General features: G+C 41.5%; 9 protein-coding genes across 10 annotated transcripts; 7 read left to right on the plus strand and 2 right to left on the minus strand.

Moving 5' to 3' along the window:
• Positions 1 to 19,770: 19,770 nt before the first annotated feature.
• LOC125023894 (semaphorin-4E-like) lies at positions 19,771 to 27,026 on the minus strand. Its single transcript, XM_047611455.1, has 15 exons — positions 26,932 to 27,026; positions 26,490 to 26,589; positions 25,162 to 25,307; positions 24,919 to 24,981; positions 24,704 to 24,799; positions 23,821 to 23,920; positions 23,627 to 23,737; positions 23,371 to 23,519; positions 23,113 to 23,288; positions 21,708 to 21,858; positions 21,409 to 21,631; positions 20,806 to 20,924; positions 20,549 to 20,715; positions 20,406 to 20,455; positions 19,771 to 20,249 (listed from the first exon to the last, which is right to left on the minus strand). Exons 2-15 carry the CDS (start codon positions 26,581 to 26,583, stop codon positions 19,855 to 19,857), a joined length of 2,040 nt encoding a protein of 679 aa, XP_047467411.1. The 5' UTR covers positions 26,584 to 26,589; positions 26,932 to 27,026; the 3' UTR covers positions 19,771 to 19,854.
• A 9,642-nt stretch (positions 27,027 to 36,668) lies between these two features.
• LOC125023895 (serine palmitoyltransferase 2-like) lies at positions 36,669 to 60,383 on the plus strand. Of its 2 annotated transcripts, none has more exons than XM_047611456.1 (12): positions 36,669 to 37,113; positions 41,643 to 41,837; positions 42,724 to 42,878; positions 45,075 to 45,223; positions 46,832 to 46,956; positions 47,610 to 47,703; positions 48,705 to 48,810; positions 49,447 to 49,666; positions 50,410 to 50,536; positions 51,967 to 52,102; positions 52,516 to 52,759; positions 56,594 to 60,383. In XM_047611456.1, the coding sequence occupies exons 1-12, from the start codon at positions 36,949 to 36,951 to the stop codon at positions 56,711 to 56,713; spliced, it is 1,836 nt and encodes a 611-aa protein (XP_047467412.1). In that variant the 5' UTR covers positions 36,669 to 36,948; the 3' UTR covers positions 56,714 to 60,383. The 2 variants fall into 2 exon arrangements, with proteins under 2 accessions (XP_047467412.1, XP_047467413.1); XM_047611457.1 differs by having other exon boundaries at positions 36,671 to 37,113; positions 52,630 to 52,759.
• Positions 60,384 to 62,207: 1,824 nt separating this feature from the next.
• On the plus strand, positions 62,208 to 66,054 carry LOC125023622 (alcohol dehydrogenase 1-like). Its single transcript, XM_047611006.1, has 9 exons — positions 62,208 to 62,349; positions 63,095 to 63,196; positions 63,816 to 63,957; positions 64,059 to 64,146; positions 64,353 to 64,572; positions 64,758 to 65,018; positions 65,092 to 65,224; positions 65,570 to 65,708; positions 65,802 to 66,054. The coding sequence occupies exons 1-9, from the start codon at positions 62,221 to 62,223 to the stop codon at positions 65,833 to 65,835; spliced, it is 1,248 nt and encodes a 415-aa protein (XP_047466962.1). The 5' UTR covers positions 62,208 to 62,220; the 3' UTR covers positions 65,836 to 66,054.
• Positions 66,055 to 66,212: 158 nt separating this feature from the next.
• LOC125023625 (alcohol dehydrogenase 1-like) lies at positions 66,213 to 71,134 on the plus strand. The gene is made up of 9 exons (XM_047611009.1): positions 66,213 to 66,996; positions 68,006 to 68,107; positions 69,182 to 69,323; positions 69,430 to 69,517; positions 69,651 to 69,870; positions 70,056 to 70,316; positions 70,416 to 70,548; positions 70,649 to 70,787; positions 70,894 to 71,134. Exons 1-9 carry the CDS (start codon positions 66,979 to 66,981, stop codon positions 70,922 to 70,924), a joined length of 1,134 nt encoding a protein of 377 aa, XP_047466965.1. The 5' UTR covers positions 66,213 to 66,978; the 3' UTR covers positions 70,925 to 71,134.
• A 6,661-nt stretch (positions 71,135 to 77,795) lies between these two features.
• On the plus strand, positions 77,796 to 81,502 carry LOC125023624 (alcohol dehydrogenase 1-like). The gene is made up of 9 exons (XM_047611008.1): positions 77,796 to 77,930; positions 79,023 to 79,124; positions 79,277 to 79,418; positions 79,509 to 79,596; positions 79,762 to 79,981; positions 80,341 to 80,601; positions 80,752 to 80,884; positions 80,969 to 81,107; positions 81,193 to 81,502. The coding sequence occupies exons 1-9, from the start codon at positions 77,913 to 77,915 to the stop codon at positions 81,224 to 81,226; spliced, it is 1,137 nt and encodes a 378-aa protein (XP_047466964.1). The 5' UTR covers positions 77,796 to 77,912; the 3' UTR covers positions 81,227 to 81,502.
• Positions 81,503 to 83,638: 2,136 nt separating this feature from the next.
• LOC125023623 (alcohol dehydrogenase 1-like) lies at positions 83,639 to 88,326 on the plus strand. Its single transcript, XM_047611007.1, has 9 exons — positions 83,639 to 83,789; positions 84,272 to 84,373; positions 84,473 to 84,614; positions 85,339 to 85,426; positions 85,757 to 85,976; positions 86,457 to 86,717; positions 87,687 to 87,819; positions 87,917 to 88,055; positions 88,169 to 88,326. The coding sequence occupies exons 1-9, from the start codon at positions 83,772 to 83,774 to the stop codon at positions 88,200 to 88,202; spliced, it is 1,137 nt and encodes a 378-aa protein (XP_047466963.1). The 5' UTR covers positions 83,639 to 83,771; the 3' UTR covers positions 88,203 to 88,326.
• Positions 88,327 to 90,754: 2,428 nt separating this feature from the next.
• LOC125023225 (alcohol dehydrogenase class-3 chain L) lies at positions 90,755 to 95,787 on the plus strand. The gene is made up of 9 exons (XM_047610331.1): positions 90,755 to 91,067; positions 91,516 to 91,617; positions 91,995 to 92,136; positions 92,948 to 93,035; positions 93,151 to 93,370; positions 93,727 to 93,987; positions 94,203 to 94,338; positions 95,293 to 95,431; positions 95,685 to 95,787. Exons 1-9 carry the CDS (start codon positions 91,050 to 91,052, stop codon positions 95,707 to 95,709), a joined length of 1,131 nt encoding a protein of 376 aa, XP_047466287.1. The 5' UTR covers positions 90,755 to 91,049; the 3' UTR covers positions 95,710 to 95,787.
• A 1,178-nt stretch (positions 95,788 to 96,965) lies between these two features.
• metap1 (methionyl aminopeptidase 1) lies at positions 96,966 to 110,366 on the minus strand. Its single transcript, XM_047610330.1, has 11 exons — positions 110,199 to 110,366; positions 108,918 to 108,969; positions 107,812 to 107,921; positions 107,569 to 107,629; positions 103,493 to 103,584; positions 103,312 to 103,395; positions 101,011 to 101,149; positions 100,180 to 100,311; positions 99,460 to 99,603; positions 99,306 to 99,371; positions 96,966 to 98,566 (listed from the first exon to the last, which is right to left on the minus strand). Exons 1-11 carry the CDS (start codon positions 110,313 to 110,315, stop codon positions 98,400 to 98,402), a joined length of 1,164 nt encoding a protein of 387 aa, XP_047466286.1. The 5' UTR covers positions 110,316 to 110,366; the 3' UTR covers positions 96,966 to 98,399.
• Positions 110,331 to 118,351, plus strand: eif4eb (eukaryotic translation initiation factor 4eb). The gene is made up of 7 exons (XM_047610333.1): positions 110,331 to 110,471; positions 111,784 to 111,887; positions 114,034 to 114,129; positions 114,272 to 114,335; positions 115,039 to 115,152; positions 117,363 to 117,502; positions 117,594 to 118,351. Exons 1-7 carry the CDS (start codon positions 110,454 to 110,456, stop codon positions 117,706 to 117,708), a joined length of 651 nt encoding a protein of 216 aa, XP_047466289.1. The 5' UTR covers positions 110,331 to 110,453; the 3' UTR covers positions 117,709 to 118,351.
• The last annotated feature ends 20,846 nt before the right edge of the window (positions 118,352 to 139,197 follow it).

Here is a 139,197-nt window from a genome sequence, read left to right on the forward strand (position 1 = left end):
CGTGTTTGGAGGATGAAAAAACGTGAGTATGACCCAAAGAACACCATACCCACGGTTAAGCATGGAGGTGGAAACATCATGTTTTGGGGCTGTTTTTCAGCAAAGGGTACAGGGCAACTTCACCGCATTATGGGGCCAATGAATGCAGCCATGTACTGTAACATCTTGGACAAAAACCTTCTTTCCTCAGCAAGAACACTGAAGATGCCTCGTGGGTGGGTTTTCCAACATGACAATGACCCAAAACATACTGCCAGACAACAAAGGAGTGGCTCAAGAAGAAGCATATTAAGGTCATGGAGTGGCCTAGTCAGTCTCCGGACCTTAACCCGATCGAAAACCTGTGGAGGGAGCTGAAGCTCCGAGTTTCCAAGAGGCAGCCAAGAAACTTGAAGGATTTAGAGACTGTCTGTAAAGATGAATGGGCCAAAATCCCTCCTGCGCTGTGTGCAAACCTGGTGACCAACTACAAGAAACGTCTCATCGCTGTGCTTGCCAACAAAGGTTTCTCTACAAAGTACTGACTTGTGTTGTGCTTGGGGATCAAATACTTATTTCCCTTAATAAAATACATAACAATTTATAACTTTTAGATTGTGTGTTTTTTATGCATTTTCGATTGATATTCTGTCTATACCCATAACCAGTAAACAACCATAAAAACCAGAGTCTGATCATTTCTATGGAAGTGGGCAAACTTACAAATTCAGCAGGGGATCAAATACTTATTTCCCCCACTGTATATATATATATATATATATATATATATAGCGACATTACAAACATAGCTGTTTAAATATGGTTAAATACGAGCAATGTCAAAATAAATTAAACTGTAATTGAACCCTTTCTTCATTTCATATATATTTTTTTATTAATTAATTATCTCTATCAATGTCCCCAGATTTCCACATAAATGGTCAGCGCTAACACAGGCCACGAAACCTGCTTTACTACTAGTGTGGGATTATTCTACAATATTTACTCATCATCACAGTAAAATAGACCATCTCAGTCAATTTACTGCATTAAGTCCTCTCTCAACCAGTAGAAAATGTTGTGAACACGTAATTATGCATAAAAGAAATACGGCAATATACAGTGATCTCATCAGAATTCTGAAAAATACTGTGATATACGTTTTTGGTCATACCTACCGCCCTGCATCTCAAACTAATGTTAAATATGGTCAACTCACTATTTCACCGTATTGTTATTTTTCTATAATCCCCCTTTATGCTCATACAATAGAGATATCCACATACGTTTACTCAATACAATGGTCCTATGAGCCTTCGTTTTCTTAGCCCTGCGGGAATATTAACATATCATTTGCTCCTTTTCTATTCTTCATGCATTTGCTGGAGTAGCAGGAGTTAAAGATATAAAGCGTAAACGCTTGGTCAGCACTGTGCGGTTGCTTCTCAAACTTTTTCTTCTATTGTTTATTTCAGTGAAAATCACATGCGATTTTAAAAGCATAATCCACACCTCTTGAGGGGGGAAGAAAATGGATAGATATATTAGACATATTTGAGCCAGAACTCAAAAAACACAATATACACAACAAAGGAGATAACTGCTGCAGTAGATAACATTTAGGAATAAATTGCAAAGAAATGGAATATAAATTGGCAGACATGCCGAAGACAATTTGGAAGTTACAGAGTATAAAAGGAGGTGAACTGTTTGTTAATTCTACAAAGTTGGAATGCGATTCTTCCTTTGGTTCCAGATAACGCTGGCTGGATTTCAAACAGTCTGAAGTAACGAGGCTTGTTAATTCAGAAAGTTTGCGAGCAGCTCGCTGGAGTGATTGTGAGACTCTTCTCCCCTGTTTGCATAATGAAAGCAGACAGCAGCACTAATGGGTGTGCGACAGTTACTGCAGCTACATTAAAGCGGGACTCTTAAGAGGTTCTTGAGTGTTCAGAGTGAGGCAAACTCCAGCACTACCGGGCTCAGTGCGTATGCGGCGTCACTATCTATGTGTTCATTTCAGCTTTTGTAACACCACAAACACTACTGTAGGAGTCATCGCATTTTTTTAATGAGAGAAAAGAAGCGAGCGTGTCTGTGTATGTCATATACACTGTATGAAGCCCTAGGGAGGCTGATAGCTTGTTAAATTAGATATAAATATCCTCACAACCATCATGTGACAGAAATTTAGTGCAAACACTGATTCCCAGAGGTCTTGACTTCTTCTCTGATGCCATCCTGACATAGTCTTAGATGTCACCTCAGTTGCCCTTGTTTCAGTGTTTTTCAGATAAACATGTTAATATTTTATACAACCACACACAGGTAGGACTCATGTCAGCTGTTTTTGTGGAAGAATCCATTTAGAGAATATGGTTTTCATTTTGCAAGACATTTGTGGCGTTTTGACAAAGCAATTGACTATTTTCACGTTGTCTTTAGAGTTTGAATAAACTGAGCCACAGTTGTGTCGAGATATATTGAAACATTTGGGAGAAGCTGAAATACTAACTGAAGTAAACTGCTTTGATGTTCGTGATGCACGGAAAGTATCCCAGACAGTGGTTTCTGCTACCAGACCCTGAATGAAAAAAGTAACAAACTGAAAACAACTGACATTTGGGTGTGAAAACATGTATTCATCCCGCATGAAGAAGGCTCCGTGTGATGAAACATTGAAAAGCAGCGCGTTGTCAGCTCAAAAAGAAACGATCAGTGCATGAATGAAGTATGAAACAAATGCATTCTTGGTAAAACATTCCAAACTCCTGTTTTATCTCTGCAAAAAGATCCTGCAGCCTTTTTAATAACCGTAACTGACGGTCAGAGCGCACTGGTCTGAACTAGATGTGAAACACTGAACAGGAGGAACCTGCAGGAAGAAAATGACCATCTACTGACCTTTTCCACTTTGATTTGTATGTGTGCTTGTGTGCATTGTGGCAATTATCTTATTTGAAGATGCTCATCCAATGTCACACAAGCGCGCACACACGCCCATGAACCAACATATGACGTAGTTCAAGAGCAGCACTGTTCGTACACAGTGAAGGATCCAGACCATCCACGCATGTCTGTGTATAGCAGACCTGGGCATTTTACGGCCCGCGGGCCGCATACGGCCCTTTGGGCATTCCCGTCCGGCCCGCGGACGGGAATGCTGTTGTACTTTTGCCTGGAAGACCTTCGTGACATCTCAAGGGTATAACTAACTTTGTTTTTACCAACAAATTCCTCCAAACAACTCTCTCTTGCTGGGGCTCCGCGATCGTTGCTCTCCAACCCGCAGCCACAGCAGCGGTGCGTCATCATTACCGTAATGGCAGTGTTTTTTTCTAGAAAGCGCAACTTGAATATTATCCATCGGGGATTACGGTAATTCAAATACAGCAAGCTTCTCTTTGTGGGCAGACGGACATTCAGGTCTTAAAGGGTTAAACATTTATTGAGATTTATTGAGATACAGAAAATAATTCATGTAGCTATATGATCCACCGAAGTTTTCCAAAGAGGACAAAGTTTCCAACATTCCAATGTGTTATATCCAAAACTACAGATCGATTGTGTTTCATTTTCCTCTTCAACCTACACCAAAACTCTATTTACAGAATATTATTATGTTTCTGATGACCAGTAGCAGCTTATCAACATATATAATTTACTGCTTTTTACAATTGGAGAAAATTAATATTGAGCAGAATAACATTCAAGTTATCATTTGGTTCGGCCCTCCAACACAGTTCAGATTTTTCATGTGTGCCCCTGTAGAAATTAATTGCCCAGCCCTGGTGTATAGTCTACATGTCTACCACAACAGGGAAACTGGAACACCCCAATTCACAGTTAACATTAGACAGTCTCACACCTACTGAGAACTGCTGAGCGCTGCTTGTTAGACTGTATGTCTGAGGAACTGACTAGTGTTGAGGACTCAGTTTAGAGCACTAACTGTGTACAATTGTGATTAGTATTTTGTGTGGTTTTTGAGCTGATAATTGTGTGACTATAAAGCGTGTGTGTAACCAACTAAGGGTCTGACTTAAGGGTCAGTTCCTTTTGTAGAATACTGCTGGTTAAAAGGCTAATTCATTCAGACTGGAAGCTTGGCTGATTGCCAGCTACAGTTTAACTTGCTGTATGTATGTCGCACACTAAACATTCTGCCTGTTCAGTTAATAAGTCACTAACTGACAAGTTTTGGCAGCTGTGAATCCATTAATATTAGATTAGATACTTTATTCATCTCTATAAGAAATTCACAATTTGCAGACCATCATTATTCTGTTCCATCAAACTCTTCTCAATATGCTGTTGATATATTTACTGCGGCTGGTTTAACCCAACATATCGTCTGGCAAAAGGAAGAAAAGTTCACTCAGATGCATCCAGGCCGTCAGTGGAGATGTTGTGTAATGAGACTGAAAGATTCATTAGGCAGATTGTGCTGAGCCATCATTTATTGAACAGGTTTCTGCTGTGATTTAATTACAGGGCCCTGTTCAATCCTGACCTTTTCCTTCGCGTTTCAAGCTCATTAGTCAAAATGCTCAGAAAATCAACTTGCCGGTGTCCAGGTAGTTCACTTGGCTGAGTGGGCACACGGTAAACAGAGGTAAACAGGTACAGAACCACTATCAGAGGAAGGCTTTAATGACCCGAAAAATAACTCAGCCGAAATACAACCATTGTAGACACACGCTGCGTTTCTATTAACCCTGTAATCGCAATAAAAAACTGGTAATGGAAACGCCTGCATTTAAAAAAAAAATAAAAAAATCAAACATCGCTAAAACATTGTTATGCTCTCATGAAGTGGTTTTTCAGACGTATCGATACAAAAGTTTAGCGCAAAAGTGCAATGGAAACACTTTTTACCCCCGTCACTGGAGATGATGCAGTGGGTCATGTGACCGGTTCATTTAAAGCTTCCAGCTTCCTCAAAGTGAAGTGAAGTCTTGCCTGACGAGAACTTAAGAGCATTATGAGACACAGTGAGATGAGACTTTACAAACAGTTACAGCTCATTCACAAAACACCTTTCAATGGAAACACGTACAAAGATCAATTGTAATTCATCGAAATGTCAGAAATATTGCTTTTATTTTGCGAAAAACTGTAATGGAAACACACTTCCTGGCTACGTCACATGCTAATTCAACACACGTGAATAAGTCCATTTCTGAAAAACGCTCTTGCCTCAGCACCACGTTGAACGACCATCAGATTAAAAGACAACAGCATTAAGGCCATAATAACCGTACGCTGTGAGATGATGTAAAGCTCCCTTCAGCCCCTGTTTCCCCTGCCTCTCTATCTCATCCGCTTTCTTTGCTTCTCTTTATCTTTTCCCCCTGCATGAATACTGAGCAGCGCATCAAATATTCATAGCACACACAATCGCCCATGCACTGGGACACACACAGGAGTTTGTGTACGGACTAAAAGACCGACTGCACACACGCGCCTGGACCGCTCCTCCTTACGCACACGAACGCGCCCTCAAACACATATACATACAAAGCTGCAGCCGTTCGCACGCTGGGAGGGAAAGAGCCGACTCGAACCGAGCAGACATGAATGTTTAATACGCTGGGTGTCCAACAGATTCACGCACACACCCACACTGTGCCACGAGCAGACCCGGCACATCTCTCTCTCTTAAACCCACACCCATTAAAGTTTAATCCGCAGGATATCAAGCGGATTCATCGTATTGTAGCACCTGTGTTTTTACAGTTGTTGAATATTTAAAGCGTATTTATATTCCAGGACGCAGTGACCATCATCAGCATCATCGTCATCACAGGCACACAGGAAGCCTGTGGCAGCCCGTCAGGACTGTTGGATGGACTCGTTTGAATCAACGTGGAAAAAAAGCTTATTTTGCTTTGTATCGTTGTGTTCCCCGCAGCACAAAGCTGTGCCACGGCTACAAGCTGCTACGACTTTGTTGCGCACACACTGAACCCTTTGATCAAAGACACTCCTTTGCTTCTATATGGGCCGTTTATTGGCCAGTACATACACTATCAGTGAGTATAGATGTTAAATAACTGGTATGTTAACTGCAGTGTGCTGTTAGACAAAACTATCAAGGAAGCAATATTATTATATCACTATTTGGGATCTACTCAGTCCATAATGTGCAGTTAAACTCACTGAGAACTGGCCAACGTAACAGCTATGTATATATATATTTGAGTAAAACCTAGTGGTAACTCGTTCACCTTATATGTATTTGGCTTCATTTCCTTTATGAATGCAGTCAGCAGAGAGGTCTTCCTTAAACAGCGAGTCTTGTCCCACATCTAATCTGATGTAGTGCCCTACTGGGCGACCATTTCTCAGGGTGCCGTCTGCTTCATGCGGCCGACCGAGAACCCGCCCGTGGAAGGAGGTTAACACACATTTTTCTCTGGGAAATTAAAAGTAAGAGAGAGCCCACGATTTAAGTGGTAGAACGCAGAGGCTGCAAATGCAGGATCAAAGTCACGGACTTGTCTGTGTTTGAAAAGAAGAGAAGGAAGGAAAGAAAATGGGGCAGAGAGCAATGCAATCAAGGAGAGAGGGGGAACAATGAGAGAACGGGAGGGAAGAAATGAAACCTAGGGCGCCCGATGTGAGACTGCAACAGTGGATCGGGTGCAGCCTTAGCAATAATTACACTTTTGAAGTTTAACACTGCCTTCATAAACAGTAAATAGCCATATGTTTGTGGACATCACTGCAGCTCACCCTGAAGCAGGGAACTTGAACCTGTGGTCCTGGGCCTGAGGGCAGTGGAACCAGAGGACGTGGGCCTGATCATTGTTGGACAGTACGTCTGACTTGCAGTGGGTTTTTTTTCGTTTCATTCCAAAGATTCTGGATACTGCAGAAGTATAATTTCTGAATTTACACACCATTGTCATTTTGGCATTTTATTACTGCTTTGAAACAATGGAGAGCTTCAGAAGCCGCAGGACATAGGACATAAAAATATGGCACCATTGTTGTGGTCCACATGTGGTTCCCTAGTCAGAGTGTGTGTTCATAATGTAATCTAGTGCTGTTTCAATCATAGCAGAGTCACAATCACTGGCTTTCATAGGCTCTCAAATTAACGTCTACCGTGGAGTTAGAGTAATGTCTGAATTAAATCCCCGGTTTGTCTTGTAATCCAATTAATTCATATATTACACTTGTCTGTCAATATGTTTCAGGCAAATGCAGAAGTCACTCACATAACCAGCATCAACCTTCATGTCTTGGCTGCATCAGTTCAGCAGACGGCTAATGAGTGTGTTCAAAAAGAAGGCAGGAGACAATATGAGCCTGATCATGGCAGCCGTGGACAAGATATGAATTGTATTCAGGGAAAACTGAATTCCAGGGTTGTGCGATGAACTTCTTTGTAATATTTTGTGCATTAGTGCCCACCACTACCCGTAAACAGTAAGTCTTTAGAACATAGTTTGTTCCATAATGAGTATGAGTGCATTTTGTGACTCACTGTCTGGACTTGGAAACTAGGCTGCTCTTTTTTACTTTTTTTTTTTTTTTTTTTTGGTGTTGGTGTTTTTAAACTTTCAAACCGTGAACAAATTAACACAACACTAGGAAACCAGACAATAGTTGGTATATCAATTGAATATGAATCCATATATTTCAATTGAATATAAATTCATGTTTTATGTCTACTTACTCTGCAGGTGATAGAGTCACTGTTTATGAGACATTTCTATATTTCAGTGCTGTTAAACAGTGAGTATTGATACATCAGGACTAATCAGTGACATCAATGTTCTGGTGTCTTGTTCAAAAGGTTGTATTTTAGTTGTACATTTTTATTTACTCCTTTCTTAAGCAATTGTGTAAATGGTAGAAAATGCATTTCTCAGGAAGCCTGAAGGTGAAGATGCACTTGGATACAAGTCGCAAGGAGGCAGCTTATGCACCTACTGGAAAGTCACATGACTGAAATGCATGAGTAAAGGATCATATGACCATGGAACGTAAAGAATTCTCAAAATGCACTACACGCTATTGTTTTTTTTTTTTTTTGCTGGAACGGAGGAATCCCTCCTTTGCACTAGGAATGACACCTTTTTTTTCAGGCTTTGAAAAGGGAAATCAGAAGACACACGAGATTTACAGACGAGAGTTTCTTTTGTGCCGACCTGAAAATGACATGTCATACTAACATTGAACAGCAGATAGTGTCAGTGTTCAACATGGCCAAAATAATCCACTAAAGAACCATCTTCTCTTTGAAAACTACGGAGCAACACCGCAGCATAGCCGGAAAGAAGAAGGCTAAATTTGAACAACCTCCTGTGGAGGATAATAATAGTAGAAAAGAAAATTATTTGTCTGAAAAAAAAAAAAAAAAAAAAACATATTAAACGTTTTCGGCATTTTGAGACACTTTTCAAAGGTTTGATGTTTTCGAAATAGTTTTTTAAGGCTTTGGAAGAAAAACAGATTGCAAAGTTTTGCAGTGACCTTCACTACTCAACTCTAATGTTTGTGTGAAGAAACTGAAGATGAACTGGAAAATGAAGAAAATTTGTTGTATGACATGTCTAGCTCTGTAGAGATGAGTAACGCTGAACAGAAAAGTTAATAAAACAGGTTCTGAAATGTTTTGTTGAAGAAAGTGCTGCTGCTTTCATAGCTTTTGTGACTAATGCTGTATCTGCTACGGTTAAGGTGGTTTTGTACCATTCATGCTTGGTATCTCTCTGAGACTGTCATTTAAAGGAAGGCTGACACAGAATAAAGTCCCCGTCTCACAGTCTGTATCAGAACAGGATATGTATGGTAAGTATGCTTTGCTAGTCATTATTGCATGTGACTGGCATTATTTTGTTTAACCTGGTTTATAAGTGTTAAGGCTCCTCCTCCACCAGGTCAACACAGGTACTGTGAGCAGTTGCAAAGCTGCGGCATTTACATGGACTTCAGCACAGAAGTTACATTTTGTAAGTGGTGAGGCTACAAATGAAGAGGATGAGAGTTACTGTGACTGGTTCGGTCAGAATGAATTGATACAAACACTGACTGGGTGCAGACCAGGTTTAGACTGTTACTCATGCTCTGTTCTATAATGATCAGAAATGAGCATGGGACAAGAAGCATTTCACTAGGGTGGAAAGAAAGGAAGGTTCAGACGTTTCCAGACAATACAAGCGGAGGAGCTCAGACAAAGCTCCTGTTAAGGATTATTTGTCGTGCCCATACTGTTTTGCAATGTTAACGCTGTGGCTGCCATCCTGCTGCAAAAATGAATAATCAAGTGCGACGGATGACATAAAAAAACAGATGAGAAATAGTAGAAAGTTTCATCCAGTTCAGAAATGAAAATCATTCAACAAAGAAGTGTTTTGTGTCTTAAAGCAGCAGCGGAGGCCCTGATCCAACACACTGTCGTGACGCAGGATGATGAACTGCCAGAGAAGAAGGCAGATTCTTTGAGCTTTGGGTGTTTGTCAGTGATTCCCACACCACACAGAAGACATGGAATAAACAAGAGACGCCTCTCTCTACAAAACGTGTGATATTAAGGTGCGTTTCCGGAGCTGACTTTAGCAGCTTACTAGAAATCACACCAGATTGTTCTGGCACAGGTCATTATATTCAACAAGCGGGATACTTGACTTTTGAGACGTGCGCACAAGTTCCATTAATGAGGACATTTATGAAACCATGTTACATTTAGAAAAGGAGCAAAGAAATCGGGGGGAAAAGAGGCAGGAAGGCACCAGCTTTCTTAACAGTGAACGAATGCACATACTTGGATGTAACTGTTTGCAACAATATGCAGAGGAAAGCAAAGCAGAACACCCAAAACCTTTAAGGTCAACTAAATTAAAGAAGAACAACAAAACAAAAAAAAAAAAAGAAACAATTGATACTCTGCCAGCACTTGGATCTTAGTGAACAAGAGCAGGAGCAAGTGAAAAGATTTATGGGGCATGTGCTTCTGTTTGCAATAGATTAAGGCACCGGGTCCTTAAGTAATCATGCAACTACTTAGAGGCTTAGCAAGCAAAGTGATTTCCGAGGGAAGGGGGTCTTTATTTGTCTGCACAATAACAATTAACCAACGTTAACGGAAACATGAATAATTCAATCACCGCCTTCAAGAATGCACTCAAATTTCACATTACTATATCGAGGAAGATTTAATTAAAAGTGTTTTCAACTTCTGTAAACTAGTTGAACAACAAAGGAAATGACAGAGGAAAGTATACGTTTCAAAGGGTGAAGGACAGACTGAGCATGTTTCTGGTAGAAATAGTAGATTGATATTGATATTATAGATTAGTAACCATACTGCTTTACTTGTTGGGCTAATTTAAGCAACAGGTAGGAACTCTGAATATCTGACAGTTGTATTTGATGACACTGGTAAAAGTCCTACAGATATCAAATAAACAGTTCAAAAAGGAAGGTGAGCTAAAGTTTAAAAATAGGAATACTAACATTTTACAGTCAGCACTGGAATACACACAGATGTTAAATGTGTAACATACACGAGGTTTCACTAACAGGGTCAAATACTGGCCTGTTGCCGTTGTAGATCAGAGCCCAGGAGGAAGCTTAGGAGCTTAGTAAAGAGGTACAGCAGGAGAAAAAGAAAACCGACCACGGGAGCAAAGGGTAAGTTACTTAAAACCGCTCCGGGATTTCTTTTGCTGTCTGCAATATGTCCATTGTATCGACAGTATTGTTTCATTTAGTTTCCTTTGATATTTTCACAGCTGGAATTGCAGAGGATGCTACATCAGTTTTTTCCCCCCAGGTTCTGATCTCTTCTCCCCCAATGACATTTCAGTCCTACAGTGACTTTGGCGTACATGAGCACACACACATACACGCACACACTCAGCCCCATATACACACTTGAAGCTGTTGACGAGACATGGCAATACAATGAGGCATGAGGCAAACAGGACGCTACCTTTTGAATGAGGCGACCTTAATAAGGATAAGCAGTGGTAGAAGATGAGATAAACATAAATGAATTAAATAAAATAAATAAATTAAAATGTTTAAAAGTAGATGATCTAACTTGAGGTATTGTTACAACATCGGTGCTGGAGGAGCTCAGAGTCCGCGAGGTTGATACGATAAAAGTAAGTCAAACAGGTAAGAAAGGCCCAAGACCGTTAAGACATTTAAAACTTAATAACAGAACGTTGAAATCTTTCCTGAAACGCACAGGGAGCCAATGCAGCGATTTTAAAACTGGTGTAAAGTAAAGTGTTCCCACCCTCTGGTCCTCATCTGCACACATGGGGCCAATTTTGTAATAATTGGAGATTGGAAATGGTCTTTTTGGGAAGACCAGAGCAACAGGAGACAAAAGCCTGCATCAGCACCTCCGTGTTAGCCTGAGAGAGAAACGGGCGGACTCGGGCTATACTCTTAAGACGGTAAAAGTCTTTGTTATGTTTTTAATTTGAATATATGATGCGTAAAAGTCAGCTCAGAGTCAGAAATCACACCCAAGTTTTTAACGGATTGTGGATCTGTTTTGTCCTGGTTGAGCTGCAAACGTTCGCTGGCATCCGTGACTGTAAAATACAGTTAAAGGGTATCAACTGGCCCCGTGTGGCCCTGTGTGATGGTGAATCAGTAGCTTTTCATTACAGTACAAAGCAAACATTTGTCAAACTCCAAACATTAGTTACAGGATCCACCTGGATGCTGCTTAGAGCAGCTCTTTCCACAATATTCCACTGTGGCCCAAATGATGTTAAGCGGGCAGCTGCAAGAATGTAAATGTAAATGTACTGGCCTAGCAGTCCTCATAGAACCAGAAACTAACTTCTTACTTCATACAGTCATAACCACAGAGAGCATAACTCTGGAACCAGCTAATCCTACGTCTCTGTGTCACTTGGAAAAGATTTCAGGCAAATTCTAGCTTCATGGTCATTCCTGGAGTAGACGTCTAATGAGGAATAGTTGGACCCTTAAAGGCTTTGAACACTGTGCCCTTTACAAGAGTCTAATATTCAAAGCTTTTGCTCGACAGTCTAGACTTGAAATCCAAGTTGTAGCTCTGAACAGAACCACAGTTCTATCCCAAGAAGAGGAGCATACAGAACACAGAGCAGCACGAAAATGTGACCAACCAGTAAAGAGATGTTAAGCACATGCATTGGTATTTTCTCCACTATATTCTCCTTTCCCATTATCTCTTGTCCTTTACAGGGCTGCAGGGTCAATAATATCGTATTAAATAATATTACATTTATTTGAATCATTTAGATTTTCATTTCTTAAGATAAACAACCAGATACAGTTTGATTCAGATGAGCTTTTTGACCCCTTGTCAGCAGACAAAGACCATGAATATATTCCTGGCACTAGTGATGGTTACTCTCATGGTACGGACACAAGTTATTGAACCAGCTGACGTGTCTCTTATGAGTGGAACTTCCCTAGTGTTCAATCCCCCTGGATTGAGATTATCTTGTCTGGAGTAGTAAATTTATTGTATGGTTAAACCAACATTTTGCTGCAAATTGCCAAGCTGCAGTAGTTACCATGTTCCATCATTGCAGAACACTCATCTGTACAGTCAACGGTGTCGAGTAGTTCTGCAAAGTAAGATTAACCTGAACATGTCTCAAGTGATACCTGTTGATAAAAAAACAACGTATTTTACGTCTACTTCAGGATAATACCTGATTATTTTCAGTGCTGTACAGCTCCATAGTCTGATCAGGTGTTCTTAACACACACACAAAGATGTGTGTGCATGCGAAGGACGTAGACAAGTAGTCATGGATACGTAGGTACTGCACAGAGTTCCATACAATCCTATACTGCCGCATAAATTCCACAACAAGTGTGTGCCCTGTTATTAATACACGTCATGGGACATGTATTTAACGTGCTACTTTAGCAGCAGTAAGGACCTCTGCACATGGTCAGGTCAAGCCCGAGTGAAATTCATGCATTTCCAGTTCCATCATGATACGACGGTAAAGAGGCTAGCCTTGGGCATGCCTGATTAGAATTTGTTTAACATCCACCAGTGGTCATCCCAGGGGCCGCAGAAGCAAATAAAACCTGCCCCTGGGTCTTGCCAGACCATAATTAGAAACTCTAACATGAATAACTCAAGGGGTCATATGGAGGCTGTTCTATAACATGCCAGAAAAAAAAAAAAAAAAGAAAATAAACAGGGAAGGGGCCATTCTGGTGAGAGCTGGAGTCTTTATCATCCAGGGACACGGCTGCATGGATTTAAGGTTATACCCGTGTGAAAGGCCATTCTGGGAGTTTTACTGTGCAGAGGCCATGTTGAGCTGCCGTGGGGCCCGCTCCTTTATGATTAATGTAATGTTCCTCATATAGAGCCCACGGAAGTAAAAGAAAGCTAGGCCTAGTAAAAGGGCTTGATGCATTACATTTTTTCCTCTTTTGCTCTGGTATCGCGGGTGCTGCTGCTGAAGAGATCAGCTTTTTAATACCAGAAAAAAATTGCACTATTAAAATTGGTTAAAGTTATCACTGTAATCTATCATTGATAGAAGAGGGACACTACGGACCTGCCCTCATTAGCTCGTACGGGGAAGAAGAGAGGAACAGTGAAAGGTGGAAGAGGAGGGCAGGGTCACAGAGAAAGCAGGGGAGCTGCAGAATGTCATCGAATGAACAGAACGGATGACGGGCAGCGCGCCGCCAGGGGAAGCAGCCATCAGCTGTCGTCTCATGACTTCCCCTGGGCGCGATGGCCAAAGTTATGGGGCTTCTGGTGTTGCTGGCGGATATCCACACAACACATATCCGGGCCAAGACTGCCTGATGAGAGGCTAGTTCAAGTTAAGAGGCAACAGCTACGACTGGGCCATTTATACTCCTGCCAAACCAACACGGCTTTGTTTAAGACTCGACAGACTCAGTGGGTTTTCCTGCAAATGTAGTTCATCAGTGTTACTGACATTACAAAACAGAAACCACAAAGCTTCAGGTACCAGACTCTTGACCTTTACCTAAACATTTTGCTTATTCATCAAGTAGAATATATTTAGAGCATGTTGCACTTCTAACATTTACAGGGACCTCTGCACGGTTTCCTTCCTAACCTGGGTCATATAAAGATTTTTTGTATGAAGCATCCGTTTAATAACCTTTTCAAATTTGTAACAAGTTAGCCCTGCGATAGACTGGCGACCTGGCTGAGGTGGACCCTGCCTCATGCCCAGTGACATCGGGGATACACTACCAGACCCTAGTGAAGATAGGTGGTAGTACAAGGTGAGACGACGTGAAATTTGTAACAAGGCAAAGTGAAAACATGGAGAAGAGACATCTCAGCACCAAATGTGAACTGTATGAAGATGCAGACTGATAATACTGTCAACACGTTGTACCACACAGCACCTCACGTATATCTGCTTCCACATCGGCCATATTTCACAGCTGTAGCAGGACTCCAAATTGCTGCTATTTCTTAAAAACTGCATCAGAAGCTCTGCTGTGGATGAGATACTGAACGAAATGGCAGTTTTACAGATAAAAGGATTACAAAATCTCACAGAAAGTGCTTCTCTTTGCAGGAACCTGGGATCACAGCAACTGTGTGAAATGTGGGCCAGTAGCGCAGACACAGAAAAACATGGACTTGGTCACTGGGGTACACTCATAAGCTCACTCTGTGGCCACGCCAATGTGGGAACAGTTTGTACCACAGCAGACTGTCATGTGACTGCCTCATGTTCATGTGTCATAAGAACTACGAAAAGTCTCACTAGATGCAAAGGATTGTATTGCATCTCATCGCTATGATATATTTAAGTCACCACGAGAATGCTTTAATAATATGTTTTTTATATAAAAAATTGAAAGAATTGTTGCTACACATTAGTCATCAAGCACCTTGCAGAAAAGCCTCCCTAGCTTCTTTTAACAATATGTATTCAGGTCAAGAATATAGATTTCATTTCTACCGCGTTTTTACGCACGACGTCAACTCAACTTTCACGACAGCAGTCGACTTTAAAACATCCGATGTCATTCAAACTTTAGCGACAGATCAGCAGCATATTTTCTCTTCAGCATCAGGCTCCGGATTCAGATTCTCATTAAACAGCCACTTGTCTCCCGCAAAATAGGCGTATCTCTCCTCCTGTGTAGATTTGCTGACCTGGATATCTGCCTGTCCTCTTCAGCGAATATCCAATTATATAATATAATTTAAAAAGAACCACAGCTTTATTTCCAAGGTCTTCTCGTCAACGCTCGTTTACGGTCTCGGTTACATCTCACTGGGACGCAGAGACAATGTCAATGCAATTAGTTGTACCTGTGCTTTTCTTACTTAAGCCATTCGAAATGTTGGGAAGTGTGCACACTGAAATTAGACTTGGGAGGTTTTTCAGTCGTCACTGGAATAAATCGTGCTCATTAGGAGATTTGCTTCAGCTATGCGCAGAGTAGTTTAAAGCCAAGACAAACACGTGTTTAAATATAGTAAATGTAAAACATAATCAAATGCTTGCATTGTCCAATAATTTCATAAAGCAAGAGAAGGTCACCCCATTTCATAACTATTTCTCCCTTAAGTGAAGAAAATGGAGGGAAAACCGAGGCAGCCAACTGAGGATCTCTGATAACATAATGATACAGTCTCCAGTCAGCTGATAAACCTTTTTATGTCCTGATCAGGCTGACATCTCAACTGTTATGAGTGACTGCCATCTAGTGGCAGCATATGATATCACCACTTAAAAATACTGACAGGGACCAAAGTATTTTTGTGGTAGCATGTGACATTCTTTCTTTTCTGTGCCAAATATAGTTTAAAGAATCAAATAGAATTAAAATAAAAAGTATTTTAGAGGTCTAGGACGTGACTGTAGAAATGGCATCATTTCAACATTGGTCAACTTGATGTGTTAATATGTAGTTATGCACCTTATCGGCTTTTCCTCATGTCTTAGGGCTATATAGAATTAATATTTCACCATTACGCTGTGTGTGTAATGGCGTTTCATTGTTTTTAGTTATTAGCTTCTTCATTAAATAAGTTCACATTCCCTATATTTATTCTTTAGTTTCCAACATGATTTCATTCAAAAACAGGCCACACTTTCCAGTTATTCCAATCACAGCTTTGCCTTTGAGGTGGTGGAGGAAACATTACAAGGGGCATAGGAAACAAGAAAAGGGAAAAGACTGAGAACTGAGGGAGACGTGGGGAAAATGAAGAGAGAAGCACATAGGAGGAGAGTGAAAGGAGAGACAGAAAAGGGAGAAGCACCAGCAGACAGTTGGAGAGAAGATCGAGTCCCCTGAGAACTAATTACACCATTACCACAGAGCTCAGTTCAAGGCCACTTTAAAAAAAAATGTTTAGTCTTTCTCTACCCACGTTTTCTCAGCGACTGCTCATAACAAACACACATCTTTCTCCACATAAATCCCATGCTGCCGTCTAGTAAGGTGCATGAATGTGAAGGATTATAGATTTGACTGACATTCACAAGGTAAACCTGCAACCGCTGCTAAAAATCCCTGACATATGTATGTCACAATAATCGGCTAAATAGTTACGTGGGAATCTTACTATAGTATGGGAGCAAAACTTTGCCATATTCCAAAAAATGAAAGCTTAAAGTAAATAAATTTAAAAACTCCAAAGAAAAAATTGTGTAAAACGAGCATTGCGGTGTGTAAAAGGAACTAATATGCATTATATATTTACAGAGTTGTTCTCACACTCTCATACGTGCATGCTTTGAAAACACTGTTTCAGATTTGTTTTACTATTATTATTACTATTATTATTATTATCATTATTATTATTATTAGATTCTTGCCTTTAAAATTCAGTTTGATTCCACATTCTAGCCATTGGGCTCTAAAAGAGATGAGGATGTGAACTCTTTCCTGTCAGCCAATACAAAAATCTAGAGTTTAGATCGTCTGATACTCCCACAGACTGCAAAAGGGAATGTGACCTTTCAATACAGTCCTCTTTTTTTAAACAATTAACCAAATGGCTTGTAAGATACACAGCTACAGATGCTGTAATGCCACCTGTGCAGCAGGTAGCGGGTTTCTCCTGCTCCACGGGTTTGTTACCTGAGTTACTATATCCGTCCAGATTAAAGGCTAATTTATAGTACTGCGCTGACCTACGCACAGACCCTACATTTATACTTGTGCACTTGTCAGTCGTAGCTTTCTCAGTAGCAACGCAAAACAAACGCCAGTCGCACTATGTCTTTTTTGCCAGTCGGGTTCATTTTTATTTCTGCTTCCTGTTTTACTTTCAGCAATGGTGACAGAAACTTTCCTGAAATTATGACCTAATTCCGCAGAACACGTCATACAAATATTTGCATCTCCAAACCTCTTCAGTTCCCATTCTTTATTGATCCAAAACAATCAATTGGAAAACCGCAGAGATGGGAAGCAGCGGAAATACTAAAGCGGAAACACGCCGCTTCTACCATGACGACCAATCACAGCTCTTGTGAAGCAGCCGTAGTTGTATATCTTGCAACGTGCACTTGAGCGTTAACGCGGGAGCCTCGGCGTCAATTAACGCAGAAGCATAAATAACTAAATAAAATAATAAAAATGTTTAGCCTGATTTTTTTCAGTAATAAGTCCAAACCTCATTTTAAGTTATTTTCAAAGGCAATAGCCGCTTACTTACATTTGGTTACTTTGGTTAGGTACAGTGCTTAATTTGTAAATCATAAGGTGCCGGAACGCAAAGTACATATGGCAGCTCAGGGATGACAAACTGGCACAGGTCCCGGAACTTATACAGAAAACGTACTGAAAACAACATGAAAATGCCCACTTGCCACGCTGTGGGACTCACAAGCCTCAATTTCAAATAATACCCATGGTATAAATGTTATGACGATAATTTATTTATTTTTTTACTTTTAATAAATCGTACATATCTTCCATTATTATTATTCAAAGACTGGCACGGCGACCTATTAATAGACAGTATGCTCACCATATTTAGTTGTTCAAAACACTCCACATCACTAGCATGTCCGGATTGCGGTTCCCGCCTGTTGCTCCGTCTGTTGTACCGGGCTAGCAGATGCCAGGGTACCCGCCTGTTGCTCCGGCTGTTGCTGGTCCACATGTCTGACTGGTAGCGCTGTAGCTGGCTCCTGCTCCGGCTGGCGGTGAACCTGACCAGCTGCTGCCACGGTGCCAGCCTCCTGCCCCGGCTTGGCTAGCTGTCGGTGAACCCGGCTAGCTGCTGCGGCGCTAGCCTCCTGCCGCAGTCGGTTTTGACCATCAGCATGACCGCTGCAGCTGCCCTCGTCGCCGCTTGCGGAGGCTATTCTGACTCGTTTTAAAGTGTCATACAACTTTTCCTTCTTTACTTCGTTTTTGCTCCTCAGATGCGGTGAATTTCAAGTTTTTTTCTGTGTCAGGGGCGTGGTTTGTTGGCCCAGCTTTTCAGTACGTCAACAGTTCTCCGACTTTTTCAAATGACGTTAAATCGTCAAATCTTAATAAACAACATGACATTCTTGGGATTTGTTCTGTAAATTAATATATGCATATTATTATTTTATTTTAAACATTTTTGTATATCTTTTTTCTTTCTTTCTTTTTTATATGAGAGGTAACCTACAGTCACTGGAGGTTCCGGGTCTGCCCAAATAAGTACCGGAACACAGGGAGGCCAAAATTAAGAGGTGTCGGATCTTGTTCCGGCAGGATCCGGCTCAAATGAACCCCTGGTTAGGTGTGGTATAGGTGAGCACTCTTTATTTATAAACCATTTTTCTCCTTACTCTTACCATTTTAAGGGTCTGTCACATTACCTCTTTCTGATCCAACAGCGTCAGTCTAGTCCCTCGCTTGTAAACAACTCCTAAATGTTAGCGATTTTAAACTATATATGTGGCAGCAAACAGTACAGGTTATGACACCCAGCATATATATATATAACAGCCTAAACTAACAGTCACAGAAACCAGTCACATGCACAGACATAAATATACAGGTTATTACTCACTTTTTTGACGCTTAAGACGACATGACCCACTGCGCTGGCTCCCGACGTGTGTTTGCTGGTCGAATTCATCATTTGTTCTACTTGTTGACTAATGATACTGAAGTAATTAACAGGTATTTAATTTAATCATGCTAACTTTCTAATATGTCTTCAGTATTCAATGTCATGTCTTCATTGTTAATTTCCGTGTTTCTTTTGCTTGCTGTTGTATTCATTTACACCTTTCAAGAACAGAAACCGTTTTAGTCAAATGTAATCCCGCTAAACTTGAATTTTGTATGGTGGTTAAAGCCATAGGGGTGGCGCTGTTTCACTCATCAAAAAAAAAGTATGAAAGCAAAATAAAAAAGTTACGCGAATTAACTAAATTACTAATTTATGTTGTAAAATTGCGGCGTTGTGATGTAGTAAACACAGAGTTTTGTAAAAAAAAAAAAAAAATAAAATAAATAAATAAATAATCCATTTTGGTATGAGCCATTTTAAAACCAGTGAATGTCACATCCGGGACACTGCTGGGAAAACGCAGGTGTAACGAATCAAGAAATGTTTTGATTTGCTATTGCGCGTGCTCACTGATTAAACGTCATACCAGACTATCATGAAAAGTACACACTACACACTGCATGGCAGTCCACATAAATACCGATTCTGCATGTTGTGCTTCAGCTGTAGTCTCAGTAATCACACCTCAGATGTTATTATTTTTATTTATTTATTTTCAATTTAAGGAAAACATTAAAGCGTCATAATACAACGAAAATAAACTGTGAGGACACACTGATCTCAAAACTGTAGAGCTGTTGCCATAGTCTCTCTCCATATCATCTTATTCTGCATTTGTTCTATTTGCTGTTGTCACAGTTTTAGTTGCCACAACTGACGTGGTTTTGCTTTTTTGCCTTTAGGTGGAAACCTGCTATGAGCAGTGTCAGCGCACTGGCAAAAGCAGCCAAGCAGATAACAGCTATCTCCATACTCCTGAGAGCGGAATCAGAGTCCTGAATGTGGACGAGGTACTGGATCACAGTCTGCCTGTACACCCTGCCCTTCACCGCCTCTGCTGTCTCACAGGTGTAAAGGCCAGCATCGGAAAGCGAGGGTGTGATAATGAGACCTTGGCTGACTAGAATGTGCCGGGGGCCAGGATAAAGGATTCTTCCAGAGCAATGCCACCTGATTGGGTGGTTGGTCTTAGGGGAACACTGGAGGAACTGTGCAAGGCCGATGGTGAGGTAAACAACATCAGGTTCTTTATTCACTGGAGAAGGGATCAAATATACATAATAATCAGTAAAATGAAAGAAGACGACTTTTTTTGTGAAATCTCAGCCACGATGAACATAAATGATTAATACGTGTGACGTATTTTGTCAGCTTTTACTGGTTTGTGCTGTGAGACGAATGTTTGACTTACAGTGAGAGATTGGGCACATCCTGGTACTTCCATCACTGAGACTCTGAATCCTGCAGGAAGAGAAATACCTGGTTTAATCTGAAGCTCACACAGACTGACGCTTCAGAAATTAAAACCCTGTTCTGGTGGGCAATTTGGCTTACACCGACAAGGCTGATACGCCAACAATAGATGTACATCGGCCTCTAATCTGGTCCCAGCCACAGTATGGGTCTCTGGCGAGAAGGCAGTCATCGCACGATGTGTAGCGGCTACAGTCCCTTACATCAACCTGAACAACAGCGTCGTTGGTGCCACTGTACAGCTGGCCCTGCAGAAATGTAACCCAATATAAAGCAGCCTTAAGTTCAGGTAAGAAGTAGCGTTAGATTTGGACTTAAACTAAACAACCTAGCCTCACCGTTCTGGTGGACAGTTGGAGGAATTTCACTGGCTGCTGAGACTGAAACAGCTGCAGCTCCTCGATTACCCGACCGTCCTCGCCATCAGACCTCACGGCCTTCTGCAGCCAGCCAGAGTCTAACAGAGGAGAAGGGTGAATCCAACATGCAGCTCATCTCTCAGTGACTACATTTATATGGAAATATTTCTTCAATGCCTGTGCAGTACCTCTGATTAAATCCCTCTGGGTTCACATGGCAAAAAAAAAAACTCAGACTGTCAGTCAGAATGTGACTTTTCGGACTAGCTTTTTGGCCAGAAATGTAACAGAAGAAGACAAAGCACTCCAATCAACTTTATTGACGGCGCTGAATTCATTCAGTAGTGGCAGATGATCAAGAAGGAGCGGCGTTTTCGGCAGTGCTGCCCAATTCTAATCTGTCTTTTTTGATCTTTTCAGACACTCGATTTAAAACTCTTTCTGCACGCCACCACCATGTTTATGTCCTTCCAGGAATACTCCTTCAGATTACTCCAGTCTTTTCTGATCGAGGTAATTACATGACATCCATTTTGTGTGATTGCACTATATTCTGATTATTGGTGGACTGCAGTTGCATACCTGTGCCGATGAACATAATCTGGTGCCGTTGTCCGTCCAGTGATGTGACTTGGTCCACGAGGATTTTGGAAAACTGTGTCGCCGCCTGGACCAGCAGAGGCTTGCCGCTTGTCGGAGTAACCACCCCCTCCATCAGAGGGTGGTTCTTGACAAACAGCAGGGCCGTGTCGGAGAGGTTCAGAGAGGTCATCACGCCTTTGGCGCGCATTTCGTCATCAATGCACTAGTACACAAAACACATCATACTGATGTGATTTTCATCAGTGAATAGAGTCACTCTTCATGGGACTGATACTTACTGAGCCAGGATGAGGGAATGGCTCCTCTCCTGTGTGCGTGTCCCAGCTCCCAGTGTCCCTCTCAGTCAGAAACCTCCCGCTAAACACTTGGCTGACGTCTGATAATTTGTATGCACAGACAGCAGACTGGCTGCAAGCACTGGAGGACTCCCTGCCAAAGATACACATACTATTTCCTGTTATTTTCCGCTCCTACATCACAGTTGTGTATATAACTTCAAGACAATTTATAATTGTCAGATTAACGATTAAAAACTTTGAAAAAAATGTACATTGATTTGGGAATATCTTAGTATTTATTTGGGTTGTCTCCTGCTTCAATGACAGGAGCACTTGAGTTGCATGAAGCTTGGTCAGATCTGATAACTCATGTCATCCCAGCATGATGTTTGTCCTTCTCTGTGTTCCTAAAGCCATATGTCACCATGGGTTGGATACATTCTCTGCTCTGTTTGCCTCCACACATACACTCTGAAGATCTCTAACTGCCAATCATCCCTAAATGTTTTTTCAATCATCCACTGTGAAAGGATGGTTAGTTATTGTATTCAGTGTTGTTTTTCTTCCTGAGAAGTGTTTCAGAGGCGCTTCTCATTTTGATTGAACATGACTGAAAATGCTTCTTTCGACAGGACTTGCGTTCTTCTCCTTAAAGTCCGTTTCTTTTCTGCCAGTGAACAAAGCTTTTAATACTGATCGTCTGTCTTCACTTTTGTCCTGACTGATTGTGATTTGGACACAACTGGTCTGGTTTCCATAAAGTGTTTTAGACAGTTTCACACTGCCCCTTGGAAACATTTAATCTAGTCTTGGCTTGATGCTGAGAAAGATCCTCACTGTTCAAAATAATTGCTGCAGCACACATTTGTTCTTCAATATAGTCCTGATTCCATTGTTTCCTGCCATCAGAGCCTACTTAATGAAAATACTCGACTTGAGGAAACTGGAGGAAAAGCCATATTTGTAACAGCGTTTGTAACACACATCATCTGAAGTGAGAAAGCCTGGCCTCCAACCAAAACATATAACTGTCAGTGACACACACACACAGATTTACTTAAGTCAAATTGCTGGTCTAGAAATACTGAATACTAGCAGTACTGTATTTTGATTTCATTTTACATATCAGCCCCTTTGGATCTCATTGTGTGTCATGATGCCATTTGCTTACGTACTGTGCAAAAGATTTTAGGTAGTTCAGTTTAGATTTGCATCCATCACACAACACCAATTTGTTCTTCAGCATGACAATGACACCGAGCTGAAAACCAAATGAATTTTAGGTCGATGGAAAGAAGAGCGAGGAGTCTGCAGGATTAATAGTATATTTTTTGTGTCTAAAATCTTTGCACAGTACTGTACATAGAAAGCAGTGAGGGGACACCGGTGGGTGCACGCAGCTTACGAGTTGGAGGTGAATATGGCGTAAAAGACGCCGTCCCTCCAGTTATGTGGGTCTTGGTGCAGAAAAACGTCCTGGACCAGAGAGGGTGAGCCGACATCTCCAAATGGACAGTCCAGTCGGGCTTTCAAGAAGGAAGTCCACTTTTTCTGCAGGGTTCTTTTGCCCCCTAAGTCGCTCTAAAACAACACATTTAAATTGAAATCTATATTTTAAGTGACAGCTGTATGAAGTTATAGCTTCAGTGTACCGTTAGTGTACCTTACACACACGGGCAATCCTTGACACCTGGACGTTACCGCGACGCTCCTCTACAGCATTCTCGGTGAAGAACAAGAATACTTGGTCGTCTTCACCAGTAGGACTGCTTTTGCTAGCTTCAACAAGGCTTAAGGAAATCATTGTAGGCTCTGAGAACCAATCACGTGAGAAAACTCATCAAGACTTTTGTAAAGTCTTGGTAAGAAACTGACACCTTTTGTTGGTTAATTTCGTTCCCCATGTGAGATCAGCTTACCATTGAGCCAGGAACGTTTCATCTCAGTCTTGACAGGGTTCAGTCCCTGTCTCTGGAACACTATTTCTGTGCCCAGAAAGTTTGAGGAAGTGGCCGTGTACAAAGCATTTCCTGTTTAGCGGAGAGGAAACAGCTTTAATACCACCAAATCTCGTCTTACGTACAGTATTTATCCAAATCAGTTATGTACTCACCATCCATGAGGGTAGCAAAACATTGGAACGGGTCAAAGGGAACTTTCCCTCTACCTACAACTGGCTTTCTTTCCAAGGAGACTTTACCATCCGTCAAAGTCTGTTGAAGAAGGGATTCAAGTTCTGTAGCTCAGTTCATCAAGTCTAATGTTTTGATCTCAAACCATAGTTTTATGGTTTACGAGTTTCTTATAAGAGAGAATAAGATGAGAAAGTATGATCCTGCTCTCATGTCCGTAGGATCCATATGGTTAACTTAACTTGGAAAACAGTGTGGAAACAGCTAGCTCGCTATCCAACAATAACAAAATTCCCCCTCTAGTTTTGCTACAGCTAACCGATGATTACATCATTTCTTATTTGTTTAAGCCATAACAAATGCCACAGCCTATTATCTGTTCCCAGTCTTATGCTAAACTAAGCTAGCAACATGGCTGCCTCCAAAAACCGCCTCCTTGGCACATGGCCGCAACCAGAATTTTATAAAACTGCACCTGGTGTGACCTGCAAAGGTATTTTCCCTCAGGAGAACAAAGATCTTATGAGAGAGAAATGCATGTTCAGGTGACCCATTTAAAATGCTGACCTTTGAGTTGCCTTAAGTTACATTTAATTTCTTCTTATGTTTTTCCATTTGTATTGAGAAAAAAACCTCATCTGTCCATCAAAACACCCAACACCATTCTCCTTCTGCAATTCTGATTCTTGAATCCTGTGTTCAGTGTAAATGAGCACACCACCCCTAAATGTTCTACAATAACCCAGCTCCACCCTAAGTCAAAGAATATTCACTGCGTCCATGCAAAATGCATATCAGCTTATTCTAGTACTTGTTCTGAAACACCAAGGATGAGCTGGAAATAAAGCACTGTGGAAAACTTACCATGTAGTCACATGCAGGGTTGAAAGCGTTGGTCCCACACACCAGCATTTTACCATCTGCTGTTGTGTGCAGGGTCCTGATGAAGTTGTCACATTCCTGTTAGAACAACAAAAGCAAATAAATTAAATAAAGTCTTAAACCGTATGCCGTGTTTGAGTTTAAAACCCCAAGATAACAGCTGAAAACATTCCCCAATTATTAATTTTCTGCTTTACCTCAGTGCCCTTGCCTTTCATCTTACAGAGGGCTTTGTCCGCTGCACTGACTGTCCACTTGTCCTAGAGGATTAAATAATTATAATGACCAAAAGAAGCAGTCGTGCATACATTGCAGGGGAAAATGTGAAGGCTATTGATGGTGCTGTTTTTTCAGTATGTGAAAACTGAAAGAAAAGTTCCTTCACATTCAAAGTACGTTGCATTTAAAGTCGTCCTGAAACAGACGGGTCCCTGTCTCACCTCACTGGTCTTTCTGGTGATGTCGTCCAAGCTAAGGGTGAGCACTTTCCCTCTGGCTCCAAGGACGAGCTGACCAATGTCGTCTCTGACCACCAAAGAGCTCAAACCGCCAAACTTGGACACTTTGAACTGTTTTAAGTTCATGTCTAGTGCAAAGAAGGAGACAAGGAGCTGGAGGTTACTCTTCAAAGCCATGCATTTTAATATTGTTCACTCCAATGTGCTATTTTCCTATTAACTGTTTATCTTTTATAGTAAGTTATGGTAATTTCTTCCTACATCTCTGCATAAAAATTATGCAGTACATCAGCACACAAGTCCTGACAGTAGACAGAGAGATTAATCATATATATATGTGTGTGTGTCTGTATGTATTCTATGGGAAATATCAGTACAGCTCTATTTTCATTTTTCTGTATTATGTATTTGTTACGTATACACATAAAGACAAAAAAGTGAGCTCAAAGGAAAGGTCGAGTGTTGTTGGTGAGTTTGTTCTATCCTTCATGGTTGGATTCATCCAACAAGCACAGAGCAGGGCTGACATTTTGACTTGTCACTGGATGTTGGTGGCTTTATTGCACACAGGGCTGCCTTTCTGGGTCTCGTAACGGAACTGAGGCTATCATCAACACTCTTGGGCTTTCCGTAACCCTGACAAGTCAAAGCGTCTGACGTGATACTGGCTAACTGCGCGTCTTAACTGTGAGTAAAATAATCATGGTAGGGACGGCTTGGATCACTTCAGGAACCAGAGAACTTCTGAAGATGTTTTATTTTGACTCATTTCAAATTCAACCCTGAGGGTGATGATATTGTGTGAAGAAAACCAAAGGATGGACTCTGAATGGACTGCACTGTTCAACAAGACCACAGGGGAAAAAAGGGGGTACTTGTTACACGGGTGTAGGTGAACTTGTACTCAATGGAATCATTAAACTGTGCTGTGAACAGAACCAGCCAAAATGTCAGTCAACTGAAGTGAACCTTTCAGAATATCTAGATAATTACAGTATTACATTGGCCCTTTAAGGGCCTTGGCCTACTGAAATCCACAGAATAAAAAAAACAGCTCAGTGGCTCTCTAGTGTGAAAGCTGGGCTGGCTATAGTATGTCCATTACAGTTATTACAGACACTGGTTGAGATCATGCCCAGGTGTCAAGGAGATTGACACCAACTAAATACTTATTTTTAATATACAAACTTATGTTTGACTGTAAATGCTAAATTAATAAGGCAATAATTCATTTTTTCACGTGTTTTGCTCCTTATTGCTCTCCTTAAAAGTACTTAAAAGTAAAAAGTCGCTAAATCTGGGCACCTTACCTTTGAAGGGCACACTTCTACGTGGTTTGGGGCTTGCTGCAAAGCCTTCATTCATGCCGAGGAGGAAATAAAAGAGCAGGAGAGGAGGTCTCATCGTATCCTGTAATGCAGGGAAAACAAACCATACTGGTTTTTGAACTTATGCTGGTAGAGATGAGGTCTAAAGTTGAGCATCGTGTATGCTGTTGGACACAGCCAGTAGAGCTGAATCAATGCTTTTCTTGTTTAACTTGAATTGTTTTGTCTTCACAGGCTCTCGTCTGTAATCTGTGGCATCACACTGGATCTCAAGAAGTTGCCTTCATTTTAATTTTTAGGATAAAATGCAGTATGGGATCTTCAGGCTGTGTAATTGTACAGAAACACCCTGTATTGGGTCTTAAAACAGAACTGAGATCGATTTTTTTCCCTGCCAATTTAATTTCACATAGTTAAATCTTACCCTGCTTTCTGAATCCTGCACTTTGTCACATTAGGAAATCCTAAACAACTAATCCCACGGGTTTTAAGGTCACAGAGTCGCTTATCCACTTTTTTGTCGTTACCTAGCAACACTGAACGCTACGTTTTCCTCATCTCATGGCGTCATTTACCTTCCTAACGTTAGTCCTTTTTTTCCCCCTAAATGAAACATCTGAAACAAACAAATGGAGTAAAAACAACGATCTTACCTGCAGACAGGTGATGGACTGTTGGACATCCGAAAAGTCATAGGTTAGATTAGACACTTTATTTATCCCGCGGGAGTTTCGTGCCCAGTAGCCCTGAATGATCAAACTCAGCCTGTTGACATGACGTTGGTTGTGTTAATAAAAGATAAAAGGGGGAACTCATGCGAATTAAACGAGTTTACTAGCCGGTAATTGCTCAGAGGAAAACTATTATTATTATTATCATTATTATTATTATTATTATTATTATTATTATTATTATTATATTTTAATTCAATTAAACTCAAAAAATGAGTCGGAATAAGGCCATCAGCTATTCACGTTACTGACGTCACAAACGTGCAGTAATGACATCGTGCAGTCAGCGCTGCATAGTGACGGATAATTATGTGATACATGTGTCAGGTGGGTGGCTTGATTTTTTTCTCCCCAAATGGTACTGATCAAGGGGAGACAAATGCACAAACGAAAACACAACGTCATAATAAGCACTTAATTAAATCCATACGCTTTTACTTTGGTCATCAATCTGAATCCATCGCGGCTGTCAGGCACTTACACAAATACAGAGCAGCTACAGGATAGTTATATGCAGCCCGTTTTCCAAATCATTTCAAATAGTCTATATGGCCATATTATGCCTATAGCGTGTGTATTCGGTCAAAAGTCTAAGGTCTGGGTCAAAACGCTGCACACTTACGCATTTACTTACTTACTTACTACTTATTTAATAGACAGTAGCCAATAAGCCTTGAAATCTCCTGTCCAGCGGCGTTTTTGAATTGGGGGTCGGTGGGGCACTGCCCCGCTAGAGGGCGCTGCTATGCAGGGAAGGATTATATGCTATAAGTTTTCCTGTGTAATAATAAATTCAACTTTGCCCCCAGTTAACTGTCAGCAGTTTGCATTGATGAACGGAATTCCCTCTGAAGACCCTTTATGTAGAGTAGTTGTGTTTGTATAGTCCATTGTGCCTGATGCCGTGTCTCTGTTTCTGAGATGGCCCTGCACTGTACAGCTGTGGTCTGGTGAACTGCTTTGCATGCACAGCGCACACTTCAATTTGGATAGAGGTGGCCTCGACCTTATCACTGGAGCAGAAGTTGAAGGTAAACGTTTGGGACCACATCGACTGCAGGATTTAATCATTTCTCAAGAGGGAAAAGCCAAAACTAAGTCATTCAACCAGGAGTTGTTGACTTGGTTAACCGGGAGCTTGTCAAAAAGCCGCTTGGTGAATCTAATTTATTTTTAATTCAGTTCAATTCAGTTTTATTTATATAGCGTCAATTCACAAATTGTCTCAAGACGCTTTACAAAAACCGACCTGAAACCTCCAGAGCAGCCTGAAGGCGACAATAATAAATTCAACTTTGTCCCCAGTTAACTGTCGGCAGTTTTCATTTGATGAACGCAATTCCCTCTGAAGACCCTTTATGTAGAGCAGTTGTGTTTGTATAGTTCATTGTGTCTAATGCCGTGTCTCTGTTTCCAAGATGGCCCTGCACTGTGGTGCTGTGGACTGATGAACTGCTGTGCCTGTGCACAGCGCACACTTCAGTTTGGGTAGCGGGGCCTTAACCTTATCACTGGAACAGAAGTTGGAGATAAAACGTTTGGGACCACATCGACTGCAGGATTTAATCAGTTCAATTCAATTTTATTTATACAGCATCAATTCACAAATTGTCTCAAGATGCTTTACAAAAACGTCCTGAAACCTACAGAGCAGCCTGAAGGTGACAGTGGCAAAGAAAAACTCCCTTTTAACATGAAGAAACCTTGAGCAGAATCCACCTCATAGGGAGGGACCCATGTCAGTCAGGTATAAACAGAAGAGAGAGAAAAGAAGAGCAGGATAAACAAGATAAACAAACATCTGTCATAGATACATACATCGGGCTGAAAGAAACATGTAGAATCTAATAACAAGATATAGCTGATGATCTTATGTGACAGTTTGAGAGTATAAGAGGAATCATGGGCCGGTTGGAGAACTGTTCATCCAGGTAGGAGTGGACAACTGCAGGAGACCATGAAGACTGGGCAGGTTGATGAGAGCACGACAGTAGATGTTGTTTGGAACTCCACAGGTCAGATATACAGTACTCCAGACCATTTATATTTTTAAAGGTATTACCTTACCTATGGTGGCTTGTCTTTACTATGCACTAGTGAGAGAAATAGTCTACATGTTCAACTATTGAGACAAATAGTCTGCATGTCCAACTAAAGACTACAGCAACTTTCCTTTACAGGACCCTATAGTGTTTTTAGTGTCAACATAAATCTCCCTGCATGGCTGTTATATTGTTCAGTTTATGCTGAAATGGCTCCATAAAGGTGGTATTTCAACTGTATGATCATTTTGGAGGGTGCAGTCAGTGCTGTTAAAGTGAATATAAACAAAAATGCGTTGCTGTTATTCAGCCTAACCCCTTGACTAAAATGGGCTTGTTAAAAAATAACTGGAACATCTGTCACAATACAATTCGATAGTGATACAAACCACAGCCTCCAAAACGAAAACAAGGTTGAATGGACAGCTCTCTCAATGTGGAAATCTTCATGTAGCTAAACTTGAGTGTTGGACAATTATATTAGAATGCATTTGATTTCACTGGTGTACCTAATGAACTGGCAAGTGAGTGTCATCGCCATATTTTGATGCTATTATCATCCTTCGCCACCAGAGGGAGCAGTTAAACAGTGTTTTATCACAACAGACAGGCAGTTAAGAAACTCTAACTAACGACAAGGTCAAACTCACAGAAAGGTGGTTTGATGTTCAGCTCAATGCTTTTATATTCTTGCAGGCTGAGTGAAGAGTGGAACCCAAGAAGGAATTTTGCAAACAGATATAGAAATACATATTTATCCCAGTGGGGAAACCAGTGTTACAGCAGCAGGGAGCAACAGTGCAAAATACAAAAAAAAATAAATAAATTAAAAAAAATAGCACAAGGAAGCGGTGTGGTCGGGTCAGACCAATGGGTCGGACACAAGGTTAACTGGCCAGCTAGTGAGTTCACGTTCGCTAGCTAACTCTAGCTGTTGCGTTGGGTCTCAATATTGGGAGTTAGATTTAGACTTAGACAGACTTAAATGATTCACAAGGGAAATTACTTTGTCACCGTAGCTTCTTTGCAAATAAAAGTAAACAACAAAATAAATCTGCTTTTTTGCACCACCTTATCATGCACAAACTACTACCTCACTGTCTACATTTTATAATCTTAGCAATTACCAATTTTAGCAATTTTAACTACCATTCCACACTGTATAGAGGGTATGCATTGATGTCACTGCTGCCTGGGGCCAACTCCCCCGCAGTGGCAAAAACGCAGTGAAATGTATCACTAAATACAGCAAGACTGAGAAAAATGTGGATTATCAGATCAAATTAAGGACAATTACACTCAACAATGATCCATACAATGGATTTGGAAAATCCATCAGTTAGTTCTAGTTAGTTTTAGGTCATTTCATTATGTTAAATATAGCTTAAGAAAAGACACTAACGCCAAGAGCTTTACTGAAAAATACCATTAGCCAATACTGTAGTGTCTGACCGGATGTTAAAAGGATGATGAGGAGTGATCGCAAATATTACATTAATTATTTTATTGTTATTTATTGTTGGAACTGAAATAGTTACTGTCGGCCGTAACTACGCCAAAACAACAACATCTCCAAACTCATCTGACAGCCCTCCAGAACGTAACTTAAGAAGTAGCTTAAGGTACGACTTCATCAAAAAATACAGCATAAATTAATATTACCTGACACAAAATGTGAACCACAACACCAGGTTTCTGTGCCTAGATTCCAGTTGTTTCTTCTAATGTAGCTTTCCATTTACTTCTCTTGTCTTTGGGAGTCAGAGATATCTGTAAAAATATTTCTCTGACTGCTTTTCAAATCTGTTAGTACAATCAATCACACAATAGCTCTTCGCCTTTTGTTTTTTTAATTGTTATTATTGTTATTTTTTTTACAATTTAGCGCTGTTAAAGCCTATGATTCAAACTAATGCAGCTAATCTCCATGCCCAACTGTCACTTTTTGCTACTCAGTGGCCATAACCACAGAGAATCTCTGTAAGATTTTATTTGTTTCTGGTTCCGGGTCCGGTTTCAGTTTTTCACATAGACATAAAGTCTAGAGTTTGCATTACGCAGTGATTTTCTGTGTCATTGTACCATACATTCATGAATAAATAATTCTCAATGAAAAATCAAATGAACAAACTACCTCATATCCCCCAGAGTTCACGCGTGCTGTTGATTATTCTTAACTGTATTAAATGCGAGCTCTATTCATTTCATTTCATCCATTATCAATCTCCTCTGTTACATGCATCAGCTACTGTAGTAGCATGTATTCTGGTTTGTATCGTGTTATATGCTTTATCCAGATGCACATGAATCTGCTTCTATCTGCTGCTCTCTTCTCCTCTTCTCTCTCCTCTCGTCTCTCTTCCTGTCTCTACCTGGCAGGCCTCAAGCAGATGGGTCCCTCCTCATGGCGTTTGATATACTCACAAAGTAGTGAGAGTATTAGTACTAGTATCAGTTTACTTGTGTCTATATTATAGTTACTCAGTATCTATATATTTGATTAGTATGGGTAACAACCCAGGACCTGAGTTCATCATTTTGTTCCTGCTCATGCTTCTGTATGGTTGCGAATAACAAATAAAAATCCTTGAATCCTTGAGAAGAGATGGGGGCGGCTGTGGCTCAGTAGGTAGAGTGGTTCGATCCCCCGAGTGTGCCATATGCTGAAGTGTCTCTGAGCAAGACACTGAACCCCCACTTGCTCCCAGTGCACTGGCACTGGTATGTGAATGTATGTGTGCTTGTGTGAGCGAATGGGTGGATGTGTCTCTGACTGTAAAAGTGCTTTGAGTTAGTAATGTTTTGAGCTAGTTAGTGGGACATTCTAACATGCTGTACGCATCTTTCTCTTTTGAGTTAAGCAAACAATCAGAATGTATGTTAAAAAAAAAAGTCGTTAAGTGTCTTCACTTAAGGTTCGTTCTTTGATGAATCCTGGATACCACCAACTGGCTTTACCAACACTCACAGAGGTGGAGAACGTGTTACAGGAAGAAAGCACACATACATTTGTCTCCAGAATGTGTCCCATGTTTCAGAAAGAGTGTCCAAAACCAGGTTTGCATAGATCCAGAGTGACATGAAATGAAATGAAAAGAATCACTGACATGCACGGTATACTCCTCCCCGCCATGACACTGCTAGCAACAGTAACTAAGGGGGGGCGGGGCTTTTGTGTAAGGTCAGTTATGAAAATTGTTATGAATCAATCCACAGCCACATTATTATCACTGCCAGAGCATTAGATGGTAGATCTGTCACCATGTTTGAAGAAGCTGGCTCATCACTGAGTGAATCCAGTGATCGAGCTGTCATAGGACGACTGCAGTGCGTGCTCCTGGTCTGGGTCTGCCTCGTGCTTTGCTGCCTGTCTGCATAGTGAATACTTGAGCTTTGTAACAAAATCAGATCAAGTATTTCCCTTCAGTTGGTTCTTACATCCTAAAACAAACTAACAGAGTTGAGCCCAGTATTTTGAGGTGCTCTTATCACTTATTTTGTGTTTACATAAGAGACACTTGTGTGTGGCATTTGACAGCTTTAGTTGGTTTTACAATAGTGATAGACTCCATGTACATGTACTCCATCTTGTACATTCTTGCTCTTGTACTGTTGTTAAAGCCAAAGTAATTGTGAGTGCCCTTCAGGTTTCTGCTTTCTTGAATAACTACATAACACAATACTTGCACGTTTACTTTCAGTACTTGAGTGGTAAATATTAAAATGAACTATTTGCAACATTTCAGTACAAAAATGTTGAATACTTTAGTGCTTCAAATTAGTTGTGATGCTTAAAGAACACTTCAACTTCTACTCAGGTCACTTTTTTGATAGACTACTTGTACTTTTACTCAAGTCTGGGTGTCTGGTACTTTATACATGTCTGCCTCTAGGCTATTTTTCCCTAGACTGAGCTAATTTCCAATCCACTGTAACCATAGGTACTATTTAATGACTGTTTGTGTGTCTTTGTATTTTTCAGCTCATGCTTCTGTCAACGACAACAGAATGCAGCAGGGGAGAAATTGTGGCTGAAGAGACTCCTCCGGACCTGGGTACTAAATGCATTTTTTTTTCTTATGAAAAAAGTATGTAGACTGGTGATTTCAAAAAATATTGAAAGGACACTTCTATAATCTATTGAGATCTTATAAAATTATTTTAGTTTTTTTGTTGTTCTTTTGTTTTTGGAGACAATCTGAATGATTGAATATCATTTGTGACATACATGAATGGGAATGAAAACATTTTTTTTTTACAATTTTATAATTTAAAGAACTAAAAAATAATCTCAACTGTATGGATAAAGTGAGTACAAGGTATACGCCTGTCGCAGTATACTGTTATTAACATTAATTATGGTATGAAAAAATTAATTTAAATATTGTGTTCAAAATGCACATATGACGATATTGTGTAAATCCTGGCTGCCAAATTTGGTTTGTTGCGAGACTAATTATATTTGCGCCTTGTCCACTGTATAATTTGCTTTCATTGGTGCAGTTCCACTCCTGACCAAAGAATAACATAGTGATACATTGATGGTAGGGTTGCACTGTTGAGCGCCTGCCAGCTCAAATCCTGTGAGGTGAAGAAGACCAGCAGCGAAAGAGGATGCAGATGGAGCGTGTTAGGCAGTGGCACACAGACAATTCAATTCAGTTCAATTCAACAGTACAAGTTGCCTCAAGACGCTTTACAAAAAACAGCCTGAAACCTCCAGAGTAGCCTGAAGGTGACGGTGTCAAGGAAAAACGCCTTTTTAACAGGAAGAAACCTTGAGCAAAACCCTGCTCATATGGAGGGACCCATCTGTCTAAGGCCAGCTGGGTAGAAACAGAGAGGATAGAGAGAAAAGAAGAACAGGAGAAACAAGATAAACAAACTTCTCTCTAGATACATATATCGGGCTTAAGGAAACGCATACAATCTAATAAAACAAGATATAGCTGATGATCTTATGTGACAGTTTGAGAGTATAAGAGGAATCGTGGGCTGGTTGGAGAACTGTTCATCCAGGTAAGAGTGGACAACTGCAGGAGACCATGAAGACTGGGCAGGTTGATGAGAGCACGACAGCAGATGTAGCTTGGAACTCCGCAGGTCAGATATACAGCACTCTAGGCCAGAGACCCTCACAAGAAGATGGAGGGGGGAGGAGGGGAGGGAAAAGGGGGAGACACAGCGGTTAGTAATAGAAAAGAAATTATAAGAGATTAGGACAGGAGCTTGGTGCCAGAGAAGAGAATGTAGATAACATGTCTTTAATCTAAATGGAATTGATAATCTACTTTACATAATGTTTGAATTATAATAGAATTTGTGTATTGTGTAACTGGTGACACATGTGGGGGAGGACTTTGTGTATTGATTGCTGTGTGTTGGGTGTGCGCTGTTCACGACATGAGTCATGCATTGTTTATTTTATTGTTGTCACGTTCTTGTTTCGATGTTTCGATCATCTGATATAGTGAATTTGAACACTGCTGTTTAGTGGTGCTATTGATATGATTATATGTTGTCATTGGCACAGTGGTGTGGTGGTTTGCACTGATAGCTCTCAGAGAGAAGGTTTGAGTCTGACTCTGGCTTTTCTAAGTGGCGTTTGCATGTTGTGTGGGTTTTCTCCGGCTACTGTGTTTTTTTTGTGGGGGTATTGATTATGATATTTCTGGAATGCAGTATAAAATTTTCCTTCATGGCCCCACCAGAATTTCTAAACCAAAATCACCACTGCTCCTGTCTACCACCATTTATATTTTTAAAGGTATTACCTTACCTATGGTGGCTTGTCTTTACTATGCACTAGTGAGAGAAATAGTCTACATGTTCAACTATTGAGACAAATAGTCTGCATGTCCAACTAAAGACTACAGCAACTTTCCTTTACAGGACCCTATAGTGTTTTTAGTGTCAACATAAATCTCCCTGCATGGCTGTTATATTGTTCAGTTTATGCTGAAATGGCTCCATAAAGGTGGTATTTCAACTGTATGATCATTGTGGAGGGTGCAGTCAGTGCTCCTAAAGTGAATATAAACAAAAATGCGTTGCTGTTATTCAGCCTAACCCCTTGACTAAAATGGGCTTGTTAAAAAAATAACTGGAACATCTGTCACAATACAAGTCAATAGTGATACAAACCACAGCCTCCAAAACGAAAACACGGTTGAATGGACAGCTCTCTCAATGTGGAAATCTTCATGTAGCTAAACTTGAGTGTTGGACAATTATATTAGAATGCATTTGATTTCACTGGTGTACCTAATTAACTGGCAAGTGACATTTCTATATTTTGATGCTATTATCATCCTTCGCCACCAGAGGGAGCAGTTAAACAGTGTTTTACCACAACAGACAGGCAGTTAAAGAAACTAACTAACGACAAGGTCAAACTCACAGAAAGGTGGTTTGATGTTCAGCTTGATGCTTTTATATCCTCGCAGGCTGAGTGAAGAGTGGAACCCAAGAAGGATTATTGTAGACGGAGATGGAAAAATACATATCAAATTGAGATGGAATTGAAAACACGGTTCATGACATTCATGACATTCTATTTTTTTTTTTATTCAATCTTTAGTTTTTGGACACATTTTTACTGTGTGTTACCCTGTAATATCTTGATCTTGTGCATTATTATTATTATTATTATTATTATTATTATTATTATTATTATTATTATTATTATTATTATTATTATTGTGGGGCTACATTTGGCTTCTGCTTTGTAGTTGTAACCAAAATATATGTTTAGTATATTCTTGAAAATATGGTCTTAATGTTCAACAATATGTAATTCCCTATGTTATTCCCTAAAATCTTTTATCCATGATTGTTTTCTCAGTCAGTGGCTACTCATTGGCCTGTGTTAGTTGGCACATTGCTTTTGTAAGGTTCCATATCATTTACTTGATTCAGATTTCTTTATTATAAATAGATTTTGGAAAACATTGACGTTATAATAAAGTATTTCAACGTGTTTTAAGATAATATAAGAGGTTCTTTGTCCCAGTGGTGAAATTGGGGTGTTACAGCAGCAGGGAGTAACAGTGCAAAATGCAAAAAGATACAAAAAATAGCACAAAGTAGACAAGAAAAGACTATATGGAAAAAAAAGTAAATATGTTATGGTACAAAAATATTTACATATTGTAAAAATATTATAAAATTATATTTTTATATTTTACTGTGTTTTTTATATATAATGTATATAGCACATGCTTGAATGTCACTGTACTGCTTTCAAAGAAAATATTGTGTTTTGGTGTTTTGGTCTACTTCCTGTCACTAGGAAATTCCGCAAAAACTACAATCATTAAGCCCCGCCTCTAACACAGCGTGACCACGCCCCCTCATACACCGATATGATGGTTAACGAGGCGTTTGTTTCCGGTATTTAGAGTCTGGATTTTCAGGTTCCACACAGTGTGAGTCGTGTACGTGTGTGTATGCGTGTGTGAGCGCGCGCGCGTGTGTGTGTGTGTGTGTGTGTGTGTGTGTGTGAGGGAGAGAGACAGAGAGAGAGGCAGAGAGAGTGTGTGTATTGTACGTGTACGTGAGATAGTTTGCAGCGTGTGCTCGGTTACTGTCACCGCTTTGCACCGCGGGCAGGGGCTCCGTGTTCCTACATGCAAGTTACCGTCGCGGCTCCACAATCGTTGCCCAGCAATGACCGAAAGCCCCGCGACCAAACCAGCCAACGGGGAAGTGTGTCAGCGCGTCAAGAACGGACTGAAGGCGGAGAGAAACGGCTTGGCCAAGAGCCTCCGCCGCTGCCATGAGCGGCCGCCCAAGCACCACTGCCACCCCGACGACGACGAGGAGGAGGTGGAGGTGAGGCCCGGGATGGGACGGGGCGGAGAGGGGTTGGTGAAGCCGGGTAGCATCTTGTATTCGGACCCGGGGATGGCCGGACGGCGCTGTCCCTGCTGCCGCTTCAGTTAACTCGTTATTCGGATCGCTCCACGGAGGAAGGTGCCCTGAGCCCCGCTGCTGTTAATCTGACACTTCGCTGTCATCGAGCCGATGATGTTCCCCTACCCCGGTGGAGGGAGCGCCAAACCCCATTTAAAAATAGTCTCGTTTAAAGAGTTTTCGGGCTTTCTACATGTTACGCGCCAAATGGAGACTTTTATCAGTTCATTTTCTCAATAAGTACGAGCCCCTCTCGAATTCGGCGCGGTGATATCGGCACCAAGCACCAAGTGTATAAATTAAAACCCCAACTTTATGAATGAGTCTGTGCTACTCTCCGCCGTTCCCTCAGCACTTCATTTACTTGTATAATGGAAAAGGGTGTTTAAAAGAAGGCGGGGTTGGCTAGTACTGCATTAAATGTTAATCCTGTTTAATTAATGGTCAGTGTACCAAAATTTGAGAAGATGTCTGTCTCACGTTTGTGGCTTTGGCTAGGGGCTAGACACCTTTGAACTACTTTAAATGCACCTAGATCTTCAGAGTCAGTCAAGCAGCTTGAGACAGTTTACATTAGCCTACTCCCTGCAGGCTGAGTCCTTATCTCATCACTTCGTAGGCCTGCGCCCTTCCTTTTTCAGAAATAAATGATAACAGCAAAGAAATCTCATTGTTCAAGCTCATTTGAGCTTACGCTGACAACATTTTTGATCTGACTTGCAAATGTTTGGCTGTGAAAGTTTGAAAAAAATTTCCATTTTCTCAAGGCGGGCGACTCCCTTAACAAAGAGACTGAGATGAGTTAGTTGATAAGGGAGGTACTTGGCCGGTGCACCTGTTTGCTCCGAGCCGTCCGCTGAGACGGCACGCACACCGAGAGACAGCTTCTCTCCAAAGAGGCTAATGAAATTTCCACCCTTGGGTGCATCCGCTGCAGCCGTCCCAATTAACGGGTCCCCGTTAGATAGATGCTGTCACACACGAGCTGTTTACACCAGCAGCTGCGTTGTGATACGTTCTGCATCACAGTACTGTAGATTTGAGTCTTTTCCTTTCTTTTTTTTTTTCATCTTAACAAAGCAATCATCTCCACCCTGGAGCAAAGTAAGATGAGAGGCGGTGTCGTTCGTTATCCCATTAGCAGCTTCTTCTGCCACACTGGCTCCGTGGGTTAGTAACGAACTGAGCGCCTGGTGACTAAAACTCAGCTGATTAGAGTTCATGCAGATGTCAGCTTTGCTGCTCTGTAAGGTATTTGAGAGAGCGAGAGAAGCATGACCAGTCACATGTGGCGCCTAATAGCCACGGGTGCCGAGGACGGGGCGTGATTGGAAAGCGAATTGCACAATGCCCGGGATGTTATACGCTCCCCAGGGTTTCCCTCTTAATCTGTCGACTTATCGAGAGGCAGGCAATAAACATGAAAGTTAATTCTATGTGCTCACGATTTATGTCAACACAACCTGCTCTTCCCTAATTTGGCAGTCAAATCGTCACCACCCCTCACTGTTCTCCCTCCCGCGCGGCGGGCGCACAGCTCAACCGCAACTTCACACTGTGGTCTTATCTGCTTCCCGCTTGATGTTAGGTTGCATGTAAGGGCTCCCTTCAGCCCTGGCCCTAACGCGTGTCCTGACTAATTTGATTGCACATGAGCGGTTTTGAGCGCAGGTGTGAACGCGGTGCGTTTGAGATCTGATCTCATTTTGAGGAGGTCTGTGACTACGTTCTTCAAGGGGTGTGAATACACACAATGCGTCCTGGGCCACGTGGAGTTGAGTTCCACAATAATAACTTTTTTTTGCTTTTATTACCGGAGATCTTTACTGGAGCCGGTCCCTAAAATAACTAACGTCAGAGTGGAGATAAATAAATATATCGTAACTTAAAGTTTCAGTGAGTGAGTGAGTGAGACTTGTTCCAAAATTTGTATCGGCTCCCGAAGTCCCCGTGTTGTCAGTCAAACACAACAAACCGTGCTGCTTGTGTTTATTAAATATAGAGAGCAAAGCTGAGTTATGACCTTGAGACAACTTTGGAGACACATTTAAAACGTCAGGTGTGAACACACCTAATTTCTGGTTGGGATCTCAGTTCACATTGAAATAGCCAGGTTTAATCAGGGCCCGAGACAACTGCATTTAAGGAAAGGGAAAGCACATCTATATGCGCAGTAATGTGGAGCTCTATTTATGTTAATGTCTTGGCAGGGCATAGTGTTTACATGGAATGAATATGGTTATAGTCCAGACTTGTATACATAGAGATAGTGGTCTGTTCAACACATGATTCCTGCGACTAGTTACTGTTTACAGTATCAATGTTCATTGAAACCAAAGCCAAAATCCATCGAATCAAATGTTTGAGACAATTAAAAGTGCCTAAAATTATTATTCAGTTATCAAAACTCACTTCGCAAATTGAAACAATGCAACTGGCTCAGTTTACAATATATGTCATTTTTGCCATCTGAGGTGGGATTTATTACCTTCTTACTATTTATTTATTTGTTTATATGTCAGCTACGTTGCACATTAACAAATGTTAAATTGTTGGTACTATAATTCATAAATGAGGCAGATTTAGCCATGAGGCTAGTTTTCATCCACTGTCCCTGGCCAGATAAAAAAGGCAACCTGACATATCAAATACAGCACAATAAAAAAGAAAAACAGGAGAAGTATGCTATAGGTAGACAAAACATTAGGGCACATGGAACACTCATCAACATGCTTTCAACTGTATACAGCATGCAGCTAAGAGTGAAGTGTTTAAAACTGTTCAAAGCAGACACGCAAAACTGTACAGTACAGTTGTGCAGACAGACTATGCTGCTATGTTATACACGATGGCTAGGACCAGCGGATCCATTAGCGTCAGAATAATGCTATCTTAGGTATTTATGTCCCGTCACGTGTGCTGAATCTGTTCCAAAGCTATACGGCAAATCAAATCACAGTTACAAGATCTGTCTGAGAAGTCCCAGTCGCAGCAAGGTTTTTTTTCTCCAAATTGCATAAGTTGACTGTAATATAGAGAAAGCCCCACAGAGTTCTCCACCAAAACGGCATTTACAAATAACCAAAAGATAAGCTAACCAGATGCAAACCACGCAAAAGAATGCTTGCATATGCAGGGGGGAGTCAACGAGACACAACCACACGAGGAAAACGCAGTTTTGAAAAGAAGGAGAATTCAACTCCGTGTTCTCAACAAGTGATCAAAAAAGTTGAGAAAAGCAGAAGTTATCATAGTACAACTGTCTTGAAGAAAACCGCACAAACGGAATCAGGACTTATTGACGTCGCTGTGGCCAGAGACTTTGAGTTTGTCTCAACTTTGAAAATGTGGAGACCACATCGATTCACGTTAAAGAAAGCAGACCTGCTAAGACAAACGTCAGCACATGTTAAACGCATAATATAAAGAGGGAAATATTACACAAAAATAGTGCAAATAACAAAGCTCTCCTGGTTGTATCCACGACGTTGCTGCTTCACATCCCCTTTGATTGATGTAAATGTTCTCTGTAAAACATAAGGATCTGGTAGATGTAAATGTGCCAGTCTGTTGACCAACTTAAATACTAAATCAGTGAAAAAAGTTTTCATATATTAAAAAACAGACTTGGCTTCAAACTGCTTTCTGCATTTTACTGAATATATTTCTTGACGTATGGTCCTTTAATATCAGTCAGTGACATTAAAAATGAGTCTGTCAGACTGGTTACGTCTGAGGGGAATCTCAGCCTGAATAGTTCCACAGTGATTTAATGCCTTCCTCCAGAACGTTTTTATCGATTGATTTCATTGATTCAAGTCTAAAGCCGGTGTTCCCTGTCTGGCCTCACATTTACATGTAGTGTAAAAGGTACCAGGGCTTTGAGTGGGCAGTGCTTCAAGTAATCAGCAAATACTTTTATTTCTGATTCCTTTCTTTACATTAGACAGTGGCGTAGTTTAGTTTCAGGTCCTGGTAGAATATTCCAGCATTTTAAAATGTTCAGAGTAGGCATGTGCCATCATACAGTATGAGCACAATTTCTCACAGCTTTGCACAGTTTATTAAAGATCAGCTCAAATATCAATATAATTGCTTTTTAAAGTACTTTTGAAAATGTCACATTAAAAGTCCTGTTTGTGTGAGCACACGCAAGAAACAGGAAGTATAATGTTGCATAGGTACATCACATACAGTACCAGATGTTATTATAGCAGCAACGAGCAGAACACTATAACGAGATGCTTTTAGCTTATAGTTTCTTACATTTTGGAAAATCAAGTAGATCGTATTAGTTAAGGACATTTGTTCTTTGATATGTGGAACTGGATTCACTGAAAACAAACAGTGACACTAAAGTAAAACCTGATGATTCTTATTATAACTTCAGTATAAGGTCTCCCGGTGTCAGGTAAACCATTCACGGCGTTTCCGTACGTTTTCCTCAGGTCCACGCCTCGTCGAATCCTGGCGGCCTGTACAACCGGCCCTTCGTCGAGTCTTTCGAGGAGACGCCCATGCTGGTGGCAGTGCTCACCTACATGGGCTACGGCATCCTCACCATCTTCGGCTACCTCCGCGACTTCCTCCGTCACTGGAAGATCGAACGGTGCCACATTGCCAGAGAGAAGGAGGAGCAAAAGGTAAGGGGGGGAGGAAGGCCGTTGCCTGGTAGCGTGCCGTTGATACTCAGAAGTGCGCTCCGTATTCTTGGAGCGTTTGCAGATAAGGGCAGCAGTTGCGTGCATCCTTACACAACCCCTGTGGAGGAGGCAGGTTGTGTTTCAGGTGTTGGATGGAAATGAGCTAATTAGCTGGTGACTGGACGGTTAACCTTCATCGTGTACAATCAGCGTTGATAAGAAGTGGAACAATGGCCTTTGTTGTTTGGTTAAGAAAAGGTTACTCACCAAAAAGCATTCCCAGCACCAGGCGCTGAAATGCAGGCACTCTTATCTAAAACACTGTAAGCAGCATTGCTTCACGCTTGTTTCCAAAGGAAGCATACATTCCATACCCTGCCCGGGATACCTACACCTGAAGCAGGAAATAGGCTACAGTGAAATCATTTGCTTTTCTGCTCAACAGAATGCAGTGTACGTGCTCAGGATTGTATTTCTGTCGGGCGGTTAGAACACCTCTTTGCCCACTCAAGACTGTTTTCAACATGTTACATAATGTCTGATAGGGAAGCCCATTGTTTTAAGTATTTGGCATTTAAGGAAAGGAAGCTAGCGCGGAAGTCATTAAATCACCCCGAGGATGTGGCACGGATGTTCCCTCCAAGAACCGAGGAAAATGAGCTCCTTCACTCGTGCGATTTAATGTTGTTTTAAAGGTTATTATTCTGGAGGGGACATTCTTCTCCCAGATGAGCTCTGTAAAAGCATGCGCGGTATGTGGTTCCTTGAACGCTACCGCTAGAAGTCATAAAGACGGACGCCAATGATTTAGATGAAATTTCCTCACGATCTGTCACGCAGCCCCCTATAATGTCTCTCTCTCTCTGTCTCATCCTTCCATGTGTAGGACTTTGTGCCACTCTACCAGGATTTCGAGAACTTTTACACCCGAAACCTTTACATGCGGATAAGGGACAACTGGAACCGGCCCATATGCAGCGTCCCAGGAGCCAAGATGGGCCTGATGGAGCGAGCCTCCCACGACTACAACTGGACATTTCAGTGAGAGAGACATAGCTTTTTAAAACGAGAGTGTAAATACCGTTATCTATACGGTGAGTTAACCTCCAGGTATTCAGACTCGCAATAGAAAGTGGAAGAATGCTTTCTAGCAAGGTCAAGGATTAGATCGAGTTGAGCAGCCGTACATTCCAACAAACACCAACATGTTACACTTCACAGAAACGACCGACTATTGTCAGCAAAAGCTGAGCAGGTGGCACACCCTTCTCACTGGCCAGAGCCGCCCAGAAACTGCAGCAACACGGAGCGCAGCTTTTTGTCGTCGAGTTGTACAAAAGAGGGAACTGGTTCCGGTGGTGGCGTAGCTCTCTACAGATGCTTTTCTGTTTCTGTCAAAATGGACGAGGGACTTTGTAATACTATTCAGATGTAGTTTTCGATCTTATGATGCGAGGCATGTTCGGGTTTCTGTGGTAAACATGGCCCGAGCTGCTTTAATGATCCGTGCCCGTGGGGGTAGTGTACGCGTGTTATTTTCCACAAATTCCAGATTTAATTTTCGAGTTTGGTTTCAGTTATTGTTTTGTCAAGTCAAATAATATAATAATACCAATAATTTTGGTTGTGGTTTTAAAAGCAAACTTGAATACAAAACAGAAATGCTAAATTATACTTGGCACTTTATCAGGAACACCACTAACACTGTGCCTCCTCCTACCGAGCTGCACATTCGTGTTGGGAATATCTGTTCTGCTGCACCACATCCCACACAGATGCTCCACTGGATTCAGATCCGTGGTAGAAGCTGAAGTCCTCTGAGATCATTGTCGTACTTATAAAGCTAGTTTCAGTCTTCTTTTGCTTGTGATGATGGTAAACTTAAACCACACAGGCGTAATCTGCAACAATTCTCGGATGAGCTGTGGCAGTCAAACATCAATTGACTGGCGTCAAGGGTGTTCCAAAAATACACTCGCTGCACCATTAAGCCGCCACCAGATGAGGCCCTTCTGCCGTTAGGTTGAACTTGTTGTTCGCTCTGGGATGCGTTTCTGCTCGGCGCGGTTGTACGGTGTGGTTATCTGTGCTAATGGAAGCTTTCTGTCAGATCCAAAAAGTCTGTCTCTGATCAACAAGGCATTTCCATCTGCAGAGCTGCTGCTGCTGCTGCTGCTGCTGCTGCTGCTGCTTCTGCTGCTCACTGGGTGAATGTTGATTTTCCTATCGAGACACTGGAGAAAAAACCTCAGGAGATCAGCAGTTCCAGAAATATTTTAACCGCTCTGCCACTAACATCTTTCATCCTGGCCTGTATCTGCACTGCTATAATTCATAGAAAAGCAGGTGTACCTGTGTTCCTAAGAAAGTGCTCACTGAGGGTTTCCATTTGCATCGTGATCACAAATCAGACAAAATACAGACGCATGCAGATGTGTCCATTTCCATATGTTGCTTATTCTGTCATTTCCCTTTTTAAATGGACAATTAAGTCAGTAATGTAAAAAAAAAGTGCCCATCCCCTCTTCAGAGCTTGTCGTTTGTGCAGCCAGTTCTCTAAAACCTCGATGTCGTACAACAGAGAAATACCAAAATGCTGACATTTAAGAACCTTCCACCAGCAAACATTTGGTAAATCGTTGCACGGAAGCGTTTCTAACTTTGCTTTGAATATCAGGTTTTAAGAATTCAAGGAGAATCCTCACACTTTAACCAGCTCATTCAAAACTAGAATGTCTTTTCTAATGTCTCAACACCAGAGACGGCAGAGAACCTAATCTCACCCGTGCTCCTTTGCAGGTAGTTTGAAATGCAAATATGGTTCCATTTAAACTTCAGATGAACCCAAATGACTCAAATATACCTCCCTCGTACACACGACCGACAGTGTAATGAGATCTTCTTGGCGTTCTTTTGAGGTGACTTTCAAATTTACTTTTTACATGTATTATAGTGATTATCTGGCGTTAACGTGAGTTCATTCATCTCGACTGAGGAGAGAAGCTGTAGTTGGAGGTGTTGACAAAACAAAACTAAACCAGAGAATAGTGGAGGAGCAGAGAGAGAATGGAGCGGGAGGCGTGAGGGGCGGAAATTGGAAACTTCAGTGTAGCTTTTAATTATCTTAACCAATCATTACTATTAACTGTGCCAATCCCCTGCCTATATCATTACCTCTTCTCATTGATTGTTTCCTGTTTGTGTTTATCTTCTCCTCCCTCTCTCTCTTTCTTCCAGGTACACGGGTCGGGTGGTGCAGGATGTGATTAACTTGGGCTCGTATAATTACCTCGGCTTCGCTGAGAATACCGGCCCGTGCGCTGACGCCGCCGCCGAGGTCACCACGAAGTACGGTGTGGGAGTTGCCAGCACCAGGCAGGAGATTGGTACAAGCACACGGCAATACAGGCACACCTGCTATCACAGCTGGAGGCTAGCAATAGGAATGTGCAGGGGGGAATTTGGCATGGTAAACAAGGCGCCAACAACCGGATTGTATAGTGATGAGATGATGATTAGCATCTGTACACAAACTGCGTATATGCTCTGCTATTCGTCGCGAAGCTTCGTTCAGTATCGATTTATTATTCATGCCCCGCAAACATTTGCTTTCTGATGCGACTGCATTAAAGATTAAGATGTACATTTTCTAATTGAAATGACTTAAACCTTAATAAATAGTCAAAATCGTTCATTTTCGGTTGATTTAACTAGTAAAACAAAGGTGTTAAATGCATTTCCTTACTTTTTTTAAGTTATTTTTAACCATGCATTGTTTACATGTTTGTTTGCATAAGTGCCCTTACTACTACTACTGTAGGTGTGCGATACAAATAGAAGATAATCCAGCTCTAAAGGGGTCAAAAACTCAACAGGGCATCTTTAAAACTTAATACTCTGAAAAGAAGAACAGGGTCTGTTGTCCTATTTTTAAATGGGCTAGATTTACTGATTAAAAAAGATTGACTATTACCTCAGGTTAATGGGCAAAACTAAATGCACTAAAACAGTGTTATTTCGGGAATAACTGCAAAGATTTACTAGAGTATCAAGCTTGAAAGTGACGGAGTAATTTTAAAAGCAGTGTGTCTAATGTGCCACTGAAATCGGTCTACTGAGCAAGTTTGATAAGATCCAGATCACCCTGAAGGAACAGAAACACATCATCTGGCTAGCAGATTTTTACTGATAGAGCAGAACCAGTGATGCTTTTCCTCTTAGACAGAGAAAAGGGCAGGCCACACTGTGATACAGAGGGCTGTAGTGTGTGCTGCATATTTCATAAACTGCCAGTTGTAAATCTAATTAATTGATGCACGCATGTACAATGTGGGCCCCCTTAATGTAGCATAGAGAGACTGACTGACTCTGAAAGCAGCCACATCATAAAACTTCCATGAAACACTCAAAGAGAGTTGCCCGGCTTTATTTAGCTGTAGTTCGACATTTGGTGAAATGTGTTATTGCTCAGAGTTGGAAGAGTTTTATACAACTGATACCATATATGTCCGTTACATATAAAGAAAAAAAACATAGCTTAAAGCTAAACTTAGCTCAGAGACTGAAAGCAGAAAGACATGAAAAACATGATTATACCATGTTTGTTTAAACCAGACAGAAAGTGTAAATACATTGTGTCAACTGTACAAGAAGCCATGGCACATCCTATATTGCTAGCAAATCTGCAACATGGTGTTTTTACACTTTTGTATAGATTAAACAAACATGGTACATAAAGTTAATGAGTTGCTGGGATATGCTTTTTATATGAGAAGAAAAAAAAGAAAGAAAAAAGTTTAAACCGATTCAGGCTTTTAGCAACTATGCTAAGCTAAGCTAGCCGTCTCCGACTCTAGCTTCTTATTTAATGGACTAGTGTCAGAGTGGAGAGAAGGGAGAACTCGTGTCATCCCAAGATATTTGTGTATATATGTTTGAGGTGCAGAGATGAGATATTCATTTACTGTGATTTCCGGTGTTTGTGTTCGCGGCAGGTAACCAGGACATACATGAGGAGATGGAGAAACTGGTGGCTAAGTTCCTCGGCGTGGAGTCGGCCATGGGGTTCGGGATGGGCTTCGCGACCAACTCTATGAACATACCAGCACTGACTGGCAAGGTAAAATCAAGAGCAACAGATAGATCCTGTGATTTATCTGTCATTTATTGTTGTGATATATAGATTTCTTATCTCTGTTGTTTTTTTTATTATTACTTCCCATCTGGATGTCCTTTTGTTGTTTCTGCTGTCTCACTGTGTCCCACACTATTTGCCAAAGATAAAACAGTATCAAAACATTTCATCCAGTCACCAGTAGCACCAAATACACAGCCACTGACCTTATATTAGGACACTTCCTGTTAAGCAACCGGTGTTGCCACTGTGTGACAGGTTGAAAAATACTGGTCTGCTTTGTCACGTTGCTGCTCTGAAGTTGTCTGGCAGGTAGATGCTTCACCGCATAGCTTGTTTCCACTTCCACAGTGCAAACCAACAATGGATAGTGTCAGTCTGCTCAGTGCTTTTGTTGTAGTGAAATTTGGTGGTAAAAGGAAGTTTTTATCGCAGTAGCAAATAGTGCAATCAATGCAAAGTGTCCTCAGTGCAGCACAGATCATTACATGTAATGATACTCCGCCCACTCACCAGCCAGTAAACAAAAATGCACTAAATGATTTTTAAGAAGTGCATTGCTCTTTCGGATGGATAAAAACAAATCTATGGGGGGTTTAATTATTCATGCTAATTAACATTGGTCTGGTGTCCTGCAGGGTTGCCTCATTCTGAGTGATGAGCTGAACCATGCCTCTCTGGTCCTGGGAGCCAGACTCTCAGGGTCCACCATCAGAGTCTTCAAACATAACAGTGAGTCATAAATCAGTCCTGCCTGCATTTATGGGTCCATTTATTATTGCTGACCACATGCATCCCTGTGTCATTCAGCCTGTCCCCAGTTTAAGTGGTTCACCTTTATCTCAGTGTATTGTAATGCAGTTGGCAACGTCTCTAGCTCTTTGTGTGCTTCCTGGTGTCTCTTATTGTGTAGTTTCTATAACTTTCACCTATAAAAGCCTGGTATTTTACATGCTAGCTAACTTGAAATGGAGTTATAGCCTTTGTAAGGCTTTTGTTCTCTAAGTACAAAAGACTAAATGTCTTCTTTTGAGTTAGTGTTATTATTATAGTTGTTGTTTTTGGTGTCACATAATACAAACTATCTGTCCTTAAATTCCAAATGTAGGGAGAGACGCTAACTACTCACTATTGTTAGCTCAGTCAGACTAAGTGGACACTTTGAGCGTGTTTCCTTGATAGCAGATGTAGCACATGTAGCTTAGCTCGGCTACATTCAGCTACATTCAGCTACATTAATCTGGTTGGATTAGTTGGGGCTGTATATGGTGAATAATACATCTGGGTTAGCTACTGTGATACAGCACTGATTGTGTTAAAGTAGTTTCGCGCTTAATGCTAATTAGAAAATGATCAGCTAACGGTTAGCAATCTTTCATACTTAGCTGTTAGCTGCCAGCTAACGAGCCAAAATACTTTTTTTGTCGTAATTTGTCAATAACTTGTTTAATGTAGCGTGTCTTTTTTGTTACTGCCATGAAGAAACTTGCAAGCTGATCTACAAAGACATAGTGCAGCAGTTGATAAAATCTGTTAAATCACTTACCAGTTGGAATATAGCTAACAAAGTTCAAAAACAGACTCATTTGGATTGTATCACTCAGTATTCAGCATTGTGGGCTTGTCCACACTTTTCAAGAGACAAACCTACACAGTTTCAACACACCCTGAAACAAACTGCCATGGTTTTTTGACGCCACAGCTAAAACCCCAACTTTCGTTATGATTGTCAGATATGCAGAGCCTTGAAAAACTGCTGAGGGAAGCCATAGTCCACGGTCAGCCCAGGACGCACAGACCATGGAAGAAGATTCTTATAGTGGTCGAGGGAATTTACAGGTACCCCTTTCACTGGCTGCATGACAATCATAAGTGTATAAAAACTTTTCAAAAACTCTAATTTATATTTTGGCACACTGTCTCTTTACTCTTGGTGTAGACCTTCTAAGCTGTTTATGGCGCTCAGAAGAAATCCAAAACTCAAAGTGTCACACATTTTCCTTCCGACTTTCAAAAGGAACAGGACTTAAATTCACTCAAGCTGCAGTTTCATAGATTGTATGTTCTGGCCACATCAGCGAACTCCTGTTCTGACCAAAAACATGTTAAATGCCAATCAGAGTCTTGAATTATTTAAGTTGTTTATTTTGTGAGAAAAACAGGCCTCAGGGTCATGACACTTCATTTCTATTAATAGTTCTATTAGTACTATCAGCACTCCAGAGACTGTGTTGTACTTTAATAGAGCTGATTCAGTGCTTGTTTAGTTAACCTTATTCAGCTTGACTTGGTGCTGCATAAAGCGGCACAGTGTCGTAATGGGCAGCTGTAATACAAACTTTGTAGTGCCTGTAACATTGTTGCACCACTTCCTTACCTTTTTCGCTTTCTGTATCTGTATTTGAGGAAGTGGATAGAGACAATTTAGCTGGTTACTTTTAACACCTTCCGCTCTCAATCCTTTCCTCCCTGCAGCATGGAGGGCAGTATAGTGCGCCTGCCCGAGGTGATCGCCCTGAAGAAGCGCTACCGGGCCTACCTTTACCTAGACGAGGCCCACAGTATAGGGGCCCTGGGTCCGAGGGGAAGAGGTGTGGTGGATTACTTTGGCCTCGACCCTTGTGACGTGGACGTCATGATGGGCACCTTCACCAAGAGTTTTGGTGCTGCAGGGGGATACATTGCAGGGAAAAGGGTGAGGATCGGAGGACTGCGGGTTTATTTTTATGAGCTTAGATATGTAGCTAAATTCAGTTTCCCAGTTTAGTAGCTTAGTGTAAACTGTCAAGATCGGGAGTTGTAGTGACAGGGAGAGAATTTTAAAAATGTTACCTGTGCTTTCAACAATGTGGGCTCGCTGCCCTGCATTCCTGACACATACTGCACGGTATTAGCCCTGTTCCTGAACACACCATCAAAACTCTTGCTATAAAGAATTCCTGACATCAAAACGAGGCCGCTTTCGTGTCCATCACTTCTCTGTGAGACTGGGACATTTTAGAACTGCAAAGGGTTCCCAAACAAAAACAAAAATGACTTGTCAGGCATGAATCATGAGTCTAAAAGTGTGTCATGGAGTTAAAGAATGTGGCTCACAGAGCGTACGTTAATGACCTGGACGTCTGTCAGATGATGTGACATGATTAAATATAATGAATGATGGTAGTTTGGAAAGCACAAAGCCAACAGAATAGTCATTCTCAGCTTTACTGGCATGAAATGCAGTTACAGTGAATTCCATTCCCAATTATATTCTTATATATTCTTATTCTTATGTAGTATATGCTAAAGTAGGTTTTATTCATTTTAATCAACTGTTCACATTTCTAACACAAATTGAGTGAGTTTTAATTGTCATCCTAAAACAAGTGGTCTGTCTAAAACAAGTCTCCGTTCTTGATATTGTACTCACACCTCCTGTGTCTGTGCTGCGTTCAGGAGCTCATCGAGTACCTGCGCTCCCATTCCCACAGTGCGGTCTACGCCACCTCCATGTCTCCTCCTGTGGTGGAGCAAATCATCACTTCTATGAAGTGTATTATGGGCTGGGATGGCACGACGATAGGTAAGTCCAGATTTTGTTATCGGATCTTTTCTGGATGTGTTAGAGAACTGTTTGCATTAGTTTTCACATAATATTTGTTCTTGGGGTCATCACTAACTTGGCCATAACGGTTTCCACGTTACATATCCTGACCACACATGCAAGACCTATCCATCAAATATGTCATTTATGATGCGATAAAAGATGTGGAGGAGCAGTTTTTGACAGACTTTTTCCTCTACATGTAGAAGAAAGAACTGTCAATTTAAACATCAGAGAATAAATCAGTCAACACTAAAGACCACATTACATGTCAAAACATGCTTGTACTAAGAACACAAATTTGATTCGTGTAAATTTGAAGCTTTCCTGCATCATCATTGCAGAACAGAATTGTGTGCGTGTGTTTTCATCCATTAAATTTAAAATCAATGACATACAGTATTTTGTCAGAATAGGCTGCTGTAATTCTCATCCTTAGCCACCAGGTGTCAGTGCGGACTAGTAAAACTAAATCAGACTGAACCACACACTCAGTGGAGCTAATACTATGCAAAAAGGAGAGTGTAGGATGCACCAGTTGTGAATCAGTATTGATCCCATCGTCCTGAGTTGAACCACCCAGGCTGTACACAGTTCCACGTCTTTCATAACAAATAGGTTGAAGCTCATTATGGGCACTGGGGTCAGCTGATAGTAGTTGTTATTACGTGCACTCGAGAGGAAAGCTCTGCGACTTGTTTATTTAACTTTGAAGGGATATCATAGTCCTCCGTTTGGCTCTAGCAGTACCAGTCTAAATCCCATTTTTCACATATTAGTTCTTTTTGAGAGGGGGTAAACCTAAATTTGTGACGGCACCCACAGAGGTTTTAAACTTGTGTTTGATGCGAACGTAGCATTTCAAACAGCCAAGTGAATCTCCTGATCTCCTTCGGGAGATGGAAGAAAGGCATTACAGAGAAACCGAAAACTTGATCTCCCCAGGACGCCTGGATGCTGAAACTCTTTTCTCACACTCATCTCATGGACGTGCTGGTGCTGCACTGCTCGTCAACCGCTTTTTTCATCTTTTCAAAGCATCATAAGCCGAACTCTGAATAATTTTGTTTCTTGTCTAGAAAGATCAGTTTTGGGAAACAACAAACACACCTGGGAAGTAGAGCTGTCTTTGTTTAGCTCTTACAGGCTTCATAAATTGCTGTTCAGATATTTCCTCTGTGTTTCTCTTCAACTTTCTGTAGCACACTACACTAGAGACTATAACATGGAACTCTGTGTATCCACAGGTCTGCTAATAACACATCTGCACGTGATAAAATGTATGGTTAGATGACCCAGTAAATGGGACGTAGCGCGCTGCTTGATCATTTAATAAACGCAGCACGTGATAAATGGTGCGGTTAACCGAGTCTGCCGTCAGCCCTCAAGTTTGAAAATGTCTTCACCAGGCCGTGATCGCGTGCAGCAGCTGGCCGAGAACACAGTCTATTTCCGCAAGAGGCTTCGAGAAATGGGCTTCATCATCTACGGCAACAACGACTCTCCTGTCGTACCCATGATGCTCTACATGCCGGCCAAGATAGGGTGAGGAATGTAGGCTTTAATCACTCTCTGCTCTAAGTGGAATATTTAAATCAATCCACTGTAAGGGATATAAATGGAAACCACATATTGATATTGCTTTATATCAAGTATTAAGCATCAACCTTTAAAAAACAATCTGAAGTACATGTACACTATCAGTCAAAAGTTTGAACACGCCATCTAATTGTATTGAATGAGACCGTAGACTCACTTGTCTGCTCATTAGATGCAAGTTAAAACAAATGTGTGTTCTTGGCATATTCTGTGTACCTACTGTGAGTTTTCAAAATATCATTTGGGATTGAAAACCTGAAAATGATCTTACTACAGAATGTACTAATAATAAAACACAGCAGCGTGTGCACTGCCATTTTTTTTTTTATTTTTTATTTTTTTTTACTTGCTCTAAATAGTTTCCTCTTCAGATCCACAACCTGTGAAAAAGGATTTGCAGGATGGGCCTTTATTGAACCGGCGCTGTGTCCTCATGCCGTGTCGGCTGTGTCTCCTTGTGTGTGTCCTTCCAGAGCGTTTGGCAGGGAGATGCTGAAGAGGAACATCGGGGTGGTGGTCGTGGGCTTCCCTGCTACGCCCATCATCGAGTCGAGAGCGCGATTCTGCATCTCTGCCGCCCACTCCAAACACATGCTCGACCGGGTTAGTGATCTTTCAACGCTTGGGCAACAGACCTTTGGACTGAGAGTCATTTAAAATGACCTTTAAGAGAATATTATTCTATAAAATAAACAGATAATAGAACCTCTAATAAATCTAAGTTAATGCTGTTAAAGCTCAGTGTACTGTAAATAATGAAAATAAAGCCTATTTCTTTAAACCAATAAGATGAAACTCTGACACGCTACTAATCCCGTTAAATAACGGCCTCTTTAATCAGGTTGCGGATTAACTCTAATTAGAAACTAGTATTCTTCCTTTAAAACTGACTTTCTGACTGTAGCACCTACAGTATATTTTCACATATGTTGATGCTGCCTAGTCTTGCAGAGCCACATCTCACTGTGTTCTGCTCACACAGGAGAAAGGTCCAGCCAAAGCCATTACTATTCAGTGGAAAACACTGCCTGGGTTGTTAGAATTCTTCTAATTAGTCGGAATTGTTGGTCCCAAGACTCGCTGCATAAAGCTCAATGGTGGTTTTGCTAAGTATAGTTACAGGGGGCTATGACTAATTACTAGAGTTGTGCACTCTGCAAGTTTTTGTCGAAGTTTTCCAGCATGCAGTTAGATTTGCCAGCAGGAGTCGGGAGGAAGAGAAGGGTGTGGAGGCCAACCTTCCACCACTGGCAGGCTTATCTGAGAGGCGCTGACTGGTAGCTAGCTGAGACAGACTTCTGTTCAGACTCTTCAAAGTTACAGCCCTGCTGTTTCGAAGCCCTGTAATGACCTTCAGGTTGTTTGAAACTAAACCAAGAGATCACGGTAACATTAAAGGGTGGCAGGGTGGAAAAAGTGTCTGTAATTGGAAGGACGCAGGTATGATCTGTCCCGACCTCAAACGCCTGCTTTTGGAGATTTCTTTGAGCCACTTCAGACGTTCTGAATCCCTCCCAGCTTCTACAACAGAGGTTCAGCGAAGGACAAGTCGGTCTCTGTGGGAGTGTCAGGGAAAGTTTAATGAACAGATTTGAAATACGGGGTCAGCGGTACCTACAGGTTAATGTATACTACATTCACAGTGTTCAGACAGTGAGTTCAGCCCTCCGTTCTAAGCACCTTCTTTACTCACTGTGTTGGTCTGCGTAAGTGCACACCGTTGAGCTTTGATTGCTCTTGGCAACACATCCAAAAGCCGCCCACTCTTCTCCACAAGGCTCTCTGGCTCTACCGAAATGAACCCGCTACACACCTGCCCTCTCCTAAACTTCCACTACAACCCTTTTCTTATTTTAACAGTAATGTAAATCACCCTGCACGGAGGCTGAACCCTCGCCTTCATTTCCTGTCTAATTTGGATGGTTCAGCTGGCTCAGGCGCATGCCGTGTCCGCAGGAAATGCAGCTATATCCAGGTTATCCGCTCCTATCCTTCCTCTCGTATGTCAAAAACACCCCAAAATAAAACGAGCTGAAGACGAGGAGTAGGAGTGTTGTAGTGCTGTAGCGCTTTCATCTGTCATGATGTTAAACTCTTCCACCGTTAGCCTTCCCCTCGCTATCATTCTCCCAAACTTTGATGTGTCACGTTGATTTGTGTGATTCTTTTATCCACTGGTGAGCTTTCACAGTTTTGTCTTCTCATTCATGCACACCCACACATGCACCCATGTATGAAAGTCCTTTTACTGTTATCCATATCGCCTTCCACCGACCACATTAATCTTGGCTTTAAACAAATGGCAGGTCCTAGCTAATATCCACTAAATTTCTTGAAGACTTAAAACAGCCACTGATGGGTCCACGTGGATGTATGATGTCAGAGGATCTTTGTACACTGAATACACTGAGTACAAAAAAAATCCCCAGTTTATCATCTATTTGATATGGGGAAAAGAAAAACGTTTTTGAAGCTCAGTGCGGTGGCTCCAGCGACGGCCATCTTGGCAGCGCCTAGCCTAGACTCGGCTAACTCACAAATTATCAAAGTGGTGGAGTTTGAGTGAAGCTTAGTGGGGTGGTTGACACAGGAAGACGGGTAGTAACTTGTGATTTGTGAAGTAAATGGCTATAGAGACCAAAAATGATTTTTTTTTTTTTCATTTCATTTTAAGCAGCCACGGGAGCGTCGTTTGTGACCATTTGTGCGACAGAAAAAGGAATTCCCTTTAATGCTGCCTTCCTTTTTCTGGCCCAGAGGTTGTTCCTTGCTTAGAAAATATACTCCTATAAAAATTGGAATGCACCTACCCTTGAACTTAAAAACATGAAGACAGATGACTCGCAAGGTGCCTTTCAGCAAGAAACAGGTGTGTTGTAATGAGCTACATTTGTACTGTTGGAGCAGCTTCAGTGCAGCCCATTTTTATTCTTAATTCTTACTACTTATACCCCCTTACATTAGGACCACTCGATTGCAACAGTTTGTCCCTACTTATTGCTATTATTATTCTTTTATACATATTTTAACACATTGGTCAGCGGACGCTGTGTGATCCTGTTGTAACCCCACACACTGCACAGTGCAGTTTTAGCTATTCCACCCACCTCTGAACACAGCCAGTCACCGGGCTTCTCTTCCATGAGCTGCTAGTGTTTAGACAACTGCAGACACACTCTGGTTTTTGATTTGAGGCAAAATATGCAGCTTTGGCTCGGTGTTTTGTTTACCTCTTCATCGAACAATGAAGCATTTTGAATTCACTACCACGCGGATTTGTCGCCTTGGTAACGGTGGCTGAGCGATGCTGCGTGTTGACCCATCCGCTAATCCAGCATGAAGGACACAACATGATTTGTCTTACACGCGTTGAGGTCATTTCAAATGGTGATCATAGCATAAAGGCGTGGCGTTGTTCCATGACCCCAGACGTGTGTTTAGTGACAGTGATAAACAGCAGCTCCAGTGGTGCACCTTTTGTTTTTGTTTTTCTGTTTTACATTGGCAGTGAAGTTTTTTGCTTATCAGAATGTACAAGCCAAAAGATAATCCTGACCTTACGCTGCACTTTCCCTCTTGAGTCCATAAACCTATAAATAAACGGGTTTATGGACTCGTAGCTATACTATTTTTGAAATAAAACCACAGTGAACACAAGTTTATCAACTAGCTGGTGAGCAGAATGTTGCATTTAGCACCTACAGAGTGAGATATTTGTTGGTAACCAAACCAGAGCTGAACGAAAAGTACTGGGCGTACATGCATTGGATATGATTCCAGATTAATGCTTATGTTGAGACGTGTTCTTTGATATATTAAAATGGCAGTATTAACTTTAGAAAATGCTGGGAGCCCAACTTTCTCCACTCATGTATTTTTTGTTGTTTTTTATGTGCCATGGAGTCTGCCCCCAAGTGGCCAAAAAATTACTGATGCAGCTTTAAGTGAGCTTTTAACGTGAAACCTGAATCAAGAATTATGTGTGCATAATGCAACAAAGTAAAAATAAAACATTGAAATTGTTTTGACTTATTTATCCCATCATGCCATATGTACCATTATTATTATTATTATTGACTAACAGCTTGAGTTTAATCATATAGCCCTGAGATGATGTCAAGGCCTAAGGCTGAATATGTATTGAAAGAAGAGTTTCAGTCAGAAACTCACTGATGTTTGGATGACATATCTGTATGAACTCATAACCTTCCTCACACTAACAAGGTGTCACATTGATGGCTTCATCTAACAGACAAGTAATATGAAAGAAAAATGGGAAAGATCAGGCCAGTGGTTTCCTGTATTTCATCCTACGAAACAGTTTTTCTTTTATACATAAAAATCTGGCTTGGCGCACCCTTAAATTTCCTTCCTTCGGTCACATATTGCCCTCCGTGCTGACAGCTGTTTTTTGTCATTGTATAAATGTCTCCACAGGCTTTGAGTATCATCAGCGAGGTAGGAGACCTTCTTCAGCTCAAGTACTCCCGTTACAGAATACAGCCGTCGTTGGCACGGCCCTTTGACGATAACGTGTATGAGGACATTGACGACTGATGAACCGCTCTTCGGCTTAAAGTGGCGTAAACCGGAACAACCCCAGAAAACACAGAACGGGTCAAGATGGATCACTAGTCTTCCACAAGGACCGAGACGTGCGTACGTGCCCATCGTCACTAGCTTGCCATAACGTAACCACTCAACAACAGAAAAACATTCTTGACTCTCTCTACTTTGCCTTACCTAAACACGCAGAACTCGTGGTGAACACACTGAACATAGCACCTCTGCTTTTTTCTGTGTACTTTTTATTCAGTTTATATCATTTTTTTGTCTAAGAATTTTCCGTGTGTGTATGTTTGTGTTCTATTTACTTATATTTGTAGCCATGCACATCAAGCGCAAATGTGCTAAGAATTGTGAGTCGCGAGTTTATTTTCATAACATGGATCTAAAGTGAAAGTGGGATAAAGTCAGACTTTTAACCATCAATCAATGACCAACATCTTTCATCCTGTACTTTTCAGATCAGCGATCAATGCCATTGGAAAAAAGCACTAGGTTTTGTACTGTTTGCACAGGTCTGTATGAGTGAGAAGTTCGGCTCCGTTCATTAGGAAGTTGCCGTACAAAGTTTCACTCAAGCTAATTTACCGAATGGAGCAGTCTATTCAGGGCCGTTCTGATTCCCTGCTTATAAGACGTAGAGATTAAACATGCACCTTTCAGCCAGACCCAACATTTCTGAACAACTTAGGTTTAGTCTTCCTTCCAGACAGACCGACTAGACAGATTAAAACATGGCACTTCAGAGCTAATTAGACAGGACCTTTCAAAGTAGACAATATTTTTTTTCCTCTTATAAAGAAATAACTTGAAATATTCTGGGAAATGACTACATTCACTCTCTTGCTGAGAGTAATTTCAGAAGCCATTTTCATGTCTGAATGTGAAATATGAAGCTAGTCGGTTAGCTTCTCGTGGAAGTTAAAAGTCTATCACTTCCTGTTGAGTTTCTGTTCAGTTTTTCATGGATTAACTACACACAAATTAACAAAATAATGGAAAAAATGCAGAGAAACCAAGCCACTGGTCCAGTTTTTAAGCTAAGCTAAGTGCTAGCATACAGAAAACCGAGTAGTCTTCTCAACAAAATTTCAAAAAAAACTACACACAAAACAAGTTAATCGTAACAACGTAGAAGATCCCGGCAAGAGGGGTTTCCCTACCTGTCAGTTTCAAAGCTAAGGTAACTGCTAGCTTCAAATTCCGCATACATATCAGGGTACTCTTCCCAGTAAAATTCAATAACTGCACACAAATCATGAAGTCGGTTATAAAAAATGTAGAGAAACTAAGCCACCGATATCCTTTGACATTCAGTTTTTAAGCAACACCAACTGCAAGCTTCAAATCACTGTAGGCCTTTGTATATTACTTTCCAATATACTTTCCAAAATGTCACTTCTGCTTGAGTTTCACGTCATTGAAGTGATGAATTAAACGTCTTAACTCCCGCCGTAGGAGCATAAATTACTTAAAATGTTTTAACCTTTTCATATTCATGCTTGAGAACTTTATTTGCCTAAGCTGACACCAGCTCTGGGTCAGTACAACAGTGCCAAAATGGACATGATCAGAGCTGAGCACCGATATCCCTGATGTCGTGTTGTTCTTACGAGTGAATTGCTCACACCTATAGAAGCCACATACACAGCCGCATACACAGCCATACACTCCGGTAATATAGAGTTGATATCTTCCGAACCAAATGCACGCGGTAGTGGCAAAATCACACACATCTGTGTCCATTCCAACGGGATGAATGAAACCTTTTGTTTGAGATGTAACACAAATCCAATTCCAAAAATTTTGTTGCTTCTTTTTTACAGGAATACAAAAATGTGCTTGATAACAGCACGGCTTATTGTCATATTTAGTTTCAAATTAAATCCAAACTCTAGATTAATTTGATCTCACTGCTATCCTTCTCTATTTTGTACTGTCATTGATTAAAAAATATATATTTATTTATAGACCAATGAAAATAACACTTTTCATTAATTGAACTTAAAAATAACAGCTTGTTATTGGGGAAAACAGAAAAAAACACATTTATTTAAACTTGAATGGGAAAACCTATCCCTAAACATCTGTTACACATTACACTCTCCTTCCCACTACTATGTTACCATCAGTGAGATTGTATGTTTTTAATTGAATATTTTGTTTATATGTACCACTTAAAGTCTTATGTATCACCTCAAAGATGAACAGAACTTTCCTAGTCAGACTAGTCTTACTTTGTTTTTAACCGAAAGACCAATATCTGTGCGACATCTGATCTGTCTGATACGTTGGTTTTAGATAGTGGTGGTTTGGTGTCAGACAGGAGAACATCTGAACGGTTCCAGCTAAGCTCCTCCAGTTGGCTCCGTCATACGCCTTCGCCGATGTCAGCGTTCTTTTATTGCCACGTTCTGTGTCTGTGTTGTGACCCACAATTCATTCATGACTTTAACCGGTGTGAATGTGCGTGTTGCTTTCCTTCCACTTACAAACCCGCCTTTTAAACTCTATCTTCGTTTATCTTCACGTCGTGCTACTGAGCTTTGGGACACAGCGCTCCTCCTCAAAGAAGGCAGCTATAAAAGAGAATTAAGAAAAAAAAAAAAAACGTGTAGGAATCCCACATGCATACATTAACACTTGCATGTGCTGACAAGTATTGCGCAACCACTCGTGACTCACACTAATGCATGCACGGTAAAGAACTCATCATTTGACGCTGCTCCGCACCTCAGCTAGTGGTGCTCAAGGATTTACACTGTTCTGCTTGATGTGACTTAAGATATCCACTTCACTGAAGAGAAAGTTTGAGTTAACATGTCCGTCTGGGGTCTAAAGAGCTTTTTTTAACTATTATTATTATTATTATTGTTATTTTATTGTTTATTTGTTACTGTAAATGGGAGATGCTTGTATAACGTGTCTTATGGAAATGTAATTCTGTAGAAAAACCTGAAACTTGGATCACAGGTGATTGTCCACGAGCTCATGGTTTAGTTAACAATGTTCCTCACAGATGTAGAATGTATTTTCTTGTTCACAGGGAGTAAAGAAAAATGGTGACACTCAAAGCAGGCATTTAAAACATGTTTTAATACCAAATTTAATCACGTCAAGCCCCAAGACCTTACAGCTCAATATCCAAATGCTATAGTGTGGAATATTAAATCAGAACTCTACGGTACCCTAAACGATAGCCTGAAAATGACAGTGTCTTCTGTTTCATTTTGTTTTTGAGAATGCAGGAAATGCACAAAAGCAGAATTGACTACTATGGACCAGGGCCCTGACTGTTTTCTACAAAGATTATATTGTATCACTTTAAAATGACCCGGGAGTGAGTTCCAGTTACCCCACATCAGAGACAATTATTTTCTAATATACAGTAGTGCCTTTTGAAGAAGATGATTTTCTAAGAATTCTTAATAATAGAGTCATAACTTGGGTTGTCTCATCTTTCAGAGTCTTATTTGAACTCTTATACTACTTTGTCTTCAACGATACTTAAATACTTAATTATCACTGGGTGTGTTATGTATGTTGACTGCATTTGATTATAGAAAATGCACTATTTGCAACATATCGGCAAAATATCAATATGTAAAGTGTCACCCATGTCGGTTTTATCAGTAGATCATTAAAACAATGAAAACAGCCTAATTTGGAATTGCCTCCAGTTTTGTTCAGGTCTCCTTAAATGTATCCGTATATGCGTTCTGTTGCTGTCTTCTATCATTTCTCCTCCTCCTGTTCAGATTAGATACTGAGTATACTGTATCTCAGCTCACCTTCATCACAACACAGTTCTCTTTTTAACAGATGATGAGGATGTGTGTTATCTCCATGGCCAATCCAATCTTCTAGGGATCCCCACACCATCATGTTTTCTTTATTCAGCCAGACACACACACAAAAAAAAGTTTTAACAAAAGATCCAGTTCAAATAACTTCTCTCTACAAATAACTGAGATGACTCCGAAGCTCAGAAAAGGGATCAGGTAGAGCTTGTTTGCTTTGCATAATGTCATGCTCGCTGAATTAACTTATATCACACCAATCACCAATCGAGTGCCGTTCATGTAATATCTCATTAAATTAATTTAAATGTGAATAGCGTGATTCTGAAACACAGACATAGTCCAAGTTCGTCACTGCTACATGGCTGCATTTTGCAAAGGTCCGAGAAAAGAGCTGATCTCTCTGATCCGAGGTGATCGTGTCTCTTATCAGCTCCGCCGCCGTCATAATACCCTCGAGATTGAGGTCATATCTTTCTCCATAACAGCACCGACTTTGATCATTATCTGGGTTTAAGCCAGCAGTGGCAATTATGAAAGTCTGGACCGCTCAAGCGCCTTTTTATTGTCAACCCTCCACTACGAACCCGAGTCAAGTTCGTTTGAGGGTTGAAGGAGGTTTGCTTTTTTGGTGTTAAAAAGTTTGAAGGTCTTGAAGAGGGTCAATACTGGTTACATTAAACATTCAATATGAAAACCACTGCCAGGAGAAGTAGATGACATTGACCATCTTGTGACAGTTCAACGTTTTTCAGGCCCAGGACCCCAAACTGATGGAGAGATTAAGTAGGGAGCCCCAACCTAATATATATATTCTATATTAACTATATTAACTATTATGCTATTTATAAATATTATAATTATCATTTTGCATTCAATAGTAAGCTATTGAAATTAGACTTGAGACTTAGACAGACTTTAATGATCCACATTTTTAAATTTTTTTATTTCAAACGTGCAACAGTAGGGTGGCCGTGCACCTGCCGTAAACATAAAGATACCTGGCATAAACATACATATATAAATATATGGTGCACTGTTAGCTTCTACAGTGCAAGGTGTGTCTGGATTTTACCTGGGGACTGAAGAGGCTAATTGCGGCAAACCTGACCTGAAATTTCTAATAAACCAAAGATTAGCTTGCTAAACTTTCGCTGGTTAACTGGCAACAGTTAACTTGCAGCGGTGTGTACACAACTTGAACGATCAGCTTTTTGTGTACACAGGCTCCTACGCCATGACCTCCTCATTAATTCTATTGAAAGGCATTAATGGAAAAGAAATTGGAGGGAAAGGGGGCGTGGCCTATGTCATTTAGACACGGAAATATCGCTCATGTCTCGCTTAAGAAAACGCACTTACCATCACTATAGCCCCACTTTGTGGTTGACCTGTCTGCCTCGCGTTAAAGTCGCTTTTGTACGGCCTAGAGTTTGAATCCCCCCCATCAGATGTGGTTGGTTTGTAAACAAAACATTATTTCAGCGCAGAAAACACAACCTCCATATTTGGTCCCCATAACTGAGCATCACCGAGAATCAAGAACCTACTGAGGACAAAAAAAGAGTAAATAAACAGTTATAACGTCACCCCCCCTTCTCTTTCTTTAACTCATGTCACACTACACTACACATTCCAAGTCCCTGCCCATCTCAGTGTTTGCATAACTGCTTTCCCAACAGTGGTGGGCTTATATAAATGTCAAATCCACATTTTCCCTTTCTCACATTTTCTCCTTCTCTCTCCGATCCTACACTTCCACTTCTCAACTCCTCTCCCAATTTTTTGACTCTCATCTTTGAGACAGACATGGCCACAGCCGGTAAGGTAGGTACATGACTCATTTTGGGAGTACCCATATATATACACCATTTGTCTTACGCACAGTGGGAAGTTTTAGTCCATTTTCCAGACTATTGTGTAGTCAAATATCAGAAAACTATGCACCAAACCATGCATTAATATGACTTGGAAGTGATTTTGTGCTTATTTAAGTTCAACAGTTGAAGTGTGGGATTCATTGAATGCTGCATGTAAGTGTTTCAGTGTCCTTTTGTGGAACCTTTGCACATGCACGTTTATTCAACTTGCCAACTCAGTGTTTTTACTTGTACTGCAATAAAACTACAACAATAAAATGACTCTGCAAAATACCTGATGTCCTCTTATGACTTGGTGCATAGTTTGAAACTGTCCGTATCCAGAGAGTTTTGCGCAACTGTGGATCTTGGCAAATGCGAAGGACTGGTTGGCCAAAAAAGATAACGAGAGAGGCCCAAGAACTCCAAGCAGATAATAAAAACGTTACCAGACCAGGAGCAGCTGTGTCTGAGACTCTAAATATGTTTTACTCAATGTTTTGCTGCGTTACGCATTTGTCAATTGGAACTTTCTGTACAACATGCTGAAAATACAGCATCAGCATAACAATATGTTCAGATTACACAATTTGCTTGAAATTGGATGATTGGAGTGTTCCAGGAAATTGTTACAGCACCTTCCTAGAAACCCATTGAAGTATTGTTAAATGCATTAGCACCCAAAACTGTGCCATTTCATGTTGCCTCTCTAGGTCATCAAGTGTAAGGCAGCAGTGGCCTGGGAGCCCAACAAGCCTTTGGTGATCGAGGAGATCGAGGTGGCGCCTCCTCAGGCCAATGAGATCCGCATCAAGGTGAGAGACGATGTCCACAATGTCTGTGAAGGTTCTCAGTGGTCCAGGTCAGGTCATAGTCTATCTGAAGTCCTGGAGCATCTACTTGAATGAGTGGCGAACAGCTCCAAAAAAAAACTCCACCGGTCTTTGTTTTCATCCTTTATTTTTTTTGTGAAAGAATGTAGTTTGTAGAATGTAGAAGCTACAGGGTCCCACCAACCAGAAGGTGTAGTGACACTGTTAAATTAAACTGAAATTGAAGAGTAACCACACCAACACCAGACATTTTGGTTGGATTTTCTCGACCTAACCGAAGCAAATGAGCAAATGATCCGGGGCTCGATCTTAGTGATGCATAAAAACCTTTATTCTAATTTTTTGCCAGCTTCTACTGATTTTCTGAGAAGACGTCACAAGTTTTACCACCTGTAGCTAGCTCACTAAAAAGGCTAACGCTCACTCAATGTCATAAGCAGGATCTTATGGCTATGTTCTCCTCATTTCAAGAGTGCCTACATGCACAGTGGTTACAAGCTAAGTTAAGGATTGACCCAGGTGTAACCCCCTACATTTGTTTTCCAAAAAACAGTAGCCAATATTCTCTTATGAAAAATAAAGTAAGTTGTCTTCTGGGAAGATGGTGGCCACTGGGGTGTGCCACACAGACCTGTACCACCTGTTTGAGAGTATGCATAAAGACGGCTTCCCGGCAGTCCTGGGCCATGAGGGAGCTGGCATAGTAGAGAGCGTCGGCCCTGGCGTCACTGAATTTCAGCCAGGTCAGTCAAAGCTTACAGGCATGTCATTAGTTCAGCGGCTTGAAATGTCCTCTTTCATATTTGTTGTTTTGGAAGTCATTTGTAATGTCTTTGAAATGCAGGAAACAAGGTTATACCTTTGTTCATCTCCCAGTGCGGAGAATGCCGCTTCTGTAAGAGTCCCAAGACCAACCAGTGTGAAAAAGGATGGTGAGCTCATCTTTTTCTTCTCCTCTTTTGATTTCATGCATACAAGATGTGTTCATAAGGACAGAGACTCGTTCAGTGTTGCATTTAAATTTGCTGCCAGATGGACAAGTATGTCATAGTGCTCATTATCCCACATCAAACAGCAATACATGGACTGGACCTTTGTTTTTGATTTTGCTCTCTCAGTGTAATACATGTTCTTTCAGGGCTGCTGCTCATATAGGAGAGATGGCATTAGCTGACTCCAGGTTTACCTGTAAGGGCAAGAAGGTGCTGCAGTTTATGGGAACCAGCACCTTCTCTGAGTACACTGTGATGAACCAGATAGCTGTGGCTAAGATCGACCCTGCTGCTCCTCTGGACAAGGTCTGCCTCCTCGGCTGTGGCATCTGCACCGGATATGGAGCAGCAGTTAATACTGCTAAGGTACGTATGTTTGATGGTTGGTGATAGCCCAAATGTTTTGCCTAAGTGTTAATGCTGCTCCAAAATGTTCCCACTGTGCCAATTATCTGTTACGTCGGACATCTTACATCTTGTAGTTGCACAGTAGCCAGGGATGGTGTTCATTAGTGTCTGAGTAGTAAAGAGTCCACTGTCTTTAATTTTAGGTGGAACCAGGCTCCACGTGTGCTGTGTTTGGCCTGGGAGCTGTGGGTTTGGCTGCAGTCATGGGCTGCAAGTCTGCAGGAGCTAAGAGGATCATTGCTGTTGACATCAATCCAGAGAAGTTTGAGAAGGCCAAAGTGTTTGGTGCAACCGACTTCGTGAACCCCAAAGATCACAATAAATCCATTGACAAGGTGCTGTCTGACATGACCAACGGAGGAGTGGACTACTCCCTGGAATGTACTGGCAATGTGGCAGTCATGGTGAGGCAGATCACACGCAAAGACTTAATAGAAATATAGAAGATCGTTGACTTTGTGCCCTTTCTCCATCCAGCGCAGTGCCTTGGAGTCTTGTGTGAAAGGTTGGGGCGTCAGCGTGATTGTTGGATGGACAGACATGAACGATTTTGCTGCCCGACCCATTCAGCTCATCAGTGGACGCACATGGAAGGGATCCCTGTTTGGAGGTGAGACAAATCTAAACAATGCCATTGAGTAATCTCGCTGTGACTGTCAGCCGCTGTCATTTGTGGTCAATATGAAATCGTCATATCAGCACTACTCGTGCTTTGACATAAATAGAAAACCTGCGGCTCATAAAAAGAGCTTAGTGTCAACTTTATGAGTGCCTTATCAATTAGTATGTCGTTAAGAGTTAGTCAGCAGAAAGCTGCTGAGTCAACCATACACCACAACGGGAAACAAATGTGACAATTTGTCTGCAATCGTTCAACCTATATGTATATATATATTTTTTTTTTAATAATACTATCTGCTCTTAATTTATCCTGTGTGTGTTCTCTGGGGTTCAGGATTCAAGAGTAAGGATGGCGTACCTCAGATGGTCAAAGCCTACCTGGACAAGAAGGTGAAGCTGGATGAGTTCATCACTCACAACATGACTTTGGCCCAGGTCAACAACGCAATTGAACTGATGAAGCGCGGCCAGTGGTACTGTATACTCCAGCTTCGTCCACCGTTATTAGAAAATTAGCTGAACAGATAGAAAAGCCTTCTGATTCATGTTTTGTTCTTGTTCCGCAGCATCCGGACAGTTCTGAGTATTTCTCCACAGTGAGACCACTGCGTTGTCTTCAGTGATAAGGAAATCATTCTCAGTCATCATCTGTAGCCTCGTCATGCCAAGTTCTTTCAGCCCGTGCACAACATATGTATGTGACCTTGATCTGATCGTTCAACAGATCGTGTGCAGATTGCGGTCGTAAAAATCATTATCAGGGTTTGTACCAAAAATATCAAGAGCACATGTGGAGAAAAATAAATTCCAAACGGATCAGTCTGTGGCTTCTTCGTTTGTGTGGGCACAGTGTTTAAAACAACTTCCTAACTAATGATTATCCAGATGAGTATTTTGAAAGGCTGGACATGGAAATTGTTGCATATCACTCACATAATAATTGACCTCCTGTACATGTAGTCAATAGTGACATGATTCGTAAGAAGTGGATTTACTGACATGGCAGCAGTCTACATACACCAGCTGCAGTATTTTAATTTGAATTAACCTACGGTAGTTAAAGCCAATGCTCATCTTTTCTTCCAGAAGAAAAGGGGTCATGTGGGAGGGCCATAACAAATTATGAAAGGACAAGTAGTGACCCAAGAAATGTGTGTCTTTGCATAATCTTTTTTAAACGTCTCTGCCCGTCCAGATTAAAATATGACCTCTGTTTAATGGGTTCTGAACCACTGCAGACACAAGGCCTAAACATAGCAACGATGATCTTTTCTGGTTTTGAAAAAAGTGATAATAATAACAACATCATCTGGTATCGTAGTGTAGTATTGATAGTCCTTAATTTATCTTTCTTCAGATAAGAAAGACTTACATCAGGCTTCTTCTTTTTTCAATGACACTTTCAAAAGCAACAAAACATCTGACATGTTCTATCATATACACTGACCGCAACTCTGCAATGTAAAGAATAAGAGGACGTCCATGTGAGCAATTATACAAGACATCAGGGTGGAGCAAAGATCAAACTGGTCCATCGTGTCCTAAAACATTAATTTGCATTACAAAATCTAATCTAAAGTCCAAAGGTGGAAGCTACGACCTTTTATTTGTTTTTATATCATCAGTGACTCAGCTAAATTCAGAGAAACCAGTCCCAGCCCCTTTTAGTGTTTGATTTAAAACCAGTATTTAAAGCTCTTCCTCCTCTTCGTCAGCACTTTCCTTCTGGTTTCTATTGCAGAAATGGCCACAGCAGGTAAGGTAAGTATTGCGTTTGCTATGCGAGCACACACGAGCATCAGTGGTATTTTGAAGAAAACACGCGATGAAACAAAAGATATGAAAACTTATTGCATTACTTAACTGAATATTGTGAAATTAGAAAGATTATAAATGTTGTCAGATTCAGGCGCATTTTAGTTTTGTGTGTGTTATTTGTAATTGCGTAATTGTTTCATGTACCATATGGCACTGACAGTTCACACCATGATAAAGAACGTTCTGTAAGTCATGTTTCATTGCTTTGCACGATCTTCATTATTTCACTAACATCATATCTCACTGCAGTCTCCTCTTGCTGACTGTGCTCTCTGCCACAGAGAAAACGCAGAACTTTCTGCTTTGACTTCTCATGCCGTTTGAAACCCTCCAGACTTTTTTGCGCGAAAGTTGGCAGACACAAGTGTCTAGTATAAAAAAAAGATACTAGTTGAAGTTCACTGTAGCTGCACTCATAGATAGATCTCTGCATTACATATCAGTGTACATTTATTAGCACTAAGTTATTGATGCTGATGTGTCGGAGGTATAGGGAAAATTGACAAAAGCGCGGGGACCCTGTTGGAAGACACAGTGTGTCACTGTAGCACCTCTATGGAAGTCTCATCTCATCATCTCATCTTCTTCTACCGCTTATCCTCACTAGGGTCATAGGGGTTGCTGGAGCCTGTCCTAGCTGATATCAGGCAAAAGGCGGGGTACACATCGCTAGTTTATCGCAGGGCTAACACAGACAATCATTCACACACACACTCATACATATCTAGGGTCAATTTAGGGTCACCAGTCAGCCTAACGAGCATGTCTTTGGAGGTGGGAGGAATCCGGAGTCCCCAGAGAAAACACACGCAGACACAGGGAGAACATGCAAACTCCACCCAGAAAGGCCTGAACTCCACAGTGGAAGTGTAGCTAGTATAATTTACCTAAGCTCCCTGAATTTCCTGAGATCATATTCTGGGTAATTTCACTCTTTATCGGTACTTCTTAGGTCATCAAGTGCAAGGCAGCGGTGGCCTGGGAGCCCATCAAGCCTTTGGTGATTGAGGAGATCGAGGTAGCGCCTCCTCAGGCCAACGAGGTCCGCATCAAGGTGAGAGACGTCCGGGTCAAGACACATTTAAGTACATAGACAGGTTTGTTCCTCTGTACTTGTGGGAAAAACTTGGGTGATAGATAGTTGCATGTTAAGGGGTTTGGCATACTGTAGTTGAGCTTGGCCTCCAGAGATGTGGAACCACAAGGCTGAGGCTGAATATAATTGAAGCTTCAAGACTACTGCTTATCAAGTGTTATGTTTACCCTGTCAGCATTAAATTAGGCATCCATACATGTGTCCAACCATTTCATGACACTGATTCAAATAGAATCTGGACAAGCTCAAAAACATTCATTTTGTATTCTTCAAACTTTCAATAATGGTGTTTGATTCACTTGGTGAATCAAACACCATTATTGAAAGACGAATAAATATCTGACTGTCTTCTGCAGTCTTCTTGAGAGGCGTCATCTGGTAGGAGTGACATGTACTCTCAAAAAGGTGTTCCTCCTGTAGGCTTGGCCAACCTGTCGGCCACACCCCCAGCCGCAGATGATGAGTCTGAAGACTTTGTCTTACCAAAAAAAAAAAAAAAAAGAACACCACTACTGAAAGCATGTGGACAACTCTCTCCTGAGGAAAGTTTTTCAGCTCTTCCTGTTGGAACCCTAGATGATCCAAGTCAGAAGAGACCTACGCCATGTAGGAGGTTCTCCTACCATTTGAATGTACCCAGAAAACCCCTAATCAGATGCGTGCCCTTTTGTTGTTTGTGCTCCTCTGTGCTCCCTCAAGTCACTGACAAAGACAAAACCATTCATTTTTACATCTCACTGGCACATGTACAATATAAATCTTAAAGAACTTTTTGTATTTGCTTCATTGCCTTGTGTAGGCATGTGCTGCTTGGGCAAAAACTGCTTTTGTCATCCTGTCAAGCATTCGTAGGATGTAAGGAGCCAGTTCATGGTACTTTATCTGAGGGCACAGGGCCGCTATATTCTGCTGTTCTGGTGCAGGAACCAGGACATCACAAAGCCAACTGCAATTTTGCAAATCTGCTAATAAAGATTTAAAGAAAGGATAATATCCACCTGCTGAAGCAACTAACTTCTGTCTTGGTTGCAGATTATAGCCACCGGTTTATGCCACACAGATCTGTATCCTCTTTTTGAGAATACCAATACAGAAAGCTTCCCAATAGTCCTTGGTCATGAAGGTGCTGGAATCGTTGAGAGTGTCGGGCCTGGCGTCACAGAATTGCAGCCAGGTACGTTTTAGCATTTTACCGGAGATATGTATTATGTGCTCTCAAAAGCAAACCAGTGAGATAGCTGATTTGTCATAATATGCTGAACTGTAGGCCTGTCTTTCAGGGGACAAGGTTATCCCTCTCCCCATCTCCCAGTGCCGAGAATGTCGCTTCTGCAAGAATCCTAAGACAAACGAGTGTGTGAAAGGATGGTGAGTTCAGTCAGTGTTCATTTCCCACCAATCCATTAATCAGCGTTGATCAGCACACAAATATTCATTGCATCCCTGTGCCAACATGGACATTTAGTCTCAGGTTGTATTCTTACATAAGTTTGCTGTTCAGGTCCGCTCGTGGTTTTGATATAATGGCAGAGCCCGACTCCAGGTTTACCTGTAAAGGCAAGAAGTTGCTGCAGTTTTTGGGAACCAGCACCTTCTCTGAGTACACTGTGATAAACCAGGTAGCTGTGGCTAAGATCGACCCAGCTGCTCCTCTGGAAAAGGTCTGTCTCTTTGGCTGTAGCATCTGCACTGGATATGGAGCAGCAGTTAATACTGCTAAGGTACGTATGTTTGATGGTTGGTGATAGCCCAAATGTTTTGCCTAAGTGTTAATGCTGCTCCAAAATGTTCCCACTGTGCCAATTATCTGTTACGTCAGACATCTTACATCTTGTAGTTGCACAGTAGCCAGGGATGGTGTTCATTAGTGTCTGAGTAGTAAAGAGTCCACTGTCTTTAATTTTAGGTGGAACCAGGCTCCACGTGTGCTGTGTTTGGCCTGGGAGCTGTGGGTTTGGCTGCAGTCATGGGCTGCAAGTCTGCAGGAGCTAAGAGGATTATTGCTGTTGACATCAATCCACAGAAGGCTGAGAAGGCCAAAGTGTTTGGTGCAACTGAATTTGTGAACCCCAAAGATCACGATAAACCCATCAAACAGGTGTTGATAGAGATGACTGACGGAGGAGTGGACTACTCTCTGGAATGTACCGGCAATGTGGAAGTCATGGTGAGGCAGATTCAGAAATTTTCAAAAGAGACTGGATAACTTACAATAAACATGTAAGAATTGACCCTCTATGTTGACAAGCGGTGTTTCTTCATTCAGCGCAGTGCCTTGGAGTGTTGCGTGAAAGGTTGGGGTGTCAGTGTGATTGTTGGATGGACAGACATGCATGACTTTGCTGCCAGACCTGTTCAGCTCATTACTGGACGTACATGGAAGGGATCCCTGTTTGGAGGTGAGACAAATATGACTGACCTCTCCTCCCATTCAGCCCATATTTTTATGTTACCACTGTCTGTTTTTGCTTTATCATGTGTGTGTTCTCTGGGGTTCAGGGTTTAAGAGCAGAGATGGCGTACCTCAGATGGTTAAAGCCTACCTTGACAAGAAGGTGTTGGTGGATGAGTTCATTTCTCACAAATTGACTTTGGCCCAGGTCAACGATGCTATTGAACTGATGAGACACGGCAAATGGTACTTAATATTTCTACTTCATCCACTATGATTTATAAACTACATGTACAGATCAAGAATGAATAAGTACAAGTATTCTAACTTATGTTTTGTACTTGTTCCACAGCATCCGGGTGGTTCTAAGTGTCACTCCATGATAAGATCAACGTGTTTGTCACAGAAGCATTAAAGCATGATTTTAGAAACAGACAACAATATACTTTATGTACATGATCATGACCAATTAATACTGTTGAGCAGATTATGCGCAGACAGTGTAACTCTCATGTTTGCTCAAAAAGTTTTAAACGCTCAAATGTTTGAGTGTTTGTGAAGGCAAATAAATGGCTAAAAGAAGTGGGACTGGAGAGCTGCTTGTTTGTGTTCTGGTTTTGTGCTGTGGGTGTCATATGAACAGTTCACTCTAGACCTTACTGTAGGCTATATCCACAAGAATCTCCACTGGCCACTGGACATGGGAATAGGTACAGGTGACTTTAGCTTGGCACCTGCACCATGAAGGCAGTAGTCACATGATGATTTGATGAGGAAAAAAAAGAAAAACAGATTCAAAGACAACAAGGTCAGCAACAGCCATAATTTATGAAGGTGGGTGTCTATGTTTTGGCCTGCCCAGGCTAAAATACAGCTATGTTTTCAATCTTAAATGGGGAAAGTAATGTTTCTCAAAGTCTCAGAAAATGTCTCCAGCAATGGCCGAGCAATGTGGTCAGTCTGTAGTGTGGTAAATTATTCAGGAGTTGTGCTGGTTAAAAAATGTAGTTTGTAAATAAGATCCATGGCACAACATTATTCAACCCACAAACAGTAGCTGGAGGGACTGCTATACGCTGAGTGGCTGGGCAGCTGACATTAGTGAATGCCACTCTTCCATCTGGTGATGGCCTTTTTGGCAAGGCAAGTCCCCCAGAATTGTGACTGCCAGGGATTAAATGGCGTAGGATCTGTCAGGAATCTGGCTGGTCCTGAGATGGCTGGCTGCTGAAGTGGCTGAAGGCCTGAAGTCTGGGAGCTGTCTGACTTTGAGGTTAAGAATAGGAACAACAATAGGGCTAAAAGCAAGTCAAAGTCCCTAGAAAGGTGGTTTGAGGTGAAGTCAGCTAGGGAACTAGCTAACTCAGTGATAGGCCCTAGCTGTTGGCTTCCAGATTCAGGAGCATGAATGGGCTGACAGGAATGCTAAAGGCTCACAGGCAAGCAGAATGTAGAATGACCAAGCCCATCTGTAAAAGCTATGATGCGGGTGGGAGTGTGTTTGGCTCAGAAGCAGACAGTCCGTGATGGCCAAGTCAGTAACTGGGATGGGCAGTTGGTAATCTTAGTTTAAAATAGGCAGTCCTTAACAACCAGGTAGCTAAGAGATCAAGGGACTAGCAGTTTGGAGATGATGCTATAGGCTGGCTAACTGGGACAAACTATAGGTAGCAGTGGTGGTGCATATGGACTCCTTTATCCACTCACGTAGAGTATCCATGAGTCAAGGTTTAAAGGCAGTCAAGGTTCATCCTCAAAAACATTGTCTGTTGTCTCCATTCATTGTCACTGCACTGCTAGATGTGGCAGATTAACCCAAATGCAGACACAAAGACAGGAATTAATTTAACAGTTTGCTCACTCAATATGAGGGATTCTGGGGCGAGGTAGATAGTGGTGGTTTAGAACTGAGGTAAGACTCAGTCTTGGCCTGAGAGCTGGAAATCTGCTGCAGAAGGTTGAACCAGTATCTGAGCCAAGCAGAAGAATTGCTCAGGGAAGTCAGACTGAGAGGATCCAGGGAGCTGATTTAATGAAGGAATGCGGTGTGGAACAGAATACTAATATAACAGCCAACTCAACAAATGAGTGGAACTCTGACTCCACGGTATTTGTAGTGGGTTTGACGACCGTGATGTCATGCAGCTGGTGAGGCCCTGCTCTGGCTCCAACTCACCTGTCTCTACTTCTACAATCAAGTCCATATTCAATGCATGCTGGCACACAAAGAAGTAGGGAGTCAATTCAGGCAAGGAGGGAGAGTACGGTTAAAGCAGAGGTGTCTAATAAGACACCAAAACTAATAAGACAACTAAATGGTGGTCTCACCATTTAGTTAACAATAAAAGCACAAAGGAAAATCAAGACATTAACAAACATGTAATGGACATTTGGAAATTCGAGATTTTTGATGATTTATATTGGCCAGAACTCTGCAGTATGAAAGAGAATGTGTATTAAAACAATTCATCAGTCATCATTGATGCACTGAAAAGCAAAATGCAAAATACTAAGTCAATGCCCCAAAGATGATATTAGAGTTGCATAAGCTAATCTAAAGTCCAGTGGTTAGAAAAATAAGGTCCCAGACCTTTCCAGGATTTGATGTAACAGCAGCATTTAAAGCTCCGCCTGCTCTTCTTCAGGACTTTTTTTTTTTTGTTTGTTTCACTGTTGCAAAAATGGCACCGCTGGTAAGGTAAGTATTTAATTTATTACGGGAACATTTATATGTGCAACTGTGATATTTGAAACAGTTTTGCAGATTACCCGCCTGAAATGTGAACACTGGAATGATGAACATCCTGTAAAGTAAGGTTTCATTGCTTTCACATGTAGCTCTTTAATGCAGCACTAATGAAAAAAAATAATAAAATAAATAAATAAATAAATTCTGTCCTCGAATGTTCTGCTCTGGCTTTCTACCTTGTTTGAAACACTCTCCAGACTGTTGCATAACTGTTGATACTGGCAACCATGAGAGGCTAGCAGGCCAAAATGAGGACAGTGGAAGTTCAGTGTAGTTGCACAGGGGAATAAAATAGAACTATAAAAATGAAAACTGTTCTTCTACATTTATTGTGTGGTAAAACCACTGCCTTCTTTCAGTAATTATCACATTATGCTTGCATCTGTTGAGGGGTGCGATATATTTGGCTGCTACCGAACAATCAGCCCTTGAAGTTTATGTGTTGGTAACAGGGAAGAGAGAAGACGTTTGGTCACAGCATAAACATCGGTAAGACACCTGCCAGCAATGGCTTATAATAATAATAACTCTAAGAAAACAAGGAGAAATTCATTGAAGGTTAGGTCCAGAATTTATGAAGCCTATATATATACATATATATATATATATATATATATATATATATATATATATATATATATATATATATATATATATATATATATATATATATATATATGCTAACTAAAATTACTCATGAAGTAGAAAGCCCCAGAACAGTTCGGTCCAAAAGTGATTTTGAGGGATCTTCTTTAAGAGTACACTCTACACCTACAATGCTTACATTAGCTATACCAGGCGCCATGAGGGAATCTCATGCTGGGTAACTTCACTCTCGGTCACTGCTTCTTAAGTCATCAAGTGCTAGGCAGCAGTGATCTGGGAGCCCATCAAGCTTTTGGAGATTGAGTGGATTTCGGCAGAGAGACATCCACAGTCCAGACACATTGATGTACATAGACAGTTAGGTTTATATTTGTATGTTATAGGGTTTTGACATAGTTGAGCAGGGCCACCTCAGACATAACCACAAGCTTGATCAAATACAGTAAAGGTTATAATTTTAGGATTAACATTAGTATACCATTAATTGTGACTCTTTTTCAATCAGGCATCAGTAAGCTAGGCAATATAGCCCAGACATACCTCCATTCCTCTCCCAGGAATTTGTTCCAGTTTCTCCAGGTGGATACAGAGACTTTGCTAGGTCAGAGGAGATCTCTAATCTCTCTAGCTATGTCCAGTCACCAGTCACCAGTGACTCCAGTTGATTGTACCAAGAAATCTTGCTAATGAGAGTTACCCTGGAGGTGGAGGCAAACTGATCGGAAGCTTGAATCACTTTAGCATTTTTTGTTGTGGTAGTCCAACCTGCCTCCAGATGGTCAAGGTCCTCATCCTTTCATGCGGGGGCCCAGCCAGCCCACGGACGTCATTCTTTTAACTATTACCTGAAGCTAATGACAGCAGGTGAAGGTTGATACATAAATTAACTGATAGATATAAAGCTTTGCCTTCTGGCTGTACTCCTTCTTCACAACAACGATCCAATACAATGCTCACATTGCTTCTGATGCCAGACCAATCAGCCCACGCTCTCTTGAAGGGTTTTTCCATAACTCCTGAACAAGTCCTTGAGACACGAGAACTACTTCCCTGGGGCAGCAACTCAGTCCCAACTTGGAGGAAGGAATCCATAATTTTCTGGCAAAGAGTAACAGTGGTGTGAAAAAGTGTTTGCACCTTCCTGATTTCTTTTTTGTGTGTGTGTGTTTGTCACACCTAAATGTTTCAGATCAAATTTAACTATTAGTCAACATGCAGTTGCAGTTCTTAAATGAAGGTGTTCATTAAGGAAAAATAAAACCCAAACCTGCAATGTCCTGTGTAAAAAAGTGTTAGCCCCAAAACTGAATAACCGATTGGGCCATCCTTAGCGGCAACAACTGCAATCAAGTGTTCTCCATCTCCATTTTACAGCTCTGAAGAGGAATTTAAGCCCACTCATCTTTGCAGAGTTGTTGTAATTCAGCCACAGTGGAGGGTTTTCCAGCATGAACCATCTTTTTAAGGTCATGCCACAGCATGGATTCAGGTCAGGACTTTGACTTGGCCACTCTAATGTCTTCATTTAGTTTTTCTTCAGCCATTCAGAGTTGGACCTGCTGTGTCTTTTGGACTGTCCTGCAGCAGAACTCAAGTTCTCTTCGGCTTGAGATCACCAACAGATGGCTGGATATTCTTCAGGATTTTTTGGTAGACAGCAGAATTCATTTATTCTATTTATTACTGCAAGTCTTCCAGGTCCTGAAGCAGCAAAACAGCCCCAGACCATTACACTACCTCCACCAGATTTTATTCTAGGTATGATGTTCTTTTTCTTTTACACCAGAGGCAATGGGTTGCTAAAAGTTCAACTTTTGACTCGTCAGTCCACAGAGTATTTTCCCAAAAGTCTCGGGGATCATCAAGATGTTTTCCTGAGACAAAACTGAGACGAGCCTTTATATTATTTTTGCTCAGCAGTGGTTTTGGTCTTGAACTCTTCCATACAGGCCATTTTAGACCAGTCTCTTTCTTATGGTGGAGTCATGAACAGTGATCTTAACTGAGACAAATGAGGTCCTGGGTTTTTGCCATTTGTGGATAATGGCTCTCACTGTGGTCTGCTGGAGTCACATCGCTTTTAGAGCTGGGCCACGTGGCCTAATGGATAAGGTGTCTGACTTTGAATCAGAAGATCAAGAGTTTGTGTCCCTTTGTGGTTGTAAAACAATGTCTTTATTTGACTGGCATCACAGAAACAACTCTCATCCCCAGAATGTATGAAATGTTTGTCAGGCAGGTCCTATTTAAGTGATTTCTTGATTGAGAAGGTGTGGCTAGAGAAATTTAGCTTTTATTAAAAATAAAAACCTTCATTTTAAAACTGCATTTGGTGTTCATATTTAAATTTGTTTAATGATCTAAACATTTAGGTGTGACAAAGATACAAAAAAACAACAACAACAACAACAACAACAACAAAAAACAGCTATCTAAATCAATTTGTAACACAAACAAAGAAACAGAAAGAACTTTCAAATTCTCCTCACTGAAGCCAGTGGAATTTTTTTCTGAAAGAAATATCTGCAGCTGCTCAAACACTTTGGACAGTGATCTCCCCCTGGTTGTGTATTACACTGAACTTGGCACAGTGTGTCTGTGCTGCACCTTTCCGCTCCTGATCTCCACCTGGTGGTGAGGGAAGCTGCAGCACACTATGCCAAGTTCATTGTAACACACACAATAATGTTAATTATTAATTCATTTTGCTAACTGCTGTCCAGTAGTGGGTTATGAACCATTGTTTGCAGCCCATCAGTGACAACTGTGTGCTTGTATGTAGATACAGATATATACACTGATCAGGCATAACATTATGACCGTATTCCTAACATTGTATAGGTCTCCTATGTGCCTCCACAGTTGTGACTCATCAAAGAATGGAAATGGGCCTTCTGACAGTGTCCTGTGGTGTCTGGCAACAGAATGTTGTTTGTGGCCTCTGGGTCATATGGGTTGAGGGGAGGGGCCTCTGTGGATCATCCCAGTGATACTTTGATCAGTTTGAGATCTAGTGAATTTGGAGGCCAGGTCAACACTTGTGCTGATCTTCATGTTTTTTGAGTTGTTCCTAAAGCGTTTTTTATTGTGTGCATGTGTGTCTGTGTCGGGTGGGGGTGCATGGTCTGGTCTAGATGGGTGGTACATGTCTAAATAACATCCACATGAATGCCAGGATTGAATGCATGTTCAATGCCATTGGTTATAATGTTATGCCTGATCAGTGTATATAGATAATTGTATGCAGCCACCCCACAGTGCAAACATCTCCACTTTCCCTTACTGAACTAATGAGCTCATTTACAGTTTTCCCAGGATGCAGTAGTGTCAGCCTTGTTCCCAAACTGGTAGAGGAGTTCTGCATTTGTATAAGAAGCAGACGAGTTTGTGACTCTTCCCTTTGAGAAGATCACCGGTGGATTTGATGCTGTTTTCAGCTTTAGAATACATTTTGAAGTTGTTTGATATGATAATGTGCAAAGAGTTCCTGTGTCCCTCTGGGTTTTGCCTGTCAAAGGCCTTTTGTGTCACTGCTCCCCTCTGTCGAAAAACAAAGCTGAGATATAATGAGTGGTGTGAGACAGGGCCTCATAATTCACTCCTGAGTGGGATCTGATCTCTCTTTTTTTTATTTTTTTATTTATTATTTTTTTTTTAATCTCTCTCTTTCTCTCATTTAGGTAAACAAGAGAGAAGAGATTAAAACAAATAAATAAAATAAAAATAAAGCAAATAAAGTATAACAGAACCACTATGGAGATTTAAATCTGAGAAAATTCAAACCACATGAAAATAACAGATGGAAACGCATGGAAACTGTAAACCCTCGGGACACAAAGGAACTGATAAATGGTTGAGGTTAAAGTCTCTGTCTTGAATGTTTGACTAGCTGGTTTATATAACCACAAGGCACAGCATAAACCTCCAGGTTGTTTTCTCCTCTCACGTTGCTGTACTGCAGCTGCAGCCCCATCTGAGTGGTTCTAGTGTTGTAAACACTCATCTTCACGGCAAAAATGTCCACAGCTGGGAAGGTAAGCAGAATTTCAGACTATGAGCTTATCAGCAGTATTTGCCTTCATATTAATCAATGCCTGAATTTGTAACTTCCAAAGTGGTTACGTAGATACCAAAAGTATTATACCAAGTCGAAATTTGGCATTTTAGTCTAATTGTGTCTGTCATGACTTTTAAGTTTAAAAACTGATTGACTTTAAATGTGTTTTCTTTGCTAATCTGTATGTTTTCTCCCTTGACCTCAATGAAATAGTTCATTTCCTGTTATGACATAACCCACAGTTTGAAAACCCATTGAGTTCTGTCTTACTGTTGATTTTTGGCAAAGCTAGCGTAAGGTTATTTGAAGCAACTGATTTCCTCAGTGGTTTAGGCCAGATGACCTGAATAATGCGTGGACTTTAGACCGTTGCATGGTGTAATGTGTTTTTCATATAAGTGGTTATACCTACGCACTCTTTTCATACCATAGTGAGGTACTTTATTTTTGTTGCAAATTAGCCATAATGTCAGATGTTGAAACCTGCAAATATTACGTGTGAGGTTCCTCAGGGTTCAGCTTTAGGTCCACATTTCTTTAGTCTATACATGCTCCTGCTGGGAAAAATTATAATTGTAAGACACAAAATCTCCTTCCATTGCTACACCAATGACACGCAGATCTACCTCCCCCTCAATTCTCAAAGTCAGACTGACATCACCCGATTAAATAACTGTTTTGAAGACTTCAAAGACTGGTTGGCTCATAACTTCTTTCAGCTGAATGAGGACAAGACAGAAGTGTTTCTCTTTGGCCCCTCACATCATACGATTGCTACAGAGTACTACAGAACCTCAACCACCGCTCGTCTTATATCACACCATATGTGAAGAACCTGGGTGTCTTATTTGACAATAATTTAAATTTCACCCGTCATGTAAATTCCGTTGTCATGTCCAGTTTCCTCCAGCTCAGAACCATTTCAAAAATCAGGTCCCGCCTCTTCCTATATCTCTGAGCTTCTCAACCCTTACACCACTACCCGAACTTTCAGATTCTCAGACCGTTGAGTGGTTGTGGTAAACCATCCTAGTATTGTTTTAATATACTTTTTGTCACTGCTTCTTAGGTCATCAAGTGCAAGGCCGCAGTAGCCTGGGAGCCCGACAAGCCTGTGGTGATTGAAGAGATCGAGGTAGCGCCACCTCAGGCCGACGAGGTCCGCATCAAGGTGAGAAACGTCCACCACCATGCATACGCACGTGTCTAACTGCATTTACTTTATTTTACTGAAAACCACACTGCAGATTGGAAAGTCCATTTGGTGATATGTTCTATAGTATTCCCCAAAGGGAAATTCACTTTGGTATGGTTATTGTGCAGATTGTGGCCACGTCTGTGTGCCACTCCGACCTGTATCATCTTTTGGAAAGTATGAATAAAGACGGCTTCCCAACCGTCCTTGGTCACGAAGCAGCCGGTATTGTGGAAAGTGTCGGACCCGGAGTCACGGAATTTCAACCAGGTCAGTGACAGTTTATTTAGTTTAGTTATTCTGAAGTTTGTGCGCACCATTTTTTAAGTTTGTACAATCTTCATTGTTTCTGTCTTTCAGGAGACAAGGTGATTCCTCTGTTTATCTCCCAGTGTCGAGAATGTCGCTTCTGCAAGAGTCCAAAGACAAACCAATGTGCGAAAGCATGGTTAGTGTCCCCCTCCTGCCATTCACTCCATCTTCTTTTCATTCTTGCTTCCATCCTTACTGGACGTATTCAAATGCTTCTTCATCTTTGTATTTAACAGACAGACCTGTTTTTCTAAATTTTAAAACATATTATTCAGAGGATCAAAACAAATCTCTTGTCCAGGACCAGAATTCGTCAGGAAATAATGGCGGGAGTGGAGACCAGGTTTACCTGCAAGGGCAAGAAGGTGCTGCAGTTTATGGGAACCAGTACCTTCTCTGAGTACACTGTGGTAAACCAGATAGCTGTGGCTAAGATAGACCCTGCTGCTCCTCTGGACAAGGTCTGTCTCCTTGGCTGTGGCATCTGCACCGGATATGGAGCAGCTGTTAATAACGCTAAGGTGTGGTAAGGTGGTAAGGTATCCTATTTCAATGGGAACAGCTGGGTACACATAAAAGTAAAACAATGATGCATTTTCTATGTTCTGTACCCATGTTGTATACATTGGTGTTCTTGGGCATCAATTGGAATTTAGCTGTATACAATATATAAAAAATATCAGCACTTTACACACATTTGTTATGCATGTTTTGGATGATAGTCAAAAAAGCAAACTTAAAGTATATGACACATAAACTTGGGAACTATTTTTATTATCATAAATTTCTGGAGGTTTAAATTGCTGGGGACATGTTGACCCCAAGGATGAAAAACCTGTATGGAGGCCAACCATGTTAAGTGAATTTTCTTTCACTCTAGGTGGAACCAGGCTCCACGTGTGCTGTGTTTGGCCTGGGAGCTGTGGGTTTGGCTGCAGTCATGGGCTGCAAGTCTGCAGGAGCTAAGAGGATTATCGCTGTTGACATCAATCCAGAGAAGTTTGAGAAGGCCAAGGTGTTTGGTGCAACCGACTTTGTGAACCCCAAAGATCACGATAAACCCATCAACCAGGTGTTGATGGAGATGACTGAAATAGGAGTGGACTACTCCGTGGAATGTACTGGCAATGTGGAAGTCATGGTGAGGCAGATTTTTGGTTTGAAAATATAGTGGTGGACGTCATTCATTAAGACATTTTAATTTTATAGCTCTTAAAAATCCTCTTTCTCAAGTATCCTTCTGTCTTTGTTGGGTATAGGTCCCATGATGTTGTGGTGTTTCTCCATCTAGGTAAGTGCCATGCAGTCTTGTGTGGCAGGTTGGGGTGTCAGCGTGATTGTTGGCTGGACAGACATGCACAACATAACCACCAGACCTGGTGAGCTCATCGCTGGACGTACTTGGAAGGGATCTGTGTTCGGAGGTGAGGCAAATATGACCGTCACCTCTGATTCTCCAGTAATCTTCTCTCCGTTTGCTGGATGAGATTGTCTGCTCTTCCATTCAGGGTTTAAGAGTAAGGACGGCGTAACTCAGATGGTCAAAGCCTACCTGGACAAAAAGGTGATGGTGGATGAGTTCATCACTCACAACTTGACTTTGGACCAAGTCAATGACGCCATTGAAATGATGAAGCACGGCAAATGGTAGGCCTACACTCCTACACCTCTTCTATTAATGAATCAATAGCAGCACAGATTAAATTTTTTTTTCTCTCTTTTTGTTTTGCAGTATCCGGACAGTCCTGAGTGTTTCTTCACAATAAGAGCACTATGTTACAAAGTAATTTACCTCTACACCTTGCAGGACTAGTTTAGTTGCATTTAATGTATTAGGTTATTGTGAATCATAAAGTGCCAGTATATAGGGCAGCTTTAGCTAATTAAGCTAATTCCCAGCTGTAGTCCCCAGAAAGGTGATAAAGGGCATCCTAAATGTTAAGTACTATATATTATCAACATAGGTTAAAAAGGGGAAAGAAAACAATAAAAACGATTGATGCAACATGAAGCATGTTATTAAAAAAAGTGTTGGCACAAAATACATTGTCTTTGGAGATGTTTGTGCGGCTACATTGATTTCCAGATATACTGCGTTGCACATTCACATCTTGCACAGTTTCTGCATTACTTCTGCTCGTACAATATTTCCTCCATGTTAACTTATGACATTGTAAACATTAACCACATTCTGTTTGGCAGAGCGATACAACCCTGGTCTTACTCAGTGTGAAAGGTCATCTCACAGCTCGGCTTGACCTGCCAGTTTTGTGATCATTAACTTAAAGTGCTCCTTCTCCTGTGAGAAGTTGCCATCTTAGACAATCAAGACAGGATAAACAGGAACACCAAGCACCATGAATGAAAAGATATGAATAATATGATTCATAACATGTTATCATATTCTCATCATTGGCTTAACTCCTCTGGCGCCAACTTTAGATTGAAAAAATAGACATTACCGTTTATGGCAGCTTAATCATAAATGGCTACTTTACATTTATACCAGCAACTCTGCATGCGCTTTATCAGAATTCATTTCCTCTCAGCTCGCGGCATCATTAAACTGTCAGTGCATCTCGGAGGCTCAAGTGTGCAGCATTGTGACAGAATGAGAGAGGCAGACGGGATTTGCTGCAACCGGACCCTGACCAATCCCTATCACAGTCTGGCGCCTGCCTTAAATTAAAATGTAACCCCGAAAATCTGCACGTCCCACTCTGTATTCCCAGCGCCTTTAAGGTCAAACCTTTAATCAGCACCACCCACATGTTCACATTTTCAAGGTGTAAAAACTGATCAATGATTGACGACGCTGGAAAAGCAACAAGCAACAAAGGCACCGAGTTAATTTTTACCAGACTGCGAGTGATTCGAGTGAGCACAGTGCAATCAGCAAATTTGGGTCATTGTTCTCTTTTAGTCATTGCTCATCTTGTAGCCAGAAACCATAACCAATAATAATAATAATAATAAAATAAATAAATAAATAAAACTTTTTCCAGCAGTTTATTGTGTCCAGCCATTAATTTGACTACAAGTTTTTAACAAACACATTTTCCCTAACACTAGTGGCGAGACCCAGTTCTTTGAACCAAAGAACACCCTTTCAGATCTGGTGGTGGATGCCAGAGACCTAGAGTTATCAACCTATCAGTGGTGACAATAAACTAATTAAGAGTGATCTGTGACCCAGCTGATGAAAGTGGGACCCAGAAAGTTTGTCCTTTTCGTCTAAATCATCCATTTCAGCTGTGTATGTGGCTCGTAGAAGCTGGACTCGGCGTCTACAGCAGTGGCCATGCTGCCTTTTGATTGTGTCTGTAAGACTGAAATGTTGGATATTTGTAGTCAAGTAGTTCTGGTGGAAATGCTTTGTGCTTCTTTTCATCGTTTATAGTTTTCTTAATATCGCTGAATCGTAGTCACCAACCAATCTAAGGTGGTTTCACCTCATTAGATGTGTTGCGGATTTAGAAACCATGGGTGAGTGTTTTGGCCCTGGTGCTCATTAACATTGATTGCAGGCAGTTACTCTCGCCAAGGTACCTCGTGTAGATCATCAGTGACAATGATGTGCGCTGCTTGTTTTTTTATTTTTTTTATTTTTATTTTTTTTTTAAAAAGATGATGCTTGATTACTTGTTGCGCCACTCCACAGGCCAATCAAAGTGGGTGCAGAATGACAGAACCTGAAAATACAGGGGAACAGTTAAGCAGTTACTCCCTGAAAAGGGACCATGTCATAGAGCTGAACCACAAACACTGAAGGAAGGTAGGAACAGCACCCTCTGGAGTCCAAACACTGGGTGGTGGAGAGGTGGTTGAAGTTGGCAGGTGCCTGAAGGCAGCGCCACTCTCTCCTCTGCATGCCTGGGACACACAGGTCCGTCCATACTTTCACAATTTGTTGAGCCGTCTGCCTGAATATCATCAGTGGCCTGAGCATCGCTAATCCATGATACATCTTGTGTAGTAAATCTCAGGTTTCACCGCGTCAGACTCATTGTACCAGCGAGGTTACATAGCTGCTTATTATCTGTCGGTGATCTATAAAATGCGTTCAGTTGGGGTTGCTGCTTGTTTATTCGTCCCTGGCTCTCATTTGTGGTCCAGATGTCAGCAGTTGGAAACTTTTGAAACACACATTGCACAACACTACTTATAACCAATAGCCGCTTCCAAATTCCATTCAGCGTCCCTGCCCATCTGCCCAATATACAGAGTAAACTTGAATTTCAGGACCTTGTTTTTTCATTCCACCCTCTTGTCCTGCAGCTGCAGTCCTCTCTTTACTTCTCTCCAACCGCCATGGCAACAGCTGGGAAGGTAAGAAAAAATCAACATGAAGCATTCTACAATATCTACATGCATATCGCTGACTTAATATGAAATATTAAAGTTGCAGGAAACGGCAGAGGATGTTCAACCTTTTGAAACACACGTGACTAGTCTTTATGAGAACATAAGAGCTGCCCATTAAGTTTTTTACTGTTCTGTAATATCTAAATTGAAAGGTTTTCCTGATTATCTCTACCCCTCTCTTTCCTCTTTGCCGCACAATTATGTGGGCATGCAACAGTGTTCAATGTGGAAAGAATGCCGCGTAACATTTTGAAAGCCCAGGATATTTTTAAATTTCAATTCAGATACGCACATATTTAAACACTCACGTTATCAAATCTGGGACAATCTATTCATTCAGTCGTTTACTTGCCTTGTTTTACATTTATCTGCTGTAAAACAACTTATCTGACAAGTGAGCAATGTCGGTCATACCTCAATCTGTATTTTTACCCTGTGTTCTTTAGGTCATCAAGTGTAAGGCAGCAGTGGCCTGGGGGCCCAACAAGCCTTTGGTGATTGAGCAGATCGAGGTGGCGCCTCCTCAGGCCAACGAGGTCCGCGTCAAGGTGAGAGACATAGGTTAACCGTTACCAAGGTGAACCGTCTTAAATGAAATAGACATTTAACAAATCATAATTTGAATGCTTTCATGGTTTTGGGGACAGATCGTGGCAACTTCAGTGTGCCATTCGGACTTGTACTATCTTTTGGAGGCCAAGCATGAGGGTGGCTTTCCATTAGTCCTCGGCCACGAGGCGGCAGGTATCGTAGAGAGTGTCGGGCCCGGAGTCACTGAATTTCAGCCTGGTCAGTTACAAATAAGATTATTTGTTTTCTTTCCTACAGTGTTGAAGATTATCGTCAGTCTCATTCCAGTGTGCTGATACATACTGTTGTCATATAGATTTTCATTGAGATCAAATGTGAACTTTAAATAGTAATATCAGCCTGACCTAGCCACGCTCAATTCTTAGCCACTGCATTTGAATTTCATATGGGTGTGTTTCAATCAATACAATGAAAAAGAAAAAAAATACCTCTGCATGCAATTGTAGTGTCCTTCAACCAATCTGGGCTATTGCTGTTCTAACAAATCCAACTCTGTTGCACTGATGATTTATGACCATGTCGCCGTTACTCTTCTGTCCATCGTTGGCGTAAAGTCTGTCCAAACCACTAATTGGCAACGCATAATCAGTTCCCAACAGAGTGAATCCACACCAACTTCCTACCACAAGAACATTTGTTCTGGGGGGGTTGTTCTGGCTTCCAGGCCGCTGACATGACCTATTTGAATTCAACATTTTTAGTCTAAAATAAGAAAGCAAAGCTACCACCAAAGATAAGGCACCAGTAATTATGAGAACATGATTGCATCCAAAATTAATGTAACTTACTGTTCTTTTTAATCTAGAATATTCTAAACCCCACTGATCTCATTCATTTAAACTGCGTGCTAACAGTTTGGAGGTTTAGTAGGACAGTTCACGGCAAACATAGGCTTAACTTGCATTGCATTTTTGTCTTCCAGGAGACAAAGTTATCCCTCTGTTCCTCTCCCAGTGTCGACAATGTCGCTTCTGTAAAAATCCTAAAACCAACCACTGTGAGAATTCAGTGTGAGTTTTGTATGCTTTTGTCTACTGGATTTGCTCTACTTTGTCTGTCACACAGTTTTTAAAGCACAGCGCTCAGGCTCACAAAGTATAGATTATGTTTACTGAGGTTAGGACAATCTCTGCAAAATATACACCAGTGAAAACAACAGAAATGCAGAACAAGGACACTGGTGGTGGCAGAACTTTTTAGATGAAAATCCAGCATTATCCTGTGTTAGAACATTAGTGGTTCAGAACAGAGGAGATGAAAGTGAGAATATGTAAATATCAAAGCATCAGCAAATGGGATCATAGTAGCCCTCAAATGTTGTTTAAATGTGCCTCTTTCAGGTCCCTAATTCCTCAAGATGGATTGGTTATCCCACAGTCCAGGTTCACTTGTAAGGGACAGGTGCTCATGCAGTTCGCGAGCACCAGCACCTTCTCTGAGTACACTGTGGTAAAAGACATCGCTCTGGCTAAAATTGATCCCTCAGCTCCTCTGGACAAGGTCTGTCTTCTTGGCTGTGGGGTCTGTACTGGATATGGAGCAGCAGTTAATACCGCTAAGGTGTGTGTCTCTGACAGTTGGGGATTAACAGTATCTTTGGGATGCTTGCTATGAGTTGTGATTCCGGAGCTTCCGCTGGTTTTGTAATCCGCAACAGTAATTGGGAAGCCTTTCTTTTCCTCCAGTGACTCTTTTTTGTCTGAACACAGCAAGTTTTTGTTCCATCTGCAGTCTAACAGGAGGGGATGTTGCACACTGTTGAACAACAGCAACACACAGCAGAGCACCAGATGGTTGCAAATAAACCTTTCTGCTTGTGAAAGCGATCAGACTTATTTTTAATATTTTTTGAAAATGAATGTGTCTTGGACAGGAACATATAGAAATCATCAGTCAGATATACTGCATACTCTATACTGTATATATGTATATAATGTATGAAAAATATTATATCTCTATTTCCAGGTGCATTGATCGCAATAAATTAGCAGTGCCTGTAATACATGAAAGACAAAAGTAGCCCAATTCTCTTCCTTGTAGGTGGAACCAGGCTCCACGTGTGCTGTGTTTGGCCTGGGAGCTGTGGGTTTGGCTGCAGTCATGGGCTGCAAGTCTGCAGGAGCTAAGAGGATTATTGCTGTTGACATCAATCCAGAGAAGTTTGAGAAGGCCAAGGTGTTTGGTGCAACTGACTTCGTGAACCCCAAAGATCACGATAAACCCATCAACCAGGTGCTGTCTGACATGACCAACGGAGGAGTGGACTACTCCGTGGAATGTACCGGCAATGTGGCAGTCATGGTGAGGCAGATTTGTTTATTTTGATCTGGTTCAATAATATATAGCAGTGGCTTAACATGTTGGTACCATTACACTGGTCCACACAATGGTCCATTCTGACATGGCCTGCTACAGTTCTTGGTAGGCCTTGTTTACACCTGCTATAATATGGGTGATCCCGTCATTAATGGGCAGCTCTAAGGAAGGATTGAGATCTGATTGTTCCACATTGGAGTTGAAATTGGTCTGAAACACATTTGACCACATTATTTTACTAGTGTGATTACAATGCGTCCCTGGTCACTCTGAGGGACCGCCTACTCAGTTGACCTCCCCTACATTAGTAGTATTGATTTGTTTCAGATCTGTCTTTCAAAGTATGGGATATTTCAGTGCGTCACCTCAAGTTTCCATACCACACTGCACCTCAAATGTCAAATGACGTATGGTCACAAGTGTTCTCCTGGGACACGTGTGGAGATGGATATCAAGTTAATGACCAGGGACTTAACTAAACACATACACAGAGCGCTAAAATTAACAAAGCACCCAACAAATCTGACAAAACTGAAACAATTTGCTCAAGTCGACATGCATTGGGTGTAACAGTTACAAAAGGTCTTTGAGCTACAGTAGATTTGGTTACACCTTACTGGGTACAAATAGGGATCTGTGCAATAGTGCTAAGGGACGTTTATAGTGTAAATGTCTGCAATGATGGTAGGGATATGTGCAGTGTGCATGTGGGAGATGTATAGTGTCATCATGTGTGGTGCTTTTTCTTAATTTTTCTTGTCTTTTGTATGTTTTTGTTCAGTTATTGTAATTTGCTTTTTCACCTGCCAATGGGAGATGGAAATTAGCTTTATAGCTATAATCTCTCGTATTTACGTGTAAATGTTAGTAATACAGACTGTCCCATTGTAAGAATGAATGAATCAATCAATCAATCAATCAAATCCATTGATTTTGTGCCCTTTCTCCATTCAGCGCAGTGCCTTGGAGTCTTGTGTGAAAGGTTGGGGCGTCAGCGTGATCGTTGGATGGACAGACATGAACGACGTTGCTGCCCGACCCATTCAGCTCATCAGTGGACGCACATGGAAGGGATCCCTGTTTGGAGGTGAGACAAATTTGAATATTGCTACTGACTCTAAGCTTCTTTAACTCCTTCAGCTTTTAAATAAAACTGTCTGAACTGAGTGCAATTTGTGGTTCAGGGTTTAAAGGTAAGGACGGCGTACCTCAGATGGTCAAAGCCTACCTGGACAAGAAGGTGATGGTGGATGAGTTCATTACTCACAACATGGCTTTGGACCAAGTCAATGACGCCATTGAATTAATGAAGCATGGCAAATGGTAGGCCTACACTTTCTGCACCATTAACCAATCACTAGCAGCGCAAATATGATATGAATTATGATAAACACGTGCAGTTCTGCTCAAATCTTTTCTCTCCTTTTATTTTGTAGCATCCGGACGGTCCTGAATGTTTCTCCACAATGAGAGCACTACACTGCCTTTAATGAAACCAGTAATTCAGTCATTAACCACTACACCATACAGGATTTCAGCGAGAATAATCCAAATATACATTGCTCAAAATAAAGTGGATCTACCATCCAGTGAATTGTGTGCAGTTTGTGAATGTGATAAATCTCTGCAGTGTTTACGTAGGCAAAAACTAAATATGTCTAAGTGTTTTGCAGAGCAGAGCAGAAACAGAAGGGTCCGTGCCGTCTTTGTTTACGATTTTGGTTTCGTCGGGTTGCATCTCCGGGGCGCAGGCAGCCGTGTCACTGCTGACTGCTCTATTAAATTATGTTTAAAGTGTCAATTACTTGTAGCTTTTCACAGACTTCCTAAATGACATCCGTTTGCTTATCTTGGCGGGTAATGCAGGAACTCCTCTGCTAGGGTGGCCTCCAACATTTTGAAAACAACAGATGTGCCCTCGCATTTGGCTTTGAACACAAGATTCAGTATTGCATAATCAGTGGTAGGCTAACTTGTCTGGCGCCACAATCTTAATTTGAAAAAGGAAAAAATATAGAACACATGGTCTTTCTTTGACAGGTCCATTAATGTTTGATAGCTTTACGTTCCTACCAGCTGCAACTCCGCATTTTCTTGGAGAGATGTCGTCTGTTCAGATAAGGAGCGGATGTGGACTCCCAGACTCTTGTTGTCTCTTCCCCAGCAGCCACAGCAGATTCACATGTTGCAATCCTCCTCCTCCTGAACCCATACACTGTCTTTGCAGCTTATTCCAAGTTAGCTGACAAACAATGACACACACACAGCTCTTGTATTGCACATACTGGGTGCAGTATAACTTTTATTTGTGTGGAGCACACATTTAGTTCAAGTCTTGTGCCCTAAATTTTGAACCATGGAAAATCCAGTTAATCTACACAGTTCATCAATGCCACCCATAACCCTGACCCTAACCTCCTCACTCATGCGCACAACCTGCGGTCATACAAAGGTCTTATCTGATACTTTCTGTTTGTTAATGTGATTGTGTCCCAGAGGAAATTGGATTTACGACTGTACAAAAGAGTGCTATCTTTGCACACGTGTGAGGTCTTTGAACAGGCTTTTTCGAGGACAAATGAGTCATAGCCCATAGGAGCAGTTGAGCAGTCTAAGTGACAACCACATGAATGTCAGGTCCAAAAGATTCCCAACAGAACATTGAATGAATTGTCACAAGATGGCGGACTTAATTTATGTCTCCTCTTAATGGTTTCAATTTTGTGTCTGATGAAGGCATACTTAAAATGAAAACACAGTGAAAGTAGGCAGGTGTATCCCAGCCACTGTGAGATGATTGATCTCTTTACACAGAAACCTACCATGATGACGATGTTGGGAATAAAGAGGTTTCTGTCATCCTCTTAAGTTATAATGACTTGGGTTACAATGGAACAGGCTGAGTCATCACCCACAAACATAAAACATCATGTTAACTAAACGCATCTGTTGGGGTCATCAGCCTCTCAGTCATTTGTTTAGATCTCTATTGAAAACATAGGTTTTTCCTCACTGGCAATTCAGGTTGTGCCAGAATTTGGGCTTTTTTTTATGTACACATATGTACACAAGCCAAATGAATTCATTTGGCTTGAAAAACACCAGCTTTTGGTAAATCACTCAATTGAGCCAGGCCCAAAATAATTTTCAAGCTTGACTTGGCAGCACACACCTGCTTTCAGGTCACTGGAGAGAAATCTGCCAGTAGCGTCTGCTGTCTGAGCTAAATATTGTGAAGCCATGAAGCAGATTTTAACTGTAATGCTGCTGAGCTATGTAACCAAATTCCTAATGACTTGAAAGTGTAATCACTTTAAAATCTAGACTGCTTCCAGGTGCCAGGGATGATGATCTGATTTGATCCATTTTATGTGTTCTGTGGTGCCTGTGGGCCATGGATGAGTCAGTGTGAGGAACTGAATACCGATATACTGTGCTTTGGTTTCTAATTTTACACTTAATGTTACTAATTATCCAATGTGTGTAGACTCATACCAGTGGAGTTCTTAGTTTGAGATTCAGAGCACTGGCCAGGCTGTTGACAGGTTGCTGCTTTTCATAGAAGGACCAGGCTTTCTGGAATGATGTGACCTGAGCAAATGTAAGTATATAATTTTCATGCCACAGTTACAGTAGGCATGTCTGGTGCCCATAGTTTTCAGGAAGGGTCTGGGGTAAATTTACTGCTACAGGGACAGGGCAAAGGGTTGTTAGAGTACAATGGCCAGTTCTCTGAGGAATTTCTCCCAAAAATGCAATAGAGGGTTGTGAAATGGTCTGGTCAAGTAGGCCAGAATCAAAACCCACTTCAGTGTTATGGGGTGTTTGAAACAGGCTGTAAATCCAAGACAACACTCAAGCATGTTGCAACTGAAGGAGTTCATTCATATGGGAGACCGTTTAAAAGACCATTGGAAAGTGTTGCAAAATGCAGACAAGAAGTTATTCTGCAAAATTTTGGTTCATTTTTTTCCACAGATGAATATCGCGTGTATTGAAGTTTTTGTGGAATAAATAACTTAAAATCTGTCTGTCCTTGCTGCGCTGTTTACCATCTGCAGGCAGTCTTTCAAAAAGGATCAAATGTTTCGCTCGCTCAGTTACATCACATCGAAAAAGTCAGATATTTCGACTTTTGGACGAACTTCTTTTATCCGATGATTGCGTGCCTTCTATTTAAGTTTGGGGAGAGAGAGAGTACAGCAGTGGAAGGATTAGCGTGTGTTTAGACACAGCCCTCAGAGGCAACGCCCTCTCCTTGTGTGTGGCTTAAACATACACACATACCTCATCTCACGAGGGAGAGTGTGAAACGGCATGGCAACTGCTGAGAAGGTAAGAACACCGGCTTCTTGTCATAGGACTACTCTTCTGTCACCACGCAGCCCTACAAAGAAAAGTATTGCCAGAATACATTCTTCTGCTCACGCCTGTAAATTATCAAGTACAAGGCATGTTTCAGTAGAACAGGGAGGACATATGTAGGGAGTAGTTTGGGTTCTTTCTTCACTGTAGTATTGTTTAAACAGTTTCTCTGCTGAACTTTCTTAATCTATAGTGGGCAAGAAAAAAAAGTTTGATAGTTATTAGTTTATGTTCATCTTGGGAGAGTCTCCTTTTCCAGGCTTCCTGTTGTTGCAACACGTCACACAGGGTCTTTTGTTCTCTACTTGCACATTGTCATGTTCTCCTTCCACTGCAGCACTGAAAGGGTTAAATGTCCACCTAGCTGTTGTGTTGAGCAATGCCAGACCAGATGAAGCTCTTTGAATCTGTGTCATAGGTCATCCGGTGCAGAGCGGCGGTAGCATGGGGGGCCGGCGAACCTCTGGTGATGGAGGAGGTGGAGGTGGCACCCCCTAAAGCTGGGGAGGTTCGTCTCAAGGTAATAAACCAAGCCTTATGGGTGTGATGCATTTACAAAGGGTGTGATGGGTTTGTAGCGGAAACAAAAATTGGAGCGGACCCTTGAGCCACCATATTTGTTCAATCTGATATGTACATATATATATATGTTGATGGCATAAGGAGAAGCCTAGCCCTAACCCTAGCCAATAATCGCAGGGACATAGGTCCAACCCATATAGGCCAACCCCACAGTGAACTTTACACCTCACACTGTATGTGGCTATAATATAGTTCCCTATACTACTGCTGTATATTTGAGTTCACCTGAGCAAGAATGGTCTGCAACGAGCTCCACATCAGTTCTAAACAGATTTGGCATGGGTCGACAGATAAGCTCACAACCCTTCATTTCAGATTGTGGCCACAGGAATCTGCCACACGGACTCCTACACGCTGAGTGGCTCCGACCCCGAGGGGGTGTTCCCCGTGGTCCTGGGCCACGAGGGAGCCGGCATTGTGGAGAGCGTCGGAGAGGGAGTCACCAAGTTTCAACCAGGTTCTTCTCTTCTCTTTTCTGCACTCACCAAGCACTTCATATCGGGAGCACCAATACTGTGACTGGGTATAGGGACTCCCTTTGCTTACAACCCAGTCTCCTAATCTGAGGCAATGGGGGTCATGGTATATGGTAGATGGTATATTGTCCATGTCCGTTATCAGAAGATGATTAATTGTGTCCACAAAACCATAAATACAAGCAGCACTAATAGTCAGATAAACTACTCATTAAAAGATAAACTAGTCATTTACACTATGACCTATGAGTCTTAAACCATTACACCAGCAGCAACAGGTTGGACTGTTGACAAAAGGCTGCATGGTTCCTTAAGCAGCTGAGCAAATTCTGATTATATTTGTTCTTCTTGCTCTGTCTGGTTCTGGTCAGTCTGTGGCCACTGCAGCCTCCGTTTTCTGTCACATGGTGGTCTGAATTTGCAGCCCATCTGGCCTTTCTCCTACGACCAAACATTTCCATCTGCTGGACTTCCAATCGTCGTATGCGCCATTCAAACTGAACTCTAAAGACTGCTGCGCATGAAAAGATCAACAGTTTCAGAAATACTCGAACCACCAGCAGTCATTTCACTGCCAGAGTCACAAAGATCACATTTTTCTCCATTTCGATGTTTGATGCAAACTTTTATCTGAAACCAGTGACCTGTATCTGCGGGGCTTTATGCACTGCACTATTGCCACATGCATGAATGAGCTGGTTCACAGGTGTTTCTGGCCTAGAGCTTGGTGAGTGTAATTCTAAGATTACTGCATTGCTATGATGAATATGTAACGATACGCTTGTATTTTAGGGGACACTGTCATCCCCTTGTATGTCCCTCAGTGTGAAGAGTGCAAGTTCTGTAGGAATCCCAAAACCAACTTGTGTCAAAAGATCAGGTAAATGCCCTGGATTGAAGCACCTCTACACACTTGTGCAGATCAGGCTCAACTAAAAAAAAAAAAAAAATGTATCATGCACCTCTGAGTGGTGCTTTCTATGTCTTTTCTCCAGGCTCACTCAGGGCAAAGGCTTGATGCCAGACGGGACGTCTCGTTTCTCGTGCAAAGGCAAGAGCCTCTTCCACTTCATGGGCTGCAGCACATTCACAGAGTACACCGTGGTGGCCGAGATCTCCCTGGCCAAAGTGAACCAAGGGGCCCCTCTGGACAAGGTGTGTCTGCTGGGCTGTGGCATCACCACTGGTTACGGAGCAGCTCTGAACACAGCAAAGGTCAGATATTCTCTTGCACATGTGTTGGTGAATGTTGGAAATATACTTGAAAAACCAGTACACACACACACACGTCAGCTGTGTTTAGTGCTAATTAGCAAATGTTCATCATCATGTCAACACTCTCGGCAAAGATGGTGGATGCGGTAAACATTGTGGCCCATTGTTGGGTTCAGCACTGTCACTGTATGTGTTGTTGCTCCTAATTGCAGGCTACGTAAAGCTGCTGTTTGGTGAAAACTGTTACTTTCAGTAGATGACAGAGAAAAACACAACCAGCCTAAAAATACAAGTACATTCATAACATCTTATTTACTTCTCCTCTACACTTCGTTTCGCTGATCCTGACCCTGCAGGTGGAGGCAGGGTCGACCTGTGCAGTGTTCGGCCTCGGGGCTCTCGGCCTTGCAGCCATCATGGGCTGCAAAGCAGCCGGGGCCGCCAGGATCATTGGAATCGATCTCAACCCAGACAAGTTTAAAACGGCTCGAGAGTTTGGGGCCACCGATGTGCTGAACCCAAAGGACCACAGCAAGCCAGTCCAGGAGGTCCTGATAGAGATGACAGACGGAGGAGTGGACTACTCCTTTGAATGTGTGGGCAATGTAGCGATCATGGTGAGTCCCACGCTCTGCGCCTCATCTGTACGAGCTGAATAACAAAATGAATCATCATTTTCTCAGAGATAAGAAACATGGCTTGATAATTCATTCGGAAAGATTTGGAACGGCAAAGTACACAAAATACAATTCAGAAATAGCCAAGAGTGTGCTCAGCTGCTGTGAGGATAAGGTTGAGGTGGCACTGACCTGATATCGTCTCCTGGTGGCAGAGAGCAGCCCTGGAGGCCTGTCATAAAGGATGGGGCACCAGCGTCATCATCGGGGTGGCAGCAGCCGGGCAAGAGATCTCCACCCGGCCCTTCCAACTGGTGACTGGACGCACCTGGAAAGGCACGGCCTTTGGAGGTAACGTGGTCATCTGTTTTACCGCACTGATTGTCTTCCCATACAACAGACACAGTAGGCTAGGTACTGTACGTCACTGACACCTGCTACTCGTTCTGTCATTAGCAGCTGCGTTTCCATTACAGTTCGATAAAGTACGTTTGCGCTTCTTAAATTCTCGTCACATGGGGCTTTACTTGAGGAAGATGGACTTCATATGAACTGGTCACATGACCCAATTCCAGTGATGGGGAATTACAAAAAAACAGTTTCTATTGCATTTTTGCGACACAAAAAAATTAGCAATATTAGCATGCTAATGTTCTAAAATATAATGGTGAACATGGTAGCACGCTGCTTCTTTGTGTGTGTTGGCATCGGCCCTGTTGCAATCATGTGGTATGCTTTAAACGTGGATGAAAAAAAGGACGGGGCTACATAAAGTCCACGGGTACAGGAGTCCCGAGCTTCACGTCCCAACTTTTAAGAGATGTAAAACAACCACAAAGAGACTAGAATGAGTCACAAAGGAACAACAGAGACAAAATGCACCCACAAAGACATAAAGCAACTACAAGATCTCCAAAAAAGTACAGAACCAAACTATAAGAGAACCGAACTAAGATTCAAAGTTACTGCAAAGAGACATTCAGAAAAATTCAACAAAGTGCAAAACAACAGAGCCAATAACACAACAGAGATGCAAAGCGACTTCAAAGAGATGCAAAACAGTATTGGATGAATAGATTTATTCATCTGATTTTCACTTTTGTGGATGCTCAGTTGTGCAGTAGACTGGATATCTTTAGGTTTTTTTTTCACATACAAACACAATCAGGCTCTGTTGCAAGGATGACAAATAGTCCTGCTCTCTTTCACTTGTGCATATCTGTCCGTTGGTAACACTGTTTTTTCTTTTTGTGCCACAAGCCTCTGCTTTCCACTGTCCAATCAGTTTACGTTGGCTTTTCCCAGGATACAAGAGCGTGGAGAGCGTTCCCAAACTGGTGGAGGAGTATATGAACAAGAAGCTAAAAGTGGATGAATTCGTGACCCACACTCTGCCCTTTGAGAAGATCAGTGATGGCTTTGAGCTCATGCACGCTGGGAAATGGTAAGCCTGGATTTCAGTCCCACTTCTGAGGCTGTTTGTTATGTAAAAGTGTGTTGTGCTCTGTTGTGTCCCCGTGGATTTAGCCCGTTAAAAGAATTCATGCGTCACTGCTGCCCTCTGTTGAGGACAGAGCTCAGACAAGACGAACGGCGAAGACGGGACTCAGTCGACAATTTGCTGACGGTGTCGGTATTGTGTTGTTATCTTTGAAACAATCTGATGCCTACCTTCTCGCCCCATTTTCCTCTTTCAGCATCCGCGTCGTCCTTCAGCTGTAGACGCAGGGGAGCGTTGAGAGAGCGCGAGCTCCCTCCCTGTTTACGGACCACAGTTTAATAAATAATCTTTCTTTTGTCCATGTCTGTTTTATTTCAATGCACATTCAGACAGCTCTTTGATCGGCGTTCCCCCCCCTTGAACCAACACATATGAACGAACAGAGATTATTCAGAGCTATTCTTTGATCCAGGCTGAATGAATAATACGGTGCTCTCCAACCACAACTGCTGAGTGATTCTTTTTTTTTTTTGTGGAAGCCTGGTGTAGTTGCATAAAAGTGCAGATTTATTTTAGACTGTAAATAAAAAGGAGGGTTTACTTTTTTCCCCCCTGTTGGATTTGGGCATGTGAGGGAAACTCCTAAGAACAAAGAACTGAGTCAGTTAACCTTTGTCTTTCCGTGAAGATGAAGACAGACTGAAAGACTGCAGGGATTTTTAGCTTCATGGGATTAATTAACATCAAAATGATTCTGCATTTCAACAGGCCCATTTTCACTTTCATTGTGACACATCATGGCTGGTAAAGTACTATTGTCTGTCTTTGCCAACGAGTAATGTTTTACAAGTACGGCATTAGCTACTCATCAAATTGGACCACACAACTTCCCATGTTCGTTTTTTATTCTTATACATTCATTCTTCTCACTTCTTTTTTCACCCTAGTCTAACTTGCTTTAGTTGGCATCGTTTGGCTCTGCAATGTTTTACAAGACAAACTCTCCAGTGCCGCTTAAAGGTATTTGGGCCTTCTGTACATTACATGTACTGACTGTACCGTACATAGCTGTCCTCAAAGTAGACAGAGAGAATCCAATCAGACCACACGAAACTGAAATATTAAGCTTGTGTATTTGTTAATTCAAGACAATGACTCAATATTAAACATCTGTTAGTTGCACTTAAAGTATGACAAGGTGGTTTCAAATTAGCCAAATTAGAGTCCATGTGTTGAGAAGTGTTTCCAGAGACTAAGGTGTAGTTCATACTCCGTTTAGTTAAAAGAAAAAAAGAGAAAAACAAACAGAACAAAAAACTTTAACTGATTTCTACTGCTCTAACTTGGGAATAAATAAAATTGTAATCTTATAATGTGTCTAGACGTTCCCCGTCCTCCACCTAGTATAAAAAGACATTAGAGCCGTTATGAACCCACACAGTTCTTTTCCATTCATAAAGGGCCGGTGAATTAAGACCACTTTTGGGATTGGGATCGCCAGTGGAAAGATTCAAGGACCAAGTCAAGCACACAGAGCTACAGAAGAGTCTTTTATTACTCCATTAGAAGAAATACAAAGACGGCAGATAAACTGTGATCACGTTAGTCCTCTGAATACGTAGAAATAACAAATGCTGCACGCATCAGGAAAATCTCCACATCAAGGTTAAATGGTGACTGCTGAACAGAGGGGAGGGGGAGACACACCAGTTCACGTACCACCCAGTATCCAGCATACTTTTAATTCCTAGATTCACATGTTAAGGCTCAATTTGCTACACCAGGGCTATTGGAGACATGAGACACAAAATAAGGTCCAGTATTTTTTTATTTTTTTTTTTTCCTTCTTCTTTGGAGCTCAGTGTTGTCTCATTCTGGATATACACACAGACGCTCAGGGCATACGTCACTATTCTCCTAGCAACTGTTGCTGATGTCTTCAGCTGGCACTAATAATAGCCACACTCAGATAGAACAATTGGGGTTTTGGTGCACGTACGGGACGCCTCAGCAGTTTAATGATACAGTATACTATCAGCTGCTCAACGGGTCGTGAAGCAGGAAATCAAATTATAGTAGATTTGTTTGCCTTTTATTTTTATGCCTGCTTGCTAAATATGAAGCTACAGCCAGACGATTGTTAGCTTAGCTTAGCATGAAACAGGGGAAAACCGCTTTCTTGGCTAATCGCGTCTCTAAAGCTCACCAAATAACCCTAAATCTGTAACATCAATATTTCTCGACACATACAGCTACTGGTTTGAAATTTTGCTTTTTTTTTTGTTCAGACTTAACTGTAATACGTGTTAATTACTTGAGAGCTGAGCTTTGGCTAGAGCCAAGACAGACGTTTTCATAGGGTTTCTTTAATATAAGCTCAGCTAAGCCAAGCTAACCAGCCGCTGTGGGCTTAGTGGATATCAACACAACACTGCCTCTGTTCCATCACGTTCTGCGTTGCCAGGGTCTTGTAGACCCCCTCTTTCTGGAACCCCTGCCGTTTCCTGATATTGCTGATTCATTTCAGCCCATCTCTGGTAAATGAATACGATGTGTGGTTAACAGAGCGGAGGCGGAGAGAAAGGAAGCAAAGCATGGCGTACTAGTTGAATTTGTCCTGAGCTCCACACTTTAAAGACGACAACTAGCCAGCCAGTGAGAGCTCCGGGTGACATGACACACAGTCTAAAAAAAAAAGCCTGATGTCAAGCTTGGCCATTAAGCAAAACCAAATCTCATAAATACTTTTTATATTTCCTCCAGAGGATACAATTTTCACTAATAAAGCAATCCACATTTGATATAAGACACATTCAAGTACTCCCATTTAGTTTGAGGAACCAATTTAATTCAGATAACCATGAGAGCTGCAGTGACATTGAGCTCTAAGAGCGGCGCCTCTTGATTGTGAAGCGTGAGTGTTTGTGTGGGTGTTTGTATAAGTCCAGTCCTTGGTGTTTTCTGGTCCAGCCTACATTTGATTTAGGAAATGAGCGCGTCCGTTGTCCTCCAGGCGGCGGGTGAGGATCTCGCAGCCGGTCTCCGTCACCAGCAGGGTGTGTTCGAACTGAGCCGAACGCTTCCCGTCTCTGGTCACGGCCGTCCAGCCGTCAGGCCACGTCTCGTCTTGCCAGCCACCTGAGACATCGCGCACCAGAATACTCTTTGACTCAGAAGGCATCAATTAAACAAAAATCTGGAAACAAAGCCTCAGACTCTTTCAGTGACTCAACGGACACCTGCGAGTTAGAAAAGGCTTTTTAAGCCTATAATGACCGCTTTTAGAGCAGGACTACGTCTCACACACACCACTTAACCACCCCACGAGTCTGTTAATAGCCTCAACATGTCACATGAGTCTGGGCTTGAGTGTGAAGTTTTTGGTCATTTAACAAACCTACTGAAAAAAACGGATTTGTTACTTTGCCGAGAAATCCATCTATCTGCCATCAGTTCACTTGGTCAGATAAAGAAAAGAAAGGCTGAAAGTGTCTCTTCAAGTGAGATAAATGGCTTTAACAGGAATTGATTATGTGAGAAATACCAAGTGGCAACCTCTGTGACACCTAACCAGACATCTCGGGTTGCTGACTGTCTCCCGAGGCGTCACTCTCCTGTCTCAGCTCCACTCAGGTTCCACCTCTTTACCGAACTCCCAGCTAATTCAAAACGCTTAGAGCTAAATGGCTAAAGCTGGCTAAAGTTGAAAATGAAAAAAGTTTGAGAAACATGATTCTCGGAAGACTGCGAGGTTTCTTTTCTTCAAGTCTTGACTGTGTTTTTTGTTTCATCCAACTCAAAGCAGAAAATTAAGGCAATATTTAAATAATCCAATAATAATCTCTAAAATCATTATACATACAAAGCTGACACTCACCTTCACATATCATGGGCTCAATAGTGAACACATGGCCAGGCTTCATAACTCCAACTGCTTTGTTTTCTGCAAAGTTCAGGAGTACACAAATCATGCGGTTGCAAAGGAACATTGTCAACTTGGTGGCACCTTTCAGAGCTCTGAGGCTACTCACTGGCGTAGTGTGGCACATTGGGGGCGGTGTGGAAAAGTCTGTGGATGCCGTGGCCACAGTAGCTTCGCACCACGGAGAAGCCGTTGGCTTGAGCGTGCTTCTGAATGATGTTACCCAGCTCTCGGTAGCGAATGCCAGGCTTTACTGAGGACAGGCGGGCACAGAACAGAGAGCTTAGTCCATTTCATTTCAACGTTAATATCAATATTTGAGAGTTTCATAAAATCTGATCATGTTACATAAGGGTTTCAAATGTCGCTAGCAGCTTTATAAATGTGACAATGTATTGCTTTCTTTGTCTTATATAATGGTGAACTAATTATATATTGGTTTTGGAATATTAGTTGGACTAAAAGACATTGGTGCATGTCTTCTTGTTATCCTACTTTCAATGACTGCAGTGATCTTCATCACCAAGTGTAAATGGTCACATGGCTCACTTCTATGTGCTCTCTGCTGGATAAACTATGCAACGGCAACTATTTCTAATGTGTTATTTATTCATCTAGTATAAACCTTGAGACCAGTCTCATCAGTAATGACTTAACACTGAGCCCAGTCACCTTCACATAAAGTGATTTCTTTGAATAAACACTGCATGCGTCTGGAGACTGATCAATACTGCATGTTTTTATGTAACTGTGTCTCTTTACTCCACACGACTGTAGATGAACGAGAGAAACATCAGCCGGTCAGTGGAGTAAAAGGAAATGTGCCTACCAGAGTCGATGGCTTGCATAAGGCATTCATATGTAGTCTGAACCAGCTTCTTCGCCGCCTCGTCCACCTCTCCGACGTAGAAGGTTTCGTTGAGGTCGCCATGGAAACCGTTGTGATAGACGGTGATGTCCACTGCCAAACGAGTGGGAGGATGAATGTGTCAGAAACATTGTATTACACCACAAACCACATTCTATTATGTCTCACACAAAGGAGTTGCTGTTGTGAATAACCTGCCTAAAGCATTTAATAATGGTGGGCAGCAGCTTTACAGAAAACATGAACCCGTTCGCAAGGACAAACAAAATGTGCTTTAGAAAACATAAAAAAAAGAAGAAATGGCTGGTGAAATTGAATGTGTGCAAACTGGGACTGTTCCCACTTAGGGAGAAATATGGATAGCTGAAAATCTGACTGGCAAAGTCCCACTGGTAAAGGTTAATGAAACAATTCGTCTTGTCGGGCCACACAGCGAGAGATGAGTTGTTGGCAAGTGCTCCATCAGACGCTCTGAGGGGAGTGGCGGATGTAAGGCATCGCCTTAGCAGAAATATTCATAAAGAGGCTAAAATTGGCCAAACACCTGCCGAGACCATTTCAGGATGCTGCCACTGTCATTTGTCATGGAAGACAAACCTTTTTTCTCCCTGTCTGGTTAATAAAACATCTCCCAAAATCCAAACTTAGCTTGGCTGTTCCTAGGACTCGCTTTGACTGTGGAAATATGAGAGTATTTAAATAAAAAGGGTCTCGTTTTAAGGAAAGGTCAATGTTGGGTTTCGTCAGAGTGTCACTGTCGAACAGAGGAGCAGTGTAGTGTAATGAGCGCACCGTTGAGGATATCTCCGTCTTGCAGTGGTCTTCTATCCGGGATCCCATGGCAGATGACTTCATTGACAGACGTGCAGCAGGATTTAGGGAAGTTGTAATAGTTGAGAGGGGAGGGGTAGCAGTTCCTCGCTGTGCAAGCCTGAACAGAACAAACATGTTTGTTGTAAAGGGGAGCACAGTATATAAGGAAACAGGATACATATGGATACATATACAAATGTATGACATTTTAGACATTTTAGAACGGTCACTGATGCTTTTTACTCTTCCCGTAGCTTCCCTATAATATACAGAGATCAGCAGGGAAACTGTGCAGACTCACTGATCACTGTGTACAGCAAACCTAGAAAGTGAACTCTGTCTATATGTTGTCAAAGTCAAATGTGATTAAGGATCTGTATTTGAGTCAGAATATTTCAAATGTAGTTCAATTCAAACTAAGGGCCCACTGCACAGGATCTGTAGTGTCACTTCAATAACAGCTGTCTAATAGACGACATTGGCCAAATTATTGCTAGCTTCCCTGGGATTAGCATCATGTTGCTAATTTGCAGCCAGAATCTGCACGGTACAGGCCCAAAGTGGAGCCACATGGATCCCAATATCAAGGACCCGACCACACTTCCTCCAGACTCGCATGCATTTTCGTTAAATTAATACTACACACAGCTCTACCGCCACCAGTTAGAAAAAAATTGCTGGATTATATACACTGATTTATTTTTTTCCTACTATCACAGTGATATGTGACCACTTTACAGAGCAGTTGGCAACTGGTCATCAGCACATAGTCACATCCTGTTTTTACAGCGACAATCAACTAATGAAAATGGAGCATGAATCAGCACCATATTGACTACGTATAATGAGAGAAGCTATCCTTGAAAAAAATACATATTTGATGTGTATTTTAGTTTGTTTGGTCCAAATCCATCCACTAACATGGAGGAGGTGGAGCCTGTGACCTATACTGCAGCCAGTCACTGGGGCGACTCTCTTTGCTTTGGACTTGTTTCACAGTCCATTTTTATTTAGTCTATACTAACTACTTTTTCTAAAATGAAGTCTATCGTCTTTACTCACATGTAATATACACTTACTTGTCACTTTATTAGGTACACCTGTTCAATTGCTTGTTAACACAAACAGCTATTCAGCCAATCACATGGCTGCAATTCAGTGCATTTGGTCATGTAGAGGAGATCAAGACAACTTGGTGAAGTTCAACATGAACATCAGAATGAGGAAGAAAGGGGATTTAAGTGACTTTGGTACGTGGTGTGGTTGTTGGTGCCAACACATCAAACCTTGAAGATGAGCTACAGCAGCAGAAGAGCATAGTTTAAATGCCACAGTCTACCTGATTATTGACCATGTCCATCCCTTTATGACCACAGTGGACCATCTTCTGACGGCTACTTCCAGCAGGATAATGCACCATGTCACAAAGCTCATATCATCTCAAACTGGTTTCTTGAACATGACAATGAGTTCACTGTACTACAATGGCCTCCACAGTCCCCAGATCTTAATCTAATAGAGCAGCTTTGGGATGTGGTGGAACGGGAGATTCTCATCATAGATGTGCAGCCGACAAATCTGTAGCAACTGTGTGATGCTGTCAAATCAATATGTTTCCAACACCTTGTTGAAAGTATGCCACGAAGAATTAAGGGCGTTCTGAAGGCAAAGGGGGGTCCAACCTTTTACCAGCAAGGTGTACCTGATAAAGTGGGCGGTGAGTGCAGATTACGTGTGTATATGTATTACATAGCATGTTACATGGCCGAGCCAATCTGCTACTGGCCTGACTCCTCAGTCAAATTTTAAATCCCAGTATGGCCCTTGAGCCAAAAGGTCACTCACCCCGAGTTAAAAAGACCGTCCTTGTTAAAACATTTGATCCTAAGGGGGACATGAATGTCTCCAAAAACTCTCATGGGAATCCAGTCAATAGCTGAGACATTTGACTCAAACTCAGTGTCAAGAGATTACCAACATCTGGAGGACACATCATCTAGAGACCACCAGTGTCCAACTAAATGTGACATGGCATCCAGAGGTCTCCTTCAATCACTTAAAATGACGATGCTTTGAAAATTAATTGTTTCATACACGTCACTGTTGGTCATTCTAAAAGTTTAACTACTGCACCGTAAAGTCTACTCTATTAAACACTATGGGCATGCACAGATTGCACTTCTGTAAGATGCCTACTGGACTTTTAAATTTGTGGTGTCAAACATTGTGCTTTTACATTGAAGCACAGTGTTTAACTAAGAGCAAAACGACATCTCATACCAGATGCACAGCGTGGTCAATTTCTTCTGTTGTAACACCGGGTTTCACCATCACAGCTGCAATGTCCAGGACTTCTCGTGCCAGCTGCAAACACAAACGACGCAAAAGTCAAAATCGAACTCAGTAAAAGGAAGTCTTGGTACACAAATAAATCCAAAGCAGTGACAGATAACTCTGTTACCTTGCTCACTACTCTCATTGCTTCAATGTCTTCAGGGCAGAGGATCTTGATCTGCGACGTCCCCTTCAAGAACTGCTCGGACTCAGACATCCCTGTGGGAAGGAAACAAAGACAGACAACTGGCATCACTCACGCGTCAATACGCTGTGAAGCTGATGAGCTGTTTCAACTAGGACGTTGCCGGAGCAGCTGCTGTCAGTCTATCAATTTTCTGACGTTCACAGCTGGATTTACATTCTCCTAATCGATCCTGTTTTTTTCCATCACAAACGACATCTGAGTAAATCCTCCGTTATTTACAAAGCAGAGGGCGTCATCACTCCCTCTATAATTTGGCAGTTAGCACAGTGACTGGAGGAAGTGTAACCGTTACCAGTGTGGAGGCTTTCAATCAAGGTAATTATCAGGTTGCTATTCATTTTACCTTCTGTAGAGTCAGACTCCTCGCAGCTTCAACAGGTCAAACAGTACACAGTTAATTCAACGTCACACTATGAGTACAGATGATTTAGTTTCCCTAAAGAATTAACACCAGAGACACCTTTTGAAGAAATGCCCAGGAAAAAAAAAAAAAAAAAAAAAACCCACTCACTACAGAAGGAGCCTGCACACTCAGAAAGCTGCGGCTAGAGTCAGAGCCTGGTGTGAGCCGTCACAATAAAAGTTTAATTGCTACTTACATATTCTCTTTGTTGGTGTGACACGAACATACCAGAGGAATAGTCAAAGTTTAAAGGACTGTTGATGTTGAGGGGTTACGTCAGAATGTTTGGTTTTGTTAGCGTCACCCGGCTCCGCTTGTAATGTGGAAACCTTATCATGTTTAATTTTATACGACTCACGCTGCGTGTCAGTGACAGCTCGTACGCTCCCGTGATCACAGATGTGGATTCTCTTTTGAGCTGCAGTTTTATGCGGATTTCCAAGTAGTGCACAAGTTTGTAAAGAGTCTTCGAGAAATCGACACAAACTTGTCCTTAGAATGTGTTTCACCCAGACAGACTGCATGTGCAGACTCTTTTATCCTCTATCGAATGAAGACCGTTCTGACACTTGCTGCGTTTCCATTATTCCTAGAAATCTGCAAAACCTAAATATCGCAAGAAAAACTGGTAATGTAAAACGCCTACATTTTGAAAAACCTCTCAAATATCGCTAAAACTCTTTTACACTATAGTGAGGTGGTTTTTCAGACGTATCAAAAAACTGCAATGGAAACATCTCCTCATCACCAGAGGTGATGCAGTGGGTCATGTGACCAGATTATTTAATAAAACACCTTTCAATGGAAACACGTACAAAGCGCAATTGTACTTAATTGAAATTTCAGAAATATCACTTTTATTTTGTTCTGGCTATGTCTACATGGAGACTAGCAACAAGATGGAACAAACTAGCCTGACCCAGTCAAATTGGAAATAATTTTCTGTTGTTGAGAAGGGAGGTGTAAACCTTCGTTCATCCTTTTAAGTGATTTCGCTGTGAATATCAAGTCCAACAGACGTGGACTTCCTGGCAGAGCGGTTTCAAACCAATTTTCCACCACTTTGTAAGTGGAGAAGTTTGTCTGGCTGTATCCTTCCAACAGATTTGTGGCGACCATGACCATTTCATTCAGCACAGTAGTAAACAGGTAAGCTGGAGTCTATAATCAATAATTTGAATTTCAACGTGGTAGAAACGTATAAAAGCTAACTGACATCGTATAAAAACAGAACTAATGGCAGAGCAGATGTATTGGTTCCTAATGGCAGTGCTCAGAGACTGCGCGTTAAACATACATTGCACCTCTTTTCTGTTATGACATTTTTCAAGCTTGAATCTCAAAGATCTAACAAACATAAAGGCTTCTAGCGGGGCTACAGGTAACTAGGGGCTCCTGCAGGAACTAAACTACAGCTTCAGCTCCTGAGCCGAGGCAGGCTCTAATGACACTCACGCTGTTGATTCAGAAGAACAGAGCACGGCTGCTATAGAGAGAAGCACAGAAGCACAGGTCTCAGTGCACTCAGTCAGCTTGGCAGATGGTGAGCCGATCTGTAATTCAGCTATAGCTTCAGCAACATCTCAACATTGTTATTGGACTGAACAGTGATGTGTCGGTCAAAGCACTGGCGTCATCAACAATTCGCTGATCTATAATTTATTAACTCAGCGAGAAGATTGCAGGATGAACATGAACAGTTGCCTAGCAACACAGACATGAGACAGATTTGTGTACAAGTCAAATACAGCCCTTTTTTTGACCCAGGGAGTCTACAATGTGAGCGCAGCAATCGATCACACTTACTTACACTTTGATACACCTGCTCTAGTACCAGAAAACCACAGTGAAAAAAGATAAATGGTCTGCAGTATTTTTCTTACGAAGGATCTAATTAAAACTGTATTAATTATCATTTTATTCATCATTTTAAAAAACACAGGCTGCAAACATTAGGCTGCAACAATTGTGCTTCGCTTCCTGAATACACATCACAGGAGAAAGGAAGGGGACAGTAACCATGACTACCTGGGTATGGATCTATGTAGTCAGTTGACAAGGATGTAGCTGTTGCCATGGTTGCACAATGAATGACTTGCCCAGAGAAATAGATGTAAAATAAGCCAGGTTGGAGTTATCGCAACGTGAGCTGATTTACATTAAAGGAGCAGACTGGTCATAAAAAAATCACGACGTGACAGCAGATCTGACAGCAGGTCTCTCTTACCCCACGATAAATCAAACATCGATGGTAGACCACGGTCAGGGTGAAATATTACACGGCTAGGCGACAAAGCCGATCCGAGTTTTACATTTAAAATATTAGCTTTGAAAGAAATGTCATTGGAAGAAATGTGTCCAAGATATTTAATGATTCTCACGTGTTCATGTGCGTATATGAATCTTTACTACACTACAAAAAAACGGCTTAAAGGGCTTTTGTAAAATGGCTTTTTAATAAGTGCCGTAATAAATGCCAGTTTGTTAACATTTAATTCTGTAGCTGTAGGCAGATTTCAGCCTCTCCCTCAAACAATATGATAATGTTTAACTGCACGAGCTCAACTGCACACTGCTGGCTGTGAATGTACTATAGCATACATTTATTCACTTTGGCAAAATAAAGAACGAACTGGTGAAATTGACTAATTAAAGCACAAGTTTCACAGGGTTTGCCTTTGTTTGATTCTATCTTCAGTGTTGCCGACGGTTCATCTCGATTAGAATTGCAATATCAATATCAGAGCAAGTAAGCCAAGTCCGATGTTCTGAATGTTTTATGGCTGCCGCATCCCACAACCGAACTGTCAAGAATAACGGTCATTTGATTCATTTTGAAGTGCGATGCACTTAATACAGTTGCACGTGTGATCTCGGAGAGAACCAGAAAAAGCAAAAGCTTAAGGAATCACTAGGGGGCGAAATGTGTTTAATTACAGAACATACAAAGAATAATTGATATGACATGGTATAAAATGAACGGGGGCAAAAAAAAAAAAAAAAACTGTTCCACACATCCCGGGTGCTGCTCAGACTGTGTGTAGTTCTTCAGTCAACAGTGAGCATGTGAGCTCATCTGTGTATTCATGCAAAAATTATAGAAAAGACACACATGGATGAATTCATTGTCGAGACCTCTGCAACACCATGGGAAAGGTTTTCAAGGGAAAGGTTGCCGTGATGGACACTTGGGTGTCTAATTGTTACAGTGATCTAATAATATGGTATGGTATACCTCAACCTGCACACGTTTTTCACAAATTAATGTTGGATTGAATGATAACACAGCTGCCACAAACATGGCTATGAGGCTACACGGGACAGACTTGAGAAAGACAGATCTTATGACACATTTTCCAATTGAATAAGTAATTTTAAGTATTTACTGCATCTTATTACTTCCCAAGTTGGATTTTGGATGTTAAACTTGATAAAACTAAGCTAAAATGAATTCGGCTGCCCAACCCAACTAGAAAAGTGACGGCTTTGGGGGAGAAAAAAAAGGAGCCTTTTTCCAATGGACAATGAGCCCAACTAATGAACTGAATACATTTAGTATGAATACATTTCCATGAAAAAGAGAGGCTTTTACCTCTGGGATGATCAGCATAGTCAGGTCTTTGGATGTCACCTGGTACAGGCCTCATGGGAGTCTACACAGAGGACAAGGAATACAGATTCAATCAAAGTACTCACACACATCAGGATTTACATAAGAACATGACTGAAAAAAGACACAATATTAAGAATGTCACTCAAGAAAAAACATGCACCAACAAGGAGCGGTGTGAACAATAGTTCTCGGCAAAATGTGCATAAATGGTTCAAAGTTTACCAGTGGGTAGTGAGGGCGTAGTTTTCCTGTGTAGCGGTAGCCTGGCCATGGGTCTGTGTTGATTTCCTTCTCCACACAGTTCTTGGGTTCATTCTGGTTCTTGTCTTCCTCTGAGAAGAAGACAAAAACACATGCTAGTCTCCACTTTAAGACATAACCATTTAAACACCTGCAGGTTTTCTTGACAAAACCTTTGCTGAGATGCTGCAGGCGCTAAAGAATCATATAAATAGTAACAACAATCTGTGGCGTATCACGTTACCTGTACGACAGCAAAACCTGTTTTTTTACTACCTTCACTGTCAAGATAGTTTAGTGATGCTTACAGACTGGTGGAGAGCTCTCTGACAAATTTGTGTCAAAATTTAGTGGTTGAGTGTAATACACAATCCTGGTAATCTTGTGTGTAAAGAGCCTCAGTGCTTCCGGAAAGTCTGCAGAACAGCACACTTATAGAGAGCGCACATAATATGGCTAAAAATGTCCTTGTGATGATTTAACAGCTCTGAGGCCTCTATTTTTTTTCTTCACTGCTCACAGTTATCCATTCCCACCAGATTTGTCATGCATAATTTCTGCTCATATAAACACCTATCATCACAGAGGTAGTTTTCTGCCTCTGTGCACTTGTTCATTCTTATTTATTCTCATAACAGTTTACAGGCACACTGTATACCCAGTACGCTTCTCTACAATGAATCCTGCAAAGCCATTTCTTAACCATTGTGTATCGTACCGCACCTAGTGTCATGTTTGTTATTTGTATATATGCTCTCACACCTCCCCTTTAGTTTCTGTCCTTCAACCCAGCCTATCTTAAGCAGATGGGTCCCCCCCATTTGAGCCAAGTTCTGCTCAAGGTGTCTTCCTATAGAAAGGGAGGTTCTCTTTTCTTTATTGTCTTGATTGTGATTGGCGCTACATAAATGAAACCAAGGTAAACTCTCAGCTTCAGAGTCCTTGAGCGTGGACAGTGAGATTAGCCCAGGGTCTCTAAAGCATCCGGCACTGACGTCTCATTTCTACTCTTGACTTTTGCAACAATAACCACATACACGGACGGATGTCATGTAATTTAGTCATACGCAGTCATCTGTGACACCTACTTGCTTTTTTGTGCAGCAACTTGTGAGAGATCCAGCTTCCTTTGAAACATTCCTGGAAAGGAAAATCCTCATTAATACAGTGCAAATTAATAAGATACACTTCACAAATGTGAGACAAAACATATAATTGGACTGGCTTAGTCAACTCAACAGTCTTGATTCATCATTTTTAAATAAATAATGTTTTAATTGCCCAGAGACAAATCTGGCACCTTCACATTCCTTCAAATGATAAACTTTTGCAAAAAGCTGATTTCCACCGAATAACTGAATACACACTCCAGCTATAAACTAAATGACGAGAGAGAAAGTAAAGAAATATATAGAGTGGGGTCATGCTGTCGAAAGTGCTGCCACAGCAAAGGACGCCGGGGTCAAATGCCACGGCCACTGCAGGAGGACTTAAGTTGTCACCCAAGCTGACTATTAATAAAGCTTTGACTTTTAACTACGCTGCATCGGATCAACTCTAAACAGAGTACTACTGCAGAGAGTGGGACAGTTTAATGTCGGTTGGCAGAGTCCTTTTCTAATGGAGTGGTGACAAGAAATGTAATAAGAGGGAATGCACAAATGTAATCAACACAATGTACACTCTCAGATGGAGTCACATGTCTAGTTACAGCCCAGCTGAGTATTTCAGTCAATGTCAGCACTAAATGATGACCCACTGCTCAATTAGGACTGATGGATGGTGAGTAAGTTATAAGACAGCTGAGAAACAGCTCAACTTTAAATTGACACACTTCTGAATGGGGTTTGGTCTAGTGGCAAAGAAAGTACCAGGATGAGGGTCAAACATCGTGGCACTGCTCTGTCTGTCTTCTCAACTCAAATATCCTTCCCTGCAGTCTTATTCCAATAAACGTTTCTTCACAATAAACATCATGCTATGAGCAACTCTAGCCTGTCAGCTAAGTAGCTCCACATTATCAGCTTTTATTATGATCAGGGAAGTTGTATGACTTTAGCTCACCAACCAACAGTTCATTAGCCGGCTTAACGTTTGTCTCTCGGCCTGCCGTTACAAACATAGCAACTATTCCAATCGCTAATTACATCATTTATCTTCAGCAGCCTGCGTGCAGCTACACCAGAAAAAAAGACGTTCGGCCACGTTTGAGAAATGCGATATTAGCGGTTTAGCAAGCAACCAATACACACACACATGTCCACCTAGCTCGACAGTTAGTTAGCAGCCTCGTGATGAGACAAGAGGGCCCAGGTGAGCTTCAAAAGCCCCGACCTTCTAACGGGACGAGCGGAGAAAGCAGCGGGTACCTGTGAGCAGAAATAAGAGCCCTGAATGCCGAGCTTGATACAGGTGGGGCACTGGAGCTTGGCGTCCTTGCTGCAGCCCTCCGTTTCGCACTCCCTTCTAGCCTCGGTGCTCGCCATGCCTTCGTCTGCGGGAGGGGTGGAGCCGGCGACCAGCAGCCAGCCAGCGTCAGCACACGGCGCATGTCCGCAGCGGGGCCGTCACGCTGCACGGCTCGGTCCAATCAACGGAAACTTTCCTAACAGAGATTTACTAAGATGGCGACCGCCGAACCGGTGAGCACTTTCTCTAAAGAACATATCAAAACATACGAGAGGGCCTTTCTGGGTTGATTACAGGGCGTTGTCACGTTTAAAGTTTACGTACAACTTTAAGCGTCGGCCCCTACGAGATAATTGACTGTCGTTACAACTACACGGGCTGTTTTAGGTAGTTTCTAGTTTGTCTTGTGTGCCACGACCCAGGCGTAAAGGAGGAATGCTCGTGCGTGTGTGTGTGTGTGTGTGTGCGCGCGTGCGTGCGTGCGTGCGTGCGTGTGCGCGTGTGGGGCGCTCTCCCAAATTTAAGGCTGACGTTAGTGCAACCCGACGTGCTGCTAGTTTTTGGGTAGAGAACTACACAAACCTCCATTACAAAAGTGGTCACTTTGGTTGTTCTTGGGTCTCAAGTAAAGAATTCAGCCGAGACACAAGTTTTCAAGGAGAAATGTGTTTATGTAGGTTTATGGGAAAAATCGGCATGTGGAATAATGTATTATATTCAATGGGGGCTTTGTTTTGTAGATAAAATGTCATCTGTCAGAACTGGTCAACACTAGCCGACGCTAACCTCTGCGATATGTATTTTCGTAGCTAAGGTTAACGGGTTAACGATATCTTAGAAGAAATGGCTACGGGGGGGATATATCTCGTAAAAAAAAAAAAAAAAAAAGAAAACGTTGTTTGCTATAACTTACATGAAACACGCCGAATTAAGGATTGTCTCTAGATATTAGTTTTAAGTTCTTAAACTCGCGTTATAGTAACTGTATCTTTATATTAAGTTCGAAAAAATGTAAACAAATATTAAGCTGTGAATTCATTTTATTTGGCGTTATTTTCGTACATTAAATGAATAATAAATGAACAAGAAAGTCCAAAACACATGGGAATGCCACAGAAATGCGTAACAATGAATTTCACAACTTTAGTTAAACACAGCTGTCTCTGTTGAGCAGTGTTAGCTCGAGCTAGCTAGCCATAGTCTTGCTTCACATCCCGGTGGAATTTGTTCCAGATGTTCACATATCGGGTTTCACTAATGGATGCGTCCTCAAGGAATTCATTTTTATACTAATGACAAATTTATTATAAGGGGATTATTAACCCCATTTCAGAATAAAACGTTGTTGTATAAGGTGGGCGTTTTATCACCATCTAAGTTAGCAGCTGTGGCTAACTGATTCAACAAGTGGAAGCTGCAGCCATGAGTCGTAATGCAGATGTTACGTGTTACCCTGTACATTTAAAGTTACAACGGAAAACACCTCCTTCCCCGTTACAAGTATCAATCCTCCCTCTCTTTGCGTTTTTTTTTTTTTTTTTTTAGGAAATCAACCCAAGTGCATCCCAGCCTGATGAAGAAGGATCTGAGGAGACTGGACAGGAGATCGTGAGCCCAGAGGCCTACATCAAACACCCCCTTCAGAACAGGTCTGCAAATTCAGATGTGTTCTGAGACTGCAAGCTTGACCAAGTGTCAGAGCACACGTGTGCAGGGGAAATGATGCAGCGTGTCCAAAGTTCACTGTGGCGTCAAATAATCAATGTCAGTGTTGTAGAATGCACTCTAATGGAAACTAATGGTATGGGAAGGCTGGCAAACATAGTTTTCTTACAGGAAGAAATCAATCCGAAACCCGCTTTAAAGGTTAAGGTATAGTTTTAGGCTGTGATGCTTTTGTGTAAGTATTTTTGTCTCCTTTCAGATGTTTTTAATCGGTAATCGCTAGCGGCTGTGTCTATTAAAACTTTTAGACATGCTTTGATTTGCTATAACATACTTGACAGTGTCATTCAGTTTAACATTTGCTAGAATTTGGAGGCACAGCAAAATCAGTTAGCATTCAGGTATCATCGCCAGAGAGACAGGCTGCTCTCAGATGTGAGTGTGTGTTTGTGTGTGTGTGTGTGTGTGTGTGTGTGTGTGTGTGTGTGTGTGTGTGTGCAACTGTATGAATGTCAAGAAGAACAAATGCTTCAGACTTCAGTGGAAAGACCTTTGCATCACGCACTTGTTTGATCTCTGGAGCGCAGTTCAAGAACCAAACAGCTCTTCCTCCACGCAGCTGAATGGAGCGGCTCATGTAGAAGTGAAAGAGAGATCTGAATTGACCATTCACTAAAGACAATGAGCGCTGTGTTCACAAGGGGAAGCTGAGCCATTTACGAAATTGTCTGCACGACAAAAAACATGTCAGAAAGCTCGAGCAGAGGAACGAGTTAGGAAAAGCTTTTTTAGCAAGTGCAATGAGGTGAAATCAAATAGGATTGATCATTTCTTTAATGCTGTACAACAATGGTACTAGCATTACTAATTTAAATACAGTGTTTTAATGATGTCATGTGTAAATTCTGACTGTACATATTGGTAACTGTTACATGTATCTGCGTGTATTCATATTCTCTTAGTCTCATAGTCTTTTGGACTGGATGTATTTTATTTTCCCCACAGACAGACGGGGATGTTCTAGTGACCTATCCACAGTGGTTCAGTGTTTTGTCTCGCTGTTCATACTCAGATTCTAATTCCCTTCTGTGCTGAATACAAATAAGCCATGACAGAATATCTTGCATATATTTAAATCCACAAGGATATTTATGTTCCAAAGGGTAAAAATGAAAAGCGAAACCCAACAGAACGCCAGTCAGTTAAAATTAAAGTCGAGTCATGAAAGACTTTGGTGTCACAACTCAATTCGCTGAGAAGTAAAATTCCAGTTGCCACGTATCCCAACAGATGATGACTAAAATGCAATTAGTTTTCTTTATTGGCTCAGGTGCACTGGTATGCAACATACAGTAGAGCGGCATTCATTAAATGTTCTTGGCTCACATATTTAGTTTTATGGTCAATGGGTGCACACAACTGTCCCAGGATTGCCTGGCTTATATTCTGATATGAATGGAGTCTCGTAACATACCACTGAATTTCCATTACGGTTGTGTTTCACTTTGTTGTAAACAAATTCACCCGACAGCGCTGTCAAGGTGCCGTGTGTGACTACATTCCAGACCAACTTTCCACCACAAAAAAAAAAAAGTTCCAGGTTAATCCCAGCCTAGAAGACAATCAGCATCCATCAGAGGCACTCTATATTCAAATATTTAACAAGTGAACCTGGGCATTTCACATGCCACGTTGTAAACAGTAGCCTACAGGCTGTGTCATATAGTATATTTCCTTATCAGACAGGCCGCTGTGTGCATTCGGTTCAGCTTAAGGCAGTTTAATTTGCATCATTTGATACTCATTTAAAACCTCCCACTGTCTGGCTATCTGCTTTAATTGCTTTATAGTAGTTTCAGCCGTCACAATTTCACAAGCCTGAAGAGTTTCAGGCACTTGCTGAACTAGGAGAAGGTTTAACATTGAGCAAGTAAGACATAGCATCACTATTAATTGGACCACGACAGCGGCGGCGTGATTTACATTTTTCGTCGGCAGCATCCAGGTGCGTCCGTACGTCCCCATTTGCTCCGAAGATCAGCGGCTTTGGTTACTGTATGCGTTGTTAGTATAATTAGGGGCTTGTTACATTTAAGCTACTATGCTGTTTTCTTTTTCTGTCTCCAACAGATGGTCTCTGTGGTTTTTCAAGAATGACAAGAGCAAAACATGGCAGGCCAACCTGCGGCTCATCTCTAAATTTGACACCGTTGAAGATTTCTGGGCGTAAGGAGTGATAAATCTCTACTTTTCTGTGCTTTTGCGGAGAGTCTGAAGCAGTAAAACGTCACGACTGCATAATGTTTCTTGATGTACTGTTAGAAGTGAGAGCAGGTGTGTTTTACTAATGCTGCCCCCTTTATTTCAGTCTCTACAACCACATCCAGTTGTCAAGCAACCTCATGTCAGGCTGCGATTACTCCCTTTTTAAGGTATGTTTGATTTCTTTACCTTCCATACTTCCATATTTATTGAGGCGTCACATTTTGCAAAGTAAGCCAAGACCAATTGTCATCCACATTAGAAATACACAGTGTGAAAATACTACACATTGAACCGAAAATCTGATTAAAATCATTTGATCTCCAGCATACCAATAGAGCTAAATATTAATATTTGTACGGCAGCCGAATCAAATAAAGCTCCTGGATTGCTGAGTCAGGCGCTCCAGTAAGAACAGCAGTGTATTGCTCACCAGCGTAAAAACTTTATTATTCTTGTCTTGTTGTCGTTCTATAATTTGAGTGGCAGCAGGAAGCTCTGAAGAGCAGCCTCTAATTCTATTTCCTAGAAACATGATGACAGTAATTGAAACAAGAAGCCATAAACTTCCTCGCAAGCTAAATAGAGAGTTTTGTATTAATATAAGTGACGATATTTCAACACCTAAGTGCAAATTTCACACGAGAAAATTATGGCCTTTTATAAAACGCATATTCATAGATAAGACAGCCTTGGGAAAAGGTGCAAATTACACATTGAACAGCCGCCGTTGAGTTCTAGCTGCCTTTTCTCTTCACATTTTACTTCTGTTCAAGATTTTCGCGCTGGAGCCTCCCGTTTAAATGCTGTTTGCCGTTCTTGGATGGATTTGTGATTTGGGATGTGTATTGACAATTCGAATCATCGCTGCAGGACGGCATTGAACCCATGTGGGAGGATGAGAGGAACAAGCGTGGCGGGCGCTGGCTCATCACACTCAACAAGCAGCAGAGGAGATTAGACCTGGACCGCTTCTGGCTGGAAACTGTAGGTTTGGCCGCGGCTGTCGTGTTATGCATCCCGTTACTCAAACCTGTGACACCATTAGTCATTTCTTTAGCATGCCTCCGAGGTAGCGCATTTATTACTCGCTGGCAGCCGTGATTAGTTACACCACTCTTATCAATCCCCTTTTTTTTTCCTACAGAAATGCTTGATTGCATGGCCTCGTACATTTCAAACTTGAACTGAGCCACAGATCTGAGTGTTTTTGAGGTGTAGCTCATTTATAACAACCCAGTCAAACGAGAGCAGTTGGAAAAAAAAAAAGTCTTGCTTGCCGCTAAGCCAGCAGGCCACACGGTGTTGTGGTGGTGTTCTTTCTTGCTGCTCTAAAGGTCGCTGTCAGTGTTACAGACTTGCCACTGAGTAAACAGCACTTACTGTACTGTCAATACTGTAGCTGCTGAACAAAGAGGTCGCTTCCTGTCTCAACGAAGGCCATGCTAATTGGGTTATCACATTTTAAGCTGGAGAAAAAACATTTTCATAGAGGTTGATTCTCTCTTCATCTTCAACGTTTTTCAGGCCAAGGAACCCAAACTGATGGAGAGATTAAGTAGGGACCCCCTACCTGCTGTATGTGTTCTATATTAAACTCAGCCTGGTGCCATTTATAAATATACATCATAACTTTGCATTCAATTTTAAGCTAATCAAATAAGACACAAATTCAAATATTCTTTTTTTTGTTTCACATTTTACATGTACAACAGTAGAGGTATACACAACTGACAGACAAATACATTTTCTTTGTGTGTCAGGCAAAAGAGAGGTCATATCTGTAAATGTATGGATGCAGTCCAATAACTCGCCTTATCACAAAATTTTAATCCCAAATTCTCCTAATATGGAACTCTCTTCCATATCCACACGCTCCTCCTCCTCCTCCTCTGTGGAATATTTTCCATCCACACAAACCTCGATCCTCTCTTAGTTGCGTTTACTACAAATTTATGCTTGTGTTTTTTCATGCCGCTTGCATCACAGCCCAGTACGTCTTACAGTCATCCTCCCAGCATTATCAGATCATGTTGCAAAGTGTGGCTTGCAACGAACTATGAGCTGCATAGTCTGCTGCTATTAGAGACCTACAAGCAGTAAAAACACGGTGGTTGGAGCACTGCCAAGGAGATTGATCCATTCCTGCCTCCTGAGGATGAGGCTACCCGTCGTTAGCTGTATATAAAGATTGGTGACGTCACCAATAGGATTACTTAAGAGCAGTTTTGAAGCTCAATATGAGTGTCTCTGGCTGTCGCCATCGTGCATTCACCTCCTCCGCCGACACCACCAAAAGTGGACACGCTTTTAAATATACATAGTAATTTAAATGGGTGAGTTAGATAAAAAAATCACTGGTGCACAGGATGGATAATTTATCTGAAGATTAAGAAAAAAATGTTTTAGACTGTGAACATTTATTTCTGCTATAAAATCTAGAGCCAAGTGGCCATTTTAGGAACTGCATCATTTTATTTTGCATAATTTTCCCCCATAGACGGTGTGGTTTTGGCAGCACTGAATGCTACAGCCCTCCAGTTGGTCAACTACAAAAGATTTAGTTAATTCCCCAACAAAACAATGTAAAGCATGTCTAAGCATAAGAAAAGAAAGAAAAAATACAACAGAAAGATCGTACTTAGCCATGAAAACAGAACAGTACTCAAAGCCCTTAAAAGGGTTTAGGCTTCTTCTTCTGCAGTAATAAGCCATAATAAAGAGTGTGGAGCTCTCCATTTCTCTTTGAACACTTCAGTGATGAATAGCATCATCTCCCTTAGTTCTAAGCAAGACGGAATCTCCCAGGATTAAGTCAACATTTATTTATAGTGACTGACAAAAAAAGAAGCCTGTTTCTGCCTAAATAAATTACAGCTTACTGAATTTTAACAGCATTCCTCACCATCCAGTAACTTCCAACTCTAAGTGGACAATATTCATAAAGAAATGTTCAAGGGCAAAATACAAAAGTTATTTATTGACTATTCAAATAATAATAATAATAATGTTAAAGTAAAACGGCATAACATTTCAGACTAACTCCCTGAGCTTTGAAAAGGAGTGAAAATGAAGTGTGAGAGCAGAAACCTGAGCGTTCTCGACATTCTGGTAGAGGATCTCCAGTTATTGACAAAACAAAGACGTGAACCTTCACCTCATGACGGTAGATTCTCTTTTCTTCCATTCCCTCGCAGCTCCTGTGCTTAGTCGGAGAGGCCTTTGACGACTACAGCGACGACGTCTGCGGCGCCGTGGTCAACATCCGCACAAAAGGGGATAAAATAGCCGTCTGGACATCAGACTACGAGAACCGGGAAGCTGTAACGCACATAGGGTGAGGCAGGCCTTCAGGGTCCGACGAGCACTGCGACGTAACGTGCGACGGCAGCCTCTGCATCCTCTCACGCTTGTTTTCCTCCCGACAGGAGAGTTTACAAGGAGCGCTTGGGGCTTCCCATGAAGATGACGATCGGCTACCAGTCTCACGCGGACACGGCCACCAAAAGCGGTTCAACCACCAAGAACAAATTTGTCGTTTGAGAAACGCCCCCCCACCCCCTCCGCCCCCACGTGCCTCTGTATTTCATTTCCTTGTCTTATTTGTTGTTGGTGCATATGTTTACTTCGCTGCAAAGACTCTGCGGAATGCAATCTGGAAGAAATAATTCAAGACCAATGCCAAATGTTTCCATAACCTGCCCAGGACTTACAACAACCACAGGAAAAGAAAACACACAAATCTTCCAAAACACTAACGATAATAAGAGGTATTAATAGTGGAGATTTAGAGTTATTCATACTTTACTAAAGAAAATTTGTGTTGATTTTATAATTATTATTATTTTTTTTAATGGCAGGGAATTTTGAAATGCAAAAACAATGTATATTTCTCTCCCGTTTTCTACAGCACTGTTGGTTTGCTGTAATCCTTAATGTCATTAAACCCTTTTAATTTATTATATTAATTTGCCTGCATATTAATAGATTGTTAGACTTTTGTTTTATGCTTCTGGTTTGCCTTGAGCCGTTGCACGTAATCAACCTTTTTAAAGTATTGACTCATATTCGTTTGAGTGTTGATATAATTAAAACGTTGGTTTTGCAATTATTAACTGTTAAATTGTGGAACATATTTTTTTTTCATGTAATTGGTGCATTCCTTGTTATAAATGATTTGCTGGTTGACGTGGAGTGGTGCTGTATTGTAGGATCCTGACTTACAGTAACTGAGTTTTATATACCTGCTGTTGGCAGGCTAGGGAGCTATTCTAGGCTGCCACTTTATAAAGTACAAACACTGAAGAAGAAGCCATCACTCAGGGAAAAAAAGGAAACTGATATGTGCCAAATCATCCCCATCATCACGTGATCCTTTAAAATGTCAGTATTAAAAATAATTTCAAAAGAAAAGGTTACAGTGGACAACGTGGCTCCCCATCTCATTGGCTCATTGCCACCGGAGCGGCTTTAAAAATGCCACTTCGGCACGACAAATGTCATTACACTCTCAAGGATCGGCATTCTTTAGTCCAGCAGGCATCCGCAGCTAGATTCCTCTTGATGTGATGAAGCATTAAGTGACCGTGGATGTTTCAGTAAGTCCCCGCTGAAGCTGTGGTAGTAACCTTTAAAGGCCAGCTGATTTGTCATTTAATCCTTCGCGAGCACCCGGTTACATGATAAACATGAAGGAACCCAGTAGTAAGAAGATTGTAGGTTTATAGCACATTCTCAGATCTGGCATAAGAAACCCAGCAATAAAAGTGACTAAACAGGTGGGTGCTACTATCCATAAGTGTGTCACTGGATTCCACTTCCAAGCTTTTATGCTTCAAATTCCCACACACTGACTCGGTTTCTATAATCACCGGTGGTGAAACTAAATAATACTTCTACTTCTTACTTTGGTGTACTATAAAGTTCCATGAAAAGGGGCTAAGCTAAAAAAAAATACATTTGTATACGTATAAAACAGGAAACACACTGCACAGGCATAGCATTATGACCACCTTGCTAATATTGTGTAGGTCTCCCTTGTGCCTCAAAAACAGTTGTAATTCATCAGAGAATGGACATGGACCTTCTGAGGGCGTCCTGTGGTGTCTGGGTACGCAATGTTGTTAGCGGGATCCTTTATGTTAAGGGGAGGGGCTTCTGTGGATCATCTCACAGATACTTGTTCAGTTTGGGATCTTGTGAATTTGGAAGCCAGGTCATCACCTTGTGTTGTTCTTCAAGTTTTTTGCTGTTTTTCCTAAAGCGTTTTGTGTGTGTGTCAGGCTGCATCCTGCTGGGGATGACTGCTGCCATCAAGGAATGACATTACTGTGGGGTGTCTGGTCTGGTCTAGGTGGGTGGTACATTTCAACAACACACGAATGCCAAGGTCCTGACAGCGGTCGTACTGTTATGCCTGATTGGTGTATGGTTAATTAGTGATCCTAAATTGGCCATGGGTGTGCATTCGAGTTTGAGTTGCCATGGATGAAAATATATGTATCAAGAAGACCGAAAATGGTTCAAAGAGCCATCAGAAAAATGAAGAGATCCTCATGGCAAATATTAAACCCTGTGACAGCCCAGGATCCACACATCTCTGGTGTTTACTGGTCCTCCACTCAGCAGAGCAACTCTCTTAATATGAGCCTGAAAATCTGGAGAGAAAAAAAATGTTAAATTACCGATCTTAACAACCACACCAGCTGGCGTGGTTGAGTCGAACACTGTAAGAAACCTGTTAGCTGTGCTCCCAGTGAGCAGCTGAAATGCCTAAAATCTATGCAGTAACCTGCTTCTCTTATGAAAACCACTGAAATCTACATCTCGCCGCATTTAATTCCGCGTGTTGAAGAAGTCTCTTTGACAGTAATGACAGCTCTGCAGTCTTTGTACATCTGGATTTGGGCAGTCTCCTCCATTGTTCCTGGGAGGCGCTTTTCTCAGACACCACTCAAAGACAGTCAGAGATTTCGTCATGAAGCCGCTTAAGGCTTTGTGTCGGCTGGATGCTTAAAGTCATCTCATTGCTCAAAGGCGAACCGCTGGCCCATCTCATGTGGCTGAACTGTGGAGCAGGTTTTCTTTGAGGATCTCTCTTTGTTCGGCTACATTCATCCTTCACGTATGACCAGTCTCTTTGTTACTGAGGGGCACCTCCCTAGCATAATGCTGCCACCACCGTGCTCCACTCTACGTCTGGTATTAGCCTTTGATGAGCAGCGCCTGCCATTCAGCAGATAAAGCGCCTTGAGTTCTGCCCAGAGAGCTCAGAGTTTTTATCTTATCAGACCAGAGAATCACTTTCCTTGAAATGCCATTTGACGAATACAAAAGTCCAAGCAGGCTGTTGCGTGTGTTTTTACTCAAAGCGGCATCAAGCCGCTGAGTCATTAATTCCTCAGTAGTAGAGCTGCTGAGATGGTCGTCTTTCCAGCAGGTTCTCACATCAGAGGACTTCTGAAGCACTGCAAGAGTGACCTTCCTGACCGAAGGCCCATCTTGTTTAATTGCTCAATTCGGCCATCGCTGCCAACTCTGGTCACAGCCCCGGCGGTTCCAAGCATCTTCCATTTCACAAATATTGAGGTCACAACGCTCCTGGGAACACTCAGAGCTTTAGAAACCGTTTCATACCCTTGCTCTAATACATGCTTCTCCATGGTTTTATCACCGAGGTCTACAGAGAGTTGCTTGGACTTCGTCTTGTTTTTTTCTTCTTCTTGTCCTGACATGCAGTGTGACCTCATATATACAGGGTTGCGTGTTTCTAAGCTATGTTCAGTCCCTACAGTGGGCCACAGGTCCATTAAGGTCCTGGACCCATTTAAAGAAGGATTGTAGTAAAATGGATGCACCTGAACACATTTTCACAATAAGGTTTGAACTGAAGGATTTCAGTTTTAAATTTGAACACATGTCTTCACATTTTAATTTGTGGGTTATTAAGCAGAGACTGATGGGCAATTATATACCAATCAGGCATAACATTATGACCTAAGGCTTAATGTCATGTATTATGTTTTATATTGTGTTGAGAATGGATGTGGGTCTTCTGAGGATGTCCTGTGGTGTCAGGCATTTTGTTAGGAGGGGCATCTGTGGATCATCCCACAGATACTTGATCAGTTTGGGATCTAGTGAATTTACAGGTCAACACCTCGTGCTGTTCTTCATGCTGCATCATGTTTTTGTGTGTGTGTCTGTAGAGGCTGCATCCTGCTGAGGTGATGTCCGCTGCCATCAACGAGTGTCATTGCTATGTGGTGGGCGTGTCTGGTCTGGTCTAGGTGGATGCTACATGTCTAAATAACATCCACATACACACCAAGTCCAGAAGGTTCACAGCAGAACATTGAATTGACACAATAAGGTCAATGTTATTACTTTTCCTGTCTGTGATTTTAATTTTGTGGCTGATCAGTGTATGTCCATATCAAATCTACAACAAAAAGTTAAGGGGTCATAGTTAGGATCTGAATACTTTCTTAAATTAACACCAGAGTAGCCCTGCTATAAATCCTTCACAAAGGCTATAATTGTCAACTAAAGTGAAAAGATACGCTTTTGGAGAGAGTTGTCTTATGCTGAGGACTAATCGTGTACCAATGGAGCCCACAGAATACTTTGATAAGGTATAGGCATAATATTTTTCTATATCAGTGTAATGAAGCAGTGCTGTTTGTAAAAAAGCTTCTTCAGTTGTAAGTGACTGGTGGGAACTGAAGAAGATATTTGGATGAGTGGTCAAACGTCTTCTCAAAACTCCACAAGTCCAGTTGCCTTTTTTTTAAACACCTTTTTTGGATTACCATGACCTGGATGACTGAGAACCTTCACAGATGTATTGCTGTTTGTAAAGTTCTGGCACATAACTAAATCTGTTTTGTCTTGAGAATGAAACAACACTTTTTCCTACGTTTTGCAGTCCGAACTGTAGCACCCCGGCGCAGATGAATGTAACGCTTTTAATTTTTCAGTTTGGAATAGTAACAAATACCAATGACACAGCCCATGCACAGAGGTAAACACGAGGCCACGGACACGGTCACTTTATTAAATGGGGTTACAAGCTAACCTTGGCAGCAATGAATACAATCAATGGGGCAAATTGAATTGAGCACAGTTTTTGCGTTCTCCAGTCGACCCCAGTAGCTGCGGGGCCTTCTTGTTCTCCGAACAGAGGCACTTATCAAAGTCCCAGACCCTCCGGTGTGAGGCGGTGGGTCACATCAATCGCGCGGAAGGACACAAGTCCAGCTGGGGAAATCCAGATTGAAGGCTGGGATCATAGCGGGCTCCACAAAGAAAGGCAATTTATTCTAAAGCCGTAACTCTATTTTTCGGGCAACGTGTTTACCGTGGAATATTTATCCGACTGACTTGTTTTAGGGCTGCTCTGGGTGTTTCTGTTGACGCCAAAGCTTCGGGCAGGTTTTAATGACTAATCTTTTCACTGCTGTCCATCACTTTACACTGGAGGGAGCTGCAAACCCATCTAAGTTTAAACTTGAGTTTGTAAGGCCTAACTAGGCAGTCCAGGGATAGATTTGTTTACAGCCTTAAGTTTACATCCTGCAGGCTTTCATCTTAAAAGGCAGTGATTTAGGAGCTCTGTGTTGTGTGGATTACACCGCTGGCTGTCTGTCCGGGCATTTCCCGTCTCGAGCTTTGGCGGTGACAGCCCAGGATTCAGGGGGAAAAAAGAAATTAAGTTGGGCAGCAACACGAGCTGAGAGACGTATTGTGTTTGTGCAGAGGTGAAGAGGGAATTTCAAAGAATCAGCAAAAGCATAAAGAAAGGGACTTTGTGGCGTGTTGCTATGGCTATAAAAGCTGTCACAGCCTGATCCTCGGTCGTGGTGAATAGCCGTGCATGGAAACAGAATACCAAGTGTGAGATTACACAATTAACATCAAACAGCACACGCTACACACAATGTAAATTGCCAGCAGCTATAATTAGGGCATAGCGTTGTGTAATACCCTTCCGGCTAAAGGATCTAAGCCATGTCCATTTGTGAGCTCAATGCTTTATCAGCTTACCATTCTATAGATGGGTGATCAATTTCCCCAGGCTCCTATCCAGGGCTCACTTTTCTCCCTGTAGTGTAAAGATCAATGGCAGGACTTGTTAACCCCGCTTGCAGGAATGAAGAAGATAATCAAAGAAGTAGTTGGCCTATTTTGAGTGATCGAGAACTCACGGATTTCCATTCAAAGCCCACGCACACACACTTAAAATATGTAGAGGGACTCCAGACGCACCATCACACCAACAGACAGAACACAACTCGTGCAGCACGAAGCAGCCACCGTACGCATTTTCCATTTTTTAGTATTTTATCCATTCTCCCTGTAACCTGGTCCTGTTTAAGAAACAGCATACCGTCCTCATGCTGGCTTCATGTTGCTGCTTCGCAACGCAGTGCAGAATCGATTTCAACATTTTATTGATTACCTTTAAGACACATCACAAAATAGAGCCGAGGTAGTGCTCTTAAATTCCAGCTGTTTGAGATTGAATGAGATCTGCGCTCGCTCTCACCAGCTTTGTTTTCTGCTTTAATATTCACTCTGAAAACATGTGAAAAATTAGTCCTGGCGCACCGATGCGTATTAACTTGCTTTGGATTATTCACTTTCCTCCGGAGAATTGCTTGAAAAGTCAAAGTTAAATATGAAGCTGAGGCCAACATTAGCACAAAGAAGATGCAGGGTGAATATACTAGCCTTCCTCTACTTTTAAACAGCCTGCTGGCCCCCCTAAAATTCAATAAGTAATTCAGCTAATTCAAAAAAACATAGCCCAAAACAACATGTCGTGTTTTTAACCAATCAATGACCTCCAGGGCTGAAAAATGAAACCAGGTATTCAGAAAGTTCCAGAATAGGCCAGTACTCAGATGACCACCTCCAAAAGGGAATCACTCCCCATAGACCTCTGTGTTAAAAAGCCCGACATTACAGCATAAATAAACATGTGTACAGCCTGTTACAAACAAAAAAATAATCATTTTTAATCTCTATGCCTTATATGTTCATTCATGCCATTTCTAGGGGGTTGATTTTTTAGGTAACTCACCTGTTTAAATAATAGTAATACAGCTTGAAAGTGACAGAGTCGTGCACACATTATTAGCTGTTAGAATAGGCATCATAGGGCGTCAGCTCCACTGACACTCCACACCTTTGTCCAGTTCTGAATTAGCTGTGAGTTGGAGGCGGAGTCAGGCACTGTCAAGATGGCGGCCGTCAGGGCCACCTGCACTGAGCTTCAGAACCCCTCATCTGTTGTCCACTGCGTAACGTCATGGAGGTTTTGGCCATGTTTGCATACAGGCAGTGGTTTTACCAGACCACACTCCCAGTCTTGGTGTTAAATTAAGCTAGCTGACTCCTAGCTTCAGCTTTCTTTTGCCACGTGGTCATTTGTGCAATAAAGTTCTCGTTTAATCATTACTACAAACCGCTTTGCCCTTTTCTTTGTTCCCTCGCTGATTGAAAAACTGACATTTCGTTTGAATCATGTTAATTAACACAGTGATTTATTTCTTTAATAGAAGGTTTCCACTGTCCTGCCCTCACCACAGTGCTTCTGGTTATCTGTCTCACCAGGTGGTTAAGTGTAGTTAATTACACTCACCTGGTATCGCTGGTGTACATTAGCCCCTCTGTAAATGGAGGGAATAAAAACCGACATGTTTGTGCGACCACAGGGTGAAAACCCATTGCTTTGAGAAGTAAAGGAAAGAAACCCCAGCTTGAACAGTTACTTCTCCTAAAACAAGACGTTCCAAACAGCTTGAAAATATGGAATTGATCCAATTTCTCATTAATTTGAGCAATCGTCTAACTTTCAAAGAAAGGCGAGTTCGCGACTGGCAGGGTTCACACGTACTGGAGATAATGAGACTTTTGTGAAGTTTCATGGGGTTTGCACCAGCGGTTATGTATTAAATTGGTTGGTAATAATAACCCCCTGCGTACTCCCCGAATCACCCATCGGTGACAAATGAGCCCAAGAGATTCAGAACTCATATTTCATTTGTCCCGATTCACTGAGGTGAGTATTTTTCCGTTTAAAGGGTTTAATTTAATAACTTTGTTATGCCCCACCCACAGGCACAACAGCAGAATTGCTCCTCTTCATGCTGGTGCTTGATTAATTGCCACACATTTGCAGCCACATGAGAAGGACACCGTGTGGAAATCTTATTTTTCAGTCTGAGTAAATAGTGTACATTCATTTGTTGTAATGATACCCGTACTGAACGTTAACCGGAAAATGAGCCAAGGAGAGGCGATGCTCTGTGCCAACCTAAGATTTAAAGCTGTGTTATTCCGTCAATGATTTCTTTTCTTTATTGGTTACCTGTGTGACCTTCGTTTTGGTCTCCTATTGGAAATATTTGTCCATCTATCTGCTAATTTTTGTCCATGGTTTAGGGCTGCACAATTCATAGGAACTATGTTAATCTACATTGTTTTCATCTTAGAACATCCGCCTGCTGCATCTGGACCGCTCAATGGGAGTAAACCAAAAACCGCTAATTCAAAGCCTAGCGTAGCGCTTCAACCCAAATCGCATGCAGTTGGACAGCCCTGCAACAGATCAGATTAAATTAGTTGCAAACAAATTCAACTCAGCTCTTAAAGACTGTCCAAACGATTTAGACTCAACTACCAAAGGAGCAACTGCAGACTAACTAAAAATCGGGCTGGGTAAGTTAAGCCTGGCTAGTGTGTTAAAAAGTAAGTGTGCTAAAATTGCCATCAAGACAAGATAGTAATACTATCTTGTGGCTCATAACGTTACATAATGATTTTAATCCATTATCAATTTAAAAATTCTTCAAAGTGCAGCTTGAAAAGGTGATCTCACTGCTTTACTACTTGGTAGAATCACTTGGAGGCCAGTGGTTCTGAAAGAGTTTCGTATATTTTCGTTCCCTATATACCCTATATAGAAACGCTAATTAATGTTTGAGTATGCAGAAGGTTCACATGGGAAATGAAAGGCGTATGTACACTCAACACAATAGTTCCTTTCCAGTGCTCATACGTGTGCTGAAGTAAATAAACGAGACGGTCCCAGCTGTCGAAAAATGAATTAATTGTGGGCCGTATGTAGGAAAACATAATTAAAGTAATAAACTCTTACATCTGCTTTCTTCATGTGATGTTTAATGAATGCATGCAGAGGTTTGGATTTTTGTGTAGTTCCTGCAAAAACGCACATGCGCAGCTGTTTTCTCGCTGGCCTTCAAATTAAATAAGGGATCCTCTGATATGCATTTCAAAGCGCAGTACCCTATTTGCACAACTGGTGCAACAATGCATTTACAGACGATGAAAATAAAGTGTGTCAGCACTTGAAAAGAACTGAGACCGAACTGCATGCGTGCAATAAAAAGTATTTTATGTTGGCTGCAGCAGCCTTGGGGATTATATAGCCTATAGGCTACTATGTCCCCTACAAAGGCTTGAGCAATATTACCACCCGCGTGGAAAAGCGAGAACGTCCCTAAAAATATCCATTCCTTTTGCAGGCTCGTGTTCAGTGTGAGCACCTTTACCATCGCACGAGTGCGCAAACTACACATTTATTAAGAGTGTCCTTTGAGGGAGGTCCGAACCTTATCACGGTAACACAGCGTCATGCTGAGCCATGTTTTCCTTTAGTGGAACAGACAGAGAAATTATTAATTTAAACATTTGTTTTATTCATAATAATTCAACAATCGAGTCTGCTGAGATAGATATGGGCTCTTCGAGTGGCAGCAAGTTGCGTTTGGCTTTGCTCCCTGTTGGTAGGGCTTGGAGCACTTTGCAGTCACTCGCTGCAGTCATTCACTTGGCTTCTTCGACCGATGCGGTCTCCAACTATTAAACGCCCACCTCTGAGCCACTTGTCACAGTTTTTTTTTTTTCATGGCTGTAATCTCTTGGTAATTCCCAAACAACAGCGCTGTGCAGGACTGCGGAACGGCTCGGGTTGCGTGTATTGAATGCAAACAATAAATTTGCTTTGTTTTTTTGTTTAATTGCCCCTCTCAGGAGCATAGAGCACAGAATTATGCTAGAGCTACACAACTACAGTACCCTCAGCCTGACTCAGAATAAAAATAATAATAAAAAAAAAACAGTTGTGTACCAATAAAAACTATTGGCAGAATGGACAAAACATTTGAAAGCTTCAAAATTTGCCATCTAAAACAGAACTGAGACATTAAGCTTAATGTTCCCATAATCTTCCACCTGTTGTCATCTCTGTGATATGAACCCTCACCCTTTGATCACTATCTCCGTGTCCTTGTTTACCAGATACTGGCGGCAAAACGATTTCATTACACATGTCCAACACACAGTCGCTTGTTATTGCGGGAGGTTGCTGGGTTTCTGCTGCTCCCTCCTGACCAATTTTCTTCCAACAAGTCAGTAAAAGAGAGAGGGAGGCTGCAGTGTTTTTTTTGTTTGTTTGTTTGTTGTGTTGTTTTTCTCAGGTGCTGCTGTTAAGTCACCGGGCGCTTGACCAGTGATAAAGTGGTTAATATTCCTGCCTTCTGTGCTGGCCACAAGCATCACTCTCTACCTTCAAACCTCCAGCATCTACATATTTCCCTACAGACTGGGCATAAACTAAGCTCTAACTTCCTCCTGCCAAATCGTTAAAACGCTTCATTTTAGGTCCGCTTACGCAGCTTTTGCTTATTCTTTCTAGACTGTAAATGTACTGGAGTTCCATCAAGGGAACATGGGAGATAAGGACATTTATGTTCTCGTTAGGAGTGGTAGAAGGTGAGTAGATGGATGTCATTGCTGTGTCTGTATAGTAAATATGATGCTGCTCATAGAAAAGCACACAACTGTTCATACTGTGTATATATCCAACTGTATACAAAAGCACAGTCACTTAATTGTACATTCCTATATGTAATTTAGTGAGTTGCTCTTGTCATCCTAGTACATCATAGTATATCATACTGTAAAAATATTGTATAATACCTTTTATTCTGTATGTGAGTATATTATTTATACTTATAGATAGGTATATTATTTATTATATATATCAGATCAGAATCAGAAAAAAAAACTTTATTTATCCCTGAGGGGCAATTAGGAGGGCGAAGAGCGGTACATAAAATCAAAGAGCAAGAGAATAAAATAAGAAAAGTGGGTGGGCAAAAGCAGCATATTCTGTGAAATATGGAAAAAATGGAGAGAAAAAAAGGAAAATAGCAGATTCAGTACAACAACACAGAAGGTGAAGCATGGGCTGTGACATTATAATATTACACAGCAGGACATAGTGATACTGCACTTGAGTATTGCACAAATACAGTATGTGTACATTAGTATTGCACTGTTACTCTTATTGTGAAATAAATACTAACTGCATAACTTGAGTGACAAGTGCATAATAGAACCCAGCGTGAGACAGAGTGGATGAATTGATGGGTGACGGCGCTCCAGATAAGGGTAGGGTGGAGGGCTTGACCAGCGGAGAACAGACAGGATGCAGGGCTGGTGCTGGAGGCAGAGGCCGGGCTGGATCTGTGGCACAAGATAAGTTGGTAAATTTCAAGGCAAAGGATACAAAACAGAATGAGTAACGACTGGAAAGAAACAAGCTGGCAAGGTGTGGTGGTCTGGAGCCGGCGCTTGTACTGGGCAGATGAGCTGATGAGGAACAGCTGAGCAGGATAGACACCCAGCCCCTGCACACCAGACACCACTCTAATCTAATCCAAAGCCAGGAGACAGCTTATTTTAGCATAAACACACAAAACATTAAAGCACAGGGCTTCTAAAGGCAGAGTGTATATGAAACTCATTAAATAACACTTTACTCATTACAGAAAACATCATTTTAAAACTACAGTTTTTGTGGTGTGGTGATTTTCCGGTCTCATTTATATCTTGTCTGCGCCACAGCCACTTTCCATGAGCTTCATATATACCGTATGGAAATAAAAGTGGGATCAATGCCCTCACCTTTAAAAAGATAGGTTATAAAAAAAGAGGAGAAATATTCTTTGCAAAATGTCAAACTATAATGTCAAACTTCCCATGCTAGACCCATTTAAACGATTACATATGACTCAACGATATTCAGCTCTTACTACGTTTTTACCTGAAAAAACGTCTTATCAGGACCCAAACCGTCTCTGTGTTGTGTATTTACTTTATGGTGTGACCTTTAAGCTGTGGAAAAAACACAAGCTGACTCAACTCCTGGGCAGCAGCAGCATCAACTGTGGCAGAGTACATTAGCTGGAGGTGCTGCTGTTTGCTGTCATACAACCTAACATCTAAGGCCTCGTGCAGCCCCACTGTGGATCACCAGGTGACTGGTCAGGCATCAGCCACCTCAGCGGGGGGGCAGACGGATGTGTGGAAGGTGCAAGGTTTATATAACAGCCCCACTTTATGCTTCGATACCTGCGGTTTGTGATGCGTGTTGACAGTTGCAAAATGCCCACAAGTTCCTGTGTGCTAAGACCTGCCCACAACACCGGCGTGATCACACATGACCCTGCATTGTACCAGTAGCCCATCATGACACCAGCGCTGTACAGCCACCTTTGTCCCAGAGCTGACTCGGTCACAGAACACCCTCGACAAGATGGCATGATTGGTTCCTTCAAGGCCCTCGGAGGGAAGACCAAATGTCCCTCCTTCTGTCGCTGTTGTTTCTCCCTCGTTGCACAACCCTCTTTGGCGGTGTGGGTGACATTTGTGACGGAAGCCAGATGTTTTTGACCATGAAGCTTCATGGCCACCTGGCACCAGAATGACCTGCACCCACCTGCCACATTGCCCTTTAGATCAAAATAGTTTTATTGGCCATAATTAAACGTATAGGGAATTGGCTAGGAATTGGAATTGGCCCATTGACTAGCTTAGGTGCTTCCTTATGACACCTCAGACATTGGCGGGATTTAACCCATTCCCAAAGCTGCTTCTCCACCCACCACTTCACAGCCATCAAAGCTGAACCTGTGACCTTGGCGTTATTAGCACCACCCTATGGCCAGTTGTGCTACATACCAAGTCTTAGCCCATCTCCCTCTAAGTACAGTAGGTTCAGAAATAATTGGCACCATTTAGAGGCTTATATTGAATATCCATGTCTACTGCCTGCCAATAACAATTAAATGCAACACGTGATGTGGTCAACAATGAAAATCAATGATGCACATAACACAATAACGCATTCATTTCTACCCCAGTTCAGCCTCTCACACTATTAGCTAAAATTTTCAATATGACATTGTATCTTCGTTGGCTTTTTTTTTTCGTTTGCCTCACACTTCTCGGCTCATGAGATTCTTTCTGCTGGTCTAACTTTCCATTAATGAGTCTTCTGGGGAGAGCGGGAGCTGCAAACAAATTGGTATTAATTCCGACAAATTAGATGATTGCAAAAGTGACTTTTACTTCACAAGGCGTAATTACTCTCTTCCAGATCTGGCAGCGTGTGCTCCCCGTTTATGAAAGGGTCTGTCACTCTCAAATTAAGTTTACAGCCTCCTCATCTGACCTTCTCAGTTGGATTAGGAAAAAAAAAGAAAATTGAAATGTCATGTACCCTATGTTTTAATTACCGCCGATATTAAAACAATGAAATAATATCTCCTGTTTATCATCCAAAATGTCAAAATGTAAGTTCCTTGTATTTATAGCTGTGCTTCTGGCATTATTTGCCCTTGGTTATAAAAATATTCTTTACATTTGCAAAGTCTGGCACACTATTGCAGCTTTAGGGTCTGGGAGGATCAAGGGTAATAATGATGATAAACAGTGCATAGACCAAAATATGACTCCACCATCTACCAACTATTGTGTTTTAAATTATTTATTTTTGGTAATAGCTTTATCCTGTTAAATCTACACATGATACATGGGTTCCACGTACAAAATTTAAATCTTTAACATGCCATCTCATGCACTATGTATTTGAAATTACATAAACACGTGTTTTCTGAAAGGATATAGAATTGTATATACAATGTTTACGCACTGAATGTTTCACATACAGTATTTTCCCATGTAGTATCTGCCACATGTTTGCATGACGCAGAAGTAAATCATGAATTATTTATGTGGCCACGAAAGGAGTAAACACTTACTATGAATAACACTATAGATGTGCTAGCAATTCTGTGAGACGTTACGCTGATGTCCACTAACGCACTCACAAAACATACTGATGATATGCATGCACGGTCTAGTCTAGGGGGTTAGCATGCTAGCATTTGCTAATAACCAGTGCACACAAAACTGGTTAGAATGATGTTGGTGTTATTATAATATTCGATTTTACAGTAAAGTTAGAGGTTCAACTCTACTGAATTCCTTTGATGCATAAATCTATCCGATAACTGGAGATATTTCACCACAGACATTAACCTCATGATGACTCTAGACGAGAAGTCCTGAGTTGACCGAGATCAGCAAGATTCATCCTCTGGGAGCCATCAAAGTCAGCACCACATTGTGTGCTGACAAACATTGAAGCCAATTTTCTTGACAAGCTAGCAGCATGCACACCAACCACGTGGGAGTTCTATGAAATAAAAATTTCACATGTCACAAGCCAAATTCCACATAAATGCAACCAATAATCTTCGAGATGTTTCAGCCCAGACATCAACCTCATGGCGACACTAAATGAAAAGTCTGGAGATGACCTGATAGTTCAGCAGGATTCATCCTCTGGGAACCATCAATGTCAGGACGAAACATGGAGCAGCAAGAACAATAAAGCATTTGCTGATACATATCCTGTGGCCCTTGAGTGTTGGACCAAACAACTTACTACCCTCAACATCTGACATTGGCATATCTAGAGAGAGAGAGTCATATTGTGGCTGAAAAGGAGATATGAAGAACTCGTTTGTCAAGTCTGTCTAAATTGAGGGCAGGAATGCCAAAGGAAAACTGTTTCATGAAAGCAAATAGGCCATCGGATGATATGTGTAATGGATATTTCTGAAAACACCAATGCAGTGAAGATACTTCAGTCTTTGATAGACACATGGACATACTGTCATCATAAATCAAAATACATATATACAGTGTGCTGTCCAAAAGGGACACAGTAAATAATAGAAAATATTGTCTCATTATTAAATGTATTTACTTGGTTTGTGTATTATTTTCTGGTTTCTAGCTTTATGTATTAAATCAAAGGGTCCACTTGATGAAAGCTAATGGAGGGATTTACTTCCCACATTTAAAGTGACTCTTCTTTAATCGAGGTCTTTCAATAAAAGGGCCTGGAATAATTTGATGCAGGAGTTAAGGTAATTAAACTTGCTTTACAACAAAAGCTGAGACAAGGACAGAGTGTCAAACGGAGACACATTAACATCATAAGTAATGGAAGCGTAATGAATAATGGGGCAATAAAGAGGGTGAATGGCAACGGACATTTAAAGTTAGGCTTTATTTCTTCCCCCAGCGTGGTTGCCATAGATGCCAGAACTGTGTCTGCTCCTCTTTGGTCTCTGGGTCCTTCTTTACTGCTTCTATTTTGGTCTCCCTCTCAGTCCAAAGTGTCAGGCGATGCAGGAGGGGAGTGGCGAGCCAGTCTTTCACCACAGGGAGAGAAACGAAGTGTAGCCTTGTCTAGCCAGAACCCCATAGAGACGTTAGCCCCACAGGTTCATGCTAATGAAGACAGCTGAATCAATATTCCTGTCGTCCTCCCCGTGGCGGCACACGCACATACATCTGCATTTCTGTACTTGCGAGCACCCTCCACTCCCCTGAAAGGTGAAATACAATCTCAGTTACACTGTTGCTTATAATTAATTCATTATATTCAGTTTTTTGTAACCTTGCTTTGCTTTAACATTCTCTATTTTAGTTTCTGACTCTTTGTATTTCTCAGAATGTCCGCTTCAATTTTTTGTGATAAACACTCCATTTCAGCATAGTTTAGCATAAAGAGGCTATCAACACCCTAAATACCTGTAATTAACACATTAAAAGTCAGTGTAAAACCAGTTATTTTTCACTTTGTGGATTGTAACAAATGGCCTTAATGAATGAATTAGGTTTTATGTTTGTGGGCTCTTTACAGTCAGTCAACTAAACTATTGTTCATGTAACTGTATCCCGGCTAGCTGTGGATTTAACATACAGTTAGCTAAGTGGTATGGGCCTTATCTTCTATCAAATATGGTATCAAGTTATGAGTCACTTTCCAAAACCCAATTGCATTCTGATAGCATCAGTAGATACGTTGGCGCTTCAGATATTTGATATTCCCATGAAATCACTGAAGCCTGTTCCATATATTGAGCAGTGTGTAATGATACATTACATTTTTGTATCAAGTCAAGTTTAAAGCCAAGAGTCTTGGATGACCTGTAACTTTTTATTTCTAAACTAAGAAAAAACATTGTTTTGTCCCTAAACACCTCGTAGGTTTGCTGTCTGATACTTTCTCTGGAAGGTAATATCCTGACGTCCAGTGCTACCGTGAGTTATCTTGGGGTCATATTTGATGAAGATATATCCTTTAATTTGCACATAAAGCAAGTAACCAGGACCGCCTTCGTTTATCTGTGATAAATCGTCAAAATTGGGAACATCCGGTTTGAATGTGATGCTGAAGTAAATCGTGCATACTGTTGTTTCTTACTGTAAATCATTATTATCAGGTCATCCGAACAGCTCCCTTAAAAGCCACCACTTGAATGAAAATGCTGCAGAGAACACCGATGTGAATTAGCAAGCGTGATCATATTACTGTGGTTTTAGCATCTCTTCATTAGGCCCTTAAAGGCCTAGAACAATCGACCTCAGTGTACCATATTATCCCAACAGATCACTTCGATCCCAAAGTTCAGCCCTGCTTGTGGTTCCTAGAGTTTCAAAAGGTAGAATAAGAGGTAGAGCCTTCAGCTGTCATGCCTCTCTCCTGTACACTCAGTTTGGGTTCGGGAAGCAGATACCCGTCTGATTTTAAGGTTAGGCTTAATACTTTGATTTTTGACCAAGCTTGTACTAAACCATCCCTTAGTTTTGCTGCTACAGGTCTAAGCTGATGGAGGATGATGGACTGAGCACCTGTCCTCTACTTTCTTCTCTCTTGCAGTGAGCTCCTGTCCTCTAATTTCTTATCTAATTTCTTCTCTATCACTAATGTATGTGTATGATACCACTGAATAGCATGTCTGTCCCTTTTTCCTTCTCCCTTTCCATACAGGCTGTAAGCCTGGGCTGCTGGGGGACTACCAATGATGTACTGAGCACTTATCCTCCATCTTTTTCTATCTCGTACTTCTCATTTTTTTCTCTCTTGTAATCCATGCATTCATGTGCTACCACTAGATAGCTGTCTCTCCCTCTCTCTCCATCTCCCTTCCTCCCCAGTGTTCAAGGCTCATAGTTATCCATTCGTACCTGAATGCATAATTCCTCAACCAGCTTATGGTGCCTTTAACATTCCTACATTATACCACCTAACTCAACCGTAAAGAAACTAATACGGACACTGACGGTTTTATGCCCCCATGCTCTTGTTTATCCCTATAACAGTCACCCTGTCTACTCAACAATGAATATTTTGAACGCCAGCTCTATCCACTCTTTTTATTCAGTTCAGTTTTATTCAATCTCTCATGCAACTCATCAGCTATATATTGCACTCGTTTGCATCATGTTTAGACACTGCATGCTCTATTTAGATTTACGTAGAAAGATGTACGTGTCATCCTTTCCTCTCTGCTCTTCAGATTAAATTTGAGCCAGAATAATTGTACTGGAATTCCAAGATTCAAGCAAAAAATAAACCTAGGAATATACCACAATGCATAACATTTGTTGCATTTGAGTGTTGCAAAAATGTCGGGTGTTTATGTAGCACCACTTGTTACACTCGCCCCCCCCCCCCCCCGACACATCCTTCTGAGAGTAACTGGCAAATGGGAGACGCGGCGCTGTAACACCCACCCACATGAGAACACTGTGTGAGGATGCGTGCACATGGGTGCTTTGCACAAAGTGTTTCCACCAGCTGTGGAGTGTCAAATGGACATATAGCAGAATAAAACGCCTCTGAATCATTTAACAGAAGATGACAGAGATACACAATGATTCAGGCTTCTTTTCAAACAGTCATCTGGATAAGAATAGTTTGAGTGTTTTGACCCCTGAGCGGGGATGTGTGGCCACTCATCATGAAGAGTAATAATGAAATATATTAGACTTCTGATACAATAAATTATACTGTTTGTCTATAGCTTTGCGATACAAATGGATGATTCCAGTCATTTTATTAATAATTTGTGTATATATTCCAAGGTCAAGATTTGGTTTTAAATTAAAATATTCTACTTTTGTCAAAACTAAAATATGTTTATTTGTCGCTGGGTGATCTTATATGTGTCAAATGAGTATTTCTCTCTCTTAGCAGCTACAGATTTAGCATATGCCAAATATGAGCCTTATCTATATGTGCGTAAAGAATGCTCATTTGAGACAGGAAACACAACCAGCTAGCGTGGAAGCACCCAACTGAATGGCGACTTTAAGGCACTGGGTTCAAAACTGTAAATCTGTGCCTCATTGGCCATAAACCTCGCTGCACGTCGCTGCCTTTGAGGTGTCCATCAGTCATTTTACCAATGTAATATTTGCGCCAAGTCTAAATCTGGACCCAAGATTACCCTTTAAAAATGTAAAAACTGGAAACCTGCTCTCATCGTCCCCATTATTCCGAGTCGTACCGAGCTGCCTCCGTGAAAACCTTTAGTCCCCATAAGGATAGCAGTGTGAGAACACACTCTCACACATCATATCTTCATTATGCATGTGAGTTGCGGGTTCCCCTGTGACTCAGTTACAGGAGAAACTCTGTCACAGAAGATTTAAATAGGGGGAATGACATGAGGAAGTGTGGTGTGTGTGAGTAAGGGGTATGAATGGATGAAACCAGATTAAAAGCCACACAGAGCAAAGGGAAAAGGAATAAAGCAACGGGTGGGGGGGTGGAGGAAGAAGCAAAATAGATCCCACCGTGCTTCCCTCTTTTCACACCTCTTGCTGTGAGCTTCTGTTCTCGGGTAAAAACAGCCTGATTAACTTGGAACACTGGATTCTCACCACCTCAGCAGCAAGAAACCAGAAAACGAAACAGGACTTCCTGTGGAAACTTTCAAAATTAAATGCTATTAAAAGAAAATGATAGCGTTTACTTTTTCTTGCCATACGTCGCAGGCATGAGGATTGTCTTAAAATAGAGCTGTGGCATCAAATCTTCCTACTAAGAAGGGAAGAGTTCATCGGGGCGCCATGTGAGCCAGATATTGACCTGTCCTTAAAGCCCTAACAAGCTCACAGCCAATGATTCATTTGTTTCAACAGAAATTGACTAAAGAATTGATCAGTGCTGTTTGTCTAATTGACTGTGTGATCTGATTCCACACACACAACAATGAAAGTTGTTGTGTGAAACGTTATCAATACATGGTAGGATGACGACACATTTGTGTATGGAGGACCAATACTGCCAAACTGAACACTAGCAAATTAGCTTATTAGCTCAATTAGCTCCATTTTACATTTGTTCATGTGCCAATTTTGCGAAATCTTTTTTGCTTGTTTTGATTCTACTACGACTATAGGACAAGAAGATAGAAGATGAAAATATTTCTTTTATTCTCTGTCTTCATCTATTTTCCTTTATATTAGTTGTCGTCAAGAGTGTTTTTCATGTGCAACTGAGCTACCGTGACCAAGCAATTTCCCCTGTCACTGAAGACTGGTGGGCAGTGAAATGAATTCAGTAATAAATACATTTTCACAAGTTAAACGTCTAATGGCAAAACAAGACGAGTCGAGAATGAAATAAAATGTGCTGAGAAATAAACGTAGCTGCTGGTTTTCCCCTATGATCAGTATATGCCAGTTGTCAACAACAGTAAGGTGTCTGTGACGTTCAGCTGCGCTCTTCATTCAGATTTCTTGGTGAAAATCATATCAGGCAATAAATTAATCATACCACAACCATGTTTTATCTGCAACCGTGGCTTCACGGATTTGATGTCCAACACTTGCGTTGGATGTAATCCCTAAAACCGTGTATTTTTATCCTCATTATTCATGCGTATTCATCCTGGATGTACTCAGCTGATTAGCTGTCATCTTGTTATTCTTCCGTGTGGGATATGGGCAGATTTTCAGCTTAAGTGGTTGTGGAATAATTCAAGCGTATTTCTTTTTTTAATATAATAATCGTTAAATAAAAAAAGATTATAACATTGCTCACTGAGAGAAAATGAATCCTTACACATGATTATTTGTATGATTTGGCTTCACTATTTCATTCACTTCTTTATTTATTAGTTTCCCAATTTGGTTTGGTCACTTGACAATTTCATGACTTTAGTGGTTTCAGGTAACATTTTCTTCAAAACACAGCATCATGTGACCAGTTTATTTGAAGTCTCGCTTGATGAGAATTTAAGAGAGTTATGGGAACTCGTGATACAAGACCTTACAAGAGTTACAGCTCATTCGCAAAACACCTTTCGATGGAAACAGGCACAACGCTCAATTGCACTTTGCAGACTTCAGAAGTAACGCTTTTATTTTGTGAAATACTAATGGAAATGCACCTACTGATGTGTAATGTTGAGACAACCCAAAAAACTCTTAGGTGCAAAAACATGATTTAATTAAAATGTTAGAAGAGTCAGAGTTCCCAAAAAAAGTGAAAGTAGAGGCTGGCTGGCAAATACTGGGTCGCACATGTAGCAAAGAGAGACGGGCGTGCACGTCCAAGGACGACAAAAAGTAGATGACTGATTACAGCAGAGGTAAACTAAGGAACAGGAAAGAGTGGGAGAGTTGAAAGTCCTTAAGTACAGCTCCAGGCTTGATTGCATGACAAGGAGCAGGTGAGTTTGCAGCCCAGCCCCAGTTTAAAGCCCAGCAGCTCTAATCAGAACACCTGAGGCAGACAGATGCACAACAACGCAACTGCACAGAAGACAACAGGTCACGTCTTGATGCCTACACAGGATTCAGATTTATTCATTTATTTTAGTCTCTTACCCTGTACCCTGTGATTACCCTCTTTTGAGCGAGTTCCATTGTGCAGTTAAATGTTATATGTACAGCATGTTCATAAAGAGGGACACTTCATGCCAGTATGTTGCAGCGCGGATGCAAAAGATTTATTTATTAAAGAAGCATAGCGTTCGTGTCAAGTACTCTGCGAAATTCATTCAAATCACCAAAGCCAAAAGCTAAACGGAGTCATTTCACTGAAAGAAAAAAAAAATCTTTTCATGTTCATTCATTTAATACAACAACACAAAATATGACTAATCATCACAATCTGGAATGCATGTGTTTGTAGCCTACTTTTTACGGAACCCATAATTAAAAATAATTCCTTCCTCTTTAAGTATTTCCAAACGGAATCCATTTTTATTCTTAAATCAGTGGCGTCCCACTTGACATGAATTGTCCTGTCGCCCTTAGGCTACTCAGCAGGACCTACAGATGGTATCTTTTATCATTTTATACCTTTTTTATGCCTCTATCCAAAAGTTTGACACCATGAGTAAAGATATCTCAAAATAAGCTGAAATAAGGGCAGCTGGACTTGTAGAGTTCCTTGAAGATGTTTCACCACTCAACTCACTTCTGAAAGACTGGTGTTGGGGTGTGGGGGGTTTAAATAAGAACCTCTGTGGGTGTTCCTATTTCCCAAGGATGGAAGGAAAATTGGATTTTTCCTCCACTCACAAATAAGTTATCTGGTCACCAATAGACCCTAGTCATGTGAGTTTCTAATGGGCACCACCCTCAGATGCTCCTATTGAGTTCAGTCTTTTTGGAAATACGGAGTCCTTCATTGCCAGTTGTGAAGATGCTTTTGTTGAGCTTGCGTTTTTAATATGTGCATGTTTCGTTACAAGTGATATCAGCTCAGTTTGAAAACTGAATCTTACTGCCACAAATCTCAAACTTGGATAGCAGGAGAAAACTCCTGCTATCCCACTG

This window comes from Mugil cephalus, chromosome 17 (genome assembly GCF_022458985.1).
Source record: "Mugil cephalus isolate CIBA_MC_2020 chromosome 17, CIBA_Mcephalus_1.1, whole genome shotgun sequence".
Lineage (NCBI taxonomy): Eukaryota > Metazoa > Chordata > Actinopteri > Mugiliformes > Mugilidae > Mugil > Mugil cephalus.

Bases quoted from the DNA above. Each gene is read 5' to 3' on its own strand.
- LOC125023894 (XM_047611455.1), bottom strand. From the start codon at position 26,583: ATGAGACCTCCTCTCCTGCTCTTTTATTTCCTCCTCGGCATGAATGAA. The intron at 20,925-21,408 runs GTATGCAACTGC...CTCCTCTGTTAG, and splicing joins GATTATGTTCATCGGCACAG to ACTCTGGCTGGCTGCAGAAG. The intron at 20,250-20,405 runs GTAAGTCAAACA...TCCCTTCTCCAG, and splicing joins GATGTGCCCAATCTCTCACT to TGAATAAAGAACCTGATGTT.
- LOC125023895 (XM_047611456.1), top strand. From the start codon at position 36,949: ATGACCGAAAGCCCCGCGACCAAACCAGCCAACGGGGAAGTGTGTCAG. The intron at 37,114-41,642 runs GTGAGGCCCGGG...CGTTTTCCTCAG, and splicing joins ACGACGAGGAGGAGGTGGAG to GTCCACGCCTCGTCGAATCC. The intron at 45,224-46,831 runs GTACAAGCACAC...TGTTCGCGGCAG, and splicing joins CAGCACCAGGCAGGAGATTG to GTAACCAGGACATACATGAG.
- metap1 (XM_047610330.1), bottom strand. From the start codon at position 110,315: ATGGCGAGCACCGAGGCTAGAAGGGAGTGCGAAACGGAGGGCTGCAGC. The intron at 100,312-101,010 runs GTGCGCTCATTA...CTCGTTTGGCAG, and splicing joins AGACGGAGATATCCTCAACG to TGGACATCACCGTCTATCAC. The intron at 98,567-99,305 runs GTGAGTGTCAGC...GCGATGTCTCAG, and splicing joins TGAGCCCATGATATGTGAAG to GTGGCTGGCAAGACGAGACG.
- LOC125023225 (XM_047610331.1), top strand. The intron at 93,988-94,202 runs GTGAGTCCCACG...TCCTGGTGGCAG, and splicing joins TGGGCAATGTAGCGATCATG to AGAGCAGCCCTGGAGGCCTG. The intron at 94,339-95,292 runs GTAACGTGGTCA...GGCTTTTCCCAG, and splicing joins GAAAGGCACGGCCTTTGGAG to GATACAAGAGCGTGGAGAGC.
- LOC125023622 (XM_047611006.1), top strand. From the start codon at position 62,221: ATGTCAAATCCACATTTTCCCTTTCTCACATTTTCTCCTTCTCTCTCC. The intron at 63,958-64,058 runs GTCAGTCAAAGC...TTTGAAATGCAG, and splicing joins CGTCACTGAATTTCAGCCAG to GAAACAAGGTTATACCTTTG. The intron at 65,225-65,569 runs GTGAGACAAATC...TCTGGGGTTCAG, and splicing joins GAAGGGATCCCTGTTTGGAG to GATTCAAGAGTAAGGATGGC.
- LOC125023624 (XM_047611008.1), top strand. The intron at 79,597-79,761 runs GTTAGTGTCCCC...TCTCTTGTCCAG, and splicing joins AACCAATGTGCGAAAGCATG to GACCAGAATTCGTCAGGAAA. The intron at 81,108-81,192 runs GTAGGCCTACAC...TTTGTTTTGCAG, and splicing joins ATGATGAAGCACGGCAAATG to TATCCGGACAGTCCTGAGTG.
- eif4eb (XM_047610333.1), top strand. The intron at 114,130-114,271 runs GTAAGGAGTGAT...CCTTTATTTCAG, and splicing joins ACCGTTGAAGATTTCTGGGC to TCTCTACAACCACATCCAGT. The intron at 117,503-117,593 runs GTGAGGCAGGCC...TCCTCCCGACAG, and splicing joins GAAGCTGTAACGCACATAGG to GAGAGTTTACAAGGAGCGCT.
- LOC125023623 (XM_047611007.1), top strand. The intron at 85,427-85,756 runs GTGAGTTTTGTA...TGCCTCTTTCAG, and splicing joins AACCACTGTGAGAATTCAGT to GTCCCTAATTCCTCAAGATG. The intron at 85,977-86,456 runs GTGTGTGTCTCT...TCTTCCTTGTAG, and splicing joins CAGCAGTTAATACCGCTAAG to GTGGAACCAGGCTCCACGTG.
- LOC125023625 (XM_047611009.1), top strand. The intron at 68,108-69,181 runs GTGAGAGACGTC...TCTTGGTTGCAG, and splicing joins CCAACGAGGTCCGCATCAAG to ATTATAGCCACCGGTTTATG. The intron at 70,317-70,415 runs GTGAGGCAGATT...TTCTTCATTCAG, and splicing joins CCGGCAATGTGGAAGTCATG to CGCAGTGCCTTGGAGTGTTG.